The 144,179-nt window shown below is 37.9% G+C and overlaps 2 protein-coding genes across 4 annotated transcripts; one reads left to right on the top strand and one right to left on the bottom strand.

The window, feature by feature from the left end:
- The first annotated feature begins 42,057 nt into the window (after nucleotides 1-42,057).
- Nucleotides 42,058-67,342, top strand: MS3_00002806 (uncharacterized protein). Of its 2 annotated transcripts, XM_051210438.1 has the most exons (12): nucleotides 42,058-42,221; nucleotides 45,541-45,744; nucleotides 45,783-45,843; nucleotides 47,276-47,327; nucleotides 47,383-47,429; nucleotides 47,476-47,541; nucleotides 48,524-48,705; nucleotides 53,339-53,658; nucleotides 55,564-55,942; nucleotides 57,460-57,562; nucleotides 65,305-65,397; nucleotides 67,210-67,329. In XM_051210438.1, exons 2-12 carry the CDS (start codon nucleotides 45,659-45,661, stop codon nucleotides 67,249-67,251), a joined length of 1,431 nt encoding a protein of 476 aa, XP_051070432.1. In that variant the 5' UTR covers nucleotides 42,058-42,221; nucleotides 45,541-45,658; the 3' UTR covers nucleotides 67,252-67,329. The 2 variants fall into 2 exon arrangements, with proteins under 2 accessions (XP_051070432.1, XP_051070431.1); XM_051210439.1 differs by having other exon boundaries at nucleotides 47,276-47,541; nucleotides 67,210-67,342.
- On the bottom strand, nucleotides 67,243-114,140 carry MARCH6_1 (E3 ubiquitin-protein ligase march6). 2 transcript variants are annotated; one of them, XM_051210436.1, is made up of 17 exons: nucleotides 113,963-114,140; nucleotides 102,777-102,873; nucleotides 100,919-101,237; nucleotides 98,174-98,282; nucleotides 95,414-95,971; nucleotides 92,772-92,830; nucleotides 92,571-92,680; nucleotides 90,399-90,513; nucleotides 88,347-88,550; nucleotides 83,241-83,291; nucleotides 82,981-83,081; nucleotides 80,980-81,157; nucleotides 78,825-79,372; nucleotides 73,969-74,359; nucleotides 73,096-73,324; nucleotides 70,652-70,778; nucleotides 67,243-67,670 (listed from the first exon to the last, which is right to left on the bottom strand). In XM_051210436.1, the coding sequence occupies exons 1-17, from the start codon at nucleotides 113,994-113,996 to the stop codon at nucleotides 67,601-67,603; spliced, it is 3,300 nt and encodes a 1,099-aa protein (XP_051070430.1). In that variant the 5' UTR covers nucleotides 113,997-114,140; the 3' UTR covers nucleotides 67,243-67,600. The 2 variants fall into 2 exon arrangements, with proteins under 2 accessions (XP_051070430.1, XP_051070429.1); XM_051210437.1 differs by lacking the exons at nucleotides 67,243-67,670; nucleotides 70,652-70,778 and adding an exon at nucleotides 70,864-71,603 and having other exon boundaries at nucleotides 80,980-83,081.
- Between the last annotated feature and the right edge of the window lie 30,039 nt (nucleotides 114,141-144,179).

Here is a 144,179-nt window from a genome sequence, read left to right as displayed (position 1 = left end):
ATCAAGACTTGAATTGTTTGTTTTAAGTAGGTTTTGTAATTCTAGGTCCTGCTCTTGTTCGTGTCTCAACGTTTCGAAGTTTACTGTAGACTGCTGTAGCACGTTCATTTCTAGTCTGGATAAAGCATCTGCCGCCTGATTGTCCTGACCTTTGACATGTCGGATATCGCTTGTGAACTGTGATATATAGTCAAGGTGTCGGACTTCTCGAGGTGAGTATTTATCGGCTCTCGCTTTTAATGCATTCGTCAGTGGTTTGTGATCCGTAAAGACTATAAATTCCCTACCTTCTAACATGTGTCGGAAGTGTTTAATGGTCAGGTAGATTGCAAGAAGTTCTCGCCCGAAGGTAGAATACCTTGTTTCGGTGGAGAGAGTCTTTTCGAGAAGAAAGCAATTGGTTTCCAGGCGTTTTTAACCGGTTGGTTAAGGGTACCGCCTACTGCTTTATCTGAAGCATCCACCATCAAAGCAAGTGGGGAAAGAGAATTCGGATATATCAACGTAGTTGCTTGAGCCAGTTTATCTTTAAGCTGTTTAATAGCTTCGATGGCGTCAGAAGACAGTTTGAATTCTTTTGGTTTTCCTTTAAGTGAATCTGTCAAAGGTTGCATTAATTGTGCACAACCTGGTATGAATCTGCGATAAAAGTTAATTCGACCTAGAAAACTTCTCAGTTGTGTTAGAGAACTAGGTATGGGGTATTGTTTGATGGTATCCACTCCTTTTTTGATAGGTTTAATCCCTTCTGGGCTTATTGTGTGACCGAGAAATTCTAAAGCTTGAACACCGAAAACACACTTACTTTGATGTATGTTTATTCCATGTTCATCCAGTCTTTTCAACACTGCTTGTACATGCTGTTCGTGTGATTGCAAATCGGGGCTGGCAATTAACAAGTCGTCTATATACCCCTGTGCAAATGGCATATCTCGAAGTAGGTTATCTATGAATCTTTGAAATGTCTGTGCCGCATTTCTCAGGCCGAATGGCATGCGTACAAACTCGAATAAGCCAAAGGGTGTAGTAATAGCTGTCTTGGGAATATCTTCATCAGCCACCGGGATATTGTGATATGCCCTGACTAAATCAATTTTAGTGAATATGTTCATACCCTGTAAACCGTTTGTGAAATCTTGGATATGAGGTATTGGGTACCTATCTGGTACGGTTTGACGGTTTAGGGCTCTGTAATCCCCGCACGGTCGCCAGTCACCTTCATTCTTCTTTGGGACCATATGCAAAGGGGATGCCCATTGACTATCAGAGGGACGGATAATACCCAATTGTAGCATATAATCAAACTCGGCCCTAGCGATTTTGAGCTTATCTGGTGCTAGTCTCCTGGGTTTTGCAAAAACCGGTGCACCTTCGGTTTTGATAGTGTGACTTACTTTTAGTTTGTCTTTAGAAGGCTGTGGGTTTGGTTTAGTTAAGTTTGGAAATTCCGCGAGTATATCTTGGAATTTCGCTGTTGTTACTGGAGGAGATTGAATCAAGTTAAGAGAGCTGATGTGACTTTCTTTGCCTTTTGTGTAATACGAAGTTTCTTTTAGTGTTAATCGCCGTTTTTTGGTGTCAACTAGAAATTCGTATCTCTCTAGAAAGTCCATCCCCAGTATTGCCAGATCTAAGTCGGCTACCGTGAAAACCCAAGGGAATTGCCTCCTGAACCCCAAATCTAGGGTTAAAGTTTTCTGCCCAAATGTCGCGATTTTAGTTTTATTTGCAGCTTGAAGTGTAATTGATGATGTTTCTCGACTAATCTCAGTTTTATTTTGAGGGATGATGCTAAGAGCAGCGCCAGTATCCACCAAGAAATTCAAGCCAGAGTTTCTGTCTCTAACATAAAACAAGCGACTGTTTAGGCGCCCCTCCTCAGTCGTCGCGACCTGGGGTGGGGTTACTCGTTTCCCGCTGTCTTAGAATTATGCTTAGGCCAGGCGCATGGTTGCATGCACTTGGTTGAGTTGACACCAAACTTCCAGTGGTACCAACAAAACTGCCCAGATTGTCTGGACATTTGTGACCTGTTTTGTGACTTGGCTCGTGGTCGTTGTGGTGACCTGCTCCTGTTTCTATGACCCATTTGCATTCTGGTGACAGCCTCAGTGAGACTCTTAACACTCGCAATGAGTCCTTCTATTACGGGGTCTTTTGCTGATTCTACTTTTTGTTTGTGATTTATTGTGCCTGATCCAGTTGGAGGACCTCTTTCCATTATTCTATCGGCTATACGCGCTAAATGAGATAATGAGGTTTCAGGATCTTGTGCATCCAAACAGTGTTGGACGTAGCATGGGAGAGCTTGTATCCATCCTTGTTTTGGGACTGCTTCATCCACTGTGTTATCACCCACTAAGACTTGGAGGTGACGTAAAAACTGTGACGGCGACCGATCACCTAGTATTTCACCTTGAAAAAGTCTTTGAATTCTTTGACTATCTGATAATGATAAACGGTTCATTATCTCTCGTCTTAAGATGGTGTATGGTTGTGGTGATGGTGGATCTAAAATCAAGTCACGGACTTCTTTGGCGACTGAAGGAGGAAGGATAGAACACAAATCTCTATAGCGAATCCCTTCAGATTTGATATTGTGTCTCGTGAAATAATGCTCTAGTTGAGCAAACCACAACTCAGGATCACTACGATCAAATTCTGGAAGTCGGGATTTCGTAGTCATAACAGTGTCTATCTCCACTGGTGACAAATCATCCAGATTATGGGTTTCTATTGAGTGTGACATGAGGTATGTGACAAATATAGCAATAAAGTTAGCACGAAAAAATGGTTTCTATAACACGAATAACTTAAGGTAATTAAAAAAAAGAAAAAAACTATTTATATATCCAACTTAGTTTACGGATAATCAGGTCTACTTTTACGATTGAGTACAAAAAATATAATATTAATAACAAAAATGAGGTTAAATTTGTGTTCAAAAGGGCTCACCAATTTCGTGTCTATAGGTAACCCTCGTGCTATTGATAGAAGAAACCAGACAAGTAGTGAATAGGTCTTTATTTCGATCTTAGTGCAGTCACAGTGGAGTGTGGGATTATCTGTTCAGACAAACAAAGGCTCTCAACATTCAATATAAGATAATAGGGAATATAACGCTTATACAAAACAAGGAAGTGAATGAATACCTGAACAATACTGTTTTGGCATATGCTTGGTTGTTTGAGGTCAACTCTTAACCAACCAACCTAAGCTGTTACACGTCCACAGATTTAGGCATTTCGAGAAATGTACCAGCTAGACAACAATGGCGGCGAATGTTTCTGTACATTCGACAAATCATCTCCTGCACTTGAAGGATATTATTTTAGGTACAGAAGTTTTAGTAGCCACCGAAGCGTAGTCTCACCGACATTATCATGAGGGCAAAGTACTTTGGGCAGGAGCATTTGTCCAAGCGGCTAAAGAAACCACTTTCCGAACATATGGAAACCTGTCTTTTATATTAGACCGAGGAGTTATTTGACGTCCTTCATAGATTTTGATAGTACTGGAAGTAAAAAACGGATCCTTGTGGCTCACTTTCTCAGCTCTTAGAACTTGCCGATAGACCTGAGCGAAAGGAAACTTATGGATGGGAACACTCGTCTACTGGTAAGAGGTAAAACTACCAGTATTGAGATTTACAGTATTCACGTTGTGAAAGCGACAAATCTCTTAGTTGACTTCTCATCCGAGTATGATAGTATCATAAAAGCTTATTAAAAGACGGACCAAATATCGAATTACACTATAACACAGGTCAACCGATTTACGCATGCAAAACGGGTAGTCAAACACACGATGGAGTTGGGAATGATACAACAGTCCAGAAGCCCATAAGCTTCTTCATTACACATGGTGCCCAACAAGGATTATAAATGGCGTCTATGCGATGATTGTTACTGTCATTCTTAACATCGTTCAAAGTGTCAGTCAGTCCCAGACAGATATCCGATTCTTAATTTACGAAACCTGTCTTTGACATTACGTGGGAAACGTATCATTTATAAGCAGAATTTCGTAAGACCATACCATCGAATTCCGATGGCATAAGAGAAAATCCGAAAAACAGCTGTCATCACACCTTTTGTACATCTAAATTTTTAAGGATGACATTCGGTTTGAAAAATTCAGCCCAAATCTTTCACAGATTTATAGATGGAGTTACTTCGTATTACTTTATATTAACGTTTTAATTGCCAGTTCCTCCAATGATAAAAATGTACATTATCTGAGAAATTTATTTGGCTGTCTTAAACGCCATGAGGTTATAATAAACTCTTCAAAGTGCATGCTTGATGTTTCCGCTCTTGACGTTCATGGCGGACAAGGCATCAAACTGTTGCAGAAAATACGTGACGCTATCCTGAGCCAGATTCATTAAAGGAACTATGAGTTCTGGGCTTGTGCGACGTTTCGTGCTATGATGCTCTGAAGATTGGCGGACACCAAAAGGTTTTTTAAAAGAAGTTCGTAACACACAGTTTACTTACCTGGGCTGCGCGTTTTTGACGTGGTATTACTTTATTTTCGTTTTAGATTTTCCCTTTTATTTAACTGTCGCTGTTCACTTAGTTAAACTTTATATTTACGTTACTTCCAATAATGTCCAGACCATCTAAAAAAATATAATATCCCCTGAATCCTATAGCACCTGTAAAAGATCTAAATCAGTCACTAAAGAGAACATTGCAAAGCTTTATGAACACACTGACCAGACTGCACCCTACTCTGATCTTCCTTCAGCTACACTAAACGTGAACCGTTTATTTGGGCATGACATATTATTATTATTCACAAACATTTTATGGGTACATAAGTGTTGTGAAGAAAGCATTTCGGGTTTCTTCAAAAATGCAATAGTACTCAAGTTTCAGTAATGTTAGCATTATATATGCCATATTTGGGAAAGCAGAGTAGTAATAATAGAATAATAACAATAATAAACCAGGTTCTGTGTAATTGACAAGAATATTGGATTGAGTTTAAATAAGGAAAGGAAGAAAATAAGTGAATAGAAATGAAGGAGACGTGAAATATGCAAATAGTTTCATAGGCGTGTTTATGAACACAGAAAAAGAATAAACGACTATGAATCTATCGTCAAATTAGTAACAAAAATAAGATAGAAAATAAATAAGAAAAAGTGACTTGTCGCAGTAAGATATGGCGCCAGAATAAATGTTTGTGCAGTCATCGTTTGGAGTGATGCTGTGAAAGTTTCAGTTAAGTGAAAAAGGATAAAGAAATATCAATATTTACGAGTCATACATGCATAGTGAAGATAGAACGAGTCTGAGAAGTTAATTTAAGTGTAATACAAGTTATTGTTTGAATAACAAACTTCATGATCTTAAAAATAATGTTGATTAAGATGGAAAAAAGAGGGAGAAAAGAAACGAACACTTAGTGAAAGGGTTAAAATATGATAATAATAGTAATCGTGTAATGAATATCGACCTCTAAAGTGAACTAATAATTTAGAAAAGTCAAATAAAAATCTTTCAGTGCACTCGGATAAATACATGTAGATTTATGTAATAGTATACAGAGTGAAACCGGATATCAACATAAACATTTTTGCGATAATAATAATGAATGATGTTATGAAAGTGACGATTAATTGCAAGGGATAATCAAATATAAATTTCTAGGTGTTATATTTATGTAGTGATGATAAAATGAATCTGAGAAGTGTACCGTGAGATAATTTGTTTTTAGTTATAGACTTTGGGTGTTTAGGGATAATATATGTTTAGAAGGATAGGAAGAGATGAAAAGAATATCTTATGTGTCGAGGGTCCAATAATGATATTAATAACGGTAATAATTATAGATACGAACGTAAGCAGACTTCATATATTAAGATGAACGGAAAGAAAATAAAGTAAAATGGACGTTAAAAGTTTCAAAGGTTACATTTTGCTTTTCAGTCAACTAGATGGATGACGGACCTTGTTTGTGTAAGTCATTATTAACTACATTGATATTCAATAGGTGACACAATCCACTTTCGGAAAGAAAATCATCAAGGTGACTTCTGAACCGGGTTGTAGTTTCACTGCAACGGAGGTTCACTGGCAGTCTGTTCCACACGGTTGAGTAGCGAATAACGAAAAAATTATGGGGTGAGTTTGTGAGTTCTTGGAATCACTAAAATATTTTCCTTATTGCGTAGATTGTGAGATGATATCATAGAGTATGAAGGGGTGGATACCTAAGAGTATGAAATACCATTAATAAAACGGTAGATAAAGACAAGGTTTAATTTGATACGTCTGATCCAGAGAGGTTCTAATTTGAGTTGTTGACATCTCTGGTGATAGTCTTTGTTGTCGGAATACCCCAAAATAACTTTGGTGAACCTTCTTTGGACACCTTCAATTTTAATCAGGTCATCATGCCTGCAATTACTGTAAACTAAAATACCATATTCAAAAATGGGTAAGATACATTTTCTGTATAATAATAATAATCTCGATTTGATGTTATTGAAGTTTATCATTATGAATCCGATGAGCTTTCTGGCTTTGGATACTTGAGATGCAATATGCTCACAAAAGTTCGAACTGTTGCCATATCTTAAACCGAAGTCATGAACAGTGTTGAGAGGTTTCAGTGTATGTTTGGGTATAGTCAGATTTAAGTTAAGGGCGCGGCCAATGTGAATAGAACCACTTTTGTCAACACTAAGTGGCAAATTCCACGAAACAGTCCATTCGTATAACTTGTTTATTTCTTCTTGCATTACCGTTGAAATATAGCTTTCTTCGGTGGGAGAAGAGAATAAATAAACTACTTTTAGGTCATCGGCGAAAAGGAAAGGTGTACCATACTGAAATAGGGAACATACGTCATTGATAAAAAGGAGAAAGAGCAATGGACCAATCATACTTCCTTGTATAACCCCACCAGTTACATTCACAGGTTGAGAGTAGCAAGATCCAAAGCGAACGGTTTGGCTACGTTCTTGTTAAATATATTTGAGCCAAGATAAAAGGGGATTCTGTATGCCAAATGAAGAGAGTTTTAGAAGAAGTTTGTGTGAGACACTTTCGAAAGCCTCACTAAAATCGAAGTAAAGAATTATCACTGACTGGCCAATATCTCTTCTCTGGGTAATTTGATCAAAAAATTCCAGGTACGATGTGAAACATGAGCGTTTAGTCATAAACCCGTGTTTGGATGGGCTAATCAGATAAACCGAAAGTAAAAATGATAATAGCTGTTCGTGGATGATTTTTTCCATGCTTCTTCAGAGCACGGATGTTAAATTATTGACCTATAGTTAACAATATCACTACGTGATCCTGTTTTGAATCTAGGGGTGATAAGAGATGTTTTCCATACAGACGGATAGGACCCATATTCCATAGATAGGTTGAAAAGTTTCAAATGAAATAGTGGGAATTCCCTACTCCCATATTTCACAAATGATGAAGGGATCCCGTCAGGTCCACCATCATACGACTTTTCAGGGTAGCTATGGCCTGCTTGATGTTGGAGGGTGTAAAATCAATTTTCGATAGATGTCCGGATGTCAGCATTGGAAATGTAATGATAGAGCTTTCAGTTCCAGTTTTGTGGCATTGAGAGAAGTGCTTGCTGAATTGTTCGCAAATAATATTAGAGTCGTCAACAATGCTTCCGTTAACTATGAAAAATTTAGTCGTGCCAAGGGAATTTGACTTCATACGGGATTTAAAAAGCCGAAGTATTGATAATTCTGGGCTTTTACTATGTAGGGCTTTATTTTCTACATTCATAAAATACTTGTGTTTAGATGAAGCAGAAAGGAGCTGAAAGTATGGGATTATGTGTGGTTATAAAATATAGTGCTAAAAACAGTATTGTGATATAAAATTGGCTACCTTTCTTTTTTTTATCGAAGCTATTGGAGCCCTTTTCATTTTTTGCACCATTATTTTTCTTTCTTCTTTAGGTATCATAGGGTCTTGAGTAGGCTTCGTATATTAGCGAATTGTCTAGTTTGCTTGTAATAGGATTACTGGGTAGGAAGTGAGACCAATTCAACGTTCGTAACACAATTTAATGAGGGATTTTACATGATAAATCAGCATTAATACCATAAGTTCGTGACATTCCACTAAACCATAAGGAGCCGTAACTAAACAAAATGTTCTGCCCCACAGACATTGGTGGATTGAAGTTATCTCCCCACCATCATGTTTGCTGGTCAGTAACGCCACCCTCCCTCCTTTTGTGATGTTGGGCTCTCTTACGTTTGTGGTAAGTATGAATACTGCTTTAATCAAAGCCCATAGTTGGAATACACTGTCTCTACTAGGTCCATGTTACAAACAAATCAGATAGTTAAAAAGTTTCTTTTATGGGTTAGATGTCCACACAGTATATCACACTGCTATGAAGATAACTAATGGTTTAAAGAAGTAAGGACTAATAGCAAATCAAAGGCTGTGAGAGGGCATAAAATTGTAGAAAAAATATTTTAGTGTAAGGAAAATGAAAAAATTGAGAAACTCACAAGACTTTGTGGCCAAATTTTAAGCTTTGTATGATCGGCCTTAGTAGATCAGCATCCATAAGATTAGTGAGTTATCTGTCAACTTTCAATAGAAAAAAGACATGGCTTTTAGGAATATTAATGTACATTTAACCTGTAGAGAGATTTGGGAACTGAAAGTGAGGGTAAGGATCATAAGGCCATGATTAATGAACAATGAATAATAGGAAAGGACAAGCCATATATTCTGTGATTTGGTTATATTCATATTAATAACGGTCGGGTTCGTTATATTCTTGTTCTGTCTAGATACTAGGCGGTCCGTGATAAAGTGCCTCATTGGTGGGTGGGAGTTCAAGGAAAAGTTGAGGTTCTTTAGAGTCTAGAAACAGGGTTATTAGCTTTTTGAATCTGGTAAATGTGTCACAGTTACGGATAGGTATTGGCAGCCTGTTCCACAATAAACTATACTGTACTATAAAAAACTTACAACTCATTTGTTTTTGGTGTTTTACGGTAAGTGGTGTGTATGCGTTGTTTCTTAGTCTATAGGCTGAGTCGTGGGTCGTATTCGGGCAGGAAGTTGGGAATGAGAGTCCATATATCGATACAAGACCACTGGTAGTAGGCAGTCGATTGTGTGGCCCTCTTGACATTTTTAGGTTGGTAGTGAGGGCCGCTTAGCGACCGAGTTTAGTTGAACGGTATCAATAGGTTCAGAGATCTACCTGTCTACTTCAAGTGAAGAAATAGGGTGGGAAAAGTAACCGGTACAACTGCAAAGTAGGAAAAATAAGGCAAACTGATCTTGAAGTCCATTTTGGTCTGTACATGTAGAGAGCCTATGATGTCTGAGTGGGGCGCAGATGTGTTTGCACGTGCTAGATCAGTGCAAGTAAAAGCTTGATCAAGCAGTTTTACAAACGCACGTAATTCGTCTGCCATGCATATTTCGGAGGGGAAACTGTTCCATATTGTTGCATACTTGATGAGGAAGAAGTTTTCCCGAGTTTTTGATCTGTATTTCTCAACTTTGATCGTAGATACTTTGTTTCCAAGTCCGCATCCATGTGAATATTGCGAAAGAACTATATTACATGTTGAATAAGCCTCTGCCAGGGAAGTCCTACTCATTGCCTTCTCGTGGAGGGGGTGTTGTTCACGAAAATGAGAGGACGAAAAGCGAATGTCCGGCGCTTTGACCGGATCACAAACCAATGGTGCACATGGACTCTAGCATCCTGAGGGAACAAATGGCGTATGAACCAATCGTTGGTCACCGGCTACCATGGGACTGCATCTCCTCACGATGCTCCACTGCCTTGTGGGTTAGACCTTTAGGTCAAAGGCTCGGGGTGTGGCCCCCTAAGAAAACCACCTGCTTCGGTTTGGGCACCCGGGCAGTATCACAGTCCACACACAAATGATGAACTCTCTATGTCTATGGAAATTACTTTTCTCGCATCGAAAAACAATCAATTGATTCAAATTATTATCATTACAATTACTGTCATTATTAATACTATTATTATTATTACTATTATTGTCATTATTATTATTATTATCATTATTATTATTATTATTTACTACGACATTATTCACCCTCTTTTATACTTACAAGGAGGCTCGTCTTTGGTGGAAATTCGACCGTATCTAAACGTTCTCGAGTCACTGTCCGGTTGAAAATTGTATGTTACCACTGAATATGAGTACTGAAGCAGTTTTAATGAAACCACGTGCAACATTCAAACTGGCTGCCTTCAACGTTCGCACGCTTATGCAGGTCAGACAACAGATAGGGCTGGCTATGTCTTTGGAAAGTCTTCATATCGATGTCTGCTGTCTATACAAAACCCGTATTCAAGACTTTAGTGAAGTACTACAAATTCGCTCTACATCTGTCACTTCGAAAAGCTTGTTTTACGTGCGCTTATCCGGGGACCCTGTGGCATCTTCGTCTGGTCTTGCTGGCGTTGGTGTCGCACTAAGCGCTAGAGCTGAGGCAGCACTAGTCGATTGGATCCCAATTAACAGTCGGCTATGTGCTGTTAGATTAGAAAGTTCCATCAAAGTGAGAAGAAATCGGCGTGAGAAACGATGTCTTTTCGTCATCTCTGCCTATGCCCCGACAGATTGCAGCCCGGATGCAATCAAGGATGAGTTTTACCACCAGTTAACTGTTCTTCTCCAGAAAGTGCGTTCGACAGATATTGTAGTACTAGCCGGAGATTTGAATGCACAGGTCGGGCGTCTAGGCACAGAAGAGAGTCGTTTAGGTGGCCGATGGGGACTCGTTGGTCGCAGGTCGGATAATGGGGACCGTCTACTGCAACTGTGCACAGACCACAACCTGTTTCTGGCTAGCACTAATTTTCGGCACAGTCATCGCCGATATGCTACCTGGCGTCATCCCTCTGCATCTCAAGCCTGGACTCAGATTGATCACATCGCGATCAGCTACCGCTGGCGTGGTTGTGTACAAGACTGCCGCTCCTTTTGGAGTACCTATCTGGACTCTGACCATGCTTTGGTCTGCGCCAATCTTGCCTTACTTTTCAGTGGACAACGAAGTGACCGCCATCAACGGATTGATATTAGCAAGCTGGTTGCAACTTCTGTTGCAAGTAAGTATCGAACCGAGCTAGCCTCTAGGCTAGCTACCACTCCACCGAAAAGTATAGATGAGCATTGGTTGCAATTGCATGACGCCATGAAAATGGCGGGAACAGTCAGTTGTGGGTTCGCGAAACGTTTGACCATAAACGAAGGATGTTACGTAAGGAAATTGGGCAAAGCTTGCGTAAGGACCGAGAAGCCTGGTGGTCGAAGCGTGCTAATGAGCTGGAAACAGCAGCTGCATCTGGTAACTACCGGAAGCTCTTCCAACTCATCCGAGCCACTGGCAGCAAGAAGTCTGGTGTGAGTGAAACAATCTGCGAGGATGATGGGATGCCAATCACTAACATCCATCGACGTCTTGGACGATGGGCAGAATTTTTCGAAGGGCAGTTCAACTGGCCTGCTGCTCCGGCAACATCGGTCAGACTGTCCTGCCCTCCATGGCCGGTGACGACTGATCCACCAAGTGAGGAGGAAGTCCGCAAGGAACTTCAACTCTTGAAACGTTACAAATCACCTGGCCCAGATGACTTACGTCCAGCTCTTTTTAAAGATGGTGGTGACATTCTGACTAAGGAATTGACGACATTGTTTACAAAGGTTTGGGAGCTAGAGAGTCTACCAACGTCATGGAATGAGTCGATAGTTGTCCCTATCTTTAAAAAGGGTTTACGTCGTTCCTGTAACAACTATCGGGGGATAAGTCTACTTCCGATTGCGTCCAAGCTATTGGCTTCCGTCATTCTTCGTAGGTTGTTCAAAACCCGAGAAAGATTGACTCGCGAGGAGCAGGCTGGGTTTCGTTCTGGTCGAGGATGTATTGATCATATCTTCACCCTCCGCCTAATGTTAGAACACCGCCATACTTATCAAAGGCCAACAATCGTAGTGTTTCTTGACATCACGGCTGCCTTCGATTCGTTGGACAGGGCTGTTCTCTGGGATTTTCTATTGAAGAAGGGTGTGCCTGAGAAGTTTATTAACATCTTATAAGCCCTATATAAAAACACCTCAGGCAGAGTGAGGGCATACAACCACCTTTCTCCATTGTTCCATTCGAGCAGTGGGGTTAGGCAGGGTTGCCCAATCTCACCATTCCTCTTCAACTTCGCCATCGATGACATTCTGGAAACAGTTCTGATGGATGTAAGTAATGGCGGTGTGGATCTGTTGCCTGGAGAAAGACTTCTCGACCTTGAGTATGCGGACGATATTGTCTTACTGTGCGATAATGCCCAAGGCATGCAATCCGCACTTAATCAGTTGGCAATCAGTATCCGTAGGTATGGTATGTGCTTTGCACCTTCGAAGTGCAAAGTACTTCTACAGGACTGGCAGGATTCCAATCCTGTACTCACCCTGGATGGTGAGCAGATAGACGTAGTCGAGAAGTTCGTGTATCTGGGTAGCTGCATAAGTGCTGGTGGTGGCGTGAGTGATGAGATCAATACACATATAGTGAAAGCCAGAGCTGCTTATGCCAATCTTGGCCATCTTTGGCGCCTTCGTGATGTCAGTCTGGCTGTAAAAGTTCGGATCTACAACGCGTCGGTGAGAGCAGTTTTGCTCTATGCTTGTGAAACCTGACCTCTCCGAGTTGAGGATGTTAGACGACTCTCTGTGTTCGATCATCGCTGTCTCCGAAGGATTGCTGACATTCAGTGGCAACACCATGTCAGTAATGCAGAGGTTCGGCATCGTGTGTTCGGGCATAGAGACGATAATCCGATTGGTGTCACCATCTTGAAACACCGACTTCGGTGGCTTGGACATGTTCTCCGAATGTCGTCTCAGAGAATTCCACGTCGTGCATTATTTGCCGACTCTGGGACTGTTTGGAAGAAGCGGAGAGGTGGTCAGTGTATGACATGGTGTCGTGGGATGAAAGAAAGCTGCAAAGGACTGGCTTCTGTTGGTCCTTCACGACTCCCTGGTTGGGGTCTGAGAGATGGTGCTACACAGTGGCTATAGACGTTATCAGATATGGCTCAGAATAGAAGCCAGTGGCGATCCTGCTGTAACCTTCTTTTACTTTCTTCATAAAAAGTGGTTGTGTCTCCCTTACCTGAAAGATTTCTTCTGATTGTACCTTTTCGTTCCGTCGTTACTACCACACTACCTTACTCCAATCTCTTCGTCATTGTTCTCTTTTTCTTTTGCGCTCCTTAGTTTTTTTTTCTACTTCTCCTCGACTTCTCATTGTTTTGTGTGGCGCATATATATTGGCGCTCTCTTGTACCAATATTCATGTGTTCAAATAAATAAATAAATAAGAATAAGTAAGGCTTTTGAGTAGTTTGAAGTAGAGAATCAAGTTAGACCTAAGCCTTCTCTCCCAAAAGGGTGTTATTCCTAAGATTTGGCATCGGGAACTGTAGTCAATGACTGAGTAAGTCTTAAGTATTTTCCGGGTGAAGTTTCATTGTATTCCTTCCATCTTTAGTATATCAGATAGGCGTAGGTTGAAACAAAAGTACGAGCAGTATTCAAAGATAGGTCTTACACAAACTTTATAAAGAAGACTTGATCCATTGCTATAGGGAGTTTATAAATCCAATTGACTTAAGTTTGTTGATTAGAAGATTATGAGGTACTGTGGTGTTCGAATGAACTTATGATACCTTTGTACTTGCTGAATGCTTGATTTCGAATTCTAAATATAGTACATTCGTTTGTGGTTATCTAGTACTTCTTGATCCGATTACGTTATTTCTGGGATTCTTAGTTCATACTATAATTCAAACACTCTTGATTATCATAGGTACTTAATCAAAGGCTTTCTTAATATCAAAATATAGTATAACCACTAGCTTCTTCTGGTCACGTATGCGAGTAACCTCGTTAAAGAAGTCTATTAAATATGTACTGCAGGACCTTGTTCTAATGAAGCCATGTTATGACGCGTCTATTAGATCTTCCTTAAGTAAGTGATCAGATAGTTGATTTTGTATCACTTTTTCCATTATGCGTGATATGACTGGAGTGATATTTATAGGTCTGTAGTTTCCGAGGAGGTTTCTCTGTCCTGATTTGTGTTTGGGAAGAACACATGTTACCTTCCAGGTTCCCGGATATGTATCCATCTCTAAAGATAATGGTTATGTTCAGAGTAATAGCCTCCTTATGTTCGGCCCTGACATTTCATAAACGACTGAAGGGATATTATTGGCACCACAACTCTCATTTGACTGGTAGGGCCAGTGGAATGTCACTGAGCCCTAGCCAAATCATCATGTTGAACAGATCATCGATCCCTGCCAAGGTCATGTACAACCAACGCGCATTAGTTAATCGTATACCATGGACTGGCCCATGCGGCAGTGGTCTTACTTTTGCTTGTATCTATTTTAACTAATATATTTCTGTAATAACGTCCTTTGTGTTGTACAGTCTTCAAAGCATCTATAGTACCTTGATACGTCAGTGGAGGTAGTCCACGTAAGGTGCTGACCACGAGGTGTGACTTCGACGTTAGATGGTTCGTCACACCATTCACGTCTAACTCGAGTAGGCCTCCAATCATTTCGACATAGATCATCTACGTTGGTGATCTACACTGATGAGCAAGACTTCGAATAACGCAACTTATCACTATAATCTTTATTATTGCATTCTATACTTATTGTTTTTCATTTTTATCATCGCCTATGTTAATCTATCACTGTGATCTTTCGTTGCTTCATGTCAATGTTCATTAGTATTTAAACTTAAATACTTAGTTCAATCGGCAGAACTAACCAATCAACTACGATTACAATCGGCTATCGTGGTTCTTTAACAAGCAGTAGCAGCATGTAAATTCTTCTCTGTAATATGTCTGTTAAAATACAAACCACTCGTGAGTGTAGCCACAAGGCAACACGAACGCACATCTGTTTGTAACTTATCCACTGGTATAAATAAGACAAGATTAACTATCGACTATAAATTCATCTTTCTGTTTAACCACTATCCACTAAAATGCTTTGCTTTTTTTACCACCGCCTGCCTAATTTCCAATTGCTGAGTTCCATGGCCAAACAGAGGATACGAATGCTAGAAATTCACGGTGAGTTTGAACTATAAATTTCCTGCGATCTTAGATCTCGTTTAGACTGTTCGTCAGGTAATGCTATGTATTCGGCTTAAATTAATTCCGGACCTATACCGATTCAGTCTACAACGCTGTGTTAATCGAAAAATTTAATCAACAGTACCTCGTACATAATCCAGATTCAAACTACTGCCTACTTCATATCTTCATTACTTAGAGGCAAGAGTAACCCAGGCGAGTTTCATAATTTCCTTAGATTATTTCGTACTATATTTATGATGCGTGATAACATTTCGTAGTTGCTTTCACGTAAAGCAAACATATATTCTGTCACTGCCGTCAAGTTTTGGTCGAAATCATGTACATTTATGACTCGTTAGTCGACATACTGTGGTGAAACATATTGCATGTACACGAGCACGCTTAGTCCATGTCCCAAGTACACACGTTGTCGTACTTAATATGTCACTTAACGCTAGGTAATAAGCTATTTGTATCAGCCTTTTACGAAATGGCCACGTTACCTGGACCCTCTAAACCTTAGTTACGTTGGTGGTTACCATTTTAATTCATGTTTATTATGCCCCTTGTATTTGCTGTTAATTCACACGGTAAATCATGGCTCGATTTCCTTACTACACGACAGTCATTTTAATTCTATTTTCGGTTTATTTACATGCCATACGGGTTCGGAAAATATCTAAACGCCGTCGAAAATTCTGCACGAACCCAACCATAGTTTTCGTATATGTTTTTATTCACATATCCAACTGTTACACTAATAATACCTAAACGAACGTTCAGACTTGACATTGTAACACATCTGAACTATTGGTTCGTCACACCATTCACGTCTAACTCGAGTAGGCCTCCAATCATTTCGACATAGATTATCTACGTTATGATCTACAGGCCTAAAGATTTTTATGGAGGCATGTTTACTCCTAATGTCAAAGTTTATGGTACTAAGGTAATTTTTGCTGATGCACTTTATGTTGATATCAGTGGCATGAGATGTATTTTCATTGTGGGAAAACCATTCACTTAATAGTTCACATATGACGGTTTGGTCACTATACGTCACTCCATCGTGCAGTAAGGAGTGGATGTTGTGATCTGAGTTCTTTCCTATGCGTTTTGCAAGGAGACGACGTAAGGCTTGGGCTTTAGTATCAGCAGTGAGCGCAGAACGTTCCTCTACCTGTTTATGTTTATTGCGTTGAATTTGTACTCCGTCAAGTACATAGTATATCTGGTGAAGGGCACTGAAGTCTTTTGATATATAGTACTCCCTTTTCAGTTTTCGCAGCTTAGACCTAGTCTTTTGGTTTATATAGAGAGTAACTGTTTTAAAACTAATTTTAGAGGGTATAGTAGTGTCTAGTGCAGATTTGGTGGTGATATTGAATATTTCTAATGTTTCTAAGAGGTTATTACTGGTAAAGAAACTGCCCCAGTCAGAGTGCTTTATTAGAAATCGAAAGTCTTCCCAGTCAGCGTTTGCATAGTCTCTATATTGAAATCGCGTGTTTAATGTCTTTAATTTGTTGCACATGGCAAGAATCGAAAGGTTGTAGTGGACTATTTTATGATCGCTGTTGTGAAACTTTTCGCCAACCACCATTGATGTTGGTGTGACATTATGACAGAATATCAAGTCAAGAATGTTGTGATTTCGTGTAGGCAGGTGTACATGTTGTTGCCAGCCGTGTATGTCTAAGGACCTAAGTATGCTTTCAAAGCACAATGGGCCAGAATGTCTTTTCCAGTTGATGGTGCGAAGGTTGAAATCACCACATACAATTTTGTAAGTGAAGTCAAGCGAGGCAGCCTGAGCAAATGACTCACTTATAATAGTGTCAGTTGAACTAAGAGTGTTAGGAGCTGGATATATGCATCCGATTAGTATTTTACACTCATGAATGTGCACAGCAAGCCATATCGATTCAGGAAGTTTGCTGAGGACGTGGTCGCTATAGATTTCCGCTCTCAATTTTTTTGATACATAAACGAGACAACCACCACCCTTCTTGGTGACTCGATCACAGCGGAAGAGCTCATAGGTGTCTATTTGTAGATATGTGTCTGTGGTATCGGAGGACAGCCAACTTTCCGTTATCAAAACAAGTGAGGGGTTGTTTAGAAGTAATAGGTTGCGTAGGTAAGTCGTCTTACTTTGTACAGATCGAGCGTTGATTAACATAAGTGTCAGGTACGGTGACTGTTTGTCTAGTAGAAAGGTATGATGTAAACCCAGTGGTTTGTCCGTTTTGCCATAAGAAAAGGAAGAATTGGGAGTGTTGACTCCATATCGATGAGCGTTTAGTTTATTACCGATAGGGTAATGCGAGAAAGGTAGTCGGAAGTTAGTTTGGTGAAAGAGGTATTTTTGAGAGTGTAAGGCAGAGTTGAATGGTTAGGTGGAGTATTCTGGGAGTTATCACGAGGTCCAGTCAAAGAGCTTTTAAGACTAGAGAAAGTTACCGACGTTGAGAAAGATGTGCCACTCCCCGTTAAGTCGGAGTATATGGATGACCTCAGAATAGTGGGATTACCGACCTCAACATTTGGAGACCCCATAGCAGCACTGTTGAGGGTGGGAGAGATGAAAAAGGATGAGATGGTATATATTTCGAATTAGAGGGGATTAAAAGTTTTATAGGGTGTCTTGACTTAGATGTTATCTAGAATCAATAGGTGGGTTCACAAGTTGGCCAAAGTTATGGCCTCCTTGTGTGCGGTGGGCAATTTTAGTCCTATTATGAGTGGTTGGGGAGGTTGTATGCTTCTGGTAAGGAATGAAGGATCCCATTCTCCTAATTTCGGGGAAGTCGTCATAGTAAACTTTGGGGAAATGGCACTAAAACCCCTAAATTTCCCCAGAATCTTATTATACTTTGGGAAAATCGGCTTCTGTTTATTAATGAAACCCAAAAAAATTCACAATTTTGGGGAAATTTTGCGTTTTTCCCCAAAACTTACCCTGATTTTCGCGCTTTTCCTCAGAATGTCACCATAATCTTACTACAGTTCTTACAAACTCGTTTCAACGCAATACGTCACAACAAATTTCTACAGATATCACGGAAAAACCAGGCGAGAATAGATACGTACAGTTGTAGTGACCTAGTTTTATCAAGAGAAAGCGGTTGGTGTAATGGAAGCAATTATTATAACCATTTTTAACAGGGATTGTTTTACCGTACTTGTTTGTTTAACTGTACCAAATACTTACATTCTTCCGTTGATTGTGACCTTGCACGGATTCGTTTACTATCAGTAGCCGCACTTATACTCCTCTGGCACGATCTTGGTATTTTTTCGGTACAGCGAGATCGCATCTCGACTACAGCCATCAACTACCTTCTGATATTTAGCTTACTATAGATCTTATCGTTAACTGGCACGTAGTCTTCCTGTAGTGGTGATCATAATCAACCGCGACTCGACGCCACGTTTCACAATTTTTACTGCGATATTACATTATTTTTGGTCAATTACGCAGTGCCAAAGAAACTGAACGATAATCGATCTGTCTCTGTAATTAAAAGACTGACTCGTGATACATTGAAATGTTTACTACGGTTTATAAAATTACAATTCACTGAATTATACAAGTTTTTTTCATTGCTTTTTAATATAAGAGTGTTACTTAGATGTTGAACTATCATTCATAATGTTCTAAAATGATAAAAAAATAATTCTTTAGTTTATAAGCATATGTCATGATATGTAAAACATCGATTACGTATCAACGGTATAACAATGTTGTTAATAATACGAACAGAAAACTTACACTTATGTCTGCTAAAATTTGCGAAGCCAGCTGAAGAGAAGATGGACAAGAAGTTATTTCTTTACTGACAAGAAAAGAATTGTCCCAGTATAAATATTTTTGACGAAGTAATATTAAAACTGCATTATGTATTCAAATAAACATTTAAAGTGCTTTTAGCTTACTCTTTCTTTGTATCGCCATCAACGCTTATTTACTTTATCTCTTGCGTGGTGCAAAAAAGCCTGGCTTGCAACATCCATGACGTTTACTACTTCTTGTTCTGAACAGGTTGCACTCCTGAATCGGGAACTCAGAACACCTACAAATATATTAATGCTGTAGTGTGGACTTACTTTGTGTTGTCCGGTAAAATTTGTGCTTACTAATGTTGAATTTACTTTTCGTCCCGTGTAAAGTGTACTTGTTCGCCAGTTCCGGCGACAACACGTAATTCATACATGCTTTTTCTGGTTTACGAGGGTCATCACATAAAAGCTCGTACCATTTGGCCACCCAAAATCTGTTCAAACACCTGTCTCAACTTACTAACTGATCACGGAACTTTAACTCATCTAAAGCAACTTCAAAAGAACGCAACTCCAGCATGTGTTCTTAATGGGAAAGCAATAGTTGAATTGTCAACTTGGTCGGTACGCCTGTCCATGGCACTCATGGATGAGCTTTTAATGTAAGCAATCAATGTATCAATATTTTTTAGTTAAATCGCAGATAGCTGTCATTATCAATTTTAGTGAAAACTGTTCAAAGTTTACATTAAGTACAACTTACGGTTCAATAACTTCCATTGATGTAGACGGCGGAGGTATTGAGACAACCTCTATTATCGATGAACTGCTTTACGAGCGTGTATTCAATGGGTACTTACCTCGCTATAGGTGAAAAATTTGTAATATTGTTCGATAGTGTTTCCAAGAGAGGTGCTTGTGTTGTGTGCTGGTTCATGGAGCTTGCGAGGTTCACACCATATGACTTACGGGTATCACGTGCAGATGTGGTTCTTTTCAAGTGTCATTTCACGTTAGGATGAGTGGGTACTGCCAGTTCACTATGTTTGTTGTAGGGCGTTCTATTGCTATGAGAAGGTGCATGTTTTGGGTTAGGGGTGCTGGAGTATTGGTGGGTTTTCACGGCGAGTTTGGTATTATTTCGTACAGCGGTGTCTGAGAGTCTGTAGCTGTTAGCGCAATTCCTGGGAGGATCGTTTCTAGGCATTTTATAGGGGCCGCTAGGGTAATACTTGGACGCTATTGAGGCATAAGTGGTTAGGCATTTTGGGGTAGCTGAGCGTCTAGGCTGAGGGTGAGTGGTTGTAGCTGCTTTATGTGCGGTCTTGTCCTTAGGACTAATAGCAGTGTCCGACGTGCCTCCGTTTTTTTTGGGGGGGGGCAGTGTATGATATTTTAGGATTTGTGCAGCGACAGGAGCTGTAGCTGCCGCGGCTACGTGAGCTGGGTCGATCAGTTTGTGTTCCATTGCAGATTCGACGCTGGATAGCGGTCCTGTCATGAATGATCCTAATCTTTTTAAATGTTGGAATACGCCTCAGTAATGACTGACTATTGAGGAGGTGATTAGCCTCAGTGGTAATACCAAACTGAAATAGAATGGGACAGGAGGCTTTAGTGTGTGCTTTACGTAATCTTCTTGTTACACACCAAGACTGCGACAATCCACATTCTTGTAGTAGAGTATTTTTAGCAATCTTTATGTTCGTACTATCAGGTATATTATACACAATGACATTCTGCATACACTGAAGTCTTTTCAACACTTCAGTTGATATATGGTCAATTACTTTTTCAGTGTTTTTTATAATTTCCAGATCGGGATTTTCTGGAAAACTGATTAAATATTTGTACGGTAATAGGTCTTGAATAGTTTGGGTGAGGCTAAGTTCTGTTTGGCTGCTTTTAGGTCTACCAGTGGTGAGATTATTGGAGTTTATATCAAAGTTTTTAAGGTCGATATGGTTACATACAGACCTGCTGCAAGTGCTTACTGGGTGGTCACCTTGTGAATACTTAGTTGGGGGATGGAGTATATGTCTGGGTGAGTAGTCAAGATCTACGTCATCGGACTGGCTGTTGTAGACAGGCTCACATGTACTCCATGAGCCACTACTCTGGATGGCCGATTGTCAAATTGTTGGGTGTTTGGGGTCAGTCGCACTGTCTAAATACTGCTCACAACATTTCTTCGGACTGACAAATGATGACGACTCTAACGGTATGTGACTGCTCTTATTAATATCTACAAGCAAGATACAAGGTACTGATATATCGAACACGTATGCCCTTAAAAATACCAAATCTAGTCTGCTTAGAGCCATCAATATGACACACATACCATGTGTATGCACAAGATTAAAAAGAAGTCACCCTGGTATGCACTCAATCTTCTTGTTCAAGTTCAACTCATCTGTAGACGCCACTGAGTTTTTAACTTTCTCCAATTCATTGAGACAAAAACAGATTTTCAAGAATATCAAGATTCTTCCAGATAGAACACCCTGCCAGAGAAAAGCAGGAAGAGATAGCTACAGACCACCAGCGTCAAACTCCCAACCGCATCATAATCCTAATGGTCGAAAAATCAAGTCCTATTCTAAGAGGACGTCTGGTTTTACAAGTGTGCCGCCAACGAAAAACTCTTCTGAATCTCCTAAAGTTCAAAACCCAGAAGAAAGTAATCCCGCTCTAGGTGGTGTCCATCCTCTTAAGAATGTTAACTGAGATTCAACCCGAAGTAGTTGTGCTGGTGACGAATGGGATAACACAGTCAAAATCCCTGTTAGTGCAACACCCAGTTACAGTAACTGTGCAACGAATAACAGGAAAACTAATCATAACATTTCTATAACTGACCACACACTTAACGTCGATATATTCGAACCTCGCAAACCATCGCAAGTATGTTTAACAGCACAAGATTCTCCCCAAATTATGAAGAAGCCGAAATTAACCAAAAACCTTGGAAATAAACATCTGGAACATGTTACCCATACGTCAGGTATAAATAATAATCTGAATTGTAAACAATCACTTGGTCCCACACATAGACCTGATAGCCTTCTTGGTCCGGTCCCCAACATGTACACTATACCTTTATCGGATGTTATATCCAATAGCAAGGAGAAGACTGTTTTTGTAATTCTGCCGGCAACGGTAGACATTTCAAATGATGACAAATTGGTTGAATCTATTTCCCCTAGCAGCGCAACCCTTACCTTAGCCAATCCTACGAGTATTCATGGAACTATCAATTGCGATTTACACTCTAACCTGCTTCGCCATGATAACTCTGAGTTTCTTATTCTATCGCTCAATGCCCGCTCTCTGTCCAATAAAATCATTTATCTTAAAACCCTTTTATTCCTTGTAAATCCAACTATTGTACTTATTACGGAAACGTGATGCTATTCATCTTTATCCGATCACTCCTTGAATGTAGATGACTACGTTTTCTTTAGAACCGATAGATGTTATGGATTAGGAGGCGGTACAATTATCTATGTCCGTTCAGACATTCAGGCGTGCAAATTTGAGGGCAAATCTCTTGAGGCTATAGACGACTCCAACTGTGTGACTGTAAACTGTGGATCTCAAAATTGTCAACTGGTAGGATGCATATACAGACCACCTTAAGCAGATACTAGATTTGAAAGATTACTAACAAACGTTTTTCCACTGCGTCGCACCAACCGTATACTCTTAAAATCATCGGAGGTGATTTTAATCTGCCAAAAATTACAGGGGGTTCGACTCCGGTACCAGGTCGATATAACAAGCTATTTGAAATACCATAAATTTGTGGATGGTTTCAACAGTTCTCACATCCTTTGATTTGCTATTAGTCCTTACTTCTTTAAACCATTAGTTATCTTCATAGCAGTGTGATATACTGTGTGGACATCTAACCCATAAAAGAAACTTTTTAACTATCTGATTTGTTTGTAACATGGACCTAGTAGAGACAGTGTATTCCAACTATGGGCTTTGATTAAAGCAGTATTCATACTTACCACAAACGTAAGAGAGCCCAACATCACAAAAGGAGGGAGGGTGGCGTTACTGACCAGCAAACATGATGGTGGGGAGATAACTTCAATCCACCAATGTCTGTGGGGCAGAACATTTTGTTTAGTTACGGCTCCTTATGGTTTAGTGGAATGTCACGAACTTATGGTATTAATGCTGATTTATCATGTAAAATCCCTCATTAAATTGTGTTACGAACGTTGAATTGGTCTCACTTCCTACCCAGTAATCCTATTACAAGCAAACTAGACAATTCGCTAATATACGAAGCCTACTCAAGACCCTATGATACCTAAAGAAGAAAGAAAAATAATGGTGCAAAAAATGAAAAGGGCTCCAATAGCTTCGATAAAAAAAAGAAAGGTAGCCAATTTTATATCACAATACTGTTTTTAGCACTATATTTTATAACCACACATAATCCCATACTTTCAGCTCCTTTCTGCTTCATCTAAACACAAGTATTTTATGAATGTAGAAAATAAAGCCCTACATAGTAAAAGCCCAGAATTATCAATACTTCGGCTTTTTAAATCCCGTATGAAGTCAAATTCCCTTGGCACGACTAAATTTTTCATAGTTAACGGAAGCATTGTTGACGACTCTAATATTATTTGCGAACAATTCAGCAAGCACTTCTCTCAATGCCACAAAACTGGAACTGAAAGCTCTATCATTACATTTCCAATGCTGACATCCGGACATCTATCGAAAATTGATTTTACACCCTCCAACATCAAGCAGGCCATAGCTACCCTGAAAAGTCGTATGATGGTGGACCTGACGGGATCCCTTCATCATTTGTGAAATATGGGAGTAGGGAATTCCCACTATTTCATTTGAAACTTTTCAACCTATCTATGGAATATGGGTCCTATCCGTCTGTATGGAAAACATCTCTTATCACCCCTAGATTCAAAACAGGATCACGTAGTGATATTGTTAACTATAGGTCAATAATTTAACATCCGTGCTCTGAAGAAGCATGGAAAAAATCATCCACGAACAGCTATTATCATTTTTACTTTCGGTTTATCTGATTAGCCCATCCAAACACGGGTTTATGACTAAACGCTCATGTTTCACATCGTACCTGGAATTTTTTGATCAAATTACCCAGAGAAGAGATATTGGCCAGTCAGTGATAATTCTTTACTTCGATTTTAGTGAGGCTTTCGAAAGTGTCTCACACAAACTTCTTCTAAAACTCTCTTCATTTGGCATACAGAATCCCCTTTTATCTTGGCTCAAATATATTTAACAAGAACGTAGCCAAACCGTTCGCTTTGGATCTTGCTACTCTCAACCTGTGAATGTAACTGGTGGGGTTATACAAGGAAGTATGATTGGTCCATTGCTCTTTCTCCTTTTTATCAATGACGTATGTTCCCTATTTCAGTATGGTACACCTTTCCTTTTCGCCGATGACCTAAAAGTAGTTTATTTATTCTCTTCTCCCACCGAAGAAAGCTATATTTCAACGGTAATGCAAGAAGAAATAAACAAGTTATACGAATGGACTGTTTCGTGGAATTTGCCACTTAGTGTTGACAAAAGTGGTTCTATTCACATTGGCCGCGCCCTTAACTTAAATCTGACTATACCCAAACATACACTGAAACCTCTCAACACTGTTCATGACTTCGGTTTAAGATATGGCAACAGTTCGAACTTTTGTGAGCATATTGCATCTCAAGTATCCAAAGCTAGAAAGCTCATCGGATTCATAATGATAAACTTCAATAACATCAAATCGAGATTATTATTATTATACAGAAAATGTATCTTACCCATTTTTGAATATGGTATTTTAGTTTACAGTAATTGCAGGCATGATGACCTGATTAAAATTGAAGGTGTCCAAAGAAGGTTCACCAAAGTTATTTTGGGGTATTCCGACAACAAAGACTATCACCAGAGATGTCAACAACTCAAATTAGAACCTCTCTGGATCAGACGTATCAAATTAAACCTTGTCTTTATCTACCGTTTTATTAATGGTATTTCATACTCTTAGGTATCCACCCCTTCATACTCTATGATATCATCTCACAATCTACGCAATAAGGAAAATATTTTAGTGATTCCAAGAACTCACAAACTCACCCCATAATTTTTTCGTTATTCGCTACTCAACCGTGTGGAACAGACTGCCAGTGAACCTCCGTTGCAGTGAAACTACAACCCGGTTCAGAAGTCACCTTGATGATTTTCTTTCCGAAAGTGGATTGTGTCACCTATTGAATATCAATGTAGTTAATAATGACTTACACAAACAAGGTCCGTCATCCATCTAGTTGACTGAAAAGCAAAATGTAACCTTTGAAACTTTTAACGTCCATTTTACTTTATTTTCTTTCCGTTCGTCTTAATATATGAAGTCTGCTTACGTTCGTATCTATAATTATTACCGTTATTAATATCATTATTGGACCCTCGACACATAAGATATTCTTTTCATCTCTTCCTATCCTTCTAAACATATATTATCCCTAAACACCCAAAGTCTATAACTAAAAACAAATTATCTCACGGTACACTTCTCAGATTCATTTTATCATCACTACATAAATATAACACCTAGAAATTTATATTTGATTATCCCTTGCAATTAATCGTCACTTTCATAACATCATTCATTATTATTATCGCGAAAATGTTTATGTTGATATCCGGTTTCACTCTGTATACTATTACATAAATCTACATGTATTTATCCGAGTGCACTGAAAGATTTTTATTTGACTTTTCTAAATTATTAGTTCACTTTATAAGTCGGTATTCATTTTTGTCCAGCAAGTATTGATGGTGAGGGCGATGACTTTAATGCACCCATGTTTTTGGGGCAGGCCATTTTGCATGTATTAGGCTCTTTATGATTGAAAATAAGTCAATCAATCTGTGATATAGATTGTGTTCCTACGCTCACCACTCAGGCTCACCTTAATTTTTTGCTGCATTAGCTATGCTACTAAGATAACCTATATCACGCTAACTCCGACTTTTACACTAGGATTGTGTGGCTGGCATCGGATAGACAAAAAAAAGAAAAAAATAGATAATAAAAGATATAATCATTAGTATTCATAACACTCCATCCTCTATATACACACCCTTCTAATAAACCGCTTCGCTTGTACCAACCTTGACTTCCCTTGCTTCATGTAAGCTTACTCCAACTTGTTAAACATCACAACTCATTGTTCTTTATTAGTACATTCTCTAATATAGAGCCTCTGACTTCGCTTCACTCTAACAAGACATAATATGAATTTATTCTAATTTATTATACCTCTGTCCGTTCTACTACACAATGTTAAGCAACGTTTGGCGTTCATATCCAAGTGCCTTGCTGCTCTTCCGTTTCTCTTTTTTTCTTCTTCAGAATCTTGCTCTGAGAGCACAGCTATGAAACTTCTGACGTTTGGAACAAACTTGACCTACGCGTCCTCCCAAGGTCATAGTTTACAGCAAGCGCTCTACGATTTCACTTTATAACAACTATAAACTTAATAAGTTGGGAAGCATTTTGCAAACCAACAAATGCTGTAATTTATAGATCATGTCTGTAAAAACGGTGTGTACCTGCACATGCAGAAATGTATTATTATTATCTGCAGGACTTTCAATAGACCCAAACGTGATGCTCATTTTGCCGAATAAATCTGGCACAAAATTCCATAACTGTTTGTTAAATGTATATTTTCACTTGCACACCTCGTTCTGACTTCTTAGCTCAGTCATTCTAACTGTTTACTAACTATCCCGTCACACACGTTTTAGCTCACAACATACGGCATGTTCCCTGGCAGTTACACAAAAAGTCTGTGGACCTACATCTGAAATCCCTTGAAATTATTTTTCTTACATTGTCATGTTTTTGGAGGTATATCCAGACCTATGAACACTCATTCTTCTTACAGTAACATGTCACTCATGTATTTTGTACATATTTGTTTGTGTGTCCTTTTAACTCCCTCTTTCTGTATGTTTTAGACTATTGGTTGGGTTAAGGTATTTTTATATTTTTGTCGATCTACCACAAGTCTGAATCCATTTTAAATAGCTTCTTTTCAACACATTCCGAAGGAACGGTGTGATCATTAAAGCTTTTAGCTGATATGATATTAAGCAAACATAACAATTATTTTTTAATAACTCCTTATGTTCCGGAAAGGAGCCATTGGATAGTTCGTTAATGAAAATGGATTGTTGATGTACTGAACTTTCATTCATTCATATCAAAATTAGAATCGTGACGCTTGACTGTTATAATAAAAGGATTTAACTATGCTTGGGAGACCCTGGGTTTGAACTACAAAACTTGCTCAACCGGAAATGGCTTGGATAATCCAGTTGTTGGTCTTTCGATTGAAATTTGAACAGTCTTGGTCAGGAAATATGGATTGCTTCAGCATGGCCGTGATATCGGAATAATATGGAGTAGATATGGTGTGGGTTCACAGGATCCCCGTATGTCAAGGAAAGCTTATCGAACGCCAGTCAAAATATCGACAGCGGGATTATCTATGCTATTTCAAATTGGGTTATAACGTATAACTGTTGCACAAAAGAGTAGCCATTCTGATGCGGCACTTAGATGAATAACGCGTTGACGTTTAAAGCATAAGGTACAGGGTTTAAGAACGGGAGTACACATCAGTTCTAGAATCCAGATACACTCTGCTGATGAACCTGAAGTAAGATGAAATGCGCGTACTAAATTCTACTGCTAGCTACATCTCATCTATTATATATTACCACGTCTATTCGTAAGTAAACCTAACTGTAATTCTGAAACAATACTTATTGAGATCATTTTGTATAGAGTAACTGATAATACCTTTCATGACTTCCGAAAATGAGAAAAGGAAACATATTATTGGGTACTTGTGACAGTAATGTCCACGTAAAATTAGGAGGTTAATAACTGTAACATTTAGCTATAATCGTTCACTTAACTCCTAACCACTTACCTTTCATTTTTATATCAAACAGCAATGTTGGTTCAACTGATTTTAAAACACACTAACTAGTTCAACGATTGTTGGAAATGATCCAGTCCAGAGTAAGGCTGTTGTAGTGCGTTTAGTCTCGGGCAGTGTTGTAATCTGCCTCCAAATGTGTCCCATATTTGGATACGTACTGATAATATTGAAAGAAATAGGCAAGTTGTTGACGTCTCGAGAACAGTGTTGCATCAACGCGGTATGCCAATTAAAAATAATATTACTATAAACCTTCAAGAAGTTAGATCCTTCACTTAGCCCTCATAAATGTATTATCTTGAGTTTTAGTGGTGACAGTTGCCTTTAACCTGACTTGTGACCACAAAAATAAGTGGTGTTTGCTGCTCAGAAATCAAAAAATTAATAAAGTATTAACGAGGCGATAAAAGTTTAGATTAAGGATGTGGGCAATAATTGCCTAAGATCATGTCAAAAAACTGGTCTGTACATCACTACAGGTGATTACTGCAATCTGGATGAGCTAGTTTCTGACTTTACAGAACCGAAGTATCTGGCATGATGACTCTAGCTTTTAAGGATAAAAATACATTTATTCTGCATTGTATATTTCGGTGTTAGACAGAAAGCGGGAGAAGTAGTGGATATTAATAATATGTATTTCTGCCAGAGCGGGTGTATGCCATCTTTATAGGCATGATATACAATTCACAAATTCGGTTTGCATATAAAATGCTTCCCAAATAGGGCTGATAAGTAAATGAAATCAATAGAAATAAAAAGCATTATATTAGTGCAGATGTCACAGAGAGTTAATAATTAGATTTGTATTTTAGTATTGCACTATGAGTACAATCCATTTATAAAATGACACGGCACCCTTGTTGTGACCATGGAAAATTCACACCGGGTCCAAACTCAGAATTATTGCATTATAATTTTGTTTCTCCCTAGGATTTATCCAACACAAGTTTTTAATAAGTTTATGGTCTTTAAAAACTACATGTAAACAGCACATGGTGTGAACGGTGACTTGAAGAACGCGAACATTAAATTTGTTCCTGACGTAGCAGGCTCCATAGCTGTGCACTGAGCGCATGATGCTGAAAAAAAGGAGAAAAAGGAACAGCACGGCATCTGAATATAATCTCTAAATAATGCCTAAAAGTTTCTATTGGAACAAGTTAATTGATGAAAAATTAGTAGATACTAACTGCCTTTGATAGGGCGGCCCCCCAAATGCCGTGATACGGTCGGGAATGGAGAGAGTCCGCTCTTCCTCTCGAAATGCACTCAAATGGCTACGCGTATACAGCCACTACCACAGAATTCCTACTCACTACTTTCTCGCAGCAGGGGTGTTGTTTATGAAATTTAGAGGACCAAAAGCGAATATCTAGCAATTTAACCGGGCCGGTTGACACGATGAGTCCACCTAGGGGAGTTGGAAAACCCTCATTTCAAACCAATGGTGCACATGGGCTCCAGTATCCTGAAGGAAGAAAAGCGTATGAACCAATTGTTGGTCACCGTCTACCATGGGACTGCATCTCCTAAAGTTGCTCTATTGTCATGTGGATAAGACATTCAGGTCGGAAAGTATCACAGCTCACACACAAGTTAAATGAAGTGAAATGGCGACATTAACTGAAACTACTATTCTCGCCCCGATTAAAAGTCAGACAATTGACATTCATTTGTCCGCTCTTTTTTATCACGTCACTTATCCACTCTCTACTATTCCCCCTCTGCGTATCATTACTTTTCAACTTATACAGCAGCTCGTCTTTGGTGGATATTTGACTCTATCTAGACGTTCTTGAGTCCCTGTCCGGTTGAAAATTGTATGTTACCACTGAATATGAGTACTGAAGCAGTTTTAATGAAACCACGTGCACCATACAAACTGGCTGCCTTCAACGTTCGCACACTTATGCGGGTCAAACAACAGTAAGGGCTGGCTATGTCTCTGGAAAGTTTTAATATCGACGTTTGTTGTCTACAAAAAACACGTATTCAAGACTCTGATGAAGTACTGCAAATTCGCTCTCCATCTGTCACTTCGAAAAGTCTGTTTTACGTGCGCTTATCCGGGGACCCTGTGGCATCTTCGTCTGGTCTTGCTGGCGTTGGTGTCGCACTAAGCGCTAGAGCTGAGGCAGCACTAGTCGATTGGATCCCAATTAACAGTCGGCTATGTGCTGTTAGATTAGAAAGTTCCATCAAAGTGAGAAGAAATCGGCGTGAGAAACGATGTATTTTCGTCATCTCTGCCTATGCCCCGACAGATTGCAGCCCGGATGCAATCAAGGATGAGTTTTACCACCAGTTATCTGTTCTTCTCCAGAAAGTGCGTTCGACAGATATTGTAGTACTAGCCGGAGATTTGAATGCTCAGGTCGGGCGTCTAGGCACAGAAGAGAGTCGTTTAGGTGGCCGATGGGGACTCGTTGGTCGCAGGTCGGATAATGGGGACCGTCTACTGCAACTGTGCACAGACCACAACCTGTTTCTGGCTAGCACTAATTTTCGGCACAGTCATCGCCGATATGCTACCTGGCGTCATCCCTCTGCATCTCAAGCCTGGACTCAGATTGATCACATCGCGATCAGCTACCGCTGGCGTGGTTGTGTACAAGACTGCCGCTCCTTTTGGAGTACCTATCTGGACTCTGACCATGCTTTGATCTGCGCCAATCTTACCTTACTTTTCAGTGGCCAACGAAGTGACCGCCATCAACGGATTGATATTAGCAAGCTGGTTGCAACTTCTGTTGCAAGTAAGTATCGAACCGAGCTAGCCTCTAGGCTAGCTACCACTCCACCGAAAAGTATAGACGAGCATTGGTTGCAATTGCATGACGCCATGAAAATGGCGGGTACAGTCAGTTGTGGGTTCGCGAAACGTTTGACCATAAACGAAGGATGTTACGTAAGGAAATTGGGCAAAGCTTGCGTAAGGACCGAGAAGCCTGGTGGTCGAAGCGTGCTAATGAGCCGGAAGCAGCAGCTGCGTCTGCTAACTAACGGAAGTGTTATGTCTTAAAGGCTGATTTTCTATATACCGCTTATAACAGAGCACTAGAGCACCAAAACCCTTGCAAGTCGCAGTAAGAAGATAGAAGACTAACGAAAGGAATATTATCCCAAACAGTATCAATTATAGTACAAAACTGTCAGGTATTAATAGTTTTTAGTAAGAACAAAATCATCATTACTGTCCGCCAATCCGCGTACATGGGATTATTAGCGTAGACCAATCAGAAGGCTACATGTTGAATTCTGGAATATTCTTCTGAAAAGTGATTGGTTGGAATATCTCCTTCTGAGCCTCCTACAACTTCCTCGAGCTCACCCGTGGTCCATCGTCACAGGAAGCTCTTCCAACTCATTCGAGCCACTGGTAGCAAGAAGTCTGGTGTGAGCGAAAAAATCTGTGGGGATGACGAGATGCCTATCACTAACGTCCATCGACGTCTTGGACGATTTGCAGAATTCTTCTAAGGACAGTTCAACTGGCCTGCTACTCCGGCGACATTGGTCAGACTGTCCTGCCTCCCATGGCCGGTGACGACTGATCAACCAAATGAAGCGGAATTCAGCAAGAAACTCCAACTTTTGGAGCGCTACAAAATACCGGGCACAGATGACTTTTTAATATTTTTTGCATTGGCGCGATCTATAAAGTACAACATTTATTGTTTCACAGCATGCATGTTAAATAAATACAGTCTATAAAAGTGATGGTTGTGAACATCGGGTTAAGGAACTGTTTGCGTTGTTCACAAGGGTCTGGGGGTTAGAAAGTGTTCCAACATCATGGAACGAGTCGATAGTTTTCCCTATCTTTAAAAAGGGTTCACGTCGTCTCTGTAACAACTATCAGAGGATAAGTCTACTTCCGATTGCGTCCAAGCTATTGGCTTCCGTCATTCTTCGTAGGTTGTTCAAAACCCGAGAAAGATTGACTCGCGAGGAGCAGGTTGGTTTTCGTTCTGGTCGAGGATGTATTGATCATATCTTCACCCTCCGCCAAATGTTAGAACACCGCCATACTTATCAAAGGCCAACAATCGTAGTGCACTTCCAAAGTGCGAAGCACTTCTACAAGGCTTGCAGGATTCTAATCCTGGATTCACCCTGGATGGTGAGCAGATAGAAGTGGTCGAGAAGTTCGTGTATCTAGGTAGTTGCATAAGTGCTGGTGGCAGCGTGATTGATAAGACCTATTAAAGTTTAGTGATGTCAGTCTCCGTAGGATTTCTGACATCCATTGGCAACACCATGTCAGTAATACAGAGGTTCGGCATCGTGTGTTCGGGCCGAGTGACGATAATCCGATTGGTGTCACCACCTTGAAACACCGACTTCGGTGGCCTGGACATGTTCCACGAATGTCGTCTCAGAGAATTCCACGTCGTTCATTATTTGCCGACTCTGGGACTGGTTGTAAAAAGCGGAAAGGTGGTCAGTGTATGACATGGTGTCGTCGTATGAAAAAAAGCTGCAAAGGGCTGGCTTGTGTTGGTCCTTAACGACTCTCTGGCTGGGGTCCCAGAGATGATGCGACACAGTGGCTACAGACGTTATGAGATATGGCTCAAAATAGAAGCCAGTGGCGATCCTGCTGTAACCTTCTTTTACTTTCTTCATAAAAAGTGGTTGTATCTTCCTTAGTCGAAAGAACTTTTTCTGGTTGTACCTTTCCGTTTCCCTCTTTATTATTATTACTACTCTAGTATGCACTAATCTGTAGTCGTTATTGTTCTCTTTTTTTTATACACACCTTACATTCTTTTCCTCTTTCTATTCTCATTGTTTTGTGTGGCGCATATATATCTGGTGCCCCCTTACACCAATATTTATGTGTTCAGTTATAATAAAATGATAAAGTAATTGATAGAGCAAAATCTGGTTAGAGACTCCAGATAATAGAATACAGTACTGAGTTGTGATATGTATCAAGGCGGACTGATAGAAGGAAAGTCGAAGTTAGAATAAGGAAGGCTGTTCATGGGATGGAAAGTGTTCAGAAACACGTTAACCATATCTTCTCTTTTTTAGTTTTTTTGTCTTTCCCTCTAATGCCATCCAGTAGATCATAATGTAAAGGCCTGAGTAAGCATGTTATAAGTTATTCAAGTGGAATATTGATTTCAACATAAAATTGGAAACGTGGGTTAGTAGCGAGCGTAGGAGGACAACCTCAGTATCACTGATTGATTCCCTCGTCTCCAATCATGATGAACCTGAAACAAGCAAAATATTCTGTCCCACAAAAATAGGTGAATCGAAGTCATCGCCCTAAATATAAATGCTTGCCGGGCAGTAGATCTGCTCTCCCTTCTTTGTGATGTTAGGTGCCTTAAGGTTTACGTTCGGTAAACTATTATATCTCACACTTTTCCGTACGTTTCACAAGCCGTCTGAGAACTCTACTTCTATAATTACCATTTTACAGGACTATCGGGCGGTTACAAATTATAGAAGGCGGGTAAGGTATCTATACAATGCTTTGAGTGACCATAATATAACTTATGGTTTTCCAAACAAAGTATAAGCATTAAGGAAAGTACGATGCCGCATAATTGTTGACCGAAACAGGCGGAAAAGTGTAGGAATGTAATAGTCATAAAAAGACAATGAGCAATGAAATAAAATTAATGGTAGGTCAACATAGTGTGAGAAAGTAAAGAGCTTGTGAAAAATAATCAAGAAGGAGCTCACGTTAACTTGGCGATGAGGGATTTTGTACTGTCTTAAGCGTTACAGACTCTAAGGATGTAAGAATTCTACTCGCATTTGAGGATGATTTTGTTTTACACTACCAACATTTGTTATCGAACGGCTTTCTTAGAGTAAATGAAATAATCCGATGGCTGCAGACTAATCATTTGTTAGCGAAATTTTACTGTGTATAATATACTATGAGGGGTATTTTTCAATTCATCTGGAAACTAGTTTGTTGTCCACAATGTAAGCATTCATGCCAGGTCACTCGAAGGGTTATTGCTAATAATCTACGAAAGTCTGAAAATATAAATGTTTGGTTGCTTCCCTATGAATGTGATCTAACGGCGATCGTTTAATTACGCACGATGGGAGTGCTTTATTACAATAAACGTGCATTCACACGTAGTGTTCTCAAAATACAAGCTACTGAAACATGTGTAAAATATAGATAAGCGTTCATTTTTAATAAACCATCGTTCAAGACTTTCCAAGTTAAAACGTGACCGTTTTGTTCTTTGTTGCTTGTGTCCAAATTGTCAGACAGGTGTTTTAAAACTAGCGAGGTGAGGCAACAGGTTCATCAATCTTTCAGGAATCTCAGAGGACATTTTGAAATATTTAGTGTCTTGTTGATATCACTGATGTCCTCAAAAACGCGTTACAGGAGTTACCATATCGTGTTCCTGACAGAACATCAGTTTTCACTCAAACGACTTTAAGGAAATTGCTATTTTTGAGAACTAAATGAGTTTATTAACCATAAAAGCGAAAATATTGTGCCAACTACACGACCTGCAGTAATGAAATTTCAATTTCAGAGCTTTTCGTCTCTGATCTGTGTCGAAACTGAACATGAACAATCATTCCACAAATTCCTGGTTGCGCTTATCATGTGACAAGCTATAAATAATTTACCACTGAGCTTTCTACATTCCAAGGTGTATAGATCCAGCATGTTCAAGTGTCACTCGTAAATTATTCAGTTGAAACCAATCAAAGGTTTCGCAATTCGTATTACGATAGTTGGAAAATATTCGTTATCCATATAAAGTCAAGAAGCACAATATTTCTGAAAAAGGATAGGAATTACCATACTTTGTTTTATTCACCCAAATCTGTTGTTGCGGACCACATATACCAATACCAAAATAATGATACTTATTGCCAAATGTGGAGAGACAATTGATAATATACATAAATATAAATTCTAATAAAGAAAATACATGGGATTTTATTTGAACTGTCAGCGGGAAGTGCATTCGGGTTTCGGTCTCGTTAATCCACAATTATAAAATATTAATAATCGCAAGTGTGGTAGATATAATCCAAGATAATGCGCGTCCGCAATAACCACGTAATGAGGTTATCACTGTAATCTATAAGCGTAGGTAGGAAATACAGAAGGAACCCGTTTTCGCGGCATCTGATATATGAGAATGAGAATCGTGTGCGCAGCAGTGACTTTGTGAACAGACATTAATTTGTCATGTGAGCAGAGAACAGAACGGTGACTCATTATCAAGGTCAAACCTGAAAAACCACTTAGCAGTCATTAATAATAATGGTATAGGTTCTCTGAATCTCTGAAAAACGCGAGTAAAAACAAAACGTATTTGCACAACCTTTTACGTAAAACTTATGCAAACGCACTCCTGCAGTACATCTTAACTTGTAGGATAGAGGTAGCAGAGCAAGAGATAGGGTTTGAAACTGAAACCTCAGTGAAAATTAAGCTAGTATTTTAGGCATTTACTCAATAAATGAACGAAAAAGTGTTAGACGTCGTACGTTTACAGAACACTGAAGAAACCGGTTGAGTCACAGATCTACAGACACTTGTCCTGTCCCCAAATAAATCTTAAAAGTGCAGTAAAACGGATATCTAAGTGGCTGAAACGGTACCTCGAAAGGCGTATTACCTACAGTTAGCGTAATTCTATATAGTGAGGAACCAAGATACCAAAACCTTTCTTTACCATTAAGAAAATGAGGTGATACCTAAGAGCTGAATCACCCTGGAAATGAATTACTCTACACGTTTAAAAGTTAACAGTTGGTTATTGTCATTTGCTTGACTGACGAACCAATAGGCTTCTGAATTTTAAAAAATGTCAGCCAACCTAGTCTGATATTTCTATTCGTCTTTCTTTAGGTCCTTCTACGATATCCCTAGTGAATTACTCAGTGATGTCTTACGAGGTCAGAAGGCTGGGAAGTTTTGCTCTGATCTCTATCTGTAGGAGGCGCTCTAGAAACATCCGTTAAGCTTACGAAGCATGTATCATCTGAATGAGGGGTTACTCGTACTGTTGCTAAACGTGCTTTGCTTCCATAGTTTAGAGGTGGGATTTTACCAGAAAATTTATAAATACTCTTTTTTGCCATTAAACCTTGAAGTAAAGTATATCTTCTTACTTCACGTCTTTTTCCAGTAACCAGGTGCCGACAGGTGAAGAATACTTCCTGTCTTGGAAAGGGCTAGTGGGTCATTATCATGTTTGTGAATAGAAGACTGATCGCTCCTTTGCACAGGATTCTAGTATGTCTTAAACATCGTTGTTAAAATACATCACTAATTTCGTTCTGCCGGGCAAGAGAAGAAAATCGGATATCCATATCATAGTTCGCACGATCTTTACCAACTGAAGTCATCCTAGCAATCTCATCACATCGGTGTTATATCACGGTGACATTTGTGCGAAACTTCATCGAATCATGCTACAGTGGGCAAACTATGATGAAACCTCACTTCCCTAAAATGCGTACCTGTTTTAACTGAATTACTCACGTATAGTCTCTGTGGTAAACATTTCCGATCGAATGATAAAAATAAATAGTTCTGTAAGTCTAAGACATCCTTGCTGACTTCTTTTGTTTATATAAACACACCCTAGCTGAAAATAATCGGTCAGACAACCATGCTGAATGGCGATTTTGTGCACGGTGATACGCATCACTAGTAACAACTAGTCTGGTTAGATCATATACTTCTTGACACATCGACTATCTTCAAAATACATTTTCGAGCTTCTTTATTCCAGACTTTCGGCAAGGCAAGTTTCGGGATGTTCAATTATAATGGTGTTAAAGACAACAGCACTATCATGCCTTGAATATTCGAGGCATATCCACGCCTACTTGAACACTGGGTAAGAGGTTGTAGTGGTATTGGGCTCTAACTACACAATCCTCAAAGTTGAACACGAGACAACTGGGAACATAGATATTCAACATGTAACGCGGAGGGAAGGTCAACATTCGAGAAGGCGGAAGAGATCCAGTTAAATTCATTGGTTGGTATGGCTCAGCCTTTCAGGCGTGGTCATTCTTGTGTAACTTATCATTTTCAATATATTGTTTCACCTCCAGCCTAAATGTGTTCTTCATCATATACTGTCGATTATTACGATACGATGAGTCAGTATAGACAATGATGTGACTCCCACGTAAGATCTTATAGATTAGGCAGTCACTTCGAGACATATTTAAAATTTTAGAACTAGGTCTATTATTAGAGCAGTACTAATAACAAAGTAGACCACAATTTCACAAGGTTAAAACTAGACGGATCAGCAAGTATCCAGCTTCCCCAATGTTATACCCTGAAAAATCAATTTTTTTAATTTAATCCTCCGAAGCTTCCTTCTACGACCACTATTATGGAAGCCTAGCTCGTTATCTAACAAATTCTTAATATTTTGCTGACCTTAAGTAACCACTCTGGATCAACAAAGACATTCAAACCTGCATCCGGTGTCACGAAAGCAAGGGGTCTTAAACCGCGTAACAGAAAACTAAAATAACCAAAAGAAAGGAAAAATATAGATTGGCAGGATGAAAATATTGACAAAACGGTTTGAAGATAAATCACTTATAAGATGGATCACAACAGTTGAACGTCTGGACGAGTCTCTCTAAATAAACCAGAGAATTCTGAAATATAACCTAACACTAGTAAGCGAATGCTATTGAATCAACATGTTGAATCAAGAAGCCTTTAGGTACATTGGAAACGGCTTCCAAGGGCAGTTTTGGCTGTCATGTAGCATAGGCCATCAACGCGCTACGATAATAGGCGTGTTCAGACTTACTGGCCCGTTACACTTCACGGCTACTAAGTCTCCTCGTCTATGAACTTCAGAAATCGAGGTCTAACCGAGGCTCTTCAGTCCTCGTACAACTCCAAGGATGATTTCACCACTCATTTCGGGTGCTGAGAGTAAACCTGGATTCGGAAAACAATGGCAAAAGTCATATAAAATACACCTTAGTGTTAATTAACCTTAGATAACATCTCAGGGTCTAGTCGCTTCAGAGCCGTAACACCACACAGTACTGATATCTTCGAGATGACAGGACTATGTTGGTGTTGCTCTAGTGAGAACGCTAAAACGTACTCCATTTAACAAACATACTAAGGACGTAAAAAGATAAGAATATCTAGACGATGTTAGAGTAATGAACGAAGACCTGGTGGAGATAATCAATTCATTGTTTATTGCGAAATTATAGTGTCTTCGCAAAATATGAAAGCCACATATTATATACATCATTTGCACATCTTTCACCAGTTGTTACTTGCGTAATTCATCGTTCCTTCATTCCTGTTATTATTACAATTATAATTTGTTTACGTTCCTGATGTTTTCAATTCCCTCTTTCAAATCATCTGCTGGCATGCATTCCACATCTGTTTGATGTTACATACTGCTTATGTCTGTCGACATAAGTAGCACACACCGTATTAAGACTATCATATGTTGGGTGTGACCAAATACTACAGCGTGGAAACGCTGACACACCGTTCCTAAGTTTCACCAGCCAGGATGCGATACATACGGAGTGGTTCCATCAGCGGCTTGCCATGGCCATTAGAAGTCGAAGATCGACTGAGCATTCTGGTGGCACTGCAAGATTGGGTAAAGTTAAAAAACTCTGATACTTAGATTAATTGTTAACAGACGACCAGCTTTCAGTGGAAGATCACTATGTCCATGCACTAATAGGGAATAGTGACCATGACTCAGTCATATTTTAACGGGGCCAAAAATGCGATGCTTCTGAGGGACAAGAAAGCTTCCCAACTCTTCTACACTGTGACAGAGTATTTGATCATGAGAGTGTGTCTTCAACATCCACTATGGCCACGAGAGTATGAGAAGGTTAACAGACGATGACCACTGGGTTATAGTGAGTGATATCATTCAGAATGCCTATCAGCACAATTTAAATTAGACAAAACACAACACCGTAAAGAAAAGACCCTAGTTAAATGAAACACAGAAAGCTTGCTAATGGCCAAAATGAGGGCTCAAGACTGATACAAAGTATCCCAGAAAGATACTCACTGTAGCGACACCGAAGGTTTAAGTGATTAGACATGCTTCAACGTCAATATGGCAACCAAATTGCAAGCTAACCCTACATATCTCTACAGATTCATGACCAACAGAAAACCAACGGACCTGGGAGCCAGTACTTTAAAAGGGCCGAGTGGACAAGATCTCACCAAACTAGGAATGACATAAATCGTTAATACCAACCTCGCCGGCCAGTTAAACTGGGAATGTACGTGCACGAAACACTCCTCAACTCTGGTGGCAGTTAATGGTCTGTGTAAATACAACTAACTCCTGGGTTAGCACTAAAGAAACTGAAATCCTTGGAACCAGGCTAGTCACCAGGATGTGACAACATCCTTACTATAATCCTCAAGCAGTGCGCAAAACCTATCAACATACCAGAATTTGACCTGTTAAGACATTCGCTTGAGTCATACCAATTCCCAAAGGAATGGAAACGGGTTAGTCTCGTTCTTCAAAGTGGGACATGCTAAGGATACGGTTTGTCACAGAAAATTTGAATTAATACTAGTACTGTCAAAGGTAATGGACAGAACCGCCAGTGATAAAACGACGGAACAAAGGGAATCAACTCAGTGTCCATAGTTTTCGCAGAAGCCTTCCATACAGTACCTCATGTACTTCTCACGGTGCGGGCTGCAAAGAAAGATTTTACTGATCAGCTTTTGTCTTAGTTCAAAATTACCTAGAAAACAGAATGTTTCATACCAAGGTGAATGGAGCGCACGCTCAATGCCAGGAGTTTCACAGGAAACCATTCAAGCTCTAGTCCTGATGTTTATTAGAAGCTTTAAAATAATATTAGTTTCGTGGCAGTAAAGATCTGAAAGTCCAAAAATCTAAATGGATACACTTGGGATCCAAAAGGACATTGAAAGAATAAAGGGATGGGCAGTAGACAGTCTTTTTAAACTAAACCTGTCAAAATATCATGTCACTAAACATCCTCACCAGATTCAGAGAAATTGGATGTCAGTATATCTGCTTCCGATTTTCTCCGTATAGCGGGATCAAGAACTGGAAAGCACACAAAGTTTGGGCACCAGCTCAAACTATGTAAGTAATGCAGTCAAGGAAAATGCCGTTATCTAACGTGTCTGAGGAAGAAAAATCATATGAGTAACAATTGACGTTGATGGCCTTTTCTGCCCGCTTTTTGAACATATACAGGAACTGTGTATGACAATGCTGTAGGTACCACAATAATTAGTCACATATTCTTAGGAAGTAAAACGATGAGAGTTTGTCGTAGTTAATGCTAATTTATGATGCATTTGTTATCGGATTAACGAATGAATTTCTGTAAACACAATCTGCAGTCACTGACCGAATTATAAAAAACGTTCTAATGCATATTGATGAGTAATATCTAAATAGCGCTTACCGGTATGCAGGTAAACAGTGGATCGCTAATTGTATTATGAAAGTTGTAATTGGATTTTTCTCAGATTTCATATTACTAATTAAAATTTTTCAGTCCGTTTATTTGACACCTGCAGTTTCTTTGTTAGTATCATCTGACCAGGTGAAATTCTAGAAGGGTTGGAAAATGAAGTGCACTGTTTACAAGTAAAACACCTATAAATGCATTATCTTAGCTGCTATTTCATTAACTTATTGAATTTGATACTGACAACGAAGTTTAATCGTTTGTCCCCACAGGTTTTCTGATATGCTACTTATGACATCTGTCAACTAATTGAAAGGCTCAAACTTTTCTAATAATCAAGTCTATGCCGGTGAAAAGCTTGGCGAATTTCCGAATATGGAAGATTATGTGAAGAACCAATTTACAAGTTGATGGTGACTGTGCTTTATAGTGACTACTGCCACGTTTATTCATCCAATGAATTCTTTATAACTAGATATAACAACTATGCTCAGTCTTGTTAGTATGTTGAATTATAGACCATCGCGGCATTAATACTACTTTGACAGCAGACCGAATCCTAAAACGGCGAATTCGTCGTGATGTGACTGCCTAATCTGTAAGATCTTCCATGGAAGTCACATTACTGTCTACGCTGACTCATCGCATCGTAACAATTAACAATATGATACTTAGCACTTCTGAATAACACATTTATGTTGCGGATAGAGTGTAATATTTTATGTGAATAGTGATAGGTTACACATAATGGCCACGTGTGCAGGGCTGAGCCATATCATCCGGTCGAATGAATGTTTCCACGTCCACCATTGCCGACCTTCTCCAAGCGTTCCACGTTGAATTTATATATTTTCAAAAATTATACGCTCGGCTTCGAAGACCGTGTGGTTAAGAAACAGTGCCACTACAATTATCCATCCGAATACACTGTCGTTGTGAAGAAACTTATATATATAACGAAACATTCTAGTGACATTTAAATTGATGCAGTACTACAATTTTTCGTAACGAAACAGGCACTTATAAAGCGAACACTTAGTTATTTTTAATTTTCACAAACTGTTACCCATTATAGTTATTGGTATATCTACCCATGGCTTCGTTGAATCTGTACATATTGTTTGCCTCGTCTTGGTAGTGAAATTGTTGTTAGTATGGAAGTTGTGAGTGTTATTTATCTTCCTTCGACTGCAACGATGATGAACTATACAGTTTATTTTTTGTAGTTGATAGAGTTTACCTGTGAGAGTTCGTCTTCATACCAGCAGCATATGACGACAAGGACACCGGCAAGTCCCAGTTTATCCACGATCCAGATTACATCTGCTCGTAATTCCTTTCTCTCCCAGGCAAACAGAACGCTCTTGATCAAAATTACTCTCATAATTTACCCAAGTAAGAGAAAAGTTTCGCCGAAATAAGCTGTTTGGGAAGTTACGGAGCAACAGTCGATCCAACGAGTGCACTACAAGACAGAGAGAAACATCTCAATGTTCTATGCAATGAATTTGTGGCTTTACTGCAGCAACAGACTACTTAAATATGAGAACTCTTGGTATTCAGGCAACACAACGGGCAACGAACATACCCCCCAGTAATTGAAACATGGTATTACCGCCTGTTTCAGTCCGTTCAAGGTCGTTTCGCGCAACGGCGGCTGGCTTAGAAAGGATCTGGTGTACAGTGACGTGTATTCATCTAATGAATTATCGAGTGGTTCTTACTACCTATTGGCCATTTTTACTTTTCATTGACTAATTACGGAAGTTTAGTATTATGTACCTGGATGGTGAGTACTTTTGTTATTAATGTCTTCAACGGTTCGAATGTGTAAATTGATTCAGTTTCTCTCTTTTGAGCAAATTTTGGGGGATTCGGGGTAAATTTTTGGGTTTTCCCTAGAGTTTCATTGTCTTCTTCAAAGGTTTGGGGAAATGCTGGGGAATTTCCCCAACCGAACCAATCAGTTAACAGATTTTCACATGAAATTCATTCATTCATATGGCTAAGTGCAGCTTTGGCGTTATAGCTGATGTCAGTTTGTGACAAAACCCCTAATCTAATTCCTAACTCTTATCATCAACTATAAATCATAACTCCATTTCTTCACACTAGTTTATAACCCTCATTTGGTGCTAGTCATTAGATGAACATTAAAGATCACTAGCGAATTGTGTTTTACAGTTGATGATTAACATTAGGAATTAAATTTCGGGTTTTCACGAATTGACATCAGCTTTAATGCCAAAACTACTTAACCAAATTGGATGAGTGAATTTCGCGCCAATATCCGAGGCCTATTATCTTATATCTTATTGGTTAGTCTATAAATTATAGTCCCGCCGCTACTCGTTTGAAGTCAAATTGCGATTTCAGCTTATGGGGTTTTCAAGAATCTTCAAGATGTGTTGTAGATTAGCTCATCTTTTGAAATCCATATTTCGGATGCAGTTTCACGTACATTTGACACATTATTTTAAGCATGCTGTCTGAGCTCCAAAATGCCTTGCTAATTTCTCAAAAGGTTAGGAAACTGACAAAAATCACACCAATGCTTTGTACATTTCTAAAATCATTGCTTGTTGTAACTCCTAAGTGCTTACGGTCAGTAACTGTAGGCAAGTTTGTTTCATTTGCTGTGTTGTGTAGGTTACCACAGGGACGTGTTTCCACTTCGACACTTTTACTAAACTGACTTGTCTCTTGATCACATCATCTTAGCCGCTCAGACTTTTCTCCCCATAGTCTGATTTGCGTTGATATGTGAATCCGGATCTGAGACTAGATTTACATACCTTTACATACCACTTATTACAGTTGCTACATGGCAAATCAATTGATGAAGTAGTGAAACTTCATCAGTTGAGATGGCTGGGACACGTGTTACGTATGCCCAACCACCGACTGCCTCGACGTGCTATGTTCAGTGGTATAGGAGTAGGTTGGAAGAAAGCTAGGGGCGGCCAAACCAAAACATGGCACAAGTCCATGAAGTCACTGACAAGTGAACTGAGTCATGTTGGTAGGTGTAGACTACCTGGTTGGGGACCGCGAGATGATAGCAACCGATGGTTAGAGACCCTGAATGACATGGCTCAAAATCGTTTGCAATTGCGCAGGTGCATCCACTCTCTGTGTTCTCCCAAATTCTAATCTTCTGAATTCTTCATGTCCCTTTTTTCCTCTTTCCAAATTTATTTCACTGGATTATACTCTTTAAATAACATCTCCAAACCCTAATCTTCCCGATTACTGCTTATACTCTTATTACCTCTACCACTACGGGATTTGAATCGACAACTGCATCTCTGTGCTAATGTGGTGTGGCAACTCGAACTGATGTATGTGCGTACGAAGTTCTACGTTGTTACTGACTGACTGACTGTCTGACTCCATCATCGACCGGGAAATATCATTCAGGTCTTCCACAACGTTGTTTTTCTTGCGCGATGAATTTGTTTCGTGATCTCGCAGGAAGAACAAAAGCGAAAACTGATCTCTAGAAAGGGTGTGTTTTAAGGCTTTTTAGGTGATAGACACTGAACACAAGCAAAAACAGAGGTTTGTATATTACTGTACCTAACAACAATAAAAAAATCCGACTTCAAAAGTTACAGAAAGGCCTTAACACTTTTGAATACAAACAATACTAAAAGATATACTCAACGAGGAAAACAAATACCAGTACCCTTTTTGTGTCTGTAATCGGCAAGTACAGGGGATAAACTCTCAACATTTTAGTATTATCCACAAACAACAACAGAATGAATGTTTTCTATTGATGTAGGTCATTTGTCTTCCATGGTGAAATTTGCAGTCTTTTTAAAAACTACCCTACGTACCTACAAAATTCCCGACTTTTTTTGCTTGATTATCATTTTAGGGTTCAGTTTTTAATCGTTCTCTATAAACGAGGTTGTTAAACATATAGTTTTTCTAATTTAAGCTAAATCATATGCAGTCCCCTACGTATTCTGGATATTTTGTCTAGGTAAAACTTGATTAACATGTTGGTGAACAACACACCTAAGGAAACAGTTGCATTTGTTCAAGTCAAATCAAATGTGTAGATATTTCTTTCATTATTCGGTAATACGTCTGGGTAAAAACAAACGATACAGCTGACCTTGGACAGCATGTCAGTTAAGTGTTTAGTTATAAAACAGTTTAATGCAAATGAACAGTAAAATTACCACCGGCAAACAGTTTTGATATAAATAAAGGACCTTTACGCGTTATTATTATTATTATTATTATTCGAACACATATATATTGGTACAAGGAGGCACCAAATACATATGCGCCACACAAATCTCATTTGATATGTGTGAGGGCTGTGATACTGCCCGGGTGCCCAAACCGAAGCAGGTGGTTTTCTTATGGGGCCACTCCCAGAGCCTTCGGGCTGAAGGTCTGATCCACATGGCAATGGAGCATCGTAAGGAGATGCAGTCTCATGGAAGCCAGTGACCAACAATTGGTTCATACGCCATTTGTTCCCTCAGGATGCTAGAGCCCATGTGCACCATAGATTTGGAATCCGGTTAAAGCGCCGGACATTCGCTTTTCGTCCTCTCATTTTCGTAAACAACACCCCCTCCACGAGAAGGCAGTGAGTAGGACTTCCCTGGCAGAGGCTATATACGCGTGGTCATTTGAGAGCATTTCGAGAGGGAGAGCGGACTCTCCCCACTCTCGGCCATACCAGGGCATTTGGGGGCTTCTTAGATCAAGCAAATTTATTAAGCACTGGTATCTTCTAATTTATAGATTTATTTCTCTACGGTCTCCAGTGTTACCGTTTGTTGAAACTACAGGCTTACACATAAATCAAATGTATTTTTCAACTAGATTTAATCGGAATAAGTGATCACTACTCACCCTAATTAACATTCAATCTTGCGAAAGTCATATGCATATTTTTTGAGTTTCGTTAAGTATCCTGGTCTTATCACTATTTCCTAACTTTACACATTACAGAGTTATTTTGGTACTTATATTTTGAAGTAATATTGGGTTTAAAATTATGTTATTCATGTATAATTTGATCACTAAAAATGTATTCATTCGTCTGTTGTAATCTACTTTTTATTTATTTCACTTCACAGCCAAGTACAAAGAATTTATTTTGTCTTATTGGTATCGGAAGTTTCATATAAATCACTGGTATTTTGTAATTTCAACATTGAAAACATAAGATAAGTCATATTATATAAATCATACTCAATGATTCCATCCTTAACAAAGTTGAATCATGTTACATCAGAATGGTCAGATTCTGAATTAAGTTTATTACTGAGTGCGTTAAAAAGGTTAGTCCTAACTTCAATTTAAATTGCAATTCTATTAGAGATCGTTCATTTTCAACACGTGAATTGGCTGAATTCATACAAACAAAAAAGAAAACAGAGGTGAGTTTTTATACTTTGGATACGTTTCTTTAATAATATCGGTTTCTGTAATATCCTTGGAAACTACTAAATATATTTTTTTCTAGAAGTAGTTTTTCGACTGTTTTAGTTAGATTTTTTTAGATTGAACGCTGACTGTAATCCACTGGTCGCGGAATAAAGTGCATTTTCTGAACTAATAACGTTTAGATTAACTATACTTGATATCTGGTATATTTCAACCTGTTGGTAGAAAATCCCTATGATGATTTTAAAAACCTACCATTGTTGAGTGTCGGGAATAAAAAATCGCTCTTTAAAAGTGAGGTTCATAATTTGTACTACAATTAATAATGTACTTACAGGTTGTTACATTTCTACCGATCCTTGAGTTTTAGAGGAAGCTTAGCCCCCAAACGCCCTGGTATGGCCGAGAGCGGGGTGGGTTCGCCCTCCCTCTCGAAATGCTCTCAAATGGCCACGCGTATATAGCCTCTGCCAGGGAAGTCCTACTCACTGCCTTCTCGTGGAGGGGGTGTTGTTTACGAAAATGAGAGGACGAAAAGCGAATGTCCGGCGCTTTAACCGGATTCCAAATCTATGGTGCACATGGGCTCTAGCATCCTGAGGGAACAAATGGCGTATGAACCAATTGTTGGTCACTGGCTTCCATGAAACTGCATCTCCTTACGATGCTCCATTGCCATGTGGATCAGACCTTCAGCTCGAAGGCTCTGGGAGTGGCCGCGTAAGAAAACCACCTGCTTCGGTTTGGGCACCCGGGCAGTATCACAGCCCTCACACATATCAAATGAGATTTGTGTGGCGCATATGTATTTGGTGCCTCCTTGTACCAATATATATGTGTTCAAATAAAATAAAATAAGAGGAAGCTTAGATTTCGTTGAGATAACAGTTACTCATAACCACCGATAAGCTCGAAATATTAACCTAACACTAGCTGTTGATCGTTTTTCAGCATTTAGTTTCTTGCTGTACTGAAAGCCTGGGTCTAATTAAAAAAACCTTTGGTTTGTACAGTAAGTTGAGAACCTAGTTCTTCAATTAATTTCAACAAATTACTCACAATAAAATTTACAGAATAAACGGAATTCATTATACTTGGAGTCTGCTCATCAACTGACAGTGGCCTAGTTACAGTTAGTAACGATATTATAAACAGTTTTACTTAATATTATTATTAGTCAATGAAGTTGAGTTCGAAACAGCAAAAATCATAAGGAACAAAAAACATTGACAACCGGGGAATAGGAGTATACCTACAATTAACTGGAAAAGAATTTACGAAATTCTTTTAGAGTTTAAGTGAGAACTTTTTTGGTTGTTAATAATATCATTCTACTAGTTTATTATTTTATGTAGTTTTAAAAGCTGTTTTTTATATTACTAAGTAACCTTTATTTGATTCACTAAAGTTCTGATTAACTTTTAGATTAGAGAACTTATAGCTTGCCTTATGGATGTGGATGAGAAGAATTTACAGGGTAAACAATAATCTGTATTAACCAATACTTATAAACATAATTTTTCTTGTTTTAGATCCACAAATTACTGTACCGGAAGTTAAACCTGAAGGATCAATTGATGTAGAATTTCTATGATTACTTAATACCAGATTTTTTCTTTACACAGATTTTATTACAAATAACTAGACACAGTTGTACTGAATACTATAATTATAGTATGGCATTGAATGAAGTATGTCGTTTACATAGCAATGCATATTCTCATGTTTTTATCTAATTATTACTGTAATAAGTAGGTGGCTTAATGGTTAAAGCATCCAATCCCCAGTAATTCAGTTTTCAGTTTGGACTGCATTTCCTGTTTACTTTGGTTCAAGAAACTGAATAGTATAATTATCTTAACTCACCAAAAAATCTGATCGAAAATTAAGTACATAATCCTGTACTTGATAAATAATTTAAAAATTGATATGTTTGAAAGAATAACATAAGACAATTCACCAAGACATATACTTTTACCTCCGTTTGTATCTTCGCCTGAAATGAGCTTAGATTTTCATAATTAACGCTTCCAATACTAAGCTGGGCCACACTCCCCTCACAGTCCATTAGTAAAGCCTCATGATCATTTTCTGTTCAATCTGTATTTTTAAGTCATTGACATTTATGACCAAAACTTTGTATCTGTAATATCCCAATAAGTAGAACTAGGATATAGCATTCAAATCCGTTGGGCTATAGATCTTTTGACAATGTTCACCTGCAAAGAGTATGTAGGATGACCGTTTCTTACAACTAAAAACTTTCCACTCAAACCTAAAACATCATGTAAAAGCCATTGGTGTTATTTATCATGTATTGTTGAATCGTTTACCAGATACAAATTTGTGTACTTGGTTTTGAGGCACAAATGCTGCTACTCGGTTTCCCAAATTGAAGTACATGGGGAGGCAAGGATAGTCACAATGGTTGAACTTGTGGAATCTTAATCACTGACCCATATATATATATATATATATATATATATATATATATATATATATATACTCAGTTAATAAAGTCCACTGAAATGTACTGTATCGCCAGTTGTAGGGGTATTCTTCCTGCTAGCAACTAAGAATTGTAAGGGTAAGACATTAAAGTCGCCGTAAGAAGTCATTAGTCATAATGTATTCATAACTAGTATTGTGAAATCCTCTTGTAACATATTTCAGGTTCTCCAGCGAGCTTCTACGTGGGAAAGTGTAGAATGTCGTAAAATCAATAAAAGAGATCCAGACCCTATATATTTACCTTATGCACAGGTTTATCGGTTTTTTTCTTCATTGGTTTGTGGACAACCATTACCAAATCTATCTGACTTGTCGTCTGGCGCCTTTCTAGATCTTTTAACATGGTATGTTACACCAATGTATTGAATATTTTGTGTAATTATTGTCTTTCAAAAGAATTATTTCACTTGTCAGCTCGCTCATTGATCATATTAAGACCACCATTGAAAACATGGAAGTACCAGTCGACCATTTTACCCTAGTCTAGGACTACTTACCAGTGACCATTCACAACCCTGCATCTGAGACTCGAACCCAGTGTTTCCACTTGAGTGCGGACACAATCTCCAAACCATTAAACCGACATCCAACGCTGGGAGTTCAAGAAGACCTACCAATTAAACTGGGAAGAAGAATACATCGTCAATAAATCAATAAAGGAGATCACAGCGAGTATGAGAACTCAGCTTTGGAGGCATCACACTACTGTCGGCACCAGGAAGCGCTTTCAACAGAGTGTTGTTGAGTCGAATGAAAGATTCAGTCGACGCCTACCAGCTTCGAGACCAACATCCCGGATTCCTTAAGGATCAGTTGTGCAGAGACCAAGCTACAACACTACGGATCATCGTTGAACAATCAATTGAATGGAACTCATCACTATATATCAGCTTCCATGACTACGAGAAAGCATTTGACAGCATGGATAGGAGAACCTTACGGACTCTTTTTCGACACTATGGTGTACCTGAGGGGATCGTTAACATCATCCGGAATTCATACGACGAACTTCACTGAAAAGTTGTGCATGGAGGAAAGGTGATAGATGCATTCCAATTGAGGACCAGTCAGAAAAGTGTGCTTAGTCTCCGCTTTCTCTTTCTTCTGGTGGTCGACTGGATTATGAAGACCTCTATATCTGGGGTAAGCATGGAATACAATAGACAGCTTGGATGCAGCCAGACGATTTGGATTTCGCAGACGACATAGCTCTTCTATCTCATACACACGAACAAATTCAGGTGAAGACAGACAGTGTAGCAGAAGCCTCTGCATCAGTAGGCCTCAACATACACAAGGGAAAAAGCAAGATATTGAAAATCAACACAGAGAACACCAAACCAATCATACTTGATGAAGGAGCTCTGGAACAGGTGCACAACATCATCTGTAAACAAGGAGGATCCGATGCAGATGTAAAGGTGAGGCTTGGCAAAGCGAGAGTGACATTCCTACAGTTGAAAAAGATCTGGAACTCAAAACAACAAACAAGAGGAAATTAAGAAGAGATGATGGAAGTGGATAGGACATATGTTGTGAAAATCATCAAACTGAATCACGAAACAAGTGCTAACTTGGATCCTAAAGGGAAACAGAAAAGAGGAAGACTAAAGAACACACTGCGTCGGAAGTTAGAAGCAGATATGAAAAGGATGAATAACAACTGGAAACTACCGGGAAGGATTGTCCAGGACAGAGTTCGATGAAGAATGCTGGTGGGCGACCCATGCTTCTTCATGAGGGGTAACAGGCATAGGTGAGTGCTCTGGTCAGAAAGTCGCGCAAATAATAAATATAAGTAAATCGAAGACAAAAACTCACTGGATTGTAAGGATCAACAGGTGACCTTATATGGTGAATACATTTTCAATAACTAAAAATTTATAGTGATTTAAGCTTAACCACAGAAAAACTAGAAGTAATGAACAATCGGAAAGCCTTGTCATAACAAACTATTGATGAGTATTTTAAATTGGTAAGTTTAGAAACAGAAGTAATGTAAAACTGCTTTTAGGTAGACTCAAAATGAACTTTATAATTGAATGATATCTTTAAAGAGGTGTACGCTTCATAATCTAAACTACTTAAATCATGAGTGATAAGTTCGTGTTAACCTACCATTAAGGTCAACATCAATGTATGGGAATTTGTCAGAAAGGCCCATACCAAGTTCCTTGGAATAACAACTCTTGGTATTAGATGGAGTAGATATCTTCAAACAATCAAGATATCTCGCAATCGATTTTAATATGAAATTGGCTTCAAAGCATAAATCACAATTGTCACCTTCAAAAGCGATACTGTTTGCAATAACGAAATGGATGCCAAAGAAGGACCACAGATAAATAGGCGGTGTATAAATATTGTCTCCAACATCCCGGTGAAATCGATTATTCAAAAACTCATTAGTGCTAAATAAGAAAACGAAATTTTTTACCATCTTGATCAAATTCTACGTTGACACAGCAGCAGTAAATTTGAAATCACACAGAAATACAAATTGTGTGAGATAAGCTAGTAAAATCATAGGAAATATTTAAAGTTTAATTGGTGTTCAGATTTTCTTCAACTGAGTTACCACGTATTTTAAGACGACTAAAATTGCCTGAGGCGTCTGAAGAGGTAAGCATTCGCCATCGATTCTGAACTTATTAGTTTAAATGGACAGTACCAGCTGAAGGATCTTGACCAAGTGTTATCATCAAATTATGGCATAGTTTGACGTGAAATGCTTCTCCTTCTATAAACAGCTACTTTATAAGTTTTATTTTCTCTATATATCTAATACAATCAAATATACCTTACCTCGCAACCATTGTCATCTTGTGCTCCCAAATGCCCTGATACGGTTGAGAATGGAGAGTCCGCTCTCCCTCCCGAAATGACCACGCGTATATAGCCTCTGCCAGGGAAGTCCTACTCACTGCCTTCTCGTGGAGGGGGTGTTGTTTACGAAAATGAGAGGACGAAAAGCGAATGTCCGGCGCTTTAACCGGATTCCAAATCTATGGTGCACATGGGCTCTAGCATCCTGAGGGAACAAATGGCGTATGAACCAATTGTTGGTCACTGGCTTCCATGAAACTGCATCTCCTTACGATGCTCCATTGCCATGTGGATCAGACCTTCAGCTCGAAGGCTCTGGGAGTGGCCGCGTAAGAAAACCACCTGCTTCGGTTTGGGCACCCGGGCAGTATCACAGCCCTCACACATATCAAATGAGATTTGTGTGGCGCATATGTATTTGGTGCCTCCTTGTACCAATATCTATGTGTTAAAATAAATAAATAAATAGGTCATACGAAAATATAATTTAGAATAAGAAGGACTCAGGGATGTCGTTACACAAAAGAACTCAACACTCAGTGAAAAAAGTTAAATAACCTGTTATCTTAGCAAAATATAATTTCCAATTTTAGCTCTGAACAACTGGATAACATTCAGTGTGTTTTATATTGGTAAACGACATTGAATATAATTCTTGTATGTAAGGATCAGATTTGAGCTGATAGATTGCTATGGCCTTAGTCATGTACAAGTTGCTGATCCAAACATTTAAGTCAATTCTTTTGCCTATTTAGACAACCGTGAACGATTATTTGTTCGTCGCTGCACGTGACCAATGCCGTGTATCATGAAATTGTAATCCAGGTTTTGCTATCAACCACCACTAATCACCTGATAATTATAAATACGGTTGTATAGTTTAAGCAAATGGCATCACCGAAAACAGAATTCTCTTAGTTAAGACGTTTTCATTTTTTCCACTAATACTGTAGGCCTCTCTCGTTATATATATTTATTTACAAGTACGAAGTTACTTTTATTGACACATGTATGATTCAGTATGTGTTCTCATCGAGACATTAAAAATGAAAAGTTAAGCGAAGAATTATTTCTTTTCAATTAATTCTCTATTTCAAGGCTCTACACTGAAATACAAGTTTTGTATTCAAGTCTGAAATCAATACCAAGTACCAGATGTTGGTTGGTCAATTCGACAGTGTTCTTCCTAAAACAGTAGTCAGTTAGCAACTTAACAGATATAAAATCAGATCTAAGGATAAGATTATGTCGTCAGTTAATTATTTTAAGTTTATTACTTAAGAATAAGAATTAAGTTCGAGAATTAGGCAATTAAATATAAATGTTTAGTATTATTTGGTAAGATTACTAATTAAAAAGTGGATTCAAATAAAATTAATTGATCAGATCATTGAAGTATGTAGATCACGTAAATGTAGTCATAAATTACATTTGAATAAAAGGAAATGCAGTAACTAAGTAAACGAAGACCATGTTAAATTAAGAGGTCGAATGAACTTTATCTGTACGAAAAGATTATATATCTATAGCACCCAAATGCCCTGGTACGGTTGAGGGTGATGAGGATTCCCGCTTCTCGAAATGACCATATGACCACGCGTATATAGCCACTGCCTTCTCGCAGTGGGTTTGTTTACGAAATTGAGAGGGCGAAAAGCCAATGTCTGGCTCATAAGTCGGGTTGGTGGGTATAGAGGATCTATCTAGGGTAGTTGGAAAACCCTGATTTCAAATCTATGTTGCATATCAATTCAGTGTCCTGAAGGGTCGAATGGCGTATGATTTTATTCTTGGTCATCTGCTACCATGGGACCGCATCTCTTAACGTTGCTCCACTGCCCTTTGGACTAGACTTCTAGATCAAGTGTTTGGAGAGTGGCTCCTTAAGAAAATCACCTGCCTCGGTTTAGGCACCCAGACAATATCCTAGCCTACACACAAATTGAGTGATAACTATTTTGTGTGGCATATATATATATATATATATTGGTGTCTCTTTGTGCCAACGTTTATGTGTTTAAACAAATAAATAAATATGGCTTTTGTCGTATCCAAAAGCGGGGTTTTTTCGTCAGTTATTTGTAAAAAAGTAAATCGTTTACTAAATTTTTATAATTATTTTTCATGCTTTATCATTATTTTTCATATTAGTTTAGACAGAATTTTAAACTTTGTCAATATTAGCAAGAAAAGTGAAAATTCTAATCAGAATTCCCATTTATTAATTGAACAACTTCAAAATGCGAATAAAATCGCTACTGAAAAAATAGGTGTATTTTTAGCATTGGCCGCTGCTATTCAATTGAATTCACGTTTATGTTCACGACGTGGATGTGATATTACAGAAAACTTTGATGAACACTGTATTGCTCCACTGTTTTTATTATCTAAAGTGAAGCATCCTCATACACTGAAACAAACTCGTGAAATGGTCGAATATCTAATTAATCGATTCGCGAAATTATGGTCATGTAAGAAACTTTTTATATCATCTGTATTTGTTTGTTCAAAGTTGTTAATGACAAGTAAATGAAAGCTAGGTGTTTTGAAGCAGATTTTTTGACAGTTAATCGCTTTTTATGAGATACTAATTTCAATTAATTGTCGATCAATAGTTGGAACAATCCAAAGACACCTAGACAACAGCTAATCAGAGTATATTAGAGCTCTATTTGAAAATTGGCAATTCCTACTTACATGTGAAGATAAAAATTCTTTATATTTATTGGATTACTTTGCTATAAATCACATAAATAGTCTGGTTCACTTTTAAATCCAATTTCAACACCAAAAATCTTCACTTCTCTGGAACTGATTTGTAATCCTGTCACAGATGGTTGTAATGTTTTCCAACTTTATACTTTGAATGTTGTGCATCAAAGTACTCTTTGATTGATGAACCAGTATGATTTGTGATAGTGGTATTGGGTTTTCCTGCGAAATTAAAAACTCAAAGACAGATAGCTTGTATTCTATCAAGAGCTAAGTACAATTTGCCAGTAATTAGTCATGAAGATGCTTAAAATTATCAAATATTAGAAGACGAAAGAATAAGAATGAACTTGACGGATTCTTACAGTGACCATTATAAAGTGGTTAGTTTTTTCACGGAAAAGATAGTAGTGAATAAAAAACAATTAGTGTTTATAACATTGCTACATGATTTGGGAGTTTTTAAAGGTGTTGTAAAAATTGATGCATGCTGTTCCCAACCAGTTAATACCAACTCTTAATCCTAAACTCAACTTCTAATTTAAAATCTAAATCTTAGGACGGAATTCTAACATAAACTCTTGATCTTAGCCCTAATATATATATTTTTTGTGGTGGGGGTTCATGTGACAGTTTACTCATCGATATCACCATTCTGATTGGTTGAGTATTGGCTTCGCTTTCTCAAGGTTATGCAAGTCACTGGAGGCCGTCAGTTAAACTATAGTTTCACTATGTCCAGGTAAGATGTCCGAGGTATTGAGAGATATACATTGTAAACTTCTGTGCAATTATGCCCAACAATAAATAAGTTGCCGGGAGCATAGATTGTTGAACTAAGTTATAGAATTGACTAGTGAATATTTCTTGTGAATTGAATGTATTCAGCTAAACGATAGTTAAAAAAGAAGTGTATATATATAGTTAATACCAGGTCGCTTAATCTGATCTAGCCTAGTTTCAACTATGTCAGGCTAGGCACCAAATAATTGTATGCTTAGGTAAATACGTTGAAACACATGTCTGATTATAGAATGAACGCATTATTTTTTTTGTACGACATACAAATTTTAGTCTAATCCTCTTATTATTTTTCGTCTCATTCGGATGGAATTACTTTGTTTTTCTTAAGCTCCAAAGTTTATTCAATGATTATTAATAACAATTTGTGGTTCACTGGATCATAACATGATGTGTGTGTCAAGCGGTTATTATTAGGTTCAAGTCTTAGTGTAAACATCAACATTGGAATACAAGTAGCTCTCACTGACATGTCCTGAATAGGACGTAACATGTGTTCTGATTCCCACTGCTGAATACGTACCGAATACAATAAAGTTTATTAAATGAATATAAATATTTGAGGAATCTGATACTTTCCATAGGCGTAAAGTTTCAATATATATATATATATATATATATATATATATATATATATATATATATATATATATATACTTAATCGGTGTGTCACAGGTCAGTTAAATAGAGCGTTAGGTTAGCTACCTGCATGTCATCTCTTTAAATTTTACCATAACTCAGATATTTCTGCACTTCTATTATCACTACTTAGATAACAACGCATGTATTTTAGTCTTTTAATTTCTTTTATAGCCAACATTAATTTACTCATAGTTGTTTTATTTTTGTTTGCTGATATAAAGTGCCGAAATTCCCATGTTCACAAAATGGTTCATTTGCTTCTGAAGGAGAATTAAATATTCAGTCGACTGATTTACCAGATGCCTTATTCAAACGTCTTAGTATGTTTTCACTGAATCCATTTTCATTCCCAATGGAAGTGATGTCTCCTTTTCAAAAAATCTTAGATGATTTTAGACATATGTGTTCAAGCAGGTTCAGTTATTTAAATCGCTTCAAATCAATTTTATACATTTCTTTACCGACCGGACTTCAACATTCTGTCAAACGATCCACACCATCACAACCTATAAAAGTTGTTAACCAATGGAAGAAGCGTCGAATTGAAAAGTCGACCAAGAGTCGACCAACATTACGTCATAAAGCGTTGGAGAGTTCTGTGTATGTTATTTTTTTTAAAGATTTGTTTCATAATAGCTAAGTTTGTAAATTTTATAGATAAGACTTTCTAAAAACGTTGATTAAAACTATTGAATTGCGCATTTTTGATAGTACACTTGTTACATTGTCAGTTTCACAGCGTTCCATACCATTCATTCCATGATTAACATCAAAATATTTACATCTGGTTTAATTAGGATGGTTATTAGTTTGTTTGTTGATCTATTGTAGCATTCATACTTATTAGATCCTACAGTTTGAGAGGTTGCTAATTATTGATACATAAATAACCATTCAAATTTCGCAGTGTTATTTCAAAAGTTTACAGTTGAATGGTCATTACTCAGTGGTCGACCACCTCCAACCATCACCTTATCTTAAAAGTGAATACAATTCTGTTTTCTATGACGACTGGTTTTCATATCCAATAAGCTTAAAAAAAAGCTTAAAACAGCCAATGCATTGGTATAGAAATATAAATTTGATCAATTGAAAAATCACAATTTTTAAAAAGCTCTGTCGTAAAGCTGTGGAATATTTCAACTTTCGTGATTACTTCTGGTTTAGTGTTCGTTTTCTTCTTGTTATTAAGTAAAATCTTTGAAATACAGTGAAGATTTTATGTATTCAAGCATTTCAGCTGTGTCAAGTGTCATATAATTATAATGTAGGGTTTCTTTTTGTAATGAATGACAAATCAGCATTGGATCGATATTATTTGACATGATTAGTCAATAAGAATCGTATAATATTTCTGTTTCCCACCTGTATTGTTTCGTCTATAGCCTAGGCTCTTAAGCTTTGACCCAATAATACGCTTTGATTGGCAGGATCAACCGTGAATTGAGGCCACGATAATCTTAATGCGTATTTGTCAGTGTCCTGTTTTCATACGCTCACATCCTGACAACAAAAGTAGGATGAGAACACATGTGGAATGAAACTTAGTGATAGGTTTGTAATTAATTAACGATAACTTGAGAAAGGTTAAAATACAACAATGGTTTATGAGCCAAGCGAAAGCTTACCACTGGGGAAATACAAAGATACAATAATTCCAGTATTTAGTAACTATACAGTAAACAATAATTTTCGGTAGAACTGTTTATATATAGTTTCGATAATATGAACTCTGTGTCACTGTTGATATTTTGATGTTTAGTTCCTAGTACTGATTCCATTTAATTAGGTTTCAGCGTATTGACTGGCTTTTAATTCCTTACAACAACTCATTCTATGAGACGTAAACACAAGTGAAGAATTACGTATTTGTAGGTTAGAAATATCACAATAAGGTCAATGTTTGTTTTTGTAGCACAGATTTTGGTGCTCTCTCTCTTGCGTAATGCACCAGTTAGAAATTGAAAAAGCTTGCAATTGTCGCAGATCAGAGCAAGCTTACGCGATTATTTAAACATTTTTTCTCGATAATTTAAACACTTGGAATGAGTATAATATCGTCTTTATGAAACTCACATTATACCTGAGTTTGCACTTTTTTGCTTCCCAATATATAGACCTTTGAATAACTTGACAACATTGAGTTTTGATGAAAATACAAATCAAGTTGGCAGCAATGCATGTAGCGATGAGAAAACTGATTTGAAAGTTAACCTAACAGTAAGTTGTTTATTGTATGAGTTTCTAGCTAGATTGTCAGTCAGTCGCATCGTAGAACTTGGTACGTGTGTATATACCATACCCCATTAGCGAATATAGATGAAATTGTCAGGTCAAGTCCCAGGATAGTAGAGGTATTAACAGTAACAGAAAAAATTAGGCATCGAAGGTACGACTCAAGAAAATATAAATTAGTGAATAAAAACACAGAAAGGTATGAAGCAATTTTAATTCCACGATTTAAGGGAAGAAAAAGAGTGTATACACCTACGCCATTGTGACTGATTTTGAGCCATGTCACACAGAGTCTCCAAACATTGGTTACAATAGTCACGTGGACCCCAATGAAGTAGCCTTCATCTACCAGCATGGCTCAAACCGAAATTCAGTAACTTCAAGGACCGATTCCACGTTTTAGTTTGGCCACCCCTAACTTTCTTCCAACCATCCCCTACACTAGTCAGCATTGCGCATTGCTGTAATCGGTGTTCAGGCATACGTAACACGTGGCCCAAACATCCCAGTCGATATAGATTCACAATCTCATCAACTAATTTGTCATCATTCCCTAATACCCTGCGTCTAACCTCATTATTACTTACCCGGTGATCCCAGCAGATGCGAGCGATATTTCTAAGACATCTGTGTTCAAATACTAGTAACTTACGGGTATCTTCTAGTTTTAATGACCGCGTTTTGCAGCCGTAAAGTAGAACAGAACGAACTGCTGCGCAGTATACTCGTCCCTTAATTGATAGACGGATATCTCGCCTTCGCCATAGGTGACATAATTTGGCAAAAGCCAAACGAGCTTATCGAATCCGTGCTGAGATTTCGTCAGACACCAACCCATTAGGGCTGATTAGACTTCCAAGATAAGTGAAGTTAAATAAGAAAGAAAGATTAGTTTAGCGAAGAGTTCTCTTTTCGGCGAATTCATTTTCAAAGCTGTACAATCGCAAATATACTTATTCTAACAGGGTGATAATAATACTAATAATAAACTTCTGTTATACATGGTGAGTGAGGTTAAATAAACAAAGATATTAAAAAAATCTTTAAAACAAGGAAAGTCTATTAATCGTTTGATAGTTAATGGCTTAAGTATTCATGGGGTAAGGATGGCTGAGCATGATAAAATAAAATAAAATGTTGAAACAGAGATGAAATGTAATCGGAATGATCGTGGAAATAAAAACAAACCGGTTGGAGGTAGAAGATTTGAAGGGAAGATGGAAGGTGAAGCAGGTGGCTGTAAGGGAACAAGAGTATAAAGAAAGAGAAAGAAATTTTAATACATTAAGACCGTTTTAGAAAAAGAGGTTGTACCAGTCTCTTTTGTACACATAATTCCGGTTTTTCAAAATGTATGTCTGTTGTCTCGGCAATGCAAAGAAGATGCAGTCTAATTGTCAACGCGTTCGACCACTTCACTCCCTATCCTTAGTTCAGGTGTTGACGCAGACCAGTCCTGAAGCAACAACTTGCATTTACAGCGGGAAAAATGCATTACAAACATCTTGGCATTGTTGCTGACTGCTATCAAAAGGCTCTGCATTTTATTAGCACCTTCATCAAACAGGACTATGTAATCTGTGTATTCTAAGTCGATAAGTGGACCTCCAGATCGATTCCCGAAAATTCAGTCGACGAGAACGTTATTTCCAGCAGTACGTCTACAATGAAATTAAACAGAAATGGAGATAGTGGACAGCCTTGTTGGACACCACTTGAGGTTGCAAAATCAGATGGCATTACAATATAAGCTGGAACCACGTGCATCATTGAAACTGGCTGCCATCAACGTTCGCACACTTATGCGGGTCAAACAACAGTAAGGGCTGGCTATGTCTTTGGAAAGTCTTCATATCGACGTTTGTTGTCTATCCGACACCTGTATTCAAGACTCTGATGAAGTACTACAAATTTGCTCTCCATCTGTCGCTTCGAAAAGCTTGTTTTACGTGCGCTTATCCGGGGACCCTGTGGCATCTTCGTCTGGTCTTGCTGGCGTTGGTGTCGCACTAAGCGCTAGAGCTGAGGTAGCACTAATCGATTGGTTCCCCATTAACAGTCGGCTATGTGTTGTTAGATTAGAGAGTTCTATCAACGTGAGAAGAAATCGGCGTGAGAAACGATGTATTTTCGTCATCTCCGTCTATGCTCCGACAGATTGCAGCCCGGATGCAATCAAGGATGAGTTTTACCACCAGTTAACTGTTCTTCTCCAGAAAGTGCGTTCGACAGATATTGTAGTACTAGCCGGAGATTTGAATGCTCAGGTTGGGCGTCTAGGCACAGAAGAGAGTCTTTTAGGTGGTATTGGTTGCAGTTGCATGACGCCATGAAAATGGTGGGTACAGTCAGTTGTGGGTTCGCGAAACGTCCCGCTTATAATCACTGGGTTTCTTGAGGTTCCTTACAACCCATTGAAGCCCGTCGGTCTACTCCGGGTGACCGTGACTTTGACCAGAAACGAAGAATGTTACATAATGAAATCGGGCGAAGCTTGCGTAAGGACCGAGAAGCCTGGTGGTCGAAGCGTGCTAATGAGCTGGAAACAGCAGCTGCATCTGGTAACTACCGGAAGCTCTTCCAACTCATCCGAGCCACTGGCAGCAAGAAGTCTGGTGTGAGTGAAACAATCTGCGAGGATGATGGGATGCCAATCACTAACATCCATCGACGTCTTGGACGATGGGCAGAATTTTTTGAAGGGCAGTTCAACTGGCCTGCTGCTCCGGCAACATCGGTCAGACTGTCCTGCCCTCCATGGCCGGTGACGACTGATCCACCAAACGAGGAGGAAGTCCGCAAGGAACTTCAACTCTTGGAAGCGTTACAAATCACCTGGCCCAGATGACTTACCTCCGGCTCTTTTTAACGATGGTGGTGACTTTTTGACTAAGGAATTGACGACGTTGTTTACAAAGGTTTGGGAACTAGAGAGTGTACCGACGTCATGGAATGAGTCGATAGTTGTCCCTATCTTTAAAAAGGGTTCACGTCGTTCCTGTAACAACTATCGGGGGATAAGTCTACTTCCGATTGCGTCCAAGCTATTGGCTTCCGTCATACTTCGTAGGTTGTTCAAAACCCGAGAAAGATTGACTCGCGAGGAGCAGGCTGGGTTTCGTTCTGGTCGAGGATGTATTGATCATATCTTCACCCTCCGCCTAATGTTAGAACACCGCCATACTTATCAAAGGCCAACAATCGTAGTGTTTCTTGACATCAGGGCTACCTTCGATTCGTTGGACAGGGCTGTTCTCTGGGATTTTCTATTGAAGAAGGGTGTGCCTGAGAAGTTTATTAACATCTTATAAGCCCTATATAAAAACACCTCAGGTAGAGTAAGAGCATACAACCACCTTTCTCCATTGTTCCATTCGAGCAGTGGGGTTAGGCAGGGTTGCCCAATCTCACCATTCCTCTTCAACTTCGCCATCGACGACACTCTGGAAACAGTTCTGATGGATGCAAGTAATGGTGGTGTGAATCTGTTGCCTGGAGAAAGACTTCTCGACCTTGAGTATGCGGACGATATTGTCTTACTGTGTGATAATGCCCAAGGCATGCAATCCGCACTTAATCAGTTGGCAATCAGTATCCGTAGGTATGGTATGTGCTTTGCACCTTCGAAGTGCAAAGTATTTCTACATGACTGGCAGGATTCCAATCCTGTACTCACCCTGGATGGTGAGCAGATAGACGTAGTCGAGAAGTTCGTGTATCTGGGTAGCTGCATAAGTGCTGGTGGTGGCGTGAGTGATGAGATCAATGCATGTATAGTAAAAGCCAGAGCTGCTTATGCCAATCTTGGCCATCTTTGGCGCCTTCGTGATGTTAGTCTGGCTGTAAAAGGTCGGATCTACAACGCGTCGGTGAGAGCAGTTTTGCTCTATGCTTGTGAAACCTGACCTCTCTGAGTTGAGGATGTTAGACGACTCTCTGTGTTCGATTATCGTTGTCTCCGAAGGATTGCTGACATTCAGTGGCAACACCATGTTAGTAATGCAGAGGTTCGGCATCGTGTGTTCGGGCATAGAGACGATAATCCGATTGGTGTCACCATCTTGAAACACCGACTTCGGTGGCTTGGACATGTTCTACGAATGTCGTCCCAGAGAATTCCACGTCGTGCATTATTTGCCGACTCTGGGACTGGTTGTAAAAAGCGGAGAGGTGGTCAGTGTATTACATGGTGTCGTGGTATGAAAGAAAGCTGCGAAGGACTGGCTTCTGTTGGTCCCTCACGAATAGGAGCCAGTGGCGATCCTGCTATAACCTTCTTTCACTTTCTTCATAAAAAGTGGTTGTGTCTTCCTTAACTGAAAGATCTCTTCTGATTTTACGTTTCTGTTTTCCCCCATTATTATTATTACACTACCGTACACCAATCTGTTCGTTATTGTTTTTTTAACGCTCCTTACCTTTTCTTTTTTTTCTTTCTCTTCGAATTCTCATTGTTTTATGTGGCGTATATGTATTTGGTGCCCTGTCGTACCAATATTTATATATTCAAAGAAATAAGTAAAACACCATAAGCTGACTCCACTAGTCGTGTTCGAGTAAAGATCCTTCACAAGGTTAATTTACTTCTGAGGTACGCCTTTCAATGACAGGGTATCACAGAAACTCTCAGTCTACAGAGTCAAATGCTGCTTTTAATTCAAGAAAAACCATCGTTGTCGGACGTCGACAAGCATGCTTGTGTTCTAAAACCTGACGAATGGTGAATATGTGGTCGATGCAGCCACGACCAGGTCCGAAGCCTACCTGATTTTTTCGTGTTTGCAGTACACGAGTCTTTGTTAGGTGCCCAATAATTATTGAGTCTGGTATTTTAGATGCTATTTTAGTCAAACCAATCCCTCTATGGTTATCACACGGGGATTTTGACCCCTCCTTATGTATTGGGACAATCAGTGATTGCGACCAGTCAGATGGGATTACGTCTAACTCCCAGATTTTAGCTCAAATATTAGTTAACCTAATCGCCAAAACTGGACCACTATAATTAAATACCACTGGAACCAATCCATCTGCTCTTTCTCGACTTCGGATTGGAATCGGGGGACCTACTTCAATGTTCCATTCAGGCTGTTTGGGAATGGTGTGTATTTGTAGAGTAGTTGAAGGCCAGCTGAACTGCTCCTTAAAATGTTCCGCCCATCGTTCTAAACGTCTGGACTGAGAGCAGATAAGAGTGTCGTTTTTTTCCGAGATCGCCTCACTTAAACTTGATTTATTAATTCCGGTTTCTTTTATTAGTCTGGATCAATGTTTGGCGTTACCTACAGCGGCTGCCTTTTCCATCTCTTGCTTTCGCTGCCCACCACTGCTCACGGTCATTCCTTAGACTTTTGGTTAACCTATATCTGATTTGTTTTCGTTCTTTATCGAGTCCAGAGCTTGATGGAGTGTTTACGAGAATCCATCAGTGCAATAGACTTAGTAGAAATCCATTGACGATGTCTCTCCTTATGCTTAAAATTAGTGTTTGTTAAAAATAAACGATTGTCTGAGCATAGTTGCAGCAAACGATCACCATTATCTGTTCGCTGAGCCGGAATGTCAATATACCAACCTAAATGTCTTTCTGTTTGGTTTAAGCTACCTACCTGGGCATTAAGGTCACCTGCTACGAGTACTATGTCTGAACGTTTAGCTTTATGAAGTACAGAAAGCTTTCCGTAAAACTCATCCGTCACTTCATCCGGACTACTGTCAGTGGGAACGTAGGCAGAAACGACGAAAAGACAACGACGTATCCCTATCCTTTCGAGTTCTTATGGAGCCGTTCAGCTGAACAACAATTAGACGACTGTTAACGGGAATCCATTCTAGTGGTGTTTGTTCTGCCCTCGTACTCAGTGCTACGTCTACACCCGCCAGTCCACGAGAACTAGCCATCGGGTCGCCAGATATACGGAGGGTGTTTCTCGTCGGCTCCCCGTTTTGGCAAGGTGAGGTCAAGTGAGTGACCACACTAGGACCCTGTATGTGTGTTTCGGAGACATAGCATACATCAATAGTATGAGATTCTAGGGTTTCAGCCAAAGAGGGTGCGTACGTTGAAGGATTCAATGTGTAGTTTGGAGCGAGGTTTCAGTAGACCTGGGGCAGCGTTTCGCGCACTAGAGTCGTTGGCCATGGTGACACTTGCGAAGGAAGTTTCGAGTTGAAAGTCGAGGTAGGAGGAATAATAGAAAGTGAGGAGGGACACTGAGTATGAATACAATGATCTTGAGTGCTGCTAGAGGTATGAGGGCAGTTATCACTTCCCGGTTGCCCACACCGTGGAAGGGTTCTTCTGGAGGTACCTGAGAAGGAAATTGGTTTAGGGGTTATCTTAGTGACCTGAGAGCACAACCACGATGCCCAGGGGACAACTACTTGAGGCCGGACACATGACATTTTCACGAGTAGTTTTCGTGTTAGCTCCGTACTTGTTGATACCTTACCACCAGAGACGGATATCCGTGGGATAAGTTGAGGCGTGCATTTCTAGGGCCGACCTTTTCTAACCCCACCCCTCCTTGTAGGAAGGCAGCATCACTGTTATGCTGGTTTTCTGAAGGAATCACCATACTGCCGTCGCACCTCTATACAGTAAGAAGTACGGTTTCGCCCTCGTACATTGGGTTTACTGCTTTTAGTCTTACCGCTCTTCAACCGACTTGTCTGGCATGGTAGGACCTTGAGGAACGATTGTCCCAGCCAGTATAGCCCGATTGGTTCATTACGATAGGCAAGCCCGACGACAACTTAAGGGTAGCAGCAACGGTATATGCACCTGCGTCATTGCAAACGATTTTGAGCCATGTCATTCAGTCTCTGACCACTGGTTTGGATAATCATGCGGACCCCAACCAGATCATCTACACATGTTAACACGGGTCAGTCCAGGTCTCAGTGATACCATTTTTTATTTGGCCGCTCATAGTTTTCTTTCAGCCAACTCTTACGATAACAGTTCGCTTTGTATCAATATAATGTTGGTAAACTTGGACAAATTCTAAGTAATCTATTTTATTATTTGATCCATCTATCCTATTCTTAATATTTCCGGTCAGTCAAATGTGGTGTAAGGTATAGCACGTTTGTGAGTCGGTTCACGTTACCGCACAACCAGACGGAACGATCAAGACAAATGCGAGACTATATTAATTGTAGTACTAACAATATCAGTAGTAGGAGTAGAAAACACTAGGTATAGCCAACCTGATATTGGGAGAATAATTTTACGGAATATAAGGTATGGCATGATTTCGAAACTCAAAATTTAATGCAAGATAAGTTGAGTGCGTGTGTTCAATTGTGACTGATTCTGGACGATTTCTTTTAAGATCTATAAATATTGGTCACAATTACTGTGCAGACTGCAACCACACTCCGGATTTACGGACATGGCTCAACCGAACAGTTTGTGCTTTCATGAGCTGGCGTTACGTCTAGCTTTGGGCACATTTAGATTTCTTTCATCCTACTTCTATGTCAATCAACATTGTTCATTGTGACAGAATGCGATTGCACATACGTAACACATATCCTAGCCAATTCAACGATGAATATCCACAACCGATTTACCATTTTATAGCGCCATACTATTAAGTTTCACATTTTGATAGGACCTAGAGTATTTTTAATCATAATTCATTTTATTTAAGATATGATTATAGATGACATTTGTAAAATGATATATACTAAACTAGTACTGTTTTATTTAAAAAATTTAGTCACGTCGCTTTGTAAACTGGTGTCCAGGAACACATTTCGTTCGTGTTTCAGATCCAGCAGAAGATGAAGCTGTCAAGATGCTTATGAATACGGTAAATAAATTTCACTCATCATTATATGTATATATATAGTTATTATTAATACGGATTTCTCTATTTCATGCATACATATATGAAAATATTCTAGTCAACAATCTTATTCATAAGTTCACAAAAATAAATGATGTCTTTGTGAACTAGTATCATTTGTTCATTTATATAGTTTTTGTACTGAACTTTAAGCCAAACTGTTTGTGTGCAAATGACGAGTGAGTATGGCTACTTACTATCCGGTTGTGATTCGAACATAAAATCTACTAGTTGAAAGTTGAGTCGTTTTCAGCCGCTAAGAAACAGTTGTTATCAGAATTAATAAGTTCATCGTAAGATGTTTGTGGAGATTGTTAAATTTCGATGTTTTACATCATAGACTGATGTCATATTGCTGTAGCAATACGTATGCACAACTCCGAAATCGTCAACCCACTGAGTTGGTATCTAATGATATTTATTTCTGATTTCCGACGATTCACGATTATCATCCAGTAATGCATATAAGCCTTGTTTCACATTCGGCATAGCTGAACTCATCTGGTCGCGGCTTCGTTATAGAACTTCTGGAATAAGTTACCGGTGAACACGAGTTTATATCGGAAGGGTTTTGTGGATATTATTATAATTTCAATGGTTGAGATCATGAGTCAATTGAAGCTAGACCACCATGGAAAACCTGGACGGCCGTTTCGTCCTATTGTGGGACTCCTCGGCAATGCGCTTCCACGACCCCGCCTTACGGGATTCTAACCCAGGACCTATCAGTCTCGCGCGCGAGCGCTTAACCACTTGACCGCTGAGCCGGCATCCAACGGTGGTAATGATTCACTTCAACCAATCCACTAAATTGAGCGACACATTCACCAATGTCTTCAGTCAGTTACTATCTCACAATAGACCCGGTTAAACTCCACTGGTTACTGCTTTTCACTAGAACTCAAGGAAATACCTCTTGAAGCCTGTCACTGGTGAGCATATGTTGATTCATATCAGGGTTTGTGGAGGTTGTAGTAATTTCAATAGTTGAAATCATGAGTCAGTTGAAGCTGAACCACCATGAAAAACCTAGAAGCACTGGACGGCCGTTTCACCCTATTGTGGGACTCCTAAGCGCGCGAGACTGGTAGGTCCTTGGTTCGAATCTCGCGAGGTGAGGTCGTGGATGCGCACCGCTGAGGAGTTCCACAATAGGACGAAACGGCCCTCCAGTGCTTCTAGGTTTTTCATGGTGGTCTAGCTTCAACTGACTCGTGATCTCAACCATTGAAATTACATATCTATTAGTATAAGTTCTGGTCCAATAGAGAGGGGTAGAATTGTTTATTTTGCGGTCTTCAAGTCTGCATCATGATTTTTTTGAGCAGTCGGAATTTCCGATGTGTATTATGATGTAACAGTTCTTATTCTAATTGTTTGACACATTAGTGAAACAGTATGACTATCTACATACTAGTAGATACAAAACTAGCGTACGTGTATAAGTCAAGTCCGTACAAAACAAAATGGGTCATCAAACAAGTATACTTGTCTTACACATTAGTTAAAAAACAGAATAGATTATTCCATTGCTAATTCACTCATGCATCAACATACATTTCTGGTACAATATTATTTAATAGTAATGTACAAGTGTTATATTATATATACTTTATAGTAGTAACAGTGTACACATTAATAGAAAAATGTATTTTCTCAGAGCGTATGCGGTTTGTATTGACCCATTTTTTAACTGTTTGGTACAGCTCATATTATGCATCTGTCATTAATTTTCTATCATTTTTAACCTTCTTTGTTTCTTTTTATTTTTAAAAGCATATTCAAGTGAAAACAAAAAGCACGAGAAAATTGATATAAGAAAAATGTATTTTTATAAATATTGTCTAGTCGCGTTTGTTTGTTTTTTTCGAGAAGATATTTTAAATACAGAATAAATCAAAGATCATTGATTAGTGTACTTGTTTGTGTGCCCGAGTTGGGGAGGTGTATATTTATTGTATATGCAAAATAATACTCTAACAGTGATATTCTTTAAAAATGTTGGGTTGTTAGAAACAAAAAATATCATTAGTGAGTACAAAAAAATGTTGTTCCAGACGTGAAGTTGCGGGATTCTTCCCAAAAAATACCAAGTGATGATCTTTACATGTCTAGACAATGTGAATTAGTAGTGTATGTCCAAATTAACTAACTGGCAATTGGATAGTCATGATGCTGGAACTAATGATTGACTTGGTGATGGTCGAAAATTTAGCAGTTGTTTTCCAACTAAATATCTAAAAATTTATTTTTTTAAAAATTTGGAGATTTTCATATATACAGCTTAAAATGAGCTTCAAAAAGGGATCTATGCACGTTTACATATTTCATGTGTGTAACAGGTTCAAACTTCAATCTATTTTGTCATTGAATAAAACTAAAGAGAACGACGAAATCAACATCAGTTTCGTCTTCATATCTGTCCCGTAAATTATTTTCATCCTGCTACTGTTCTCTAACCTCATTGATCATGGATTTATAGCTAAATTAAATAATTTCGTCGAAAACAAACATATCCTTCATTGAAATTTCTTTATTTTAAATCTGTCCAGTTTTTAGTTGTGATAGTACATTAAAGATGAAATAAAAAAATTAATAAAATCCTCACATGTTCAGTTCGAGAATTTAGTCAAATAGTCTTAATCCAGTCTTTGACCAAGAATTCCAACGTTTCAAATCTACTCTTCTCGATAGCTGCAACCAATATATTAGCACAAAAGTAACAGACAAAAGTCTTCTAACGAAAGAACATAGAAATCACCTAAAACTACTTAGAACTAATAAAGACTTGATTATAACACGTCCAGTTAAAGGCGCTGGTTTAGTGCTGCTAGACCGAAATAATTATGTTGAAAAAATGACGTTATTAGCAGATGACACCAAATTCTCAAAACCAATCAATGAGAAAAACAAGACAAGTTATAGAAAAACAACAAATTGAAGTTCTTGAAAGAATGAAAAGTTAATTGAAGGACATGTCTTTGAGCGCATAAAACCAACAGGATCATTAATACAGCGACTATATGGTCTGCCAAAAATACACAAACCTGTCCTACCTCTCAGACCTATTCTCGATATGTCAGGATCTCCTTACCATTTTATCGCAAAGTGGCTGACAAATCTCTTAGAACCCATCAGAAAACACATTTGTAAACACTCCATACGTGATACTTCTGAATTTATTGAGCACATAAAAGAAGTGAATATAAATGACAAAATTATGCTATCTCTGGATGTCGAATCATTATTCACTAATGTTCCACTCACAGAGACCATTAATTTCATCTGCAGGTACGTAAATAACAGTCAGATTAACATCGGAATACCAGATGTTTATTTGAAGAAACTATTATTGCGGTGCACTTGCAATGTACAGTTTACGTTCAACTACGTAATTTATAAACAGAAGGACGGCATAGCAATGGGATCCCTTCTGGGTCCGTTACTTGCAGACTGCTTCATGGCCAGTCTAGAAAACAATCAACTGAAAGCGATTATAGAAAAAATTCACTTGTATAAAAGATACGTAGATGACATCTTTATCGTTTGTGACAACAAATATGACTTGAGTCATCTTCTGAAGACATTTTAATAATTGCCACCCAACAACAAAATTCACATTAGAAGTTGAAAACAAACAAAATATTCACTTTCTTGACATGGAAATGACAAGAAAGATGGTACTCTAAAAAGATCTATCTACAGGAGACCCATGTGGAATGACCAACTATCAAGCTTCCACAGCTGGGTCCCTATTAGTCGAAAAAGAAAACTAATAATAACACTCGCAACAAGACGACGAATCTGTAGTCACGACGTCATAGAGATACTTATTAAAAACGGATATCCTTCGATTTTCATTGATAAGAGCATTAAGCCGAAAACGTAGATAACTACAGTAGAAAAGAAAACTTTATACATGAACATCGAATTCAAGGGTGACAGCCACACACACTCTAATGAGGAAAATCTCCGATTCTTTAAAAAGAACATTCCCCGCTGCAATATAGCAAATAGTATTCCCCAGGCGATCATTGTTCACCAATGATCTTAAAGATAAATTATCGCATCTGACCAAATCAATGTGCATTTATCAATTTACCTGCTCATGTGGAGCTAGGTATATATGTCGTTCGATGTGTACTTTATCCAAAAGAATTCAAGAACATTGTCCGGCATGGCTAAAAAGAGGAGGAAGCGGTTCAATAAGAAGCTCAGTAATTGGACATTTTGTGAACACAGGTCACTCAATCAATACAGACTCTGCGTTCAAAGTCATCTACAAGGTAAGCAGAAGTCTCCCAAAACGATGAGACTGCATCTTCTTTGTATTATCGAAGTATTAGTCATACATCTGGAAAAACCAGAATTGTGTGTGCAAAAACGACTGGTACAACCCCTTCTTCTACCATAGTCCTGATGTCTTATGATTTTTTTATTTTTAATTTTTCTCTTCATACTCTTCTTCCTTTACAGTCATCTGCTTCACCCTGCAGCTTCCTCCTGAATTCTCTACCCCCCAACTGGTTCATTTTATTTCCACGATCATCTTCATTACATTTAATCTCATTTTCAACATTTATTTTATCATGCTGAGCTATCCGTTTCCCTATCTATCTTTTGAGGAATACTTATGCCATTAACAATCAAACGATTATTAAACTTTCCTTGTTTTTGAAAGAATTTTTTCTAATAACTTTGTTTATTCAACCTCACTGTCAACATGCCTAACAGAAGGTTATTATCAGTACTATTATCATCCTGTAAAAATATATATTTGCGATTGTACAGCTTTGAAAATGAATTCGCCGAAAACCGAACTCTTCGCTCAACTAATCTTTCTTAATGTCTTGATGGGTGTATTCCGTTTATTCAAAAATATCGCATTGTATTTATGCGTTCGATGGTTGCAGTCATCTTGACTTGGTTGGCTTTCAGCTATTCAGTTACCAGCTAATCAAGGCTGTAGTTTTATTATTATTATTGACTCGAATTTTCCCAAAATTCTAGTATATAATTCGCTCGTCACTGTACTCACTAGAAATGTTTAACTTCTGAGGATGTTCAGAAATAATCGAAAATCAAGATTGTAGTCACAAAGGAAGAGGAAAATGTGAAGTTACTATGTATGACCTCATTATTTTGCCTATTTATTGAACAAATATTTTATGTTTTAAATGGTCGACTACACAGAATAAGATTTTTACTACAAACCTACTTTTCATCTTTAATATGCAAATAAAGACGTCGAATTTGGTCGATACACAGAATCAATAACACTGAACAGATGAACATGGCGAAAAGAAATGGATATATGTATCGAAATGCAACTTCGCTATCTAATGCTGTAGGGAAATAAACAAGTCAATAAGAAATTATTACGTAGGTAATAGTGATACATAAATACATATATACATTGGAAATATAAGATTCAAGTCGATAATCAGAAGCCGTAGAAACACGGTTACCTAGCTAACAATGCTAAAGAAAAATTAATCAAAATATAGCTTGTATTCTCAATATTTCGCTTTAAGCTATATGTTTTCCTATCAGTAACAGTACAACCGATAAATGAAAATATGTGGATTTACTCAAGTTTGTCAAAGATTTGCTTCCTAACAGCTATTTAGTTCACAATGATCGACAACACGTACCTCCACAGAGAACAATGATTTACGATTCGACACATTTTGTTGCAGAGTATATTGAATAGATACTGGGTTTAAGTACGGGAGTGAACATCACCTCTGGGGTGCAGGTCGATTCAGATGACGTGCCTCAAGTAAAACGAGACGAATGTCTTGGGTTATAATGCTAGGCATATTCTATCTGTTAAATCTATCGAAGCGTCTAAATCACACATTTGAGATACGCACAAAACAGCGATTTGTCTAAAAATCGATTCTTTATTGAATAATATACATAAATTAGCCACAAACGTCAACTTGTGAGGGATCTTTAGCGCCTTACACGTCTGTAAGTCTGAAATAGAAAAGGCTTTCTGTAATAATAACGTAAAGAATCACCATAACATGCGATACTGCAAATGACAGTTAATAGCTTTGTCTAATCTTGATAACAGGGTACCAAAAAGCAAAAACAGAACCAAGAGCAAACAATATGGGAACTGTTGCGTTCAAACAAGGACTAAACTACTATACGAACTGCTGCTACAAGGATGAAGAGAAAGTAATTAAAATGGCAAATACAATGAATGTCATACGTATATGTAAATATTATGGAACAATACACGATAAATGTGCGGTACAACATAAGCGTAAAAACTGCTAGGAATATAACTTTACTGAATATTGATGAGTAGTATAAAACGATACACAAAAGTCGGAGGGAAGTGAATAGGGACATAAAACGTAAAATAGACTTAATACCATTTATTTTATTAAAACTCATATCATGACGGCTATATTAAGGCAATCTGTACAGGAAGCACATTAGCCAATTAATACATCAAATTTGAGGCAAAATATGGACAACAAAATATACCAAACCACTGTAAATTAATTAAAAATGAGCTTGTTTTATTTTTACTCATTGTTCATACAACAAAGTAGGAAGGGGTTGAATCGAATTACTTATTGGATGATGTATGTCAATAGAATGTGTATATATTTTTCAAAGAATACCTTTTTATCCGACGTTTTATGGTAGAAATATCCACGATACTTTTTCCCTACTGACATTTACCGCTATTTGATTGTTTGTTTTCGCATTTGTATCGGTAATTTTATGCGAGGATAACCATTATTTTTTAAAGTTCGATAATGTGCAGTATCTAACATTTTCGAATAAGTCTTCGTTTATTTAGTTGGTGAGTGCTGCAAATAAGAGCATAATTCTCACTCAGAATTTCATTCTAACTATCTGAAGCTATCTGCATATCTCTTCAACAAACTAGCCAATGTAACGCATATGCCAGACGAAAAAGCAAAAGTTACGGCTTGACATGAAGTTCCCAGTGAAAATTATGGTCCTATACTTCACACTCGCCCACTAAGCAAACAGAAAATGCTTAATAATGTACAGAGATTGAATGTTGAGAGGTAAATACGCTACAGATTTACGGACACGTATCCTATCCTGCTAATTTTACTGCATCCCCCAAGGTCATGCTTTGTTGTTACATATATGAAGCTATTCTACTATAAATTTATCTTGAATTTGGAACTTTTCATAATCCGACTTTTTTCTTCCGTAGTAAAGGGGATTACCGTTAAAGTGTAGTGTAACAATTGTCTAATGATCTACATAAAAATCCCGTAGATCTCAGTCGGCTGTAATTAGGAATTGCTGTAAATCGATACAACAAATATTGTAATGAACAAACTGTAGTAGTAGTAGTATCCAAGGAAAATATTTTCCTTGAAAAACCTTGGACCAGATTACCAGGTGAAACGTTGGATTTACTTCAAATTCTTTCGCTGAGATTTTACAAAAACATTCTTCCACTTTAATGTCTCGCATAAACTCGGCGCTCAAATATTGTTAAACTATTCGTTCAAATTTAGACGAAAGTTCTTATTTATTAAACAAATAGATGTTTAGTATAGACCAACCAGTGAATATATGTACTTTAAAAGCAATCAACACAATAAATAAACAATCAGGATTCTTGAAAAATACACAGCCAGGTAAAAATCTTACCGATTAATGGACTAATATAATAAGCCAATAAATATGGTACACTTAACGATAATCCAATAGTTACAAGCAATGGTGCGATTGCCCAAAGTAAACGCATACAACGAGCATCTTGTCGATGATGTGTCATTTCATCATGAAATAATTCTAAACGATTTCGTAACCACCATGGCGGTCCAAGAAGAGTAAGTAAGATAACCACTTTTAAATGCATAATACCAAATATCCAATGCTATAAAAATTAAAAGAATAGAGAAAATTATTACAACTAATCGGTAGCTAAACTAAGTCTATTATTGTAAATAGATATATGTTGAAAACTACCTTCAATTAATTCGAGGTATTGCCCAATTAACTTTCAATGACACCCGACATGGTTGAACTCTACTGGTCAGGTATTCTCTCTAAATTATATAATATCTTTAGTCCCTACTGACACATGGACATTATTGGCAAACGGGGTTTGTGGAATTTTCTGAAATTTATGGTCTAGATGACGAACTAACACTGTTGTCTAATCAAGGTAAGTCCAGGATGTACACTATTAGATTCAGCAATCTTCACAAACCCACGTAAAGATAGTTCCGTCGAAGAATTTCTTTGGATTGAATAACTATCAAGGTGTGAAAACGAATGTTTAAGTTTAGAAATCATTTACCTATGATGAGGTTAGCAAATATACAAATTAAATTAGTACTACAATTTGATGTAAAATTTCAAATTATTTGCAAAAAGGTGGATTTTACTTATTATATCTGTGGATTGGGACTGGATACCAGATCTGAAAAAGTAGTATTACGCATATTTTGAAAAGAGTATGTAACGTAAACATTTGAAAAAGTTTTCAGTTAGACAATAATAATAATAAAAACAAACCTCCCAAAACCCAATAATAATGGTTTTTTTGGGTCCAATACGGAAGGGTACAATGAAAATGAAGTTGATTAATAATCCTAAAGCTGTTGGGAGAATGCCCAGACATATTACAGCAATACAAAATAGACGTAACCAATTTATTAATAATCGTAGATAATTTTGTAGATATATCCCAATATTCATATCCACAGTAGATTGAAATCCATAATGTCGATTCAAATCAATCATAGGAGCCATTGGTAATGCTGGTCGTCGTATTGTAATTTCACATGTTGTACCTAAACGAGTCCAAATTCTAAATACACGTAATGGTCTAGACCAGCTAATTAAACTACCACTTTGACCAATCAACATAATAATTCGATAAATTCCATTGAAAAGATGTGGTATGCTGAAACGTAAGTACGATATACGTAGATACATTGAAAGAATTTTAAAAAAACACGAACAATAAGATTAAAATATACTGTGCAGTGATTCAAGTGAACTCCACCTGGAAACCTTCTGGGGCTACTGCCGTAGGAGGGTTGGGCATAGGGTTAGCGATACCATCCCGTAGAAAACTAACTCGCTAAAAAAACGTCATCCAGAAAAACTAATTCAAACCACTTAAATTCTGCCCTGGGAGTTAGGTCTTCATTCAGAAGAGTTATGACGCCTCGTGGTGAAAACCGAGTTCCGTCGGAAGTCACGAAGCTGATGCCCCTTCTGACAACTAAAGCAACAATTAATTTAGCTACATGGAATTCTCGTACAATGTGGGAGACCGTGAGAGTCATCCTGATTGCTGCAGAAATGAAAAGATACAACCTGGAGGCGCTTGGAATCAATGAAACACATCGGACGCAGGTTGGACAACAAAGATTAGCTTCTGGAGAGCTGTTGTTATACTCCGGTCATGAAGAAGAGAATGTCCCACATAAACAAGGAGTTGCACTGGCACTATCCAAACAAGCACAAAAAGCACTTATAGGATGGGAATCTCATAGACCCAGGATCATCAAAGCTTCTTTTGAAACAAAGAAAGAGGGCATTACAATGAACGTCATCCAATGCTATGCGCCTGTCAAAGACTACAATGAAGACGTTAAAGATAATGGAGAAGATCTGTAGCTCAGGTGGATGATTTTGGTGGAGTTTTGTTCTCTGAGCTGGATGGTTTGGTCGTGGAGCTTTCATCGTTCTTCTGAACGACATCATCAGCACAAACTTCAGATAGAAGTGAAGTGTTCGAATTTCTCCATATGTGTTTCACAGCTTGTTCTGTGCACCTCGATGTTGATTAGTCCTTGTTGACCTTAAATTTATCATTGTTTACTTCTTTGTTTTGGTTGTGTCTCCCATTGGTTTGATTTTTGTTCCTATATTTATACATGACTTTCCTGATTGGTTGATAAGTTGGATTGATTTCAATATGTTTGTTGATTGCTGATTGACCTGAGTGCCAAACTTCTAGAAATTCTCTGGTGTTTTCGGAGTTTCCTCTGTCTAAGATTTCTATATTTTCCCAATCGAATGAGTGTTCGTAGTTATCCACGTGTATTGATATAAGTGAAGAGATATCATGGCGTTTGACTGCTAATTGATGTTCATGTAGTGTTTGTCGCAGTTAGTACAATTTATTTTGTAGATGATGTTTGATTTGTTTTCCTTTGTTATTTCATTTTTTGGTTTGTAGTGATTTTGTTGGTTTGTGTGCCACACCTATCCCGAAGGTTTTCAGCAGTCTCGTTGCGGTTTCTGATATTCCTTGTATGTACGGTAGGGTGATCCTTTTGTTGATTTTTGTGCTTGACTTGGGTTCTGATGCTGTGTGCCGTTGGTGCTTTTCGATGAAGTTGATAACTGCCTAACAAAAGCCTTGACCATTCTGATGGGAGACTACAGAAGCATCACTCTTCTCTCAATACCAGGAAAAGTCTTCAACAGGGTGTTATTAGACAGAATGAAGGACTCCGTAGACTACCAACTTTGAGACCAACAGACTGGATTCCGTGAATACCGATCATGTACAGACCAAATCCCAACACTACGGGTCATTGTGGAACAATCAATTGAATGCAACCCATCACTCTACGTCAACTCCATTGACTACGAGAAAGCATTGGATAGCGTGGACAGAACAACACTATGGAGTGCTTGAGAAAATAGTCAATATCATGCGGAATTCCTATGATGGATCAAACTGCAAAATCATGCATGGAGGACAGCTAACAGACTCGTTCGAAGTAGAGACTGGTGTCAGGCAAAGTTGCTTAATCTCACCCTTCCTCTCTCTCCTGCTGGTCGACTGGATCATGAAAACGTCAAAATACACAATGGGAAAATCAAGATTCTCCGATACAACACAGCATGCATGAATTAAATCACACTTGACGGAGAAGCTTTGGAATATGTAAAGACCTTTACATATCCGGGGCAGTATCATTGATGGACACGGTGCATCTGATACAGATGTGAAGGGGCGGGTCGGCAGAGCAGGAACAGCATATCTAAAACTGAAGAACATCAGGAACTCGAAACAACTGTCAACCAACACTAATGTCAGAATTTTCAACGCAAATGTCACGACAGTTCTACTGTATGGGGGCGGAAACTTGAAGAACTACGAAAACAATCATCCAGAATATACAAGTGTTTATTAACAGTTGTCTAGGCTAAATACTTCGGATCTGTTGGCTAGACACTATCAACAACAACCTGACGTTAGAGACAACAAACATGATCTCAGCGGAGGAAGAAATCAGGAAGTGGATAGGACACACATTTAGTAAAGCGTCCAACTACATCACAAGGCAAGGCCTAACCTGGGATCCTCAAGACCAAAGCAAAAGAGGAAGACCAAAGGACGCGTAACGCCGAGAAGTGGAGACAGACATGAGAAGTATGAACAAAAATTGGATAGGACTAGAAAGGAGGGCCAATGACAAAATGGGTTGGAGAATGCTGGTCAGCGGCTTATCCTTCATTGAGAGTAACAGGCGTAAGTAAGTAAGTGATTCAAGTGACACTCAGTGTGTTTATATGAATAAAATATTAATATCATTTCCACGATTCGTGAAAATTTCAAATGATTGGTCAGATATTTGTTCAAAGTACAGTACAGCTATATTACAAGTAAAGACCGGAATCAGACAAGATGCTTAGTCTCCCCTTTCTTCTAGTGGTCGACTGGATTATGAAGACCTCTATATCTGGGGTAAGCATGGAATACAATAGACAGCTTGGATGCAGCCAGACGATTTGGATTTCGCAGACGACATAGCTCTTCTATCTCATACACACGAACAAATTCAGGTGAAGACAGACAGTGTAGCAGAAGCCTCTGCATCAGTAGGCCTCAACATACACAAGGGAAAAAGCAAGATATTGAAAATCAACACAGAGAACACCAAACCAATCATACTTGATGAAGGAGCTCTGGAACAGGTGCACAGCATCATCTGTAAACAAGGAGGATCCGATGCAGATGTAAAGGTGAGGCTTGGCAAAGGGAGAGCGACATTCCTACAGTTGAAAAAGATCCCGATCTCAAAACAACTGTCAACCAACACCAAAATCAGAATCCTCAACACGAATGTGGAGACAGTTCTACTGTACGGAGCTGAAACTTGGAGAACTACCGCAACCATCGTCAAGAAAGTACAGGTAGTCATAAACAATTGTCTACGCAAGATACTCACTGTCCGTTGGCTGGATACCATCAGCAACAGCCTACTGTGGGAGAGGAAAAACCAGCTTCTAGCTGAAGAGGAAGTTAAGGAAAGATGATGGAAGTGGATAGGACATATGTTGCGAAAATCATCAAACTGAATCACGAAACAAGTGCTAACTTGGAATCCTAAAGGGAAACGGAAAAGAGGAAGACTAAAGAACACACTGCGTCGGGAGTTAGAAGCAGATATCAAAAGGATTGTCCAGGACAGAGTTCCATGCATAATGTCGGTGCGTGTACTACGCTCCTCTAGGAGGTATAACAGGCATAAGCTATATATATATCCAGTGACTCCATTGGTGGCTAAAAGGTCTAACAAGTTACCTTTTTAGTGGGAAACTGAATTTCCCAATCAAACTATCGGAGTTTTAAAACGACAATAATCACTAATTTAATAACTGCTGAACTAAAACTTTTCTTTTGAAATCGAAAACAATGAGAGAAAAAAATCCTTTAGTAAATCATTTCAGTTTTTTTTATTGAATGATACAGTTAGTTAAATGCACCATAGAAGCTGACACATGTGTACATCTGTTCAAATGTCCACAAAACATTCGCACAATGAAGTGACATCGTCCAGGGCAAATTTCAAAATAGTAGAAGTAATAACACTAACAATGGTAATAAAACAAAACTAGATGAATTTATAAACTCAGGAATAAAAGGAAGCTAAAGAGTGCTGCATTTGAGCCATCGAGAACGATATTGAGCTACTTCAACGAGTCTTTAACCATTGGTTATGATAATCTTGCTGGTCGCAACCAGGTAGTCTAGGCCTATCCAATAGCTAATGTCTTCATGAACTGATACCATACTTTAGTTTAGCTTCCTTTTAACTTACACATACAGTAGCCATCAAAGTGCATCGAGGTAGTCAGTGGATAGACGCATAAGATGTCTTAACTATCTTAGTTGATAAAGATTTACTATCTTTTCAAATGATTTCTCACACTAACCTCATACTCTGCGTCTAATCTCAGGTAAACACTATAATGTTAGATATTGATAACACTAAAATCAAATAGTCAATTTATACTCATATTTAGGCAATCATTATACAAACATTATGCTAGAAAAAACCAAAATAAGTATTGAATCGTGAACCCTATATATAGTGGTATGCTTAGAGAAGAGAACTTACCAAGGAGCTAGACGGAGAATTATTCCCAGAACAGTGAATCCACCAACTAAAGCGATAGCATCATGCTTTGATGTAGAACCAGTTCCGCTTAAATTCAACAATAATAAACGTCCAATACCAACTGGTACAATTAGTACAGTTAAACTTAAAGATATCAAACTAGTAATTAATATTAGGATTAAGCCAGTAATTCGTAATTTGAAGAAATTGCCTCGTTTATATGGAACATAACGAGTAAAATCTGTATCATCATCGTTATCATAATCAGCATTTGCATGATTAACGTTATCTTGTTCATTATTTTCAGGTTGGGATTGTTCACGAAATCGATTATTTGTTGAAGTAATCTGTCCATAAGATGATGACGGCGATGATAAGTTTGGAGCATACAAATCTGTCGAAATATCGTCTGGTTCATTAGTCAATGTCCGTTGAGACGATTCTACAGACATGAATCCCGAATGACTATTTAAATTAGATGTTTGATTATGAGAATCTCGACGTCGTTTGTATGGTACTTCAGTTCCATTTTCAGTAACAATAAAATCCTAAACCAATAAACATTAAGTAAAGCTGCTACAAGAAAAGGTTACTCATGCTGATTACACAATGAATTCACGATATAAATAAATTTTTAATTCATTGTAATGAATTTTTGTTAAAAGTTAAAATTAATGAGATGTTAAAAACAGCATACATCAATCGTATAATAAGAATATGGCAAAATGCAATTCCGTGTATCATATGCTGGTATCTAATAAATAATTTATGGTCGATTACTTTACCCCATCCAATTAATTTAAAACGATCATTACATTTTCATGACTAACATGTCGATATGAACAATATCTGTAAACAAGGAGGATCCGATGCATATATATATATATATATATATATATATATATATATATATATATATATATATATATATATATATATAATATTGATCGAATTCTATCGATTAAACCGTAATGTAACCGTTAATCTAGATAATTGAACATCGCATGCACTTTGATGAGATGATGGATTGCTGACGGGTTTTTCGGATACTTAAAAAGACATCTTGTGTTAAATATTGGTTAACTTTTGTTATGAAAAAAGTAGCGATTCAATTTATTTTGAAGAGAGGAATAAAGAGGCGATTACAAACAACGGACATTTTTTTGACATTGTGTCGCTGAATTTCGAATCTGTAAAGTATTAAGTGTAAAGTATTAGATGTTTGTTGTATTTTATGAATCACATGCTTTCATGTAATGCATAAATTACCGTTATTTTCCTTTTTATTCCAAAATTGCAGTAATTTAGACGTGATCTTTGTGTTCTTTTTTTTTTAATTCTAATACCCTAGTTTGGATAGAATTGTATTTTTCACATTCATTGTGGGTTTCAGTCCTGTCAGTTATGTATTTATTCATATACCTATTTTGAGTTAATCGAATCAAGAATAAGTCGGAGAGGGAGTTCCAGCTAAGTAGTCTTTTTTCTCTTCTTGCCAACAAGTCAACTCATACGTTACTAGTAGCAAAGTTTCTCTACTGTGCCCTCAATCTCACCCAAATACAAATCGAGCTCACATGTTACAAGTCTCAAGATATTATGAGGCAACCTATCACGTCAAGGCCATAACCTAGATCAAGACAACTCTCTCCTTTCCTATACATCAAGCACAGACTAGTGGTTAAAAACGACACAAGACTATATTTTAGAAGTGGAGAAAAACTCTAAAATTTCCAAGGCATTCCTGACAATGTTAATAATTGAGACAATGGATTCTCACACAGTGATATTTACCAAATAGCGGGACCACATTTTAATCTAGTAGTCAATACCTCAACTGTTATTCTCAAAATATCAGTTTACGTTATGGATCCATAGAATGAGTTCAACCAACAGAATTAGAATCATTTGACTCTAACATGATTAGAAAGAGAAATAAACAAAACTTATGACCAGCAGCATTGAATAATACCCATAATTTACGACCCTTAGAATGTAAAACGTACTACCACTGTAGCCATTTATCACTTCACTGCCTAGTATTTATTTTGTTATCTGTGATCATTTTATTTGGTTGGTGGCACATTAAAATCCTACGCGTATATTTTCTTTTATACAAACATTTAAATAAAAAGAATAATGAAAATTAACTAACCCCTGGTGAAAATGGAATATCACCGAGCAAGTAACTACGTAAACCAAGCAACCATGATACACATATACACCACCAACGTAAAATCTGACGAAGAGTTGTTTTAGCGTGATTATCCAATAAGAATGGTAGAACAACTTGTAATAGTATCATTTCCAATGAATAATCCAATGGACTGTCACTTGAATAAAAGCATACAAAGAAAAACATGAATATACCAAAAAGATAAAAATGTAATAATAATAATGAATCAGCCTAACAAAGAATAAATGGAATGCAGCTAGCAGTGAAATTCAGGATGTGCCTTTTTTCCTATTTAAGACTTGTAAGCTGGATGTACCTGCATCCTAGGGTTGGTGTTGACTCCAGCATCGAACAATCGGGTAATCTAAACCATTACAGGTAAAATTTGAAAAAAATTAAACATTTCTTATAAGTAAATTCAACTGTTTTGTTAGGTGACCTACGTTTGGTAAACTTCAAAATTCAGAGAACTCATTTAATAACCGAAATATGACAATATTTATTTTCAATAAGCTATGTATAATTCAACTATACCCAAATTTCAGAGGTAAACTATATGTTACTTAATGTGTCTTTTTTATGCACTCACTAGTTATTTTTTAATCTTGATACTTATAAAATATTTAAGGTATTAAAGCTCTTCAAAAAAAAGCAAATTTTTGTTTTACAGGTTTATATGAATCTTTCAATTTCTTTATTAGGCATTCTCAGATAATTTCTTACCGTAAGGCTTTGATGGGAAATATTTACATCACGAAATGATTTTGGTAAGACAACCATTCTGAACCAGGAAGTACTGGTGTGGAACAGGACAAAGGGGAAAAGAATTGACCATTGGAAATTAAAAAGTGTTTACATAATTCATATACATAGTCTTTGATCATCAATTAGAATCTTGCTGTGTTCTGAAATCCAAACTATCTCGTTTGGTCATCAAGTGTTGTGCCTACGTTGAGCTTTCGATGTACAGAAACTCTTCACTCCGCTTGATGACTACTACATACTACCTACAAGTGAGTAGCGTCCACTACACTTGGACAGTTGCTGTTTTAGCTTTGAACTACTCAGCAGCATCCATCTGCGACTCCACAGTAGATCGGACACATAGGAACTCCAGATAATGCAGAGACTGCCTAAATTCAGGACCATTGCGGAGAACAGTCTATAGTTCACATATTTAACTCTGGTCGATCTACCTAAAGGTTAGGCGCTCGTGTGAGAACTGAAGGTGTTGAGCCAGATCCTCAGTGAGGTGGTAGATAAGGACTACTGGGCAGTCCCATAATAGGATGGAAAAGCCTTCTAGTGTCTTCTGGTTTTCAATGGTTGACTAAGGTGGGCCCACGATGTAAACTATGAAGTTCAACAGAATTCTTACACAAAAACAGTCATGTCATGACAAATTTTCAGAGGTAATCTCCAAGTTCTACTGAAAAGCTATGGATAATGGAGCTTAACTGATTTAAGTGTGAGGCAGGTGCCCATTAATAGTACTGGAAGATATCTGTGCAATATTGCAATACAATCAGAATTAGAAATATAAACCTTTGGATGCCAACTCATTGATCTGAAGACTAAACGATCGCTGAAAATCCCTGAGGGTCAGCAATTATGTCTCTGGTGGAAGTGTTAATGAAATAAATCATCTATGATGTACGGATTTGTGTATTTCTCTGTGAGCCAGTGATGATATCCAACTGAGTAAAGCGAAGTACGTTGAGTGAGACTCAAGTTTGCGACCTGTTCTGTATATTAACTAGTAAAAAGGCTACCAAAAGGAAATGAAATTAGAAAGGGCACGAACTTACAACCGATGGTTGAAACGTGAACTCTTTAACCACTAAACACCACTGTTCCACTTTAAAAACAATTGGAATATAAAGACCAGAGTTTCGATTTTTTTCTAAAATATTTATAATCACATACACAATACAATAGAGTAAATTACTGTGCACAGTTACTGCTTTTTCCCAAACTTACTAAGCTGCATTAATACGAAATGGCAAGAATTTAGGAAAGAAATGCCGAATAACTTCTGTAGGTAACCATAGCATAAGTACAATTAATATACCCCAAACTGACTATATGATTTAAAACAAAACAAAAACAAAAAAAAATATATGGCAACTAATGTTGTCAATTTGTAGTCATAGAAATTACAATGGTGTTCAACCTTAAGTATAAGTAGTACGACCATAGATATTACATAATTTCACAGTGGAGAAGTGTTCAGCACTTACATAAGTAGCAATCAAACGTTGTATGTATAGTGGTAATGGTTGAAGTATCATCTGCAAGCAAAACAAAATAAATAAAAATATGGTGTAATCCGTTGTCAATAATGATAATAATAATAATAATAATAATAATAATAATAATAATAATAATAGTGTAAAAATAGTTTTTGAGATAAACAAATGAAGGAAAAAAGACAGTAGATATTTGTACAAGGATAAATTTGAACGTACATGTATATTTTAATATAGTGTGACAACAGACTACGTCACTTCAGTTTATACGAACTTAATTAAATTGATTATTGTCAACAAATAAAATTTATTTTACAATTCCTCGACAAACTACAGGCCACAACAGTAACAATATAGTTCAGTTAGTGCCGTAAAATCAAGTGTTGTGTGACAATAAAGTGTACCAATAACAAATGAACTTATTATTGGAGGATTTTAACAATTTAATGAACGAAATTTTATATTGTCAAAATGAAAAAGGGAATGCTGATCGATAGATAATATGCAATAATATGAAGTGTAGACTAGTAGTGGCCGGTCACGAGACCGTATACTTGAATGCGAACCCGTGAATGATTTCAAGCTAAAGACAAGATTATTAACCAGAGAGCAGTTTTTCTAACTCATAAAACGACATGCTTAACTATAAAATATTGTCGTAAAATAAACGTGTTTTATGGGGTTGGAGGAAATTAATTTGTAAGTCACTAACTATTCAATCAATTAAGTTATGATTGTTATGCCTAATTCTTGGACAGTGGATTAAAATTATTTAATGTACCTTTCTCAGTGTGGATGTGAATTTTGGGATGCTTGTGATATTGTAACTATGCTACTTATTATTTAGTGTATTTCTTGTTTTTCATACACCACTATTCATCAAAGACAACTGTATGCTTGAGAGAATGAAGGTTACAACGATTTTCATGCCGAAAGCGACACTGTAACCCAAAAATGTCATCAGATTTAGTAAATCGTAAATCACATCTTTACAAATAATGCACCTTTTTTAGCGTTGTCCTTCTTTTGTAACAGACTGATTATGGCTACAGATTGGCGTGAATTTTTTTAACTTTCGCAATATATATATATATATATATATATATATATATATATATATATACCCTAATCTTTCATTGCTAAAAGGAGTGTTTCTTAGTCGTAAAGCAGCAAGTAGAGGGGCTGTTACACACTATACTATTTTCTTCTATGTGCAGTTGAAAATCTTACCGACACAATGAGAAGGGTAAAAGACATGGCATCTGTAATGACATTTGATAAGGATTATTAACCTCACTATGCTTTCTTCTCTAGTCTTTGATATCGACTGCAAACAAGGGTCGACGTTCAGATCAGACTTCGCAATTCATTAACGTAGGGGAGAGAAAGTAGGCGATCTGATATGGTGCCTTCAGATACACCCACTTTTAGAGGGTTTTCATTCAGATTGTGTCTTATACACCCTTACTTCTTGTCTCCAGTCACAGAGGAAATTTATCATCCATTCTCGTATGGTACCTGTTATTTCAAAGCTGCTTTGCTGAAATTTGTCAAAATCATCGCATTGACAGGCATCTACGAGGATCGCTTTGGTTAGACAATTTTCTCTACATAACCAGGGTGAGTAAATCTGGTTTGCAGCGACGCTTATACGCGACCGATGATAGATCGGTACACATTTTACAGAACCATCTATTATAGCTGTCACAATGCATATAATCTTCATCAGGAAAGAGACACAATGGTCGACTACATCGATAACTTTGTACGACCAGTTTAACCAGTATGATCGGTATACAACGAGAAAACGAGTCTTCTTGTACGCGCACAATAACTCAAGTAACAGAACCGCTACTACAGTACCTATGGGAATTTACCAAAACGGTTACTTCAATTAGTAGCAGTCGAAGTAACAACTCTATGAAAACAACGGAAAAATAGTAAATGCCAATGCACGTGTATCTGTAGAGATATGCATCAGAAAACATTCAACTACTCAAAGCTAAGGTGACAAACGTGCAAAAATGTATTTCAAAAAAACAAATATCGCTGAAGGCGTTCAACATGAGTTTGAATGTAAGCATCTGGTACGATAACCGCAAAAGAAGTCAAACATCTTAAAATGTGGAAACATTCACTCCCTTGATCAAAATTGCGCGGGTAACTGCAGTGGCAGATGGACTTTTTCACCTGGACAGAAACTGCCAAGATAGTGTAGTTGATGCCACTAAGTTGCGAAACACTCTACAAAAATACTCCCATAGCTTTGGACACATCCAGATGTGCTTTGATCAGAGTAACAATAACAATCTCCATTCGAACCAAAGTTAGAAAACATACACGGATATGAAGAAGTTTACCACAAAAACTGGATCTTCACTGGTAAGCCTACACCCAGGATTAACACGGGTCATCTGAACTACTATTATTCATATTACGGACGACCATACTGCATCCACAAGGTCGAGCGAATTCCCGTATAGTTGACATTAAATTAAGCTCTCGTGAAGATGTTAGTCATATTCCGATGAGTTCAAAAGCAGTGTATGAATAAACCCGATCATCCTTCCTATCCTAAAGTGTTTGTGTAGTGTATATTTGTGGTATTTGTGCGAAATAATGATTCTTTTGTACTTGATTGCCCGCTGATTTCGAATTCCAAACACAATACCACTGCTATGAATCCGGTGTTCATCTTGTTGTGCTGATGCGGTATGGCAACCTGGACCGATGCACATATGTGCCTGGTCGTACGTTGTAGCTGACTGACTGACATTCGTTTGTGCTCATCTAGTTTAACTTGCTGTAAATTGTACTAAATTGGGAATTCCTAGTTAGGTAATAATTCGAATACTTAAAATTATCATAATTTCTATTATCGCTAGTTCACTAAAATGTAGTAGACTTTCCCACTCCTTTGGATGCCCATTGATGTGTGGGTAAATATGTGACCCGTAAACGTGCCCCATTACTTATATGACAAGCTTAGAAATAGTAAGCTCTTACATAAGACAAAGAAAATCAAATACAAGAATTACTCAGAAAGAAAAAAATTCAAGATCTGAAAATTATTTTTCGTACGACTAACTGGGGATTATTTACAGATGACTGATTCATGTTATTACTTGTTATCTTAAATTCCGTCTTGATATATATTGTCCTACTCAAACTATTTGTGTAATTTTTGATCGACTTACATCTCCATAACTGAAACTATTATGGCGGGTAAAAGATAGAATGTACAACGAGAAAGACTTTATCGAATTTTGAGAGCTAGTTTAATAAACCTAGAGATGAAATGTCTGGATTCTGTATTTACTCAGAAACTCCTATCTTGTAAAAACTCAAGTATGAAGAAACTATTTAAAGAACTTACAGATGAGAGGCGCATTAGAAGCAATGACCAGCTGAATGTTTGTGACTCTAATAAGTCTTTTGTACGTCAATCATCTGATATCATGCTTATTATATACAAAGGTTTGAAGAATATTTATGTTCCGATTTTCCCCCTAAGTGATGTCCGCGAATTTCTCCAGCCACTTAACTCTCCAAATGTTTAGGAATTGATGAAATCCCAAACCTCTTTTTTAAGAACTGTGTTGATGTTCATGAATATATTTGACAAATCCTTATCAACCAATCTCATACAGAAAATGTGGAGCAAATAAAGACGATACCAATACCTAAGTATCTAGCGATAAGGATGTAAAATCTAGACCTATAGCAATAATTTCACTTTTTCTCAAAACTAATGCAAAAACTATTGTTACTCCCAATTGAACCTGCACCAAAAAAGCACATTGATTAGTATCAGTTTGCTTACAAATGTAAAACAAGCACCTTAGATGCTGTTTTTGTTCTGTATCATAATATAGTGTTCAGCTTGGAAAAGTGTAGAAGTATGCCCGATGTGCTTTTCTAGATTATACTTTTGCCTTCGATTCTATTCCAAAACAACTTCTACTTTAAATGTTAGTCAGAGTCAACATCGACAGCTGGATAATCAACTGGCCGTGTTCCAACCTCTCTGGAAGAGAACAGTAAACTGTATTCGGAGGAGAGTGTTCAAAGTCTCTACTGAACCATGAAGGTATGCCACAAGAAGCTGTTCTCTTCCCTCTTTTTTTGTGCATGATTTGCCATCTTCCACAAAAAACGCTTTTTTTAAACATGTGGACGATCTCATTGTATGTATGCCGATTTCTACCTGTTTACATACCCTTGAAATGCCTCTTATTGAACGATGGTCTGTTGCTAATGGCCTCACACTCAATCCTCCTAAATGTCACCGTTAACTTTAGACTGAAATATGAACAGCATCTAAACAAGCTGATGGAATCCCATAAAGCATGTACTACTTGTAGATAGATGTCTGAAATCTGGCAGATGTCATCCTATCATATACTAACCATCCAGTTCATTCATATCTTTCTCCTCGTATATCTTCTGGTAGAACGAAACATCAATATATTAGAATCCATGTACGCAAGCAAAGATATAAGAGCTCTGTGATACCTTATCTAGCAAATATATAGTGTGAGAAACAGGTCGTTAGAGCTGAGCTAATCAATAACTTGTATTCTTAAACATGTTTCCAATTAAAAAGTTGAATAGATTCAAATCTAAAAAAAATTCATTTAACCCCAGGTACTTCATTAACTAAATTTATGAATATATGTATGCAATTATCGTTTCCTGTTTTGTTTTGTAAAATAAGCTTGTTGAAATACTTTGTTCTGAGAATTCTAAATTGCACCAAAATATGATATGGGATAAAGCCATTAATATTGATAATCATAAAAGTAATAATATTAATAATGATAATAATAAAATATTTACAGTCTATTTAGATTCACTGCTTTAAGTATACAATTTATCATCACTGAAGAAGGGCTAAGCATAACTTAAAAACATATTTTTGCACAGAATGCAGTCAGTTTTTACATACTGAACTGTAAACGAAAGGAGCTTCTTTGGATTTAGAACCAATGGTTCATGTGTATGTACGTAAGTATGAAACGAAACCAGTAGCAAGTAAAACAAAGAAATAACAACAAATGTTATTTAACAATACGATACAATAAAATATTTGCTTACATCTTGAATAGGCTTATAATCAGGATCATTAAAATGATATATGAAGCGTAGAACACCAGGACGTAGTACACTTCGACCCAGTACAAGCAAAGACGCCATATAAAATATGTACAACATTCCAATTGCCCAATGAATAAAGGTAAAAGCAACTGGTGCATAATGAAATACACTAGCTCGTTGAGTTAACGTCGCATTGAAAAGAGACTATATGAATGAATACAAAAAAATGTGCTTAAATATTTATATTTTCAAAGTATGAGAAATACAACTAATCTAAGTATCTTCAACTTATCACTACAGTCGGAACAGCACGATGTGATGCATCCTATTCCTTAAATAACAACCGACACCTTAGTCAATCCAATTAATAGTCTTGTGTTTCTTAGGGAAAGCCTAGCATAATTGGCTGTTTTAAATAAAATCTCACGAAATTCGAGTTAGTTATAACCATCTAAACTTCATAAAGGGATAAAGGTTCAATGTTAACTCGCCTATTTTTGTCTGTTTGTAGATTCATAACTGAAAAGTAGCTGGAGACTAGTTGAGCTGTTCTTGGAAGAGCTGTACTTTTCCCTTCATTAACTTTATTTGTGGGTCGGTAGTTAGACAAAATATAGAAGAACGTCATACATAAGTGTATGTGAGAGTCACATACTAATCCGTCTTTTTCTACGCTAGTTCAACTATTAAAGTATTAAATTTAGTCAGTTCGATACTTTTAAACTATCCTACTAAGATTGTTGCCTTTTCGATTACTTTTATTCTTTAAGCAAATTAAAATTTATGATCATTGAGTAGATATTGCTTTCACTTCCTATAGCATTTAGAGTCCATCAAGAAAGTTTCCAACATAAAAAATCCTGAAAAAGCTGTCGAAATTGACTAGTCTTCTATGCTCTCCGAAAGTTACTGACGGTTGTTGCCTAAAATTTCATTAAACACTATATTAATGTTCTATAGATCATATATTTGTTTTGTTTCAATCATAGTTTACACTGATCTTCAATATTTACTCTAAAATTAGGCAGAAAGTAATAAGGGGATTGATCAACTGCAACCCTAAACACTAATAAGAAGATTCAAACAACCAATAAAAAAGTATTAAATTTTACGCCATTACACAAACCAGTGTCTATATGAACTCAGTAGACTAAGTGAATAATGCGATGGAGTTTGAAGCGAACAGTACCAGGTTCGAGTCCCGGAGCGAACATCGACTCTGGGATACAGGCACATCCAGCTGACGAGTCCCAAAGAGGGGCGAAACGCGCGTCCTGGATCCCACTGTCAGCCACCATGCATTTCTACTCATAAGGTATTGTAATGGTTTATATATTGCTGATTTTTTTAAACCAAATGAGATAATGGCCCTAATTTAAATTAATGCAGCAGCCTTAGTGGATTTTTTGTGCACCAGTGACTCAGTGGCTGAGGCATTCAACTTGTAACTACTAGGTCAAGGGTTCGGTTTCCAATCCACTTGATTCAGTTTGGGCATTTGAATAGTACCGCTAACCACTCACGAGAAAATTGCGACTCAAAGCCAAGTACAAGAATCCGTACTAGGTGAATAGACTACATCAATCGATTTAGTGAACTTCGGTTTTTTGAATATAACATTTTGAATATAACGTTTATATAAATAGAGTCTAAACGTTACAAATGATTGATAAGATGATAAAAAAATTGACGGTGCATCAAAATAACAAAACAACCTACTGAGATTTTACACTAAGAAAGTGTGTCAAAGTATTCTGCAAATATCGCGATAATCATTCGAATTTAAAACGATATTTCAAAATCACACGTAAAAAACTTAAGTACAAAAAACAATAACTGAAAAAAACCCATTTCCGATAACATGGATCTTTATGCTCAATATGCAAAATCAGTAGTTATAATTTAAATGCTATGTGTTCTTTATTCGTTGAACACCATATTACACTAAATTTGCTTAAAGGCTACGACAAAATTCAACCATAGCATTTACTGGTAAAAAATAATAAGTGAAATAATTTGTCGATGGATAGACAACAAGTAAGGTATACTTACCAAAGCACAAGCATCTATCCAAAGTCCAGACAAAATGGGGAAAATACCCAATTCCATTAAAGAAACCAAAGCAACTTTGATGTATATATAACCAAGACCAGTCCAATAACAAGCTCTGTGCGAACGATAATTTGTAAAAGTATTGATAATAAGTAACTTTTAAGCATATAATAGTAACTATGAGAACAGTGTTGATTATTATTTAGAACTAAGCAAATTAAATTGAGTACAGATAATGTAAGATAGTAAAGAAGGGATTTAAGCAATTAAATGCTGAGATATGAAATTAAATCTCAGTTACCAAATAAAACTTAAAGGTTTTTTTTTAAATAGTTCCGTTTCCGAAATAAGAGACAGTGAACACCAGCAGATATCAAATGTTGTTGTCATTTCGAACGAAAGAAGATTATCATCTACATGCTTTGATTCACGATTAAATAATTTTTTTTATTTATGGGGTCCAATTAATTAGTGATTGGATGGATAGAATTTAAATGACAAGCTTTACAAATGATTACATGACGTTGATGCATTCATTCTTTCCACAATCTAAAATCCTAAGTTTCGAATATTATTTCACATATTGTATTGTACAAATAACTTTCTTTTACTCAAACTACACATTCTCTATTCCTAACTTTTCCTTTATTACCGCTGATACTACTTACTTCTACCATCATGGTATTACATTTATTTTGACGTGTTGAAGTTGTATGACTATTCAAGACGATGTACATTTGTTTCAAGTTATACATTGTTTATGATTAACTAATTAACTGACAAAGATTAATCATTTTTATAAGGTTACTTTATAAGTTTTTGATTTTTGAGGTAACTAATAATTGAACTTGGAAAATATGTTAATTTCGTTTGAAAATTTAGCCTTTGTATGTTAGGGCTCTTAGATTTTCCTATTTGTAAGTGTTACATTTACAAGTGCACACATGACTTTGCTTTATGTTAGTAAAGTTAGTCATCTGCGAGTATTTAACAAGATTCAGCTAGTCTTTAAATCGAATATGTAATGAAAACCGATACTATGCATTTAAAGCTAGGGCGAAAAATGAATTGATTAACACACCACGTGAACTTATCTCATTTGTTTGGACTTGATACATACAAATGTATCAAAAGATTAGTGACGGATTTTAAGAAAATAAATGGTATTAATCCTACATGTGACCAAATCAACATCCAAATTGGCTTCGTAGAATTATTTTAAGTTCTAATGTCAGCACCCTCTCTGACTTGACAAGTTAGTGAAGATTTACATCCACAAATTAATGACAAATTAAATTAAATTAGGACTCAGCATTCTAATCTGAATCAACGTCATCATGTTATTTTTAATAAGATGTTAGATACCGGATCACATAACCGAAAAAAAGTATCATCATACACACTATCAGTGATAGGAAAATAGATGGAATCAAAAATTGATTTTAAAACAACTTATAACAGCATTTTGATGATTACACGAAAATGTTAATGATGACAAATTTTTGATTAAATTTTAAATTTCACTTAAGATATTGAATTCTATTGTGGATTAAGTTGGATAAATTCATCCTGAGTAAGATGATAACATCTAAATATTGCAGGAAATAAGATTAACAAAGATTGTTAGATGTGTTTGAATAGCTTATCTTATTAAGTAATTCGAATGACATTTTGGCTACATGCCTACGCCATCATTTGTTATTAGTAGTAGCTCCTACAACTAGTCCGTCGTAAAGAACCCACCTTAAACAGAGCGAAGGGATTCAATCACTCCTTTTAATGGTTCTAGTCCGACAGTGTGGTGAGGGATGGGTGAAGAATTTGAAAATTCCCATGCAAATTTGCTGTTGATAAGTTTTCTGTTGCAAAGTAAGAACTAGTGGCATGGATTCGTTATCTGGAGAAAGACTTCAATCTTGAGTAGGGGGGTGATATTATCTTATAGTAAGACGAAAAAAATAATATGCAAGTAACACTTAAATAGTTGGCAATTGGTGTCTATAGGTATGACATGTATTTCGAACCTTATAAACGTAAAGTACTTCTGTATAAGACAGGAGTTTTTTAAGAAAATAAAAAACAATTCAATACAAGTTAATTAATAAAGGCAAATATATATATATATATATATATATATATATATATATATATATATAAAAAAATTTATCTTACCGAGGCATATTGAGAATAGCGAATACTTCATGCATAAGAATCAAAGCAAAAGCGAAAATAATGTAACCAATTAAACTTGTACTAAACCCTTCCATGTGAGTTGCATTAATCTACATATAAATTAAAATATTTGTTGATAATTGACAATAATAAGTTGTGATTGGCTTTAACAACAAAACAGGGAAAAAACTATTCACTTACAAAACGCTCCAAATTGAATCCCAACACAGTAAACTGACCCATATGATATGGACAAAAGGCTATAAATTAAATAGATAAATGATGCAGTTAGTGAAAAATAAAAGAGGAAATCAAGCGTACACATATGACGATATTAAAGAACCGGTAAAAAATCAAGTTACACGATGGTCATGATAAAAAACAATCATGAATTTAGTATATGTGAATCAGTGACATGAAAAATATACAAAGCTTGGCTAATAAATGTCATTAAAACTTAAGCAAAAATTATCATCAATGAAGGAATATGATACGTGTCTGTGGTCTTGTAACGCTTAGTTTTTCAATGCTCAATATGTGTGCGGTATTAAACATTTTCCATTCGTTTAGTGGGTGAGTGCTTCATGCAAAAGCATATTTTTCCCTGGGGATTTCATTTCAAGTTCTAACTTTCATTTTATTTGCTTTTTTCATCCGGCAAATTTGGATGATACAATCGCTTGTTTGTAGAAAACATGCAGATAGCTTTAGGTAGTTAAAATGAAATCCTGAATGGAAATTATGCTCTTATGTGCAGCACTAGATATAACACTTTTGTTGAACATTAAAAAAGGATGGTTATCCTCAAACATTAATGACCAGAAATGCAGTTGGTAAAGCTGGAATTGTGTAGATCAAATTCAAAAGTATGCAGAAAGTGGTGTTACAGCTTGTAATGCCCCGATAAGCACAATGAATGGTAACTTTTGAGATCCATTTATGGACCAATACTATGCGTATATTTTTATCGTATAATTGTTAAATAACTAAACTATACATATTCATGTCCCTTTTATTATGAGCTTTATTTTGAACTATGAACTATTATTATACGATTTACCATTCTTGAATTATGCCCTGTCTATTAATTACTACCTCCCACATTCACAGCCACATTTGACCAAAACTTCTACAAATGTTGTTTTCTATTTTATGGTACGATGTGGTCTGTCTGATTGGTATATAAACCCCGTATGCTTGAAATAAGTGATTCATATTTCAGAGGCTGAGATTGGTGTTCTCGACTTCACTGGCTGGGTTAGGCAGGAATCAGGATCGATAGGTACTCTAGACTGCTCGTATGTGTTTTATGCCTCACTGGTTCGATCGATAAGTCACTGCTCTCTAATAGGCGGTATCATTACGCTATACATTAACAGGGCACACAGGCCACAAGTTATAACACAGTCACAATTACATTTTATTTGATGAAGTGGGACATACAACAGACCCTTCATTTTCATTGAGAACAAGTAACCTAGTTTCGAACACAAACTGACTACTTTACCTACATTAGACATCTCATCAGGGTTAGAATACTGACGCATAGGTTGCATTAATGACCTCAGCAGTAATAATCATAGTACAAAATGTTTCATTTTAATACGAAAGCAGATAAACGAGCAGAAACAAATAATTGTTTAAATTTGAACTGTTTCAATCTTAAAATTTCCTTCCATTAGTAATAGCGAATTATTCATTGGGTCATATGGCTCATAATCCTTCACGATGGCACAGAATTCGCTCTTTGTCTTCTTTTATAACATGGGTTTCAAAATTTCATACATTTTATTCCGCGAACTCATTTTGCATTATATTGTCCGTGCCGAATGTTTTCTACTACTACCGATATTGTTACCACTTCTACTACATTGAAATTTGTCATGATGATTACATCTCGCTGTCCTGATTATCTGGCAACTTGAATTGAGTAATTATTAACTTTCTCGAAGTTAGAGTGTTATCAACTCCGACACTTCATCTAATCACTTATTTATCTGCTAATATATAAGTGCTGAAAAATAAATTCTTTCAGTATATTTCATATTCAGCTCTTATTTACCACTGTTGCTCAGTACAGTTAGCCTAAGCACAATGTAAGGATTTAGGTGGAGTTTCGTTCACTGAGCTGGATGGTTTAGTCGTGGAGCTTTCATTATTCTTCTGAACAACATCAGTAAAAACTTCAGGTAAAAGTGAAGTGTTCAAATTTCTCCACATATGACTCACCGCTTGTCCTGTAAACCTCGGTCTTGATTTGTTATTGTTGACCAATCAAGAACGAGGTACACAGGACAGGCTATGGGTCATATATGGAGAAATTTGAACACTTCACTTCTACTTGAAGTTTGCGCTGTTGTTCAGAGGAACAATGAAAGCTCCACAACCAAATCATCCAGCGCAGCGAACAAAAATTCACCTAAATCATCCACCTGAGCTACAAATTACTATCTCATTAATGAGATCAACTTAAGGGCTATATTAGTGCCACAACATTATGTGAACTATTTAGTTGTTGTTATCATGTATTTGATTAGATATTCGTAGTAGTTACTTTATAACATGTATATACAGGACATATAGTTGAATTTCATTTTCCATTACAAATCAAGTTTTATTTGACATGCTTTGTGTAGTTACAGTGTATAAACCCAATAAACGCATTTAACACCATTCTTTCTGTATAGCTTTACTGTAAACATCAAAAATTGCTTGACATTAGATCCCAATCAACGAAAATCTAATTGATATACTACTAGTAGGTAAAATATTAGCGGTGCAAATACAAATCACGTTGACTACAAACACCCTAAATTATACTTTTACTACACCACGAAACTTACCAAATATGACAATAAACAAAGTATTTAAAGCAATAAGCCACAAAACGTGTTCCAGAAAATTTAAAGATCCATCTAGACCCAATAAATGTTTCCAATTCATAGCTTCTGGTGCACCATCTGCATCTGCTGGATCGTTATTGGCTCTACCATCTTCGTCAGGAATATCCCCCTCCAAATTAACTCCTGTATTTTCCATATACCAAGCCAATTGTTGTGGATTAGATGATGATCCACGATTTACAGTATCTACCGATTCATGTGAAGGCTCTAACGGTTCTGAGATACCACTGTTAATCACCGGTTGTTGTTGATTTAGAGAGGAACACGTGATATGTTCAGAATTCACTAATTCTTGTTGAACAGTCTGATGATGCTGTTCATCATTGTTAAATATTTCAGGTTCAATAGGATCTTCGTTGCCTTCACCGAAAACTGCAGCACCTAAACCACCACCATTTGCAACACCAAAAATATTGAAAATATCCGGAAATAGAGGTCGCCTACCATTGACCCCAGCGGCAGGACGAGGAGGATGGGGAGGATCAGCACCACGAGCTTCTGGAATTCACAAATAAATTCGTGATCGAAACACAGAAGAAATTTACATTTAAATTTTTGACAAAATACCTAGACAAATATTGAATGTCTAAAATTTTTTTCAAAACGAATCTCTACATAGTTTTATAATTCTAAATTTTCAGTGGTTGTTCAGCTTGGATTATCTGATATACGTTTGAAATGTAACTTCACATAAAACTTGTCTACTGAAGATAAAATACTAGCTAATAAAAAAGTTGTATGCTTGAACTGAATGAAGACTAGGTTAGAGTAAAGCAATTTATACTATTAAGCAAAATTACGTACTTCGTAAAATATGAAAACGACATTGAATACATCATTTGGACATTTTCCTTGAATTGTCACTTATAAGTTCCATAGTTCTTTCACTACTGTCGCTACTCGAACTGAGCCTGCTTTTCCTTCATTTCTCTTTATTTTCCTCTTCTGTCTACAAGAATTTTACTCCCAATTCCTGATATATACTACTTACAGCAGTCCGTACAAGTAGTACATACCATATAGTGGTTTATTTCTTATTATAAGGCTGTTATGTTATGAAGAATTCTTGTATATATGCTTGTATATAATAAAAAAATTGCAAAGTTACTGACCAGTTTTAATTATGGAAAATCCAGTGACGCTAAAATTTCTTTCATTTAGATAGTTAGTTTACTAATGTACAGGTCAGTCAGTCACAACGTAGAACTTCGTACGTATGTAGGTCGGTTCAAGTTGCTAAAATCCATTAGTGGGTTGAGGTTGTTTGCACTAATAAGCCTCAATTTACTTTTTTTAAAACATAATGTACTCTTTAGTAACATTTTGTGTTAAGAGTAAAAACGAGTTAGACGTAAAATAACTATACTATAGGCTTTTTAAAATTAACTTGGATAAATCATTTGGTTGTGAATAAAAAAAACTTAAAGAGAGCTGCTGATGAGAACCTAACAAAATAAAATGAGTTCATATTATTCTGCACCAATCTTTGTTCTTGCTCTCTTTAAAATAATAAAGGGAACTATGTGGATGGAAAAAAACTTAACAAACTTTCTAGAGAATATATTTTTCTTAAATGACTTTGATTGTCGGATCAAAGTAATATAACGCTAATTAGTTCTTATCTAAAATATACTGCGACTAAAGCACTTCACCTTAGTAAATATTTATCTTTAGTGCAGTAATTCAGTCAGTCATAGTCAACTTGAAGCCTGGCACAAATAAGCGTTAGCTCGTGTTGCCAGAATACATTCACACAACGAGGTGAAAAGAACAAGATGAATAGTAAGAGATTTAAATAATCTGATAGCAATGACAATGAGAAAGACTGAAAATTGAGAATATGGTCTTAAAAGACAGAATGAAAAGGTATGTATGTAGGGAAACTCGGATTTAAAATAAAGAGGAAGATAAACAGTGAATGCATCTGTACCACTGAAACTGACTCTAAAACATACCGTCCGTTTGTTTCTACTGATGATAGTTCTAATGACGACTTCAACCAGGTAGTTTGAATCGACAAAAATGACTTAGACAAATAGTCAGTGACTTCATGGACTGATGCCAATTCCTGATTTAGGCACCCCTAATTTTCTTTTAACCCACTCCTACGCCAGCTAAAAAGTTGCATCAAATTAGGCGATATTTAGGCATACGATGAAGATTCACAACTATATCAACCGATTTGGAATCTTTGCTTACTAACCTGTCTAAATTCAGCTTTGTCCATTCATGCGTTCCACATTTTAAACGTAGATATGAGATGATATCCATATTTATTGTCCTTTATGTTTTCCACATCATACAGCTAATTATGGATTATAGTAATCCCTTCGGTTTGTAACGAAGTGATTTTCAAAACTGATTATTTACCTTAACTCTCTCTTTCACTTCCAAACCACTTTGAATTCACAACGCATAAAATTAAGTGGTGAATGATCTTTTACGTTGCCGAATGGTACAAAATTTTTACGTATTTTGAAAATACTGAATTGTTAAAGCACTTCGATGAGTATACACAAACATTATAATAGTGCTAGACATGTTTGTAGAAAACCACGGTAGTGTAACAGTGCAATATTCCTATATTCTGATTTAATAAAATAAATCCATCCTTAACCATTTTGAGAAGAATAATACTGTATACAGAGATAAATTAAACTGAATTCCATCTAAACGATACAAAATACAAAATGAAAATACCTGCATGAGCATCACGTTCCAACCATGCTGGTGTTCCTTGGAGAAGTTGTTCTCGCAATGAAACATAACCCAAAAATGCGGCCAATGCAAAGATTACAATAATGAAACCCTAAGATGAATAAATTAAGTAAGATATTATACCACTGGAATTTATTGAATATATATATATATATATATATTCTCAAATCTATTTATTTACGTATAGCAGAAATAAATGCAGAGGAAACTTAATAGTATAAAAGAAATATTTCAGAAAATTCACCACGTAAAACAAAAATGAGAATATTTCGAAGGACATAGAAAAGAAAGAATGATATGAATAGATCAATAGAAAAAGACAAGTTTGCATCCGGCAATACTGTGACATATAATGTTAGTTAAGATTGACTTTGTTCAATTAAAAATTGTGTGGAGACAGAGAGTAAGGAAATGAGAGTGGATGTTCAACTCTTTAACCTTGTCGATAGATGTTTAAAGCTGGTATAGGTATAGGGGTTTAGAATGCTAACTGCAAACCAAAAATGTACATAGACCCTGCCCTGGGGAAAAGAATGGTGTATGAACGCAGTTCATTGACTGGCCATCATGGAGATATATCCTTATGTGAATTAAATAAAATAATTAGAAATGATTTCCACTTGTTTCTCTTTGGATAGTATTACAGTCCTCAATCAGTAAATGATAATCACTAGCATAAAAACGAATACCATTCACACACTTAAAATGCTAAACCTTGGAAATTACAAAAACTAAGATTATCTTATCATATTTTATGTTGCTTTCAGTCTCTTTTCCGTCTCATTTCTATACGACTCATGTCTTCTCTTAAATTAATATCGATACTTAACGAACTCAACAACTCGTCTAGGTTGAAAATCCCGGTGCCTAAACGGTTTTAAACCAAAGAATGGTTGATTTATGAAAACTTGTATCAATTTTGACGAGTGATACAGTTATTCTAAAACTTAATGTCTTCTATGTCTTCACATTCACGCTGATTAGACAAGGGATACCTGGCTATAAATTTCGAAAGTCATGTAATTGATGTTTCTAATGCTATTAAAGTACGGCAACTTGGTTCCTTAGCTGTAGATTTAACTATGTCATGATACTTCGATATCAACATCTCTTTCATGATCGATTAAATACCAGTTTATTTTCACCTTACATCTTCGAACTGAGCTCTCCAACTTCCCGTTGAAATTACTCTGAGCCTAATAAAATGTTGACAAACGCGCACTCACATTAGAGTCTGCATATGTGATTAAGAACCATAAATTTCCTTTTTAACAGCGGCCTGCTTGAGCATCTGGGCTACTTGTTTCTGCCATCTAGATATTTCGACAAGTTATCTAATTTTGTTTGTTTTAATATATCATTATGTTTATTAATCGCATGACCTATTCTGCTGCGTTTCTGAAAAGTGTACAACCTTTCGCTGTCAAAGTTACAAAAAATTCAATAAGATAAAATGTGGTTGCTGGCAATATACAACGAAAAGAATGCACATTATTCAGTGAACTGCTAACATCTAAGTGGCGATCACTCAATATTTATCGCCAGGACCGACCAAGAAGAAAGAAACGGAAACTTGTTGAAATACTTTACGCTGAGAATTCTATATTGTACCAAAAATATAGTATTGAATAAAGCTGATAATAATAATAATAATATCCGCTCATCATTAGGTTTCTAAAAGTTGTCAGATCTTACGATCTTTTTTATCCCAAGAGTAGACAATGGTTAAGAATAGACGATTTTCTGAGTACAGAATTAGAAGGCGGTCATCGTTATCTGTTCTATGAAACAGGACGCAGGAAGACCCACGTGGATGTTTTACAGTATGACGTGGACTACCCATTTGAATGTTAAAGTTGTCTGTTAAAAATATTACGATATATGGAAAAATATAAAATCAGAGAAGGATTAGCGACGGGAATAGATGATTATGGAGCGGAGGAAGGGGTTTACTAGCGAACTAGTTGAAAACAAGTACTGTTGAAGAGTGTAAGGGGTTAACACATATTGGCAATTCATGCTCTGAAAGAAGATTCAGTTTAAAGATTTCTAAATAAACTTTATTATTGTTGAAAGTGTACTGGCTCCAGGAACATTCGTTTGAGGTTGATTACACTCTTCGTATGAGTGATTCTTTATGTTGAATTAATTACATACTTTTCAACCGTTATGACTGAGACTGGAAATCCGTGAGGCAGAGGGTGGGATATTTTTAGGACCCATTTTTCCTAATGCTAATTACCAACGTGGGAAACCAGAATCGCTGACGACTTTGGTTATTTATGGAACATCTTACCGCGAAGCAGTTAGCACTATAGTGTTGTCACATAACTTTAAATGTGCCAAATTTAGTTTCATGGTTTTTGAAGTGGTTCATTTAGCATGATAGAACCTCGAGAAACTAGTTATTCAGTCAGTAAGGATCCATCAGGCCGTTACAGTAAGCATATTAAACAACAGCATCCAGGTCGTGGCTATATACGACCACCACCAGCATTCTTGACTGTGAAACTCGATATGAAAATCTACACTTGCTGTTTAACTAAACGGCTTTATTTTTTAGCAACGTCCAGCCAAATTATTTTTTAACGGTCATTGCTAAAAGATGCTTAAAAGACTCCATAGATCGGATTTCAGTTTTAAAGAGTGTGCAACAAATAACGGGGTGCATAAAAAATATAAAATATAGAAGCTAAATATCTAAGTAAACAATTAATTCGAACCTACCTGAACACAATCTTGTAATAAGTGTTTTGTGGAAACCATGTCTAATGGAAGTGTGAGGAGTGAGAAAACGCTACCAGTAAAAAGACAACGGTACATGCGACAGGCAGATAAAGGAACTACAACCAACCATGCAGTGAAGACAATCGACAAGTGAATCCAGTTTAGTACAAATCGACGCAAGCTGTTGGCCAGTCCCACAGCCAACACGGTGAGCGGCAGAAATCGTGGAGTGTCAGATGCATAAATTCGAGTGAAAGCAAACCGATGATTACATAATTCACAAGTATTTCTTTTGCTATACTCAAGCCAACGAATGAGGCTAAAAAAATTATAGGAATTATAAAATGTACTAATAACTATCTTTCTATTTTTATTACTAACTAGTTCATCAGATACAGATTCATATTCTTGGTTTTGGGTCACATAAGTGTGAGGGTTTGTGACATTACCTGGCGGTCTAGACCGAAAGTGGAGCAGGTTACAAACCCGTGAGTTAGTGGCTGAAATTCGAACGCTTTAACCACTGAGTTATCGGTCCACTCATGATTTCCACGAGTGAAATATAAGCAACAGAGTGAAGTATAAAAGGCTAAATGAACTTGAATTAGTTGTATATCAAAACTATTTATTTACCCTCATACGAATAAGCAGCATGGTTATCAAATATGATTCAGTTATAATACTCACAAATCTGTGTTTTGATCATTTTAGCTGAATATAAAACTGATATTTAGTTATTTGGATGACAAATCGGAACGGTCAGAGTGGTTGATCAAGGATACACAGCTAGATAGTTACGTATTGTTACGAGGTACTCTTTGGTATGCAACTTGAAAATACTAACGCAGTACTTAATACAATCCAAGTGTGACTGCACGCAAATACTCTACAATATGCCTTCAAAACTCTTGACCGAACTGACTGCCTGATATGATGGAAAGAAAAGTCAATTTTCGATTGATTTACTCATTATGAGTTTTGTCCAAGACTACTTCTGTTTTGATTCAATGTAATGATTACTCAATGTAGTATTTGTTTTATTGTCTTGTATGATATTTTATTCTGCAAAACATGATATTCGTGTATTCCATTGACATGAACTATGCTCAGTATGTGATTTCTTATAACTTTATGTATTTTTCATATGTGTGATTTCATCCTAATTATTAATCAAAAATGGGTGTACAATCAATATATAAATGAGTGTATTTTAGACTAGGGTCATCGTCGTCATAGTGTTTTAGGGCTAATAAATCTTCACTTATACCAGTCTTAGTGTTCTTCCTTTTGGGTCGTGGGAATCTCAGAGGTCCCTCGTTCCAAGTATAAGTGATCAGCGTTTTTCCAACACAGCAATCAGAGACGACCAGATATAAGCAAGCCTGGGCTACTACCACGAAGGATATATATTTTGTGAGAAAGTACAACTCTTCATATACAGGTTCCCTTTACAGTGATGATTGATTACACTTTAAAAAATAACCTGAAACGAGTTTTATGCTGAGTAAATACGATAGAATAACATGCAGATATAGTAAACGACTGAACTTTTCAGAACATAGTCGGAAGTCAAACTGAAAGACTATCATATTAAAGTAGTCAATAATCTAGATCGCTACTTGTAATGTATATTTCTATGCACCAACGACACTACTTGACGTCCCAGATAGAAAGAAGTGAAACATTTTGGAGCAAGTGATTTAATTGTTGTGAGTTTTGTCCACATATCTAAACTATCAGTTTTATTATTGAGTTAATGTCATGACAAATCATTGCTTATTTGAAAGGTCTGCTTTAGTGGATGAACAAAACAGGATTACGGTTAGAAGAAACTCACAAACAATGTCTACAAACCTACCAATCTTGATGAATATATTTAATACTCCCAATGCACAAACAAGGATGAAATAGAGGTTTCGAAGCAGTCCCCTCACATCGGCAAACTCGACAAAAGTCTGAAGTTAGTAGGAAAGAAAACATCATTTTAAAATCTGTAGAGAATTGCGAAAAACACAAAAAATGAGACTAGCAGAAAAAAAGTTTCCTTAAAAGTACTGAACTCGATCTTTAGTTAATATTTCTTACGAAGAACATGAATTAAAATGCTGTGAAGATACGAAAGATAACTAATTTACTAAGACGTTTCTACTGGATTTAAAAGCCTATGTAGAACATATTTCTGGCTAGTGGTAACAAAAAACTAGCAGATGCGTGACAAAAATTGAATATTTGTCACAATGTATTTAAGGCTTCATTAAACAGTGAAGTTTGTGTGCCATCACAAGCATTTACCATTCATAATCAAGGAATTCAGAATAACCTTACGACTGTTTACTTGCTGGGTCTGTTCAGTCTTATTAAGGATGATTTTTTGTTACACGTAGATATCAACTAAAGAATCACCGAAAATCAAAAAGGTACTAAGCAGTTATTTAGTCTTATGAATGGGTCAAGCAAATAAACTTGTACTGCTGCAGCGACCACGTTACTTTTAAATCACTAAGCTGGAGTCTAAACAATTACATCCTCACGTTCAGTTAATTCATGACACAGACCAACAACCGTTCGATATCTTTGCTATTTAGTACTCCCGACGGTAGCTGCTACCTTGACGTGGTGGTCGAGATTGCCCATCGTGATGACCCGACCGAGCTATATTGGCTGGAACATATGTTCCTGTAGGTTCTACCATGCCAGGCAGGTCGATTGGAGAACAGTTAGACTAAAAGCAGCAACTCAAGGTCTGAGGGCGAAGTCGTACTGCTGACTGCAGAGGGGTGTGACAGCAGTAAGATGTTCCCCTCGAGCAACCAGTATCTGCAGCGATGCTGCCTTCCCACGAGGAAGGAAGGGGTTAGAAAAGGTCGGCCATAAAAATGTCACGCCTCACCTTACCTCACGGGTCTCCGTCTCCGGAGGTAAGGTCCTTTGAAGAACGGAGCTAACACGTCAAAAACCTCCCACAAAAAGGCCGCGCGCAACCGGCCTCAAGCAGTTGTCCCTTGGGCTCTGTGGTTACGCCCCCAGGTCGTCAAGACCGACACTAATCCAACTTTCCTTTCAGGTGTTTACTTAAGAAATACCCTCCCACGGTGTGGGAAGCCGTGAAGTGACATCAGCCCTCATACCCGTAACAACACACGAGACCAAGTTGGTCATATTCAAATCCTTCCTACACCTCCTAATACCTCTCTTATCTCCATGACCAACCCTCCTCACCTCTCTTTATCACCTCGCACCGCTAGGGCAAACGATTCGAGTACGCGGAACGTTATTCCTGGTCTCCTGAAACCACGCTCTAAACTACACTTAGGAGCTTTTAACGTACGAACACTGTGCCAAATAGGACAACGGGCTTCCTTAGCTAGGAATTTAGAATCTCGCGTCATCGATGTGTGCTGCGTCTCTGAAACGCGCATACAGGATCCGAGTAGCGTCATTCATTTGACCTCACCATGTCAAAATAAAGAACCAACTCGACTGACGCTTCGTTTATCTGGAAGCCATGATGCTGCTTCCCGTGGCCTCGCCGGCGTAGGTATAGCATTGAGTCCTAGGGCAGAACAAGCTCTCTTAGACTGGATCCCAGCAGACAGTCACTTGTGCGCTGTTCGACTAAACGGAAAAGTAAGGACTCAGAAGGATAGGGACACTCGTCGTTGCCTCTTCGTCGTCTCCGCCTATTCTGCCACTGACTGCAGCTCAGATGCTGTAAAAGATGAGTTTTACAGAAAGCTTTCCGACCTCCGAAAAGCTAGGCGCTCTGATGATAGTAAGTGGCTGGTGACTTTAATGCTCAAGTAGGTAAACTAAGCGATAGGGAAAGACACCTGGGTGGATCGTATGGTGCTGTGGCTCAAAGAACAGATAATGGCGACCGTCTGTTGCAGCTATGCTCAGATAACCGCCTGTTCCTTGCAAATACTAACTTTAAGCATAAGGAAAACCATCTTTTGACATGGTGACCCCAGAATTCGTCCCAACGTTGGACCCAAATAGTTCACATCGCTATAAGCCACCGATAGAGGGGTTCGATAGAAGACTGTCGCTCGTTCTGGAGCACGCGCTTGGATTCTGATCATGCTCTAGTGCGAGCGCGTATTTGTCTACGTCTTACTGGGCGTAGGAAAGACGCTGCAAGGAAACCTCTTAGGGTCCAACTTAATGATAGCCAAGCTAAGAATTTACTTCAGGAATAACGAGAAAAACAGTTAGGCAGCCAAGTGATGCCCACCCCTAGGCAGAGTGGAATGACATCCGAGAAGCTGTGGAAACAGCGGTGATATCTGCTAGTACGGTAAACCATACGCTTAGGGAGAAACACTGGATCTCAGCAGCATCTACCGTGCTGATGGATGATCGGAAGCTCACCCCATCTGGCTCTGAACATAACGAAGAGCGGAAGCAGCTTAAGCGAAGGCTGATAAGAAAACTACGCAGTGATCGTGAACAGTGGTGGGTAGGGAAAGTAAGATTTTATTTACTTATTTGAACACATAAATATTGGTACAAGAATGCGCCACACAAAACAATGAGAATTTAAGGGGAAGGAAAAGAAAAAAAAGAGAATAATAACGAAGAGATAAATGTAAGGTGGTGTAATAATAATAATGGTAAAAATGGGGGAACGGAAAGGTACAATCAGAAGAAATCTTTCAGTTAAGGAAGACACAACCACTTTTTTATGAAGAAAGTAAAAGGTTACAGCAGGATCACCATTGGCTTCTATTCTGAGCCATATCTGATAACGTCTCTAGCCACCGTGTTGCATCATCTCTCGGACCCCAGCCAGGGAGTCGTGAAGGACCAACACAAGCCATCCCTTTGCAGCTTTTTTTCATACGACCACACCATGTCTTACACTGACCACCTCTCCGCTTTTTACAACCAGTCCCAGAGTCCGCAAATAATGCACGACGTGGAATTCTCTGGGACGACATTCGTAGAACATGTCCAAGCCACCGAAGTCGGTGTTTCAAGATGGTGACACTAATCGGATTATCGTCTCTATGCCCGAACACACGATGCCGAACCTCTGCATTACTAACATGGTGTTGCCACTGAATGTCAGCAATCCTTCGGAGACAACGATAATCGAACACAGAGAGTCGTCTAACATCCTCAACTCAGAGAGGTCAGGTTTCACAAGCATAGAGCAAAACTGCTCTCACCGACGCGTTGTAGATCCGACCTTTTACAGCCAGACTAACATCACGAAGGCGCCAAAGATGGCCAAGATTGGCATAAGCAGCTCTGGCTTTTACTATACATGCATTGATCTCATCACTCACGCCACCACCAGCACTTATGCAGCTACCCAGATACACGAACTTCTCGACTACGTCTATCTGCTCACCATCCAGGGTGAGTACAGGATTGGAATCCTGCCAGTCATGTAGAAATACTTTGCACTTCGAAGGTGCAAAGCACATACCATACCTACGGATACTGATTGCCAACTGATTAAGTGCGGATTGCATGCCTTGGGCATTATCGCTCAGTAAGACAATATCGTCCGCATACTCAAGGTCGAGAAGTCTTTCTCCAGGCAACAGATCCACACCACCATTACTTGCATCCATCAGAACTGTTTCCAGAATGTCATCGATGGCGAAGTTGAAGAGGAATGGTGAGATTGGGCAACCCTGCCTAACCCCACTGCTCGAATGGAACAATGGAGAAAGGTGGTTGTATGCCCTCACTCTGCCTGAGGTGTTTTTATATAGGGCTTTTAGGATGTTAATAAACTTCTCAGGCACACCCTTCTTCAATAGAAAATCCCAGAGAACAGCCCTGTCCAACGAATCGAAGGCAGCCGTGATGTCAAGAAACACTACGATTGTTGGCCTTTGATAAGTATGGCGGTGTTCTAACATTAGGCGGAGGGTGAAGATATGATCAATACATCCTCGACCAGAACGAAACCCAGCCTGCTCCTCGCGAGTCAATCTTTCTCGGGTTTTGAACAACCTACGAAGTATGACGGAAGCCAATAGCTTGGACGCAATCGGAAGTAGACTTATCCCCCGATAGTTGTTACAGGAACGACGTGAACCCTTTTTAAAGATAGGGACAACTATCGACTCATTCCATGACGTTGGTACACTCTCTAGTTCCCAAACCTTTGTAAACAACGTCGTCAATTCCTTAGTCAAAAAGTCACCACCATCTTTAAAAAGAGCCGGAGGTAAGTCATCTGGGCCAGGTGATTTGTAACGCTTCCAAGAGTTGAAGTTCCTTGCGGACTTCCTCCTCGTTTGGTGGATCAGTCGTCACCGGCCATGGAGGGCAGGACAGTCTGACCGATGTTGCCGGAGCAGCAGGCCAGTTGAACTGCCCTTCAAAAAATTCTGCCCATCGTCCAAGACGTCGATGGATGTTAGTGATTGGCATCCCATCATCCTCGCAGATTGTTTCACTCACACCAGACTTCTTGCTGCCAGTGGCTCGGATGAGTTGGAAGAGCTTCCGGTAGTTACCAGATGCAGCTGCTGCTTCCAGCTCATTAGCACGCTTCGACCACCAGGCTTCTCGGTCCTTACGCAAGCTTTGCCCAATTTCCTTACGTAACATCCTTCGTTTATGGTCAAACGTTTCGCGAACCCACAACTGACTGTACCCACCATTTTCATGGCGTCATACAATTGCAACCAATGCTCATCTATACTTTTCGGTGGAGTGGTAGCTAGCCTAGAGGCTAGCTCGGTTCGATACTTACTTGCAACAGAAGTTGCAACCAGCTTGCTAATATCAATCCGTTGATGGCGGTCACTTCGTTGTCCACTGAAAAGTAAGGCAAGATTGGCGCAGACCAAGGCATGGTCAGAGTCCAGATAGGTACTCCAAAAGGAGCGGCAGTCTTGTACACAACCACGCCAGCGGTAGCTGATCGCGATGTGATCAATCTGAGTCCAGGCTTGGGACGCAGAGGGAGGACGCCAGGTGGCACATCGGTGATGACTGTGCCGGAAGTTAGTGCTAGCCAGAAACAGGTTGTGGTCTGTGCACAGTTGCAGTAGACGGTCCCCGTTATCTGACCGACGACCAACGAGTCCCCATCGGCCACCTAAACGACTCTCTTCTGTGCCTAGACGCCCGACCTGAGCATTCAAGTCTCCGGTTAGTACTACAATATCTATTGAACGCACTTTCTGGAGAAGAACAGATAACTGGTGGTAAAACTCATCCTTGATTGCATCCGGGCTGCAATCTGTCGGGGCATAGGCAGAGATGACGAAAAGACATCGTTCCTCACTCCGATTTCTCAATTTGATGGAACTCTCTAATCTAACAGCACATAACCGACTGTTAATGGGGATCCAATCGATTAGTGCTGCCTCAGCTCTAGCGCTTAGTGCGACACAAACGCCAGCAAGACCAGACGAAGATGCCACAGGGTCCCCGGATAAACGCACGTAAAACAAGCTTTTCGAAGCGACAGATGGAGAGCAAATTTGTAGTACTTCATCAGAGTCTTGAATACAGGTCTCGGATAGACAACAAACGTCGATATTAAAACTTTCCAAAGACATAGCCAGCCCTATCTGTTGTCCAACCTGCATAAGTGTGCGGAAGTTGAAGGCAGCCAGTTTGTATGGTGCACGTGGTTTCAGAAAAACTGCTTCAGTACTCATATTCGGTGGTAACATACAATTTTCAACTAGGCAGTGACTCGAGAACGTTTAGATAGAGTCGAATATCCACCAAAGACGAGCTGCTGTATAAGTCGAAAAAATAAGCATAGACAGAGTAGGAATAAAAGAGGGTGAATAATGTCGTAGTAAATAATAATAATAATAACAATAATAATAATGGTAATAATAATAACAATAATAGTAATGACAATAATTTGAATCATTTGATTGTTATTCGAAGCGAGAAAAGTAGTTTCCATAGATATAGAGAGTTCATCATTTGCGTGTGGGCTGTGATACTGCCCGGGTGCCCAGACCGAAGCAGGTGGTTTTCTTAGGGGGCCACACCCCGAGCATTTGACCTATAGGTCTAATCCACAAGGCAATGGAGCATCGTGAGGAGATGCAGTCCCATTGTAGCCGGTGACCAACGATTGATTCAAACGCCATTCGTTCCTGCAGCATACTGGAGCCCATGTGCACCATTGGTTTGGGATCCGGTTAAAGCGCCGGACATTTGCTTTTCGTCGTCTCATTTTCGTAAACAACACCCCCGCTACAAGAAGGCAGTGAGTAGGACTTCCCTGGCAGAGGCTGTATACACATGGCCGTGTGAGAGTATCTCGAGAGGGAGGGCGGACCCACCCCGCTCTCGGCCATACCAGGGCATTTGGGAGCCGAAAGCAAGAGAGATGGAAAAGGCAGCTGCATTAGGTAACAGCATGCAACTGTTCAGACTTGTTAAGGAAACCGGTATTAGGAACCCGACTGTTAGCGAAACTATCTCAGAAAAAGATGGACATATTATTCATTCTCAATCCAGGAGATTGGATCGATTTTAGGGATCAGTTCAACTGGCCTTCAGCCACACTTCGGTTTCACACGATCTCCAGTCGACCTGAATTGCAAGTTGATGTAAGTCCTCCGACTCTTTATGACGTTAAAAAAGCTATAGGATATCTGAAGCGAGGGAGAGCAGCAGGCCCTGACAGGTTTACTCCTGAGACTTTTAAGGATGGTGGTCCAGTATTAGCAGCGAGATTGACAGAGGTATTAAGTAGAATCTGGGAACTGGACGTAATCCCATCTGACTGGTCTCAATCACTGATTGTGCCAATCTATAAGAAAGGACAAAAGTCCTCTTGTGACAATCACAGAGGAATCAGTTTGACTAATATAGTGTCTAAAATATCAGCTTCAATAATAGCTCGTGAAGAGCAGACTAAAGAAAACCAGGCTGGTTTTCGACCTGGATGTGGTTGTATAGACCAGATATTCACATTACGTCAGGTCCTAGAACATAGACACACATTCAGACGCCCCACAATAGTAGTATTTCTCGACCTAAAGGCGGCATTCGACTCTGTTGATCGTGAGGTTCTGTGGCAGTGTTTGTCACTGAAAAGAGTACCAAAGAAGTACATTAACCTTATAATGGCTCTCTACTCGAACACAACTGGTCGAGTTAGAGCTTATGGCGAACTGTCAACAGAACTGATTACCTCAAGTAGTGTTCGTCAGGGCTGCCCACTCTCTCCATTCTTGTTTAACTTTATCGTAGACATGCTTTTAGGGATAACACTTTCCCCATCTAAATTCCCAAGGGTTGAACTTCTACCGGGAGATTCACTTTTTGACTTAGAATATGAGGATGACATTAGTTCTATTTGATGAAGACGCTGACAAAATGCAGTCTTCTGATCACTCTAAGCAACAATGCAAGCATGTTCGGGATGCGATTCTCCCCCTCGAAATGCAAAATGTTGCTTCAGGATTGGGTTGCATTGACACCCGAACTAATGGTAGGGAGTGAAGTAGTTGAGTGTGTCGACCGCTTCACTTATCTTGGAAGTCTCATCAGCCCTTGTGGTCTGGCGTGTGACGAAATCTCAGCACGGATACAGAAGGCTCGATTAGCTTTTGCCAACTTGCGTCATTTATGGCGTAGGCGAGATATCCGTCTATCAACCAAAGGACGTGTTTACTGCGCAGCAGTTTGTTCCGTTCTTCTTTATGGCAGTGAAACATGGCCGTTAAGAGTAGAGGATATTCGTAGGTTACTAGTATTCGATCATAGGTGTCTTTTAAACATTGCTCGTATATCTTGGGACCACTGAGTAAGTAATGCAGTTGTTAGGAAACGGGTACTAGGTAAGGATGGTGAATCAACTGATGAAGTGTTGGAACTTTATCAGTTGAGATGGCTGGGACACGTGTTACGTATGCCCAACCACCGACTGCCCCGACGTACGATGTTTTATGGTGTAGGAGTAGGTTGGAAGAAAGCTAAGGGCGGCCAGACCAAAACGTGGCTTAAATCCATGAAGTCACTGACAAGTGGACTGAACCGTGTTGGTAGGTGTAGACTACCTGGTTGGGGACTGCGAGATGATAGCGACCGAGGGTTAGAGACCCTGAATGACATGGCTCAAAATCGTTTGCAATGGCGCAGGTGCATCCACTCTTTGTGTTCTCCCAAAATCTTCTGAATTCTTCGTGCCCCTTTTTTTCGCTTTCAAAATTCATTTCACTGGATTATACTCCTTGAATAACATCTTGAAGCCCTAATGTTTTAGATTACTGATTATATTTTTACTACCTCTACAACTACGAGATTTGGATCGACAACTGCATCACTGTGCTAATGTGCTATGGCAACTCGAACAGATGTACGTACGTACGAAGTTCTACGTTGTTACCGACTGACTGACTATTTAAGTACTGTCTATACAACGTTTTACATCAATTCATTAGGTGTATGAGGATTTACCATCATTTTACGAGTGCTCAAATGTAAGTTCGGATGTTAATAAAAACCAGAACTTCGCATTAGTTACAACACCTTCCGACAAAAAGAAGCGGATGTCAGCAACGAGTGACATTGAACAACTAAATACATAGGAGATGCGAAACAGGATGGTCAAAAAACGGAGACAAGGAAACCGAATAAGTTTGGGTCATATCATGGAGGATTGTCAAATACTGAATTTTAGCATTTCTTGAGCCTAGTCGTGAAAAAGTTACTTCCTTACACTGTTCAGAATGACAGTTGGAGAGAATCTTTACTCAGTATGCTTGCGCTCTGGCTTTTTGGAATCAACATACATCTAACCAGTGTTGGAGTACAAGGTAGAAGAGTAACACTGGACCTACTTTAATCAGTTCTGATTCATCTGATGGATTAACTATATTTCACTAGTTAAAATACTTTTACCAACCCGAACGTTGCTGATTATGATTTTATCGAACAAAATGTTTCTAAAACAAAGTTGAATGACCAAGGCGATTTAATGTCATTGAAATTTAATGGTCGATTCTAGTAAACGCGAGGTAGAAAAAACACTTTCCAGTGCTACATTTTGTCTAAATAGTCACAGAAACCGGAACATGTGGTTTTATCAAAAGTAAACTGTACGTTAGATTCAACAGGCTCCCACGAGTCTGACGTGAAAAGACTAGTTTTTAAGCAGTAACTGGTCGCTAGATTAGACTGTTACTACTGATTATAATACAAACCCAGTACTATGACTCCGCGGACAATCAGAAACAGCTTGCACACTTTCCACTTGATTAGAGACGAAACTGGTATAAACGATATAGCAGCAACGGTAAAAGACGGGAGAAGTATGCTATAAAGACATAGAGGCGGTATGAAAAAATATGGGATAATGAAACTTATATTAAAGCAAAACACAATAGGAAGGGTGTGAAATATGGCTTATTTATATTCATTTGACTTAAGCATTTATTAACAGATGTCCACAACTCTTACTTGCACACGTGGCGTTTAGACGAAAAAAGAAACTTTTCGGATCTGAAATAAAGCAGGAAGGGGTAGACTAACGCGGTTCTAATAGTAAATGAGTCAAGCTATTTCATACCGCATCGACACCCGAACTAATGGTAGGGAGTGAAGTAGTTGAGTGTGTCGACCGCTTCACTTATCTTGGAAGTCTCATCAGCCCTTGTGGTCTGGCGTGTGACGAAATCTCAGCACGGATACAGAAGGCTCGATTAGCTTTTGCCAACTTGCGTCATTTATGGCGTAGGCGAGATATCCGTCTATCAACCAAAGGACGTGTTTACTGCGCAGCAGTTTGTTCCGTTCTTCTTTATGGCAGTGAAACATGGCCGTTAAGAGTAGAGGATATTCGTAGGTTACTAGTATTTGATCATAGGTGTCTTCGAAACATTGCTCATATATCATGGGACCATCGAGTAAGTAACACAGTTGTTAGGAAACGGGTACTAGGTAAGGATGGCAAATCAATTGATGAAGTAGTGAAACTTCATCAGTTGAGATGGCTTGGACACGTGTTACGTATGCCCAACCACCGACTGCCCCGACGTGCTATGTTCAGTGGTATAGGAGTAGGTTGGAAGAAAGCTAGGGGCGGCCAAACCAAAACATGGCACAAGTCCATGAAGTCACTGACAAGTGAACTGAGTCATGTTGGTAGGTGTAGACTACATGGTTGGGGACCGCGAGATTACAGCAACCGTTGGTTAGAGACCCTGAATGACATGGCTCAAAATCGTTTGCAATGGCGCAGGTGCATCCACTCTCTGTGTTCTCCCAAATTCTAATCTTCTGAATTCTTTATGTCCCTTTTTTTTCCTCTTTCCAAATTTCTTTCACTGGATTATACTCTTTAAATAACATCTCCAAACCCTAATCTTCCCGATTACTGCTTATACTCTTGCTACCTCTACCACTACGGGATTTGAATCGACAAGTGCATCTCTGTGCTAATGTGGTGTGGCAACTCGAACTGATGTACGTACGTACGAAGTTCTACGTTGTTACTGACTGACTGACCACATCGTCGAATCTATCACCTGTGATGACCTGAACAGAAAGGTTTTTTGCAATGAGTTTTTACCATAACTTTTCACTAAAACTTATGAGCGAACTGAACATTTTTTGTGCACATTTATGTATTTTAGAACAGGATAATTCTAAATGTTGTGTTAATCCATAACAGCTTTTAGCGATCGTCGTTGTGGTGAATTGTTAGGTGACAACGTGCACAATGAAGAACAATGAAAACAACATGTATTCAATGGATTATGACGAATAATTTGAGGTTGATTACTTTATACATGTGACGAAAAGTACAATTTAAAGATGTATTTACTGGGTGGATTTTAAAGGACACAAACAAATGAATCCACTCGACGAAGCTATTTTGGGGAGAAACTTATTGTATTTATGTCATTCTTTAAACAACTATCTCACTGATTACTAGTAGCAGTCTGTCTTTACTTTTTGACCACTTAGATAATCGACTCGAGGTCTATGAGAAAACTGTGTGGGTAGTTCACGGAATGCAGTAAAAGGGACACTCATTTACCATCTTGATACATAATAAACGATATAAAGTTAAAACGTAGCACAGCTTATACCTACCCGGGTTCACCTTATCATTAGAATTGCCCGTCATCTATGAGAGGCAAACTGGCTCACCCGCCTTTCACCACTGTTTATCTAATCCAATTTTCAATATCGTCATTTCAGACCAACGTTATTCATTGCCATATTTGCTTAAGTGCTCTACTGTTACTTGACAATGACATGTTATTGAAAGATTTTTGGTCTCATGCGGTCTTAATCCTAGTTAAACTTACTGATACGACTTAAAAACAACTCATTGCAACTCAGCAGCCGCTAAAGGTTTTCGAGCGTTGTGATCACTTCGTCAAGGATTCAAATGCTTTGACGAGGAGATGTTACGAATTTCTATATCAAACTTGTGTAAAGCACACCTAGAATTCTGTGTTTAAACAGTCACTTCATATCTTGTTAATGATGCACGCTAGAGTGCGTTTGACGTTGTAGCGGTAAATAAATCCCCAAAATAAATTGCTCTGTAAGTTTTCAATATTGGATGCTGACCAGATTAGTTTTAGTGGACTCACCTAGCTGAAGGCGCTCGGTCATGCATCTGCACCAGATCACGAGTGGGAACGCCGTGCTCAACATTTACGGCAATCGCTAGCCAGATTAGATCAGACGATTCTCGATATATTGATATCATATCAAATATATCTTCCAATCTCTTCGATTCTGTCTTTTGATTTCTCTTGGTGGGTACGAGTTATATTAGAAGGTGTTACTGGTTAAACCGTTGTCAAACACTGAAAACCTGTGCCATCTTCAACGTATAAGAACAATGTTAGTAAAGAATCGTTCCAAAATCCCTTACAATGAGCGCCTAAAACGCCTGACTTTTTCCCCTTATCGTATCGTAGGATGCAAGGTGACCTCATATCAGCATTATGTATCTTTAATAACGATTTGGGTGTTAATGTAACTTATCTTTTTGCTCCTTTCAGAACCTATCATCTTCAAGACCATAACAAGAAGGTTTAGAAACCACTATTTCGTAAACTCGGAGTGAAGCCCCTTTTTTCTCACCGAGTAGTAAATTATAAAACACTATCCGAACAAGTGGTACCAACCTCATTAGTGAACATTTTAAGAATCTGATGCTTCATCAAGAAACAACCTACAAGGACTACTATAAGTCTGTAGACCTAGTACTCTTGTTACTCGAGACTGAAGACCAAAGAAGAAACTTAATTTTTTCACTCATTACTGATATTTACTCCAGTAACTAGTTCGTGCAATGTCAGTCCTCAGTAATACTTCCATTAGGTTAGTTATTCTGCGTGAATTTCTAAAGCAAATATTTGTAGTGAGCAACTCAGTCAGTTGTCTGGAAGTATCGCGTGAGTAAATCGCGTGATGAATGGCGTATATGTTCTAAGCCCATTTAGTTTCCAACCAACTAGAAATACCCAATTAAAGGCACTGATCCAAATAGTCAGTCAATTATTTTAAATCAAAGGTCTTTCCCATCTTACCGTGTTGCCAATGTTGTTTTAAGATCCATTTTGAATATTTTGTGTGTGAAAATCCCTCCATGTATACACTCGCAGTTTGTTCCTATTGGTTCCTTTAGTTGTACATTTTGTTAGTATTCTTGATTTCATTTGAGTTGGTAATACTTGTATTTTATCGTAGTTTCTATTTTTCTTACGCCTTCACTAGGTCTCCGTGTTTCTTCCTGAACTGCACTTATGTTGTTTTACTTGATACTTAGTCTTGGCGGCAACCATATTGGTTTGTTCCCCTTTTTGATTGTGTCGCTTGTATTGACTGGAATTGTGCATTTTTGGTTGTAAATTGAGGCACTCTTCCAGAACTGGAAACACTCTGTGTTATAAAGCGACCAAATATTGTCTTTTGAACGAATCTGTGTGTGCTCTATTCAGACAGGGTAGAACAGCATTTATTTGCTGCGATTGGTAATTTTCTCGCATCCTTTATAAACTTCCTTATTTACTGTAATTTGGGTTTGACTAATTGAACAATTATTGGTTGGATAACTGAGTAGTCATATTTGTTTAGGTAACAATGCAAATTTTAATTTGCAATGAATTTTTGAACCGTCATTTTACCCAATCACTTTGTTTTGGTTTCAACCGGGCGAGGGCACGTACCTGACCCACCTAGACAGCTATTCTTCCGTCCAAACCTTAGTTTGGATCTTACAGTTCTAAAAAAATATGACCACTTAGCTATCCAAACAATAATTGATCTTACAACTACATGGAATCACACAGTGCGTGTAACACAATGATCGCCGCTTCAGTGAATGGTTATGAATAGGTACATATCAAGAAGAGGAAACTTCTAAATGTTGCTAAAAGAAGATGCTCCCACAAACAGTTGCCGAGAAATTGATTGCAGTAACAAGTCAGATGCCTTTCATTGAGGCAAGCAGATTGAGAGCTCGGAACCCAAAACATTTTATGAACATAACATTGAGTTAAAAATCTGCCACTAAACTAGATAATGCCTGGGGATATCCCTGGAGTCACCTTGCCAAAGTTTTAAAGACTAGGTAGCTTGATGAACTCGAAACAGAAAGAAACCAAACTTCTGAAAGTTGAATTTAAATTTTCGATGAAAGGGACGTAATACTACAGAATGGACATAAACTTGACGGGTCAGGAATTTTCGTCCGTAAAGACTTGCCGATCCTAGCCAGGACCTTAAAATTTTAAATTTTCAGGTGACGAGACTTCGACAAAAAATGGTGCGTAAGCAGCTTCCGGTGCAACATGAATTTACCTAAATGATCATCGGATCCGTTACACAAGTGCATAGAGCTTGCTCAGGAAAGGGTCGTGGCCACATGTACAAGCCGATTGTGATCGCGGTGACGGAAATTTGGCTGTAGACAATAGCAAACTTGGATTTGAAAGTTTCCCGTTAATAGGAGACGACAGAATCCAGGGAAGTAAAAAAGGGAGAGTAGCCCCATTTGTTAGAAATACTATACCATTTACCGTTATTAATAACAAATCTCATGAAAGTGAGAGAAGCGAATTAGACAGTTGCCACCTAAAACACAAATGACAAGAGCTGCTGATTAATTCATATCTACCACAGTCCAAACACTGTAGTGAATAACGTCTTGCTAAATGGTTTCAGTACGTATTCATCAAATGGTCGATGTTTAATCCTGGGAAATTTTAATTCAACTACCGTAAACCGGGAAAATCTGGGAAATGAATTACCAGACTCACTTCGACATAAACTAGTAGAAACGGTTAATAATTGTGCCAAAAAACAACCTGTGAAAGAAGCACTTAGAGATGATATCAACAAGGAATCACTACTAATACAGCTCATATCGAACCACTAGGAAAATGAAGTCGCTAAACTCCATTATATGCCACCTCTAGGTAAAAGTTACCACATAGTCCTAGTCTCTGTTCTACGTATGGTTTTCGATAACAAGGACCTATCAGCTCATGCTAGATCAAAAGTTTATAAAGCAGATATGTAAGATATTATACACTCATTATTCTCGTCAGATTGATCAGTAGAACGAGTCTTTCATTGAAACAGCTTCGTATGTATTCAGAAATCTGTACACAAAAACGTCAATGCACAGCACATCTCTTGGACTAAACCAAGGAGTTCAAGAAACTCCCCACTGTGAATCAATAAAGATTTTCTTGTCAGTCTCTGTAAGAAGAGAAGAACATGAGAAAGATTTAGGTTAATGGGCACTGACAAGACAAAATCTCACTACCGAGAAGCTAGAAATATTATTCGGAAGTTGTTTGAGGAGCACGACGAATACCGAATTCTTTCGGGAAAACAGATTATTCGTGCCCCACCGATTTACTGTTAGCCCGTAAAAATTGGTGGACTCCTAACGACCAAACGTTACCTATAGATTTACTCTACCTTGACGTCAGAAAGGTTTTCGACAACGTACCACACAACTAGCTGTTACATAAGTTAAGTAATATCGGGATTGGTGTCAGTTAATCAATGTGGATAAAATATTTCCTAGTTGGGCGTCAACAGAGAGGACGGATGAACTTAAATTTGTCTATTTGAGAAACTGTTCCTGTCAGAGTGCCTCAGGATACAGTTATCGGGTCAGCATTATTTCTCCCGTACGTAGATGACCGTCATAGTCTTATATGATGGTCGACTTTGTTATATGTTGACGATGTCAAGATGTGTGAAGCGACAAATACTAAAAGTGATAGTTTAGCGATTCAAAATGGTCCCGAGTAATTATCTGAATGGTGTAAAATTTATAAATGCTTCCAAGTGCATTATGATGTATATTAGTTATCACTGTACAGATATATACACAGTGAATAACACTGAGCATCCTGTTGTGGAGACACACAGTGACTTAGGAGTCATCATCAGTCAATACATAAAACTACTGTTGTTGTAATCTTGGTGAAATTCACACCAACTTTCCAACATTTTTGATCATATAATTCGTTCTTTTCTCAGCAATAACTTCAAACCAGTGGGTATTAACTGGCCACTGATTTACTAATTAAAGTCATACTTAGATAACTGGCTCATTAGTGTCGATATAGTCTGTTCTATTTTTTGGGCTTCTGTGTGTTGTGGTGAGAACTTTCCTTTTGTCATATTCAGTCAAGTTCTCTCTTTGGAATCTATCTTCTGAAACACTTCATTTTGCTGATATCTTAAAGCCTTGGAGAGAATTTCACGGTAGACAGAAAAACTTGTACATCAAGGGGTTCTGACATGCCTTAAAATGTAGGCAGACAACAATAGATTCGTACTGACTACGTATGATGAATTTATCTCAGCTTCTGAAGAAAAAGATCAAACCCACCTTTCGGGTTTTCTGGAAAAAATACATCAGTCCTTCTAACCGATTCGCTTCCAACATTGAACGTTTTCAGGCCTGTGTGCTCGTAGTAAAGAATATGTGTTTATATACTGTTAACATCTGAAATGTGGTCTATTTTCTTACAAAAGACGATTTACAGTCAGATCCCGTGACGTCGCTAACCTCCATTATATGCCACCTCTAGGTAAAAGTTACCACATAGTCCTAGTCTCTGTTCTACGTATGGTTTTCGATAACAAGGACCTATCAGCTCATGCTAGATCAAAAGTTTATAAAGCAGATATGTAAGATATTATACACTCATTATTCTCGTCAGATTGATCAGCAGAACGAGTCTTTCATTGAAACAGCTTCGTATGTATTCAGAAATCTGTACACAAAAACGTCAATGCACAGCACATCTCTTGGACTAAACCAAGGAGTTCAAGAAACTCCCCACTGTGAATCAATAAAGATTTTCTTGTCAGTCTCTGTAAGAAGAGAAGAACATGAGAAAGATTTAGGTTAATGGGCACTGACAAGACAAAATCTCACTACCGAGAAGCTAGAAATATTATTCGGAAGTTGTTTGAGGAGCACGACGAATACCGAATTCTTTCGGGAAAACAGATTATTCGTGCCCCACCGATTTACTGTTAGCCCGTAAAAATTGGTGGACTCCTAACGACCAAACGTTACCTATAGATTTACTCTACCTTGACGTCAGAAAGGTTTTCGACAACGTACCACACAACTAGCTGTTACATAAGTTAAGTAATATCGGGATTGGTGTCAGTTAATCAATGTGGATAAAATATTTCCTAGTTGGGCGTCAACAGAGAGGACGGATGAACTTAAATTTGTCTATTTGAGAAACTGTTCCTGGCAGAGTGCCTCAGGATACAGTTATCGGGTCAGCATTATTTCTCCCGTACGTAGATGACCGTCATAGTCTTATATGATGGTCGACTTTGTTATATGTTGACGATGTCAAGATGTGTGAAGCGACAAATACTAAAAGTGATAGTTTAGCGATTCAAAATGGTCCCGAGTAATTATCTGAATGGTGTAAAATTTATAAATGCTTCCAAGTGCATTATGATGTATATTAGTTATCACTGTACAGATATATACACAGTGAATAACACTGAGCATCCTGTTGTGGAGACACACAGTGACTTAGGAGTCATCATCAGTCAATACATAAAACTACTGTTGTTGTAATCTTGGTGAAATTCACACCAACTTTCCAACATTTTTGATCATATAATTCGTTCTTTTCTCAGCAATAACTTCAAACCAGTGGGTATTAACTGGCCACTGATTTACTAATTAAAGTCATACTTAGATAACTGGCTCATTAGTGTCGATATAGTCTGTTCTATTTTTGGGCTTCTGTGTGTTGTGGTGAGAACTTTCCTTTTGTCATATTCAATAAAGTTCTCTCTTTGGAATCTATCTTCTGAAACACTTCATTTTGCTGATATCTTAAAGCCTTGGAGAGAATTTCACGGTAGACAGAAAAAACTTGTACATCAAGGGGGTTCTGACATGCCTTAAAATGTAGGCAGACAACAATAGATTCGTACTGACTACGTATGATGAATTTATCTCAGCTTCTGAAGAAAAGATCAAACCCACCTTTCGGGTTTTCTGGAAAAAATACATCAGTCCTTCTAACCGATTCGCTTCCAACATTGAAAGTTTTCAGGCCTGTGTGCTCGTAGTAAAGAATATGTGTTTATATACTGTTAACATCTGAAATGTGGTCTATTTTCTTACAAAAGACGATTTACAGTCAGATCCCGTGACGTCGCTAACCTCCATTATATGCCACCTCTAGGTAAAAGTTACCACATAGTCCTAGTCTCTGTTCTACGTATGGTTTTCGATAACAAGGACCTATCAGCTCATGCTAGATCAAAAGTTTATAAAGCAGATATGTAAGATATTATACACTCATTATTCTCGTCAGATTGATCAGCAGAACGAGTCTTTCATTGAAACAGCTTCGTATGTATTCAGAAATCTGTACACAAAAACGTCAATGCACAGCACATCTCTTGGACTAAACCAAGGAGTTCAAGAAACTCCCACTGTGAATCAATAAAGATTTTCTTGTCAGTCTCTGTAAGAAGAGAAGAACATGAGAAAGATTTAGGTTAATGGGCACTGACAAGACAAAATCTCACTACCGAGAAGCTAGAAATATTATTCGGAAGTTGTTTGAGGAGCACGACGAATACCGAATTCTTTCGGGAAAACAGATTATTCGTGCCCCACCGATTTACTGTTAGCCCGTAAAAATTGGTGGACTCCTAACGACCAAACGTTACCTATAGATTTACTCTACCTTGACGTCAGAAAGGTTTTCGACAACGTACCACACAACTAGCTGTTACATAAGTTAAGTAATATCGGGATTGGTGTCAGTTAATCAATGTGGATAAAATATTTCCTAGTTGGGCGTCAACAGAGAGGACGGATGAACTTAAATTTGTCTATTTGAGAAACTGTTCCTGTCAGAGTGCCTCAGGATACAGTTATCGGGTCAGCATTATTTCTCCCGTACGTAGATGACCGTCATAGTCTTATATGATGGTCGACTTTGTTATATGTTGACGATGTCAAGATGTGTGAAGCGACAAATACTAAAAGTGATAGTTTAGCGATTCAAAATGGTCCCGAGTAATTATCTGAATGGTGTAAAATTTATAAATGCTTCCAAGTGCATTATGATGTATATTAGTTATCACTGTACAGATATATACACAGTGAATAACACTGAGCATCCTGTTGTGGAGACACACAGTGACTTAGGAGTCATCATCAGTCAATACATAAAACTACTGTTGTTGTAATCTTGGTGAAATTCACACCAACTTTCCAACATTTTTGATCATATAATTCGTTCTTTTCTCAGCAATAACTTCAAACCAGTGGGTATTAACTGGCCACTGATTTACTAATTAAAGTCATACTTAGATAACTGGCTCATTAGTGTCGATATAGTCTGTTCTATTTTTTGGGCTTCTGTGTGTTGTGGTGAGAACTTTCCTTTTGTCATATTCAATAAAGTTCTCTCTTTGGAATCTATCTTCTGAAACACTTCATTTTGCTGATATCTTAAAGCCTTGGAGAGAATTTCACGGTAGACAGAAAAAACTTGTACATCAAGGGGGTTCTGACATGCCTTAAAATGTAGGCAGACAACAATAGATTCGTACTGACTACGTATGATGAATTTATCTCAGCTTCTGAAGAAAAAGATCAAACCCACCTTTCGGGTTTTCTGGAAAAAATACATCAGTCCTTCTAACCGATTCGCTTCCAACATTGAAAGTTTTCAGGCCTGTGTGCTCGTAGTGAAGAATATGTGTTTATATACTGTTAACATCTGAAATGTGGTCTATTTTCTTACAAAAGACGATTTACAGTCAGATCCCGTGACGTCGCTAACCTCCATTATATGCCACCTCTAGGTAAAAGTTACCACATAGTCCTAGTCTCTGTTCTACGTATGGTTTTCGATAACAAGGACCTATCAGCTCATGCTAGATCAAAAGTTTATAAAGCAGATATGTAAGATATTATACACTCATTATTCTCGTCAGATTGATCAGTAGAACGAGTCTTTCATTGAAACAGCTTCGTATGTATTCAGAAATCTGTACACAAAAACGTCAATGCACAGCACATCTCTTGGACTAAACCAAGGAGTTCAAGAAACTCCCCACTGTGAATCAATAAAGATTTTCTTGTCAGTCTCTGTAAGAAGAGAAGAACATGAGAAAGATTTAGGTTAATGGGAACTGACAAGACAAAATCTCACTACCGAGAAGCTAGAAATATTATTCGGAAGTTGTTTGAGGAGCACGACGAATACCGAATTCTTTCGGGAAAACAGATTATTCGTGCCCCACCGATTTACTGTTAGCCCGTAAAAATTGGTGGACTCCTAACGACCAAACGTTACCTATAGATTTACTCTACCTTGACGTCAGAAAGGTTTTCGACAACGTACCACACAACTAGCTGTTACATAAGTTAAGTAATATCGGGATTGGTGTCAGTTAATCAATGTGGATAAAATATTTCCTAGTTGGGCGTCAACAGAGAGGACGGATGAACTTAAATTTGTCTATTTGAGAAACTGTTCCTGTCAGAGTGCCTCAGGATACAGTTATCGGGTCAGCATTATTTCTCCCGTACGTAGATGACCGTCATAGTCTTATATGATGGTCGACTTTGTTATATGTTGACGATGTCAAGATGTGTGAAGCGACAAATACTAAAAGTGATAGTTTAGCGATTCAAAATGGTCCCGAGTAATTATCTGAATGGTGTAAAATTTATAAATGCTTCCAAGTGCATTATGATGTATATTAGTTATCACTGTACAGATATATACACAGTGAATAACACTGAGCATCCTGTTGTGGAGACACACAGTGACTTAGGAGTCATCATCAGTCAATACATAAAACTACTGTTGTTGTAATCTTGGTGAAATTCACACCAACTTTCCAACATTTTTGATCATATAATTCGTTCTTTTCTCAGCAATAACTTCAAACCAGTGGGTATTAACTGGCCACTGATTTACTAATTAAAGTCATACTTAGATAACTGGCTCATTAGTGTCGATATAGTCTGTTCTATTTTTTGGGCTTCTGTGTGTTGTGGTGAGAACTTTCCTTTTGTCATATTCAATAAAGTTCTCTCTTTGGAATCTATCTTCTGAAACACTTCATTTTGCTGATATCTTAAAGCCTTGGAGAGAATTTCACGGTAGACAGAAAAACTTGTACATCAAGGGGGTTCTGACATGCCTTAAAATGTAGGCAGACAACAATAGATTCGTACTGACTACGTATGATGAATTTATCTCAGCTTCTGAAGAAAAAGATCAAACCCACCTTTCGGGTTTTCTGGAAAAAATACATCAGTCCTTCTAACCGATTCGCTTCCAACATTGAAAGTTTTCAGGCCTGTGTGCTCGTAGTAAAGAATATGTGTTTATATACTGTTAACATCTGAAATGTGGTCTATTTTCTTACAAAAGACGATTTACAGTCAGATCCCGTGACGTCGCTAACCTCCATTATATGCCACCTCTAGGTAAAAGTTACCACATAGTCCTAGTCTCTGTTCTACGTATGGTTTTCGATAACAAGGACCTATCAGCTCATGCTAGATCAAAAGTTTATAAAGCAGATATGTAAGATATTATACACTCATTATTCTCGTCAGATTGATCAGTAGAACGAGTCTTTCATTGAAACAGCTTCGTATGTATTCAGAAATCTGTACACAAAAACGTCAATGCACAGCACATCTCTTGGACTAAACCAAGGAGTTCAAGAAACTCCCCACTGTGAATCAATAAAGATTTTCTTGTCAGTCTCTGTAAGAAGAGAAGAACATGAGAAAGATTTAGGTTAATGGGAACTGACAAGACAAAATCTCACTACCGAGAAGCTAGAAATATTATTCGGAAGTTGTTTGAGGAGCACGACGAATACCGAATTCTTTCGGGAAAACAGATTATTCGTGCCCCACCGATTTACTGTTAGCCCGTAAAAATTGGTGGACTCCTAACGACCAAACGTTACCTATAGATTTACTCTACCTTGACGTCAGAAAGGTTTTCGACAACGTACCACACAACTAGCTGTTACATAAGTTAAGTAATATCGGGATTGGTGTCAGTTAATCAATGTGGATAAAATATTTCCTAGTTGGGCGTCAACAGAGAGGACGGATGAACTTAAATTTGTCTATTTGAGAAACTGTTCCTGTCAGAGTGCCTCAGGATACAGTTATCGGGTCAGCATTATTTCTCCCGTACGTAGATGACCGTCATAGTCTTATATGATGGTCGACTTTGTTATATGTTGACGATGTCAAGATGTGTGAAGCGACAAATACTAAAAGTGATAGTTTAGTGATTCAAAATGGTCCCGAGTAATTATCTGAATGGTGTAAAATTTATAAATGCTTCCAAGTGCATTATGATGTATATTAGTTATCACTGTACAGATATATACACAGTGAATAACACTGAGCATCCTGTTGTGGAGACACACAGTGACTTAGGAGTCATCATCAGTCAATACATAAAACTACTGTTGTTGTAATCTTGGTGAAATTCACACCAACTTTCCAACATTTTTGATCATATAATTCGTTCTTTTCTCAGCAATAACTTCAAACCAGTGGGTATTAACTGGCCACTGATTTACTAATTAAAGTCATACTTAGATAACTGGCTCATTAGTGTCGATATAGTCTGTTCTATTTTTTGGGCTTCTGTGTGTTGTGGTGAGAACTTTCCTTTTGTCATATTCAATAAAGTTCTCTCTTTGGAATCTATCTTCTGAAACACTTCATTTTGCTGATATCTTAAAGCCTTGGAGAGAATTTCACGGTAGACAGAAAAAACTTGTACATCAAGGGGTTCTGACATGCCTTAAAATGTAGGCAGACAACAATAGATTCGTACTGACTACGTATGATGAATTTATCTCAGCTTCTGAAGAAAAAGATCAAACCCACCTTTCGGGTTTTCTGGAAAAAATACATCAGTCCTTCTAACCGATTCGCTTCCAACATTGAAAGTTTTCAGGCCTGTGTGCTCGTAGTAAAGAATATGTGTTTATATACTGTTAACATCTGAAATGTGGTCTATTTTCTTACAAAAGACGATTTACAGTCAGATCCCGTGACGTCGCTAACCTCCATTATATGCCACCTCTAGGTAAAAGTTACCACATAGTCCTAGTCTCTGTTCTACGTATGGTTTTCGATAACAAGGACCTATCAGCTCATGCTAGATCAAAAGTTTATAAAGCAGATATGTAAGATATTATACACTCATTATTCTCGTCAGATTGATCAGTAGAACGAGTCTTTCATTGAAACAGCTTCGTATGTATTCAGAAATCTGTACACAAAAACGTCAATGCACAGCACATCTCTTGGACTAAACCAAGGAGTTCAAGAAACTCCCCACTGTGAATCAATAAAGATTTTCTTGTCAGTCTCTGTAAGAAGAGAAGAACATGAGAAAGATTTAGGTTAATGGGAACTGACAAGACAAAATCTCACTACCGAGAAGCTAGAAATATTATTCGGAAGTTGTTTGAGGAGCACGACGAATACCGAATTCTTTCGGGAAAACAGATTATTCGTGCCCCACCGATTTACTGTTAGCCCGTAAAAATTGGTGGACTCCTAACGACCAAACGTTACCTATAGATTTACTCTACCTTGACGTCAGAAAGGTTTTCGACAACGTACCACACAACTAGCTGTTACATAAGTTAAGTAATATCGGGATTGGTGTCAGTTAATCAATGTGGATAAAATATTTCCTAGTTGGGCGTCAACAGAGAGGACGGATGAACTTAAATTTGTCTATTTGAGAAACTGTTCCTGTCAGAGTGCCTCAGGATACAGTTATCGGGTCAGCATTATTTCTCCCGTACGTAGATGACCGTCATAGTCTTATATGATGGTCGACTTTGTTATATGTTGACGATGTCAAGATGTGTGAAGCGACAAATACTAAAAGTGATAGTTTAGCGATTCAAAATGGTCCCGAGTAATTATCTGAATGGTGTAAAATTTATAAATGCTTCCAAGTGCATTATGATGTATATTAGTTATCACTGTACAGATATATACACAGTGAATAACACTGAGCATCCTGTTGTGGAGACACACAGTGACTTAGGAGTCATCATCAGTCAATACATAAAACTACTGTTGTTGTAATCTTGGTGAAATTCACACCAACTTTCCAACATTTTTGATCATATAATTCGTTCTTTTCTCAGCAATAACTTCAAACCAGTGGGTATTAACTGGCCACTGATTTACTAATTAAAGTCATACTTAGATAACTGGCTCATTAGTGTCGATATAGTCTGTTCTATTTTTTGGGCTTCTGTGTGTTGTGGTGAGAACTTTCCTTTTGTCATATTCAATAAAGTTCTCTCTTTGGAATCTATCTTCTGAAACACTTCATTTTGCTGATATCTTAAAGCCTTGGAGAGAATTTCACGGTAGACAGAAAAACTTGTACATCAAGGGGGTTCTGACATGCCTTAAAATGTAGGCAGACAACAATAGATTCGTACTGACTACGTATGATGAATTTATCTCAGCTTCTGAAGAAAAAGATCAAACCCACCTTTCGGGTTTTCTGGAAAAAATACATCAGTCCTTCTAACCGATTCGCTTCCAACATTGAAAGTTTTCAGGCCTGTGTGCTCGTAGTAAAGAATATGTGTTTATATACTGTTAACATCTGAAATGTGGTCTATTTTCTTACAAAAGACGATTTACAGTCAGATCCCGTGACGTCGCTAACCTCCATTATATGCCACCTCTAGGTAAAAGTTACCACATAGTCCTAGTCTCTGTTCTACGTATGGTTTTCGATAACAAGGACCTATCAGCTCATGCTAGATCAAAAGTTTATAAAGCAGATATGTAAGATATTATACACTCATTATTCTCGTCAGATTGATCAGTAGAACGAGTCTTTCATTGAAACAGCTTCGTATGTATTCAGAAATCTGTACACAAAAACGTCAATGCACAGCACATCTCTTGGACTAAACTAAGGAGTTCAAGAAACTCCCCACTGTGAATCAATAAAGATTTTCTTGTCAGTCTCTGTAAGAAGAGAAGAACATGAGAAAGATTTAGGTTAATGGGAACTGACAAGACAAAATCTCACTACCGAGAAGCTAGAAATATTATTCGGAAGTTGTTTGAGGAGCACGACGAATACCGAATTCTTTCGGGAAAACAGATTATTCGTGCCCCACCGATTTACTGTTAGCCCGTAAAAATTGGTGGACTCCTAACGACCAAACGTTACCTATAGATTTACTCTACCTTGACGTCAGAAAGGTTTTCGACAACGTACCACACAACTAGCTGTTACATAAGTTAAGTAATATCGGGATTGGTGTCAGTTAATCAATGTGGATAAAATATTTCCTAGTTGGGCGTCAACAGAGAGGACGGATGAACTTAAATTTGTCTATTTGAGAAACTGTTCCTGTCAGAGTGCCTCAGGATACAGTTATCGGGTCAGCATTATTTCTCCCGTACGTAGATGACCGTCATAGTCTTATATGATGGTCGACTTTGTTATATGTTGACGATGTCAAGATGTGTGAAGCGACAAATACTAAAAGTGATAGTTTAGCGATTCAAAATGGTCCCGAGTAATTATCTGAATGGTGTAAAATTTATAAATGCTTCCAAGTGCATTATGATGTATATTAGTTATCACTGTACAGATATATACACAGTGAATAACACTGAGCATCCTGTTGTGGAGACACACAGTGACTTAGGAGTCATCATCAGTCAATACATAAAACTACTGTTGTTGTAATCTTGGTGAAATTCACACCAACTTTCCAACATTTTTGATCATATAATTCGTTCTTTTCTCAGCAATAACTTCAAACCAGTGGGTATTAACTGGCCACTGATTTACTAATTAAAGTCATACTTAGATAACTGGCTCATTAGTGTCGATATAGTCTGTTCTATTTTTTGGGCTTCTGTGTGTTGTGGTGAGAACTTTCCTTTTGTCATATTCAATAAAGTTCTCTCTTTGGAATCTATCTTCTGAAACACTTCATTTTGCTGATATCTTAAAGCCTTGGAGAGAATTTCACGGTAGACAGAAAAAACTTGTACATCAAGGGGGTTCTGACATGCCTTAAAATGTAGGCAGACAACAATAGATTCGTACTGACTACGTATGATGAATTTATCTCAGCTTCTGAAGAAAAAGATCAAACCCACCTTTCGGGTTTTCTGGAAAAAATACATCAGTCCTTCTAACCGATTCGCTTCCAACATTGAAAGTTTTCAGGCCTGTGTGCTCGTAGTAAAGAATATGTGTTTATATACTGTTAACATCTGAAATGTGGTCTATTTTCTTACAAAAGACGATTTACAGTCAGATCCCGTGACGTCGCTAACCTCCATTATATGCCACCTCTAGGTAAAAGTTACCACATAGTCCTAGTCTCTGTTCTACGTATGGTTTTCGATAACAAGGACCTATCAGCTCATGCTAGATCAAAAGTTTATAAAGCAGATATGTAAGATATTATACACTCATTATTCTCGTCAGATTGATCAGTAGAACGAGTCTTTCATTGAAACAGCTTCGTATGTATTCAGAAATCTGTACACAAAAACGTCAATGCACAGCACATCTCTTGGACTAAACCAAGGAGTTCAAGAAACTCCCCACTGTGAATCAATAAAGATTTTCTTGTCAGTCTCTGTAAGAAGAGAAGAACATGAGAAAGATTTAGGTTAATGGGAACTGACAAGACAAAATCTCACTACCGAGAAGCTAGAAATATTATTCGGAAGTTGTTTGAGGAGCACGACGAATACCGAATTCTTTCGGGAAAACAGATTATTCGTGCCCCACCGATTTACTGTTAGCCCGTAAAAATTGGTGGACTCCTAACGACCAAACGTTACCTATAGATTTACTCTACCTTGACGTCAGAAAGGTTTTCGACAACGTACCACACAACTAGCTGTTACATAAGTTAAGTAATATCGGGATTGGTGTCAGTTAATCAATGTGGATAAAATATTTCCTAGTTGGGCGTCAACAGAGAGGACGGATGAACTTAAATTTGTCTATTTGAGAAACTGTTCCTGTCAGAGTGCCTCAGGATACAGTTATCGGGTCAGCATTATTTCTCCCGTACGTAGATGACCGTCATAGTCTTATATGATGGTCGACTTTGTTATATGTTGACGATGTCAAGATGTGTGAAGCGACAAATACTAAAAGTGATAGTTTAGCGATTCAAAATGGTCCCGAGTAATTATCTGAATGGTGTAAAATTTATAAATGCTTCCAAGTGCATTATGATGTATATTAGTTATCACTGTACAGATATATACACAGTGAATAACACTGAGCATCCTGTTGTGGAGACACACAGTGACTTAGGAGTCATCATCAGTCAATACATAAAACTACTGTTGTTGTAATCTTGGTGAAATTCACACCAACTTTCCAACATTTTTGATCATATAATTCGTTCTTTTCTCAGCAATAACTTCAAACCAGTGGGTATTAACTGGCCACTGATTTACTAATTAAAGTCATACTTAGATAACTGGCTCATTAGTGTCGATATAGTCTGTTCTATTTTTTGGGCTTCTGTGTGTTGTGGTGAGAACTTTCCTTTTGTCATATTCAATAAAGTTCTCTCTTTGGAATCTATCTTCTGAAACACTTCATTTTGCTGATATCTTAAAGCCTTGGAGAGAATTTCACGGTAGACAGAAAAACTTGTACATCAAGGGGGTTCTGACATGCCTTAAAATGTAGGCAGACAACAATAGATTCGTACTGACTACGTATGATGAATTTATCTCAGCTTCTGAAGAAAAAGATCAAACCCACCTTTCGGGTTTTCTGGAAAAAATACATCAGTCCTTCTAACCGATTCGCTTCCAACATTGAACGTTTTCAGGCCTGTGTGCTCGTAGTAAAGAATATGTGTTTATATACTGTTAACATCTGAAATGTGGTCTATTTTCTTACAAAAGACGATTTACAGTCAGATCCCGTGACGTCGCTAACCTCCATTATATGCCACCTCTAGGTAAAAGTTACCACATAGTCCTAGTCTCTGTTCTACGTATGGTTTTCGATAACAAGGACCTATCAGCTCATGCTAGATCAAAAGTTTATAAAGCAGATATGTAAGATATTATACACTCATTATTCTCGTCAGATTGATCAGTAGAACGAGTCTTTCATTGAAACAGCTTCGTATGTATTCAGAAATCTGTACACAAAAACGTCAATGCACAGCACATCTCTTGGACTAAACCAAGGAGTTCAAGAAACTCCCCACTGTGAATCAATAAAGATTTTCTTGTCAGTCTCTGTAAGAAGAGAAGAACATGAGAAAGATTTAGGTTAATGGGAACTGACAAGACAAAATCTCACTACCGAGAAGCTAGAAATATTATTCGGAAGTTGTTTGAGGAGCACGACGAATACCGAATTCTTTCGGGAAAACAGATTATTCGTGCCCCACCGATTTACTGTTAGCCCGTAAAAATTGGTGGACTCCTAACGACCAAACGTTACCTATAGATTTACTCTACCTTGACGTCAGAAAGGTTTTCGACAACGTACCACACAACTAGCTGTTACATAAGTTAAGTAATATCGGGATTGGTGTCAGTTAATCAATGTGGATAAAATATTTCCTAGTTGGGCGTCAACAGAGAGGACGGATGAACTTAAATTTGTCTATTTGAGAAACTGTTCCTGTCAGAGTGCCTCAGGATACAGTTATCGGGTCAGCATTATTTCTCCCGTACGTAGATGACCGTCATAGTCTTATATGATGGTCGACTTTGTTATATGTTGACGATGTCAAGATGTGTGAAGCGACAAATACTAAAAGTGATAGTTTAGCGATTCAAAATGGTCCCGAGTAATTATCTGAATGGTGTAAAATTTATAAATGCTTCCAAGTGCATTATGATGTATATTAGTTATCACTGTACAGATATATACACAGTGAATAACACTGAGCATCCTGTTGTGGAGACACACAGTGACTTAGGAGTCATCATCAGTCAATACATAAAACTACTGTTGTTGTAATCTTGGTGAAATTCACACCAACTTTCCAACATTTTTGATCATATAATTCGTTCTTTTCTCAGCAATAACTTCAAACCAGTGGGTATTAACTGGCCACTGATTTACTAATTAAAGTCATACTTAGATAACTGGCTCATTAGTGTCGATATAGTCTGTTCTATTTTTTGGGCTTCTGTGTGTTGTGGTGAGAACTTTCCTTTTGTCATATTCAATAAAGTTCTCTCTTTGGAATCTATCTTCTGAAACACTTCATTTTGCTGATATCTTAAAGCCTTGGAGAGAATTTCACGGTAGACAGAAAAAACTTGTACATCAAGGGGGTTCTGACATGCCTTAAAATGTAGGCAGACAACAATAGATTCGTACTGACTACGTATGATGAATTTATCTCAGCTTCTGAAGAAAAAGATCAAACCCACCTTTCGGGTTTTCTGGAAAAAATACATCAGTCCTTCTAACCGATTCGCTTCCAACATTGAACGTTTTCAGGCCTGTGTGCTCGTAGTAAAGAATATGTGTTTATATACTGTTAACATCTGAAATGTGGTCTATTTTCTTACAAAAGACGATTTACAGTCAGATCCCGTGACGTCGCTAACCTCCATTATATGCCACCTCTAGGTAAAAGTTACCACATAGTCCTAGTCTCTGTTCTACGTATGGTTTTCGATAACAAGGACCTATCAGCTCATGCTAGATCAAAAGTTTATAAAGCAGATATGTAAGATATTATACACTCATTATTCTCGTCAGATTGATCAGTAGAACGAGTCTTTCATTGAAACAGCTTCGTATGTATTCAGAAATCTGTACACAAAAACGTCAATGCACAGCACATCTCTTGGACTAAACCAAGGAGTTCAAGAAACTCCCCACTGTGAATCAATAAAGATTTTCTTGTCAGTCTCTGTAAGAAGAGAAGAACATGAGAAAGATTTAGGTTAATGGGAACTGACAAGACAAAATCTCACTACCGAGAAGCTAGAAATATTATTCGGAAGTTGTTTGAGGAGCACGACGAATACCGAATTCTTTCGGGAAAACAGATTATTCGTGCCCCACCGATTTACTGTTAGCCCGTAAAAATTGGTGGACTCCTAACGACCAAACGTTACCTATAGATTTACTCTACCTTGACGTCAGAAAGGTTTTCGACAACGTACCACACAACTAGCTGTTACATAAGTTAAGTAATATCGGGATTGGTGTCAGTTAATCAATGTGGATAAAATATTTCCTAGTTGGGCGTCAACAGAGAGGACGGATGAACTTAAATTTGTCTATTTGAGAAACTGTTCCTGTCAGAGTGCCTCAGGATACAGTTATCGGGTCAGCATTATTTCTCCCGTACGTAGATGACCGTCATAGTCTTATATGATGGTCGACTTTGTTATATGTTGACGATGTCAAGATGTGTGAAGCGACAAATACTAAAAGTGATAGTTTAGCGATTCAAAATGGTCCCGAGTAATTATCTGAATGGTGTAAAATTTATAAATGCTTCCAAGTGCATTATGATGTATATTAGTTATCACTGTACAGATATATACACAGTGAATAACACTGAGCATCCTGTTGTGGAGACACACAGTGACTTAGGAGTCATCATCAGTCAATACATAAAACTACTGTTGTTGTAATCTTGGTGAAATTCACACCAACTTTCCAACATTTTTGATCATATAATTCGTTCTTTTCTCAGCAATAACTTCAAACCAGTGGGTATTAACTGGCCACTGATTTACTAATTAAAGTCATACTTAGATAACTGGCTCATTAGTGTCGATATAGTCTGTTCTATTTTTGGGCTTCTGTGTGTTGTGGTGAGAACTTTCCTTTTGTCATATTCAATAAAGTTCTCTCTTTGGAATCTATCTTCTGAAACACTTCATTTTGCTGATATCTTAAAGCCTTGGAGAGAATTTCACGGTAGACAGAAAAAACTTGTACATCAAGGGGTTCTGACATGCCTTAAAATGTAGGCAGACAACAATAGATTCGTACTGACTACGTATGATGAATTTATCTCAGCTTCTGAAGAAAAAGATCAAACCCACCTTTCGGGTTTTCTGGAAAAAATACATCAGTCCTTCTAACCGATTCGCTTCCAACATTGAAAGTTTTCAGGCCTGTGTGCTCGTAGTAAAGAATATGTGTTTATATACTGTTAACATCTGAAATGTGGTCTATTTTCTTACAAAAGACGATTTACAGTCAGATCCCGTGACGTCGCTAACCTCCATTATATGCCACCTCTAGGTAAAAGTTACCACATAGTCCTAGTCTCTGTTCTACGTATGGTTTTCGATAACAAGGACCTATCAGCTCATGCTAGATCAAAAGTTTATAAAGCAGATATGTAAGATATTATACACTCATTATTCTCGTCAGATTGATCAGTAGAACGAGTCTTTCATTGAAACAGCTTCGTATGTATTCAGAAATCTGTACACAAAAACGTCAATGCACAGCACATCTCTTGGACTAAACCAAGGAGTTCAAGAAACTCCCCACTGTGAATCAATAAAGATTTTCTTGTCAGTCTCTGTAAGAAGAGAAGAACATGAGAAAGATTTAGGTTAATGGGAACTGACAAGACAAAATCTCACTACCGAGAAGCTAGAAATATTATTCGGAAGTTGTTTGAGGAGCACGACGAATACCGAATTCTTTCGGGAAAACAGATTATTCGTGCCCCACCGATTTACTGTTAGCCCGTAAAAATTGGTGGACTCCTAACGACCAAACGTTACCTATAGATTTACTCTACCTTGACGTCAGAAAGGTTTTCGACAACGTACCACACAACTAGCTGTTACATAAGTTAAGTAATATCGGGATTGGTGTCAGTTAATCAATGTGGATAAAATATTTCCTAGTTGGGCGTCAACAGAGAGGACGGATGAACTTAAATTTGTCTATTTGAGAAACTGTTCCTGTCAGAGTGCCTCAGGATACAGTTATCGGGTCAGCATTATTTCTCCCGTACGTAGATGACCGTCATAGTCTTATATGATGGTCGACTTTGTTATATGTTGACGATGTCAAGATGTGTGAAGCGACAAATACTAAAAGTGATAGTTTAGCGATTCAAAATGGTCCCGAGTAATTATCTGAATGGTGTAAAATTTATAAATGCTTCCAAGTGCATTATGATGTATATTAGTTATCACTGTACAGATATATACACAGTGAATAACACTGAGCATCCTGTTGTGGAGACACACAGTGACTTAGGAGTCATCATCAGTCAATACATAAAACTACTGTTGTTGTAATCTTGGTGAAATTCACACCAACTTTCCAACATTTTTGATCATATAATTCGTTCTTTTCTCAGCAATAACTTCAAACCAGTGGGTATTAACTGGCCACTGATTTACTAATTAAAGTCATACTTAGATAACTGGCTCATTAGTGTCGATATAGTCTGTTCTATTTTTTGGGCTTCTGTGTGTTGTGGTGAGAACTTTCCTTTTGTCATATTCAATAAAGTTCTCTCTTTGGAATCTATCTTCTGAAACACTTCATTTTGCTGATATCTTAAAGCCTTGGAGAGAATTTCACGGTAGACAGAAAAACTTGTACATCAAGGGGTTCTGACATGCCTTAAAATGTAGGCAGACAACAATAGATTCGTACTGACTACGTATGATGAATTTATCTCAGCTTCTGAAGAAAAAGATCAAACCCACCTTTCGGGTTTTCTGGAAAAAATACATCAGTCCTTCTAACCGATTCGCTTCCAACATTGAAAGTTTTCAGGCCTGTGTGCTCGTAGTAAAGAATATGTGTTTATATACTGTTAACATCTGAAATGTGGTCTATTTTCTTACAAAAGACGATTTACAGTCAGATCCCGTGACGTCGCTAACCTCCATTATATGCCACCTCTAGGTAAAAGTTACCACATAGTCCTAGTCTCTGTTCTACGTATGGTTTTCGATAACAAGGACCTATCAGCTCATGCTAGATCAAAAGTTTATAAAGCAGATATGTAAGATATTATACACTCATTATTCTCGTCAGATTGATCAGTAGAACGAGTCTTTCATTGAAACAGCTTCGTATGTATTCAGAAATCTGTACACAAAAACGTCAATGCACAGCACATCTCTTGGACTAAACCAAGGAGTTCAAGAAACTCCCCACTGTGAATCAATAAAGATTTTCTTGTCAGTCTCTGTAAGAAGAGAAGAACATGAGAAAGATTTAGGTTAATGGGAACTGACAAGACAAAATCTCACTACCGAGAAGCTAGAAATATTATTCGGAAGTTGTTTGAGGAGCACGACGAATACCGAATTCTTTCGGGAAAACAGATTATTCGTGCCCCACCGATTTACTGTTAGCCCGTAAAAATTGGTGGACTCCTAACGACCAAACGTTACCTATAGATTTACTCTACCTTGACGTCAGAAAGGTTTTCGACAACGTACCACACAACTAGCTGTTACATAAGTTAAGTAATATCGGGATTGGTGTCAGTTAATCAATGTGGATAAAATATTTCCTAGTTGGGCGTCAACAGAGAGGACGGATGAACTTAAATTTGTCTATTTGAGAAACTGTTCCTGTCAGAGTGCCTCAGGATACAGTTATCGGGTCAGCATTATTTCTCCCGTACGTAGATGACCGTCATAGTCTTATATGATGGTCGACTTTGTTATATGTTGACGATGTCAAGATGTGTGAAGCGACAAATACTAAAAGTGATAGTTTAGCGATTCAAAATGGTCCCGAGTAATTATCTGAATGGTGTAAAATTTATAAATGCTTCCAAGTGCATTATGATGTATATTAGTTATCACTGTACAGATATATACACAGTGAATAACACTGAGCATCCTGTTGTGGAGACACACAGTGACTTAGGAGTCATCATCAGTCAATACATAAAACTACTGTTGTTGTAATCTTGGTGAAATTCACACCAACTTTCCAACATTTTTGATCATATAATTCGTTCTTTTCTCAGCAATAACTTCAAACCAGTGGGTATTAACTGGCCACTGATTTACTAATTAAAGTCATACTTAGATAACTGGCTCATTAGTGTCGATATAGTCTGTTCTATTTTTTGGGCTTCTGTGTGTTGTGGTGAGAACTTTCCTTTTGTCATATTCAATAAAGTTCTCTCTTTGGAATCTATCTTCTGAAACACTTCATTTTGCTGATATCTTAAAGCCTTGGAGAGAATTTCACGGTAGACAGAAAAACTTGTACATCAAGGGGTTCTGACATGCCTTAAAATGTAGGCAGACAACAATAGATTCGTACTGACTACGTATGATGAATTTATCTCAGCTTCTGAAGAAAAAGATCAAACCCACCTTTCGGGTTTTCTGGAAAAAATACATCAGTCCTTCTAACCGATTCGCTTCCAACATTGAAAGTTTTCAGGCCTGTGTGCTCGTAGTAAAGAATATGTGTTTATATACTGTTAACATCTGAAATGTGGTCTATTTTCTTACAAAAGACGATTTACAGTCAGATCCCGTGACGTCGCTAACCTCCATTATATGCCACCTCTAGGTAAAAGTTACCACATAGTCCTAGTCTCTGTTCTACGTATGGTTTTCGATAACAAGGACCTATCAGCTCATGCTAGATCAAAAGTTTATAAAGCAGATATGTAAGATATTATACACTCATTATTCTCGTCAGATTGATCAGTAGAACGAGTCTTTCATTGAAACAGCTTCGTATGTATTCAGAAATCTGTACACAAAAACGTCAATGCACAGCACATCTCTTGGACTAAACCAAGGAGTTCAAGAAACTCCCCACTGTGAATCAATAAAGATTTTCTTGTCAGTCTCTGTAAGAAGAGAAGAACATGAGAAAGATTTAGGTTAATGGGAACTGACAAGACAAAATCTCACTACCGAGAAGCTAGAAATATTATTCGGAAGTTGTTTGAGGAGCACGACGAATACCGAATTCTTTCGGGAAAACAGATTATTCGTGCCCCACCGATTTACTGTTAGCCCGTAAAAATTGGTGGACTCCTAACGACCAAACGTTACCTATAGATTTACTCTACCTTGACGTCAGAAAGGTTTTCGACAACGTACCACACAACTAGCTGTTACATAAGTTAAGTAATATCGGGATTGGTGTCAGTTAATCAATGTGGATAAAATATTTCCTAGTTGGGCGTCAACAGAGAGGACGGATGAACTTAAATTTGTCTATTTGAGAAACTGTTCCTGTCAGAGTGCCTCAGGATACAGTTATCGGGTCAGCATTATTTCTCCCGTACGTAGATGACCGTCATAGTCTTATATGATGGTCGACTTTGTTATATGTTGACGATGTCAAGATGTGTGAAGCGACAAATACTAAAAGTGATAGTTTAGCGATTCAAAATGGTCCCGAGTAATTATCTGAATGGTGTAAAATTTATAAATGCTTCCAAGTGCATTATGATGTATATTAGTTATCACTGTACAGATATATACACAGTGAATAACACTGAGCATCCTGTTGTGGAGACACACAGTGACTTAGGAGTCATCATCAGTCAATACATAAAACTACTGTTGTTGTAATCTTGGTGAAATTCACACCAACTTTCCAACATTTTTGATCATATAATTCGTTCTTTTCTCAGCAATAACTTCAAACCAGTGGGTATTAACTGGCCACTGATTTACTAATTAAAGTCATACTTAGATAACTGGCTCATTAGTGTCGATATAGTCTGTTCTATTTTTGGGCTTCTGTGTGTTGTGGTGAGAACTTTCCTTTTGTCATATTCAATAAAGTTCTCTCTTTGGAATCTATCTTCTGAAACACTTCATTTTGCTGATATCTTAAAGCCTTGGAGAGAATTTCACGGTAGACAGAAAAACTTGTACATCAAGGGGTTCTGACATGCCTTAAAATGTAGGCAGACAACAATAGATTCGTACTGACTACGTATGATGAATTTATCTCAGCTTCTGAAGAAAAAGATCAAACCCACCTTTCGGGTTTTCTGGAAAAAATACATCAGTCCTTCTAACCGATTCGCTTCCAACATTGAAAGTTTTCAGGCCTGTGTGCTCGTAGTAAAGAATATGTGTTTATATACTGTTAACATCTGAAATGTGGTCTATTTTCTTACAAAAGACGATTTACAGTCAGATCCCGTGACGTCGCTAACCTCCATTATATGCCACCTCTAGGTAAAAGTTACCACATAGTCCTAGTCTCTGTTCTACGTATGGTTTTCGATAACAAGGACCTATCAGCTCATGCTAGATCAAAAGTTTATAAAGCAGATATGTAAGATATTATACACTCATTATTCTCGTCAGATTGATCAGTAGAACGAGTCTTTCATTGAAACAGCTTCGTATGTATTCAGAAATCTGTACACAAAAACGTCAATGCACAGCACATCTCTTGGACTAAACCAAGGAGTTCAAGAAACTCCCCACTGTGAATCAATAAAGATTTTCTTGTCAGTCTCTGTAAGAAGAGAAGAACATGAGAAAGATTTAGGTTAATGGGAACTGACAAGACAAAATCTCACTACCGAGAAGCTAGAAATATTATTCGGAAGTTGTTTGAGGAGCACGACGAATACCGAATTCTTTCGGGAAAACAGATTATTCGTGCCCCACCGATTTACTGTTAGCCCGTAAAAATTGGTGGACTCCTAACGACCAAACGTTACCTATAGATTTACTCTACCTTGACGTCAGAAAGGTTTTCGACAACGTACCACACAACTAGCTGTTACATAAGTTAAGTAATATCGGGATTGGTGTCAGTTAATCAATGTGGATAAAATATTTCCTAGTTGGGCGTCAACAGAGAGGACGGATGAACTTAAATTTGTCTATTTGAGAAACTGTTCCTGTCAGAGTGCCTCAGGATACAGTTATCGGGTCAGCATTATTTCTCCCGTACGTAGATGACCGTCATAGTCTTATATGATGGTCGACTTTGTTATATGTTGACGATGTCAAGATGTGTGAAGCGACAAATACTAAAAGTGATAGTTTAGCGATTCAAAATGGTCCCGAGTAATTATCTGAATGGTGTAAAATTTATAAATGCTTCCAAGTGCATTATGATGTATATTAGTTATCACTGTACAGATATATACACAGTGAATAACACTGAGCATCCTGTTGTGGAGACACACAGTGACTTAGGAGTCATCATCAGTCAATACATAAAACTACTGTTGTTGTAATCTTGGTGAAATTCACACCAACTTTCCAACATTTTTGATCATATAATTCGTTCTTTTCTCAGCAATAACTTCAAACCAGTGGGTATTAACTGGCCACTGATTTACTAATTAAAGTCATACTTAGATAACTGGCTCATTAGTGTCGATATAGTCTGTTCTATTTTTTGGGCTTCTGTGTGTTGTGGTGAGAACTTTCCTTTTGTCATATTCAATAAAGTTCTCTCTTTGGAATCTATCTTCTGAAACACTTCATTTTGCTGATATCTTAAAGCCTTGGAGAGAATTTCACGGTAGACAGAAAAAACTTGTACATCAAGGGGGTTCTGACATGCCTTAAAATGTAGGCAGACAACAATAGATTCGTACTGACTACGTATGATGAATTTATCTCAGCTTCTGAAGAAAAGATCAAACCCACCTTTCGGGTTTTCTGGAAAAAATACATCAGTCCTTCTAACCGATTCGCTTCCAACATTGAAAGTTTTCAGGCCTGTGTGCTCGTAGTAAAGAATATGTGTTTATATACTGTTAACATCTGAAATGTGGTCTATTTTCTTACAAAAGACGATTTACAGTCAGATCCCGTGACGTCGCTAACCTCCATTATATGCCACCTCTAGGTAAAAGTTACCACATAGTCCTAGTCTCTGTTCTACGTATGGTTTTCGATAACAAGGACCTATCAGCTCATGCTAGATCAAAAGTTTATAAAGCAGATATGTAAGATATTATACACTCATTATTCTCGTCAGATTGATCAGTAGAACGAGTCTTTCATTGAAACAGCTTCGTATGTATTCAGAAATCTGTACACAAAAACGTCAATGCACAGCACATCTCTTGGACTAAACCAAGGAGTTCAAGAAACTCCCCACTGTGAATCAATAAAGATTTTCTTGTCAGTCTCTGTAAGAAGAGAAGAACATGAGAAAGATTTAGGTTAATGGGAACTGACAAGACAAAATCTCACTACCGAGAAGCTAGAAATATTATTCGGAAGTTGTTTGAGGAGCACGACGAATACCGAATTCTTTCGGGAAAACAGATTATTCGTGCCCCACCGATTTACTGTTAGCCCGTAAAAATTGGTGGACTCCTAACGACCAAACGTTACCTATAGATTTACTCTACCTTGACGTCAGAAAGGTTTTCGACAACGTACCACACAACTAGCTGTTACATAAGTTAAGTAATATCGGGATTGGTGTCAGTTAATCAATGTGGATAAAATATTTCCTAGTTGGGCGTCAACAGAGAGGACGGATGAACTTAAATTTGTCTATTTGAGAAACTGTTCCTGTCAGAGTGCCTCAGGATACAGTTATCGGGTCAGCATTATTTCTCCCGTACGTAGATGACCGTCATAGTCTTATATGATGGTCGACTTTGTTATATGTTGACGATGTCAAGATGTGTGAAGCGACAAATACTAAAAGTGATAGTTTAGCGATTCAAAATGGTCCCGAGTAATTATCTGAATGGTGTAAAATTTATAAATGCTTCCAAGTGCATTATGATGTATATTAGTTATCACTGTACAGATATATACACAGTGAATAACACTGAGCATCCTGTTGTGGAGACACACAGTGACTTAGGAGTCATCATCAGTCAATACATAAAACTACTGTTGTTGTAATCTTGGTGAAATTCACACCAACTTTCCAACATTTTTGATCATATAATTCGTTCTTTTCTCAGCAATAACTTCAAACCAGTGGGTATTAACTGGCCACTGATTTACTAATTAAAGTCATACTTAGATAACTGGCTCATTAGTGTCGATATAGTCTGTTCTATTTTTGGGCTTCTGTGTGTTGTGGTGAGAACTTTCCTTTTGTCATATTCAATAAAGTTCTCTCTTTGGAATCTATCTTCTGAAACACTTCATTTTGCTGATATCTTAAAGCCTTGGAGAGAATTTCACGGTAGACAGAAAAAACTTGTACATCAAGGGGGTTCTGACATGCCTTAAAATGTAGGCAGACAACAATAGATTCGTACTGACTACGTATGATGAATTTATCTCAGCTTCTGAAGAAAAAGATCAAACCCACCTTTCGGGTTTTCTGGAAAAAATACATCAGTCCTTCTAACCGATTCGCTTCCAACATTGAAAGTTTTCAGGCCTGTGTGCTCGTAGTAAAGAATATGTGTTTATATACTGTTAACATCTGAAATGTGGTCTATTTTCTTACAAAAGACGATTTACAGTCAGATCCCGTGACGTCGCTAACCTCCATTATATGCCACCTCTAGGTAAAAGTTACCACATAGTCCTAGTCTCTGTTCTACGTATGGTTTTCGATAACAAGGACCTATCAGCTCATGCTAGATCAAAAGTTTATAAAGCAGATATGTAAGATATTATACACTCATTATTCTCGTCAGATTGATCAGTAGAACGAGTCTTTCATTGAAACAGCTTCGTATGTATTCAGAAATCTGTACACAAAAACGTCAATGCACAGCACATCTCTTGGACTAAACCAAGGAGTTCAAGAAACTCCCCACTGTGAATCAATAAAGATTTTCTTGTCAGTCTCTGTAAGAAGAGAAGAACATGAGAAAGATTTAGGTTAATGGGAACTGACAAGACAAAATCTCACTACCGAGAAGCTAGAAATATTATTCGGAAGTTGTTTGAGGAGCACGACGAATACCGAATTCTTTCGGGAAAACAGATTATTCGTGCCCCACCGATTTACTGTTAGCCCGTAAAAATTGGTGGACTCCTAACGACCAAACGTTACCTATAGATTTACTCTACCTTGACGTCAGAAAGGTTTTCGACAACGTACCACACAACTAGCTGTTACATAAGTTAAGTAATATCGGGATTGGTGTCAGTTAATCAATGTGGATAAAATATTTCCTAGTTGGGCGTCAACAGAGAGGACGGATGAACTTAAATTTGTCTATTTGAGAAACTGTTCCTGTCAGAGTGCCTCAGGATACAGTTATCGGGTCAGCATTATTTCTCCCGTACGTAGATGACCGTCATAGTCTTATATGATGGTCGACTTTGTTATATGTTGACGATGTCAAGATGTGTGAAGCGACAAATACTAAAAGTGATAGTTTAGCGATTCAAAATGGTCCCGAGTAATTATCTGAATGGTGTAAAATTTATAAATGCTTCCAAGTGCATTATGATGTATATTAGTTATCACTGTACAGATATATACACAGTGAATAACACTGAGCATCCTGTTGTGGAGACACACAGTGACTTAGGAGTCATCATCAGTCAATACATAAAACTACTGTTGTTGTAATCTTGGTGAAATTCACACCAACTTTCCAACATTTTTGATCATATAATTCGTTCTTTTCTCAGCAATAACTTCAAACCAGTGGGTATTAACTGGCCACTGATTTACTAATTAAAGTCATACTTAGATAACTGGCTCATTAGTGTCGATATAGTCTGTTCTATTTTTTGGGCTTCTGTGTGTTGTGGTGAGAACTTTCCTTTTGTCATATTCAATAAAGTTCTCTCTTTGGAATCTATCTTCTGAAACACTTCATTTTGCTGATATCTTAAAGCCTTGGAGAGAATTTCACGGTAGACAGAAAAACTTGTACATCAAGGGGTTCTGACATGCCTTAAAATGTAGGCAGACAACAATAGATTCGTACTGACTACGTATGATGAATTTATCTCAGCTTCTGAAGAAAAGATCAAACCCACCTTTCGGGTTTTCTGGAAAAAATACATCAGTCCTTCTAACCGATTCGCTTCCAACATTGAACGTTTTCAGGCCTGTGTGCTCGTAGTAAAGAATATGTGTTTATATACTGTTAACATCTGAAATGTGGTCTATTTTCTTACAAAAGACGATTTACAGTCAGATCCCGTGACGTCGCTAACCTCCATTATATGCCACCTCTAGGTAAAAGTTACCACATAGTCCTAGTCTCTGTTCTACGTATGGTTTTCGATAACAAGGACCTATCAGCTCATGCTAGATCAAAAGTTTATAAAGCAGATATGTAAGATATTATACACTCATTATTCTCGTCAGATTGATCAGTAGAACGAGTCTTTCATTGAAACAGCTTCGTATGTATTCAGAAATCTGTACACAAAAACGTCAATGCACAGCACATCTCTTGGACTAAACCAAGGAGTTCAAGAAACTCCCCACTGTGAATCAATAAAGATTTTCTTGTCAGTCTCTGTAAGAAGAGAAGAACATGAGAAAGATTTAGGTTAATGGGAACTGACAAGACAAAATCTCACTACCGAGAAGCTAGAAATATTATTCGGAAGTTGTTTGAGGAGCACGACGAATACCGAATTCTTTCGGGAAAACAGATTATTCGTGCCCCACCGATTTACTGTTAGCCCGTAAAAATTGGTGGACTCCTAACGACCAAACGTTACCTATAGATTTACTCTACCTTGACGTCAGAAAGGTTTTCGACAACGTACCACACAACTAGCTGTTACATAAGTTAAGTAATATCGGGATTGGTGTCAGTTAATCAATGTGGATAAAATATTTCCTAGTTGGGCGTCAACAGAGAGGACGGATGAACTTAA

The sequence above is a fragment of the Schistosoma haematobium genome, chromosome ZW (assembly GCF_000699445.3).
Source record: "Schistosoma haematobium chromosome ZW, whole genome shotgun sequence".
Classification (NCBI taxonomy): Eukaryota; Metazoa; Platyhelminthes; class Trematoda; order Strigeidida; family Schistosomatidae; genus Schistosoma; species Schistosoma haematobium.
Note: the sequence above shows the minus strand (reverse complement) of the source record. Positions and strands in the feature narration are given on the sequence as shown.

Coding starts and splice junctions, on each gene's coding strand:
- MARCH6_1 (XM_051210436.1), bottom strand. CDS start 113,996: ATGACGGGCAATTCTAATGATAAGGTGAACCCGG. Junction 88,551..90,398: donor GGATAGATGCTTGTGCTTTG/GTAAGTATACCT, acceptor TCATTCATATAG/TCTCTTTTCAATGCGACGTT. Junction 79,373..80,979: donor ATATTCCATTTTCACCAGGG/GTTAGTTAATTT, acceptor TTATTGGTTTAG/GATTTTATTGTTACTGAAAA.
- MS3_00002806 (XM_051210438.1), top strand. CDS start 45,659: ATGATTCCATCCTTAACAAAGTTGAATCATGTTACATCAGAATGGTCA. Junction 57,563..65,304: donor ATTTGAAAGTTAACCTAACA/GTAAGTTGTTTA, acceptor TAAAAAATTTAG/TCACGTCGCTTTGTAAACTG. Junction 65,398..67,209: donor TCAAGATGCTTATGAATACG/GTAAATAAATTT, acceptor TATTTTTAAAAG/CATATTCAAGTGAAAACAAA.